Consider the following 144,179-nt stretch of genomic DNA (forward strand, 5'->3'; position numbering starts at 1 on the left):
TTCACTTCAGAGTCATATGCAATCAAATAAATAACCCACGGAGGCTGATGAAGCTAACTCGAAAATAGCTAATTATGAACACCAAGTCCAGACATTCATCTGTTCAAAGAAATGTTTCTATTCTTCTCGCCGACGTCCAACAAGTGTTTCCAGCCTGGGACCCAAGGGACTTGCAGATTCACGTTCACTAACTGGATGGTGGAGCTGGTCTCCGGGCATAGCCAGGGTGGAACAGAAGTGGAAAAGTAATTTCTTTTTCTTTCTTTCTTTCTTTTTTCCTTTCTTTCTTTCTTTCTTCCTTTCTCTCTTTCTTTTTTTTTTCTTTCAGAGAGGATGAGAGAGATGGAAACATCAATGATGAGAGAGAATCATCTATCAGCTGCCTCCTGCACGCCCCACACTGGGATCAGGCCCTCAACCTGGGCACGTGCCCTGACCAGGAATGGAACTGGGACCTCCTGGCTCATAGGTTGATGCTCAACGACTGAGTCGCGCTGGCCGGGTGAACAGTGATTTCTTAGTGGTAATACTGACAAGCATGGAGGGACACTGACCTGAATGCAAAACTGGTGGTCTCGGGGAAATCATACAATCCTGGAGCTCAAGTCCTACATCTGAAATGGGGACAAGACGCTGCTCCGATAAGAAGCAGTGCTCTCTCGTTGTGATAGAAAGTCCCATTCAAATGGGCTTAAGAAAGAAAATGGAGACTAACTGAGTCCACTTCTTCACATTTTGAAGGTAGAGCTGGTTCCTACCCAGCCCGATTTGGGAGCCCAAGAATCTCATCAGGACCTGGTACCCATTTCTTGGCTCTGCTCCCCACTCGCTGGCTTCACTCTCGGGTTGGCCAGCTCCCTGTGGTCACCGGGTGGTGGCCAGCTGCTCCTGCTTAGAAACTTTCTAATGAAACATGGAACACCCCTCTCCAGCCCTTCAAACACTGGCCCAAATTGCCTCATGCGCCCACCTCTAACCCCTCAGTGATACCCTGGTTATTCCCACGCCCCTAACGGAGCCGCACAGGTGTCGCTGCTGCTCATATTACGTGGCCTGGCCGTGGGAGGAGGCTGCTCTCCGGAGGGAAGTTACATGCTGCTCCCAGAACGAGGAAGAATTCACACACGATGGAAAATATTCACTGTACTAGGACTGTTGAGAGAATTCAGTACGATAATATTGGCCTAACACCTATGTCAGTTAAGAGTTCTTTTGGTTTTAGGGTGATAAAAATATTTTGGAACTGCATAGAGGTGGTTGCATAACACTTTGAATGCACAAAATGTCACGGAATTAAATTCACTTTAAAATGGTTAATTTCATGTAATGTGAATGTCAACTCAATTTAAAAAAAAAAAATCATGCTTTGGCTGCAAATATTAGAAAACCCTACGCCAGTGGCTTAAAAAGTAGAGATTTGTTTGGCTTCCACAACAGGAAGTCCAGAGGTTGAGCGGGGCTGGTCAATGAAGCCGTCTATGGCCAGGCCTTCCTTCTTTCTGCTCATCACCCTCGGCGTGAAACACATTGGTCCCCATGGTCACGGGATAGCTGCCTATCCCCAGGCCTCACATCTGTATTCCAGGTGGAAAGAATGAGAAAGGCAAGGGAGCTCTGGCCGGTTTGCATGTGGTTAGAGCGTCAGCCTGCAGACCAAAGAGTCTTGGGTTTGAGTCCTGGTCAAGGGTACATACCTCTGTTGCAGGTTCAATCCCTGGACCTGGTTGGGGTGAGTGTGGGAGGCAACCAATCAATGTTTCTCTCTCTCTCTCTCCCTCTCTCTCTCTCTCTCCTCCCCCTCCTTCCTCTCATCTACTCTCTCTCTAAAAATCAATGGAAAAAAATATCCTCTGGTGAGGATTAACAAAAAAAATAAAAATATTTTCTAAAGGCCAGGGACAACAAGGGAGGTAGGAAGGGACTATAATGCATCAGACAAATAGAAGTTTTATGGAAAGATCTAGAACTGTGTCCGATGGCCACCCCTGCTCGTGTGCGTTTTATCTGGACACATCGTTTGCTTGAACAAAGTTGGGGCTCTGCGAGCAAGGCAGCAAAGACAACAGATACTGGATAGACAACTAGCATCATTTCCCAGGCACCTGGAACCAGGTGGGACTTCAGACGATGGTGGAGAGAGAAGGAGCAGGTTTTGACATTGAAATTCCAGAAGCAAGCGATACAGTCCTCCCTGTCTTTACCTCCTAAAGCTCGCCGGTTTTCTAGGCATGAGTTTAAATCGGTTCGTCTTTAGTCTTAAATGCAAAATGCAAGCTTATTGCGCAGGGAAAACACAGAGTTAAAGCAACGGAGGACATCTGTAATACCGTCAACAATAAAAATTTCAAAAACATTAAAGAGACCTTATTCCTCTTACACCAATCCTTTGCCCTTTTTCCTTAGTTTTTGCTTCAATGCAGCTGAACTGAATCTGAGACAGCCCCCTACCCCAGCAAAACCAGGGTGCAGGTTTACCAGACTTCAGACTCACTGCCGTTAGGTCCCCCCAAAGAGTAATTATTCGTAAACAACTTTATTTTCAATCCTGATACCGACCTGTAACTCATGTCTTCGCACAGTAAATTAACGTACTGAGAACGACTTCTCACTCAAGGCACACTGAAAACGTGAGGAATGGGTTTTAATAAAGACGGTTTGACAAGGGATGGAGGGAGGGCAGAGGCGAGACCTGCTCTACCTCCAAGCAATGAAGGGACATCAGAGAACACAGGAAGGGGCCCAGTCCGCCCTCATCACGGGCCCTGCCCCTGCGGCTGGTCAGTGTTTCGCTGACTATAAAACGCACTTGTGCATGATTAAATGCCATTTACACAAAGTATGAATTACACACAGTCTGAACAGAAACTTCATTTTCTCAAAGAAATATATGTCCGTTTTCCCCCATGAAAAATAATTACTGTTTGCTTTTCCAAGTCAAATCATACAGAAAAAACTGAAAATCCTCCTCAAAGCCCCCACCCACAGGGAAAACTACTTATTGCATATCCACCTCAAGCTTATTTCTTATATCCATTTACACAATCTACACACATTTTTAAAACAAAAATGAAATCACGTGATAATGCGAGGGGCTGGGAACACGTATTCTCTACCCCTCATTTTCCCCGGGGAACCACGAACACAGTAACACCCACAGAGGAGGGAGGTAAGTGATGGATGAGTGGTGGCCATGGGTCCACACTGCTTGATTTCGGGGGGGGGGGGGGCCTAATTATTAAAGGGCTAGTCACGACGTGTTCCCTTTCTTCTCCGCCCCAGAACCCTGCAATCTTTGAGGCATCAACCTTTGACAAGTGTAACTTTTCCCTGGGCGGGCTGTGGCCAGGGCATGCACTCCCACACCACATCCTCCAAAAACACTTTCATCGGTAATAAAACTGACATTTTTATCTCCATCTGTCGCCTGTCCTGTGTACCTACCCAGTTATTTCCCCAGATAAACTCCTGGAAGTGAAAGTGCGGGATCAAGGCGCATGGACATAGGAAGTTAGCGCCAGACGCCCGCTCAGGAAGTTTAAATCCTCGGAACCTCAAGCGTCTACTTCCCACGTCTGTACCAGCACCGGGTGTTTTCTTTTAACCCCTTTCCAACACTCTGAAATAAAAAGAATATCTGATTTCATTTGCAATTTGGTTATTTCTGAGGATGCATAATTTTTCATAGGCATACCGTGTTGTTCTATGAGGAGTCTAAGAAATTAGATGTTATTATTATAGTCAACTAGAGGCCCAATGCACGAAATTCGTACAAGAGTAGGCCTTCCTTCCCCCAGCTGTCAGCACCAGCTTCTTTCTGGCACCTGGGACCCGGGCTTCCCTCGCAGCCCCAGCTTCATCTGGAAGGTCGTCTGGAAGGACGTCCAGTCTAATTAGCATATTACACTTTTGTTATTATAGATGACCTAGACCTGTGGTCAGCAAACCGCGGCTCGGGAGCCACATGCGGCTCTTTGGCCCCTTGAGTGTGGCTCTTCCACAAAATACCACGTGCGGGCGCGCACGTACAGTGCAATTGAAACTTCGTGGCCCATGTGCAGAAGTCGGTATTTTGTGGAAGGGCTGGTATTTTGTGGAAGAGCCACACTCAAGGGGCCAAAGAGCCGCATGTGGCTCGTGAGCCACAGTTTGCCGACCACTGACCTAGACATTCTCTCAGTGTCAAACTACATCACAAATACCTCCCCAGCCCTTTCTCCCATGCGCCTCCAATGCGCTTATCCTAAAGCTAGGTGCAGAGTGGTAACAGAAGCCGTCTCTGGTTCTTTTGAGTAGAAAAGGGTTGACTAAAGGATATCTCACGGTCAGAGAATCTTCACAGGGCACTGGAACCCAGCTTGGCAGCAGCTCGGCCAGGAGGATGCCGGCACGGGCACTGCAGAAATGCCCCCCGAGGACACCCCTCTGGACTCACACCCTGCAGCCTGCACCAGCTCCATTCCCGAGGGCTCGGGACACCCTCCTCCAGCCCCTGCAGCTGCTGCCTCCAAACCTGGGTGGAGCCCCCCTTCACTCAGCAGAGCGGATTCCGGGTGGCGCCTGCCTCTTCTCGTCAGCAGGGGTCTCAGGAGCTGCCGTGGTGTCTGCCTGTGGCTGTGCCCGGGCCACTGGCAAGGCTGGGAGGGTGAGCCTTCATGGTGGACACCTGGGACTTGAGACGTGGCGCATCTCCCCTGCCGAGGCAGGGTGTGAAAGGTATGGCGAGGGTGCACCACAACCCTTGAAGACCTGATCTACAGATTACAATACCTTTGGGTTTTCAGAAGCTTCCATCTGTGCTGCTGAATCTCCCACCCCCAATACACCCATCACCCACTTTTATGCCTGCTGATACCTCTCTCTGAGGCGCTTTCCCCCACTTCTGCCTGTCAAAATGCTGCTGGTCCAGCTACACTCCATTAAAAATTATGCTAGCCCTCGCTGGTGTGCTCAGTGGTTAGAGCATTGCCCCATGCACCAAAGGATCCTGGGTCTGATTCCCAGTCAAGGGCATGTACCTGAGTTGCAGGTTCATTCCCAGTTCAGTCCGGGTTGGTGCGGGAGGCAATCTCTCTCTCTCTCTCTCTCTCTCTCTCTCTCTCTCTCTCTCTCTTCCTCTCTCTCTCTCTCTCTCTCTCTCCTCCCCTTTCCTCCCTCCCTTCTACTCTAAAAATCAATGGAAAAAATATCCTCAGGTGAGGATTAACAACAAAAAAGTGTGCTTAAAATATACAGTGGTCTCCCTTATCCATGGTTTTGCTTTCTGCAGTTTCAATTACCCTCGGTCACTGCTGTCCAAAAACGTTAAATGGAAAATTCCAGAAATAAATGATTCATATGTTTACTTCGCTCACCATTCTGAGTAGCCTGATGAAAGCTCTCCAATCCGGCTCCATCCTGCTGGGGAAGGAAATCATCCTTATCCAGCGTCTCCATGCTGTAGATCAGCGGTTCTCAACCTTGGCTGCACATTAGAATCACCTGGGAATCTTTTTAAAATCCTGATTTCTGGGCCTCATCCTCTGGAAATTCTGTTTCTTCATTACTAATGTTGTGGCCCCACCCCATAACAAAGAAACAGAATTTCCGGAGGATGAGGCTCAGAAATCAGGATTTTAAGAAGATTCCCGGGTGATTCTAATGTGCAGCCGAGGTTGAGAACACTGCTGTAGATGGTCGCTCCCCACGCATCCCACACCCCCGCATGCTCCCCAGCACCCTGCCATCAGCCGCACGCCGTCTCTATGGGACTGACGAGTGCAGCACCCAGGTGCTCGCCTAATAATGGCCCCAAAGCACTAGACTAGTGATGCTGGCACCTCGATGTGCCCAAGAGAAGCTGTAAAGTGCTTCCTTTGTACAAAAGTGCAAGTTCTCCAACTAATCAGGCATTTTATTATGTCACATCACTACAAGGAGGGTGAGTACAGAACAGGAAGATAAGCTGAGAGAGAAACGGGACCGCGCTCACGTAACTTTCATTACAGTACATTCTTATAATTGTTCTATTTTATTATCAGTTGCTGGTAATCTCTGGGTACCTGGTTCCAGGCACCCACCAGGGGCCTTGAAACTATCCCCTGAGGATAAGGGAGGGCTCCTGTGCTGCACCATCTGAAGTTTCAGACTTCAGTCTCTGAGAGGAACTCATGCAATTGTCTCTGCTTCTTTCTCGCTGCATTTAGAAGGAGACACTTGTCCATTCTTGTAGGAGGGATGTCTTTCCCCAGGTTGGGAGACCTGCAGCCTAAAACAGGTACGGTCTCCGTCTTCCTGGTGCTTACAATACGCTTTTAAAAAATGTTTGCTTAGCGAACGCGTAGAAACTTCTCCCTTACCCTGGATTTCTTCCAACCACCCCTTGCCACCATCCCTGCGCTGGGATGACAGAGCCTGTGGAGAAAACTGCCCCATGGTGTTGACTGACGTCTTGACAGGTAATGATGTCTGGGTGAGCACATTCAACTTGCTTGACTTTCTCTTTGCTACACTGGAGGGTGCCTCTCAGCATTGGCGATCAGCCAGTGGTGTATCCCAAAGGCCGGGCTTGAGAAGGGAGGGTGCAGATTCCAGTGGCAGCCACCGGAGCTCCTTTCACAGGCCAGCAGGCCCTTCCCAGGGGGGGAAGGCTGCTGCGCCCCCTCTGTCCTGAGCCCCTCGCACTATGGACCCCACAGCTGGACCAGGGGAACCCTATGACAGAACATGATTAGAAAAATTACCCAAAGGAAATACATCAACTTTTACCTGTGATTGTCCTCAGGAGGTCAAAATAATGGGATTTTTGTAAAGCGTGTATGTTTTCTAAATTTTCTACCACATGCATGCATGTTGTTTGTAAATAGTAGTTTATCCTGTTTCATCTACCTTAACTACGCTTCACCACCACCTGTGGAAGGTTCCCCCGTCTTTCAGGGCCCCTCAGGGATGCCACCTCCTTCAGGAACCTTCCCTAATACTCCACAGCTGGGCGACCTCCCTCCCTCCCTCCCTCCCTCCCTCCCTCCCCCTCTCCCGCTCCTTCTCCCACCCATTCCGTCCTTTCTCCTGTCCACTCTCTGTGGTTTGTCAGGCCCGGAACTGGATTGAGTTGTGCCCCCACCCCGCTCTGCTACGGCGGCACTCGCTGTGAGCACAGACTCCATTTAACTGATATTTTTTTTATGCCAAACCATGACCGACACCGTGGCTTACACAAATCAGGCACCCAACAAATGCTCACAGACAGACTTCCCTGCTTCTCCTGACCCAGGAACGTTCACCTTATCCGAACAACGGTCCCCAATGCCCTCTTCTCAGAAATCGAAGCAGCTTGGACCGAGCCACATTCTCGAGGAACCAGAGGCCTCGGGCGTTCACAGAACCCACTCTCGGACGCTCAGCGGCTTCCCCACGCTCTCACAGAGGCCGGCGGTCCCCGCAGGCACTTCCGTGGCATCTCCCGGTCAGATTCCAGCAGGTGACTCCTGAGTGGGAGAAGCGGGAGGCTACGTTTCTGAGGGTGGAAGTATTGACAACCAAACATGTAAAGCTTGCCCTGGCCGGGTGGCTCGGGTGATTGGAACATCATCCCGCACACCGAAAGGTTGCAGGTTCGATCCCCAGCCAGGCACACACAGGAGGCAATGATCGATGATTCTCTCCCCCTTCCTCTCTCTCTAAAAACCAATAGAAACATATCCTCAGCTGAGGATTTTTTTAATGTAAAACTTGCTCTGTGACTAGAGACCCCCCAGAGGTCCACGCTGCAGACCTACCAGCATGGGCCCCAACCAACGGTGTGTAAGCGAAGGTGTTCTGCAGGCTGTTGGAAATGTTTTAAAAATTGGATTCAACCTCCATCTCTGGAAAAAGTAATGAAAGCGCATTCATGTAGACGATGACATACCCTCCCGCGGTGTAGAGTGAGGTAGATGTAACAGCTGGTTGAGAAGGTCAGCGGTAGTAAGACGGAAAGCTTGCCAAGACACATTGTTAACTAGAAAAGGCAGTCTGTCCATCCATAGGCTGTGAGTCCACAAGGTAAAAGTAATGCAAGCTAACCGTTCCTTTTAAACTATGCATAAAAATGCCTGAAATCCGCACATTTACACGTGAACAGAGACTGCTCCTGGGAAAGGAAGAGGGTTTCGGGAAGGGATAAGGAGGGCCTGTCATGTTTACCTGTGTGTTAAAAATTATATTACGTTTATGGATTGCATCCGAAGGCATGTTTCTGTTATATGTTTGATTATAAAAATTAAAAAGAATTGTAATTTCAAGGCATTGTCAGAATTCCCAAACATGTTTGGATGAAGACTTTTCTAAAACACCATGGAAATCAGTTTATTATACTTTAAGTAACTAAAATTTGCATGTCTGCATCACATCCCTACCCTATTAAACTATACCTTACACCAGTGGTTCTCAACCTTGGCTGCACATTAGAATCACCTGGGAATCTTTTTAAAATCCTGATTTCTGGGCCTCATCCTCTGGAAATTCTGTTTCTTTGTTATGGGGTGAGGCCACAAGATTAGTAACAAAGAGACAGAATTTCCGGAGATGAGGCCCAGAAATCAGGATTTTAAAAAGATTCCCAGGTGATTCTAATGTGCAGCCAAGGTTGAAAACCACTGCCTTACACTGTAACCATTTAAGAAAAATGCCATGCAGTGAAATAACTTAAACCGAGAAACTCCTATTAACTAATTTCTTTTTCTTTTTTGAAAAGTGGGGGGAAAGTCATAATTTATTTTTAAAAGCGGTTCCAAGAACACCAGCCTCTCATGCAGGGTAGTCCGAGGAGTCCAAATCCAAAGAGAAAGGTAAAGAACCTAGAAAAACTGGAACCAGAGGAAAGAGAAGCAGGCCATGTTACTGGGGATCGAAGACAATGCAAGCTAAATGACTAAAATCCTGAAAAACAAATTAAACAGACATCCTGGGAATGGTTTTAAGCAAAAATATCGCTCTGGAAACACCTGCAGAACCCCCCACCTAGACCACACGGGTTCTCTTTGTCTTTCCGCAAAAGATCTTAGGAGACGAGATTAGTATTTACAATACATTTTCTTTGTGAAGTAACATATAGGGAGAAACAATAGTGAAAAGACCTATGGGATTACAATAATTTAAACTTATGTCTTTGGTTTCTGGCATGCCACAATACCGTGGGGATTTTATACATATTGAAGGATTCGGGATCATGTTATACTTCTTAAAGTCGAATTTCACACATATAAGCTGAAAATAAAACAATGTCTGGGAGAAAATTTCATAACATGCTCAACCAACATTGTATCAGAATTCATAGCCCTATAGTCATTTTTTTTATTATTATTTTTACAAACAGGAAGAAAATGTTAAATATACAACTAAAGACCGCCCTCTAGTGGGGTGTCGTGTTTATACAAAATACTCAGAATTTGACCTATTTGCAGAAAATGTTGCATGCAGACTTGCTGTTCATAAAACAGACTTTGCTTAGAATAGATTGCTTCAGATCCCAGCATTCTTTTTTTGTAAAAAAATATAAAAAAGCCATTGCATTTTTTAATGTTCCTTTCAGCTACTAAATTAAATGCAATTGCTTTGTCTTTAAAGTACCTTTTTCTTCTCAAAGCCCAGCAAGGCTTGAAAACACCATCACTTTTTCTTCTTAAAGTGCCCTCCTTTGTTTAGAAAACTGAATACAGGCATGATTCCAAACGCATAGAAGGTGGGGACACCGTTGTCCCTCTCAAACGCCTCTCCTCTTTGAGCTTCTGTGCCAATCTGCGGATGCCGTCTTGCGGCCGGACGCAGACAATGGTAAGGGATATTTCAGAAAAATTCCCAGAAGTGGCGATCTTTATCCAGTCATTCATCACAGTCTCTCCCGGTCCAACTCACCACACAAGAGAAGGGAAAAGGCTTCTACAGCCCCAGCACGGGGAGAAGGTTTAACCTCTGATTGAGAAGGTCAGCAGTAGAGTTTCACCAAAACAAGGCTCACTGAGCAGCACAGGAACTATAAACGTCTGAAGTAGGAGGACATTTAGGGTTTGTCTCCGTCAATACCTCACCTTCATGACTTTTACCATATTAATATCCCATCTGCACAGCTAATCTTCCTAATGTTTGTCGTTAATCAGCGTGACTTTTGTTTAAATCAGTGGTTCTCAACCTTCTGGCCCTTTAAATACAGTTCCTCATGTGGTGACCCAACCATAAAATTATTTTCGTTGCTACTTCATCGCTGTAATGTTGCTGCTGTTATGAATCGTCATGTAAATATCTGATATGCAGGATGGTCTTAGGCAACCCCTGTGAAAGGGTCGTTCGACCGCCAAAGGGGTCACGCGACCCACAGGTTGAGAACCGCTGGTTTAAATAAAGACCGAGATTGCATGCTGTAAGTAGAAACTAACCATCAAAATAAAGAAAATGGTAGTATTACATTCTAGAAACTGTGGTTTGCATTGAGATTGAGGCCTGCTCTCTTTTATTAAAAAAAAGGGGGGGGGGGGCTGCAAGAAGAGAGGGATGTCCAGGAGAAAGTAGCCCCACCCGCTCCTCCTCTCACCTACTATCCCCCAACCCCTCACCCCCCCAACCCCCCGTGGAGAAGTTCGCATCTTGTTTCTGGACAAACAAGATTCAGGAAGCCCTTTCTCACTGTGAGTCAGTGTTCTTGCATCCAGGAAACACTGCAGCCACCTCCCACACTGCCAGGGGTCGCTGCCCGCAGGTTAGGTAATCTCACTTCCTCCAGCTCCACCCCAGTGAGGTTCCAGTTACAGTGGTGACTTCCTCCATAGGACATCCTTTATTGGCTGCTCTCAAGCCTCGTCGCACTGCCCCACGCCTTCCCATGTTTCCTGAGGTCCCCTCCCAAATTATCTACTTGCATTCGAATCTGTATCTCAGGGTCTGCTACTGGGGAGACCCAAATTAAGTAGTGATTGAGCAGTAGTCGGTTGATATACCCAATGTTCTACTTCCACGTCTAGGGTGGCTTTTATTTGGTGCCTTCTTGCCATGGCTACCTTGGCCCAACATCTGTGAACTAACTGGGCCAGCTCTAAAAAGAGAGTGGCTGTAAGTTATGAGTGTGCCAGCTGGAGGGTAACCAGCTCTCCTGGTCTGCCCAGCAATGAGGGGTTCCAGGCAGTGGACCCTGCAGCGACAAGTCCTGGGCAAACGGGGACTCTGGCCACCCTGTATCTGCCACCTTTCCTATGGAAGGCGCTACACAGTTGTGAGTTTAGAGACCTGAACCACCCAGGGGTGACAAATCCTATATAATAAAGAGGTAATATGCAAATTGACCCTCACTCCATCATGCTGTCATAAGATGGCTGCACCCACAGCAGAGGCGGGGTTCCCATAATGAGCCATATGAGTGATCAGCAGGAACCTGAGTCTGTGTGGCACCAGGCAAGGGTGGGGGACCTGAGGCTGCGCACCCCGCCTGGTGGGGCTTGATGGAGGTGGGGCCGGCCGGGTCTGGGTCTTGCGCAATTTCAAGGTGCACGAGGGTGGGCGGGGACTTGACTCTGGGTCCCGTGGTGTGACCCAGACTCTGACAGGAGGAAGATTTTCATATACATTTTACGAATTTTCTTTCATCTCTGACACTTCTATTATAGAGAAAGGGCAAGTAGCAATATTAAAATATTTCCTCTAATTAATTCCCTTTTAATGTGCACAAATTTCATGCACTGGGCCACTAGTAGGCACATAAACCACTTAGTAGTGAAGCGTCTGAACTCAGGTGGCATAAAGGATGACTCCACACTCTGCCAGTTACACATTCATTTCATGGTGGATGAGGGAAAAGTTAGCAAGCACATCTCTGATCTTATACACATTCATGCCAAATACCATCTCATGGGGGATGAGGGCTTCAAAATATGAATTTGGGGGTGACAAACATTAAGTCCATAGCAGACCCTAATGATTATCTATGGCCCTTCTTTTCTTATTCCTGGGGCTGCTCCCCACCCTTCTCTACTCACAGTTTCTGTCCCAGCCTCAGGGTCTGAATGCATGCACTTCCCCAAGAATCTCAGCAACAGAGGCCACACCCACATGTCCCTGGTTCACGAACTTAAACTCCATCACTCAAAGGGAGTAGAGCTTCTTTGATTTCTACCACCAGCCCATTCTTCCTCTAGCGCTTAGATTTCCCAATCAGCAGCTGTGAACTACTTGTGGCTATTTTAATTTAGATTATAATTAATTAAAACTTAATACAATTACCAATTCCATTCTTTAGGTACACTAACTCAACCGCCCACGTGGCTAGCGGCTACCATAGTGGACAGTACAGATGTGGGCCATGTCCAGCATCACTGAAACTTCTATTGGACAGCGAGGCCAGGAGCCCACAGTGGGGAAAAGCTCGCAGACTTGCCCTGTAAGGGGTGGAGTCAGGATTCAAACTCTGAGGCCTCCGCTCTGCCTACCTCTCCCAGGGCCTCTTACAGTCTTTAAAGTGCAGTGGATCTCCTCGCTCACCAGCATGACCCAGCGGTCTTTGTTGACCATCACAAATCTTTGAGGGGAACATCTGTGCTGATTTGTCCTTGGCCCTCAGGGTGAGAGCGAGCAGATATTGTACATCGGTGGCTTCTGAAGGGCTCAGGGGAGACAGGCAGCTGCTCTGGGAACAGCCCAGCAACCTGATCACGATCCTGGCTCGGTCCAACCAGGGCCGCTGTTCTGAGGGGTCTCCTCCATCTCACCAACTTTCTGCTGCTGAGACTATAGTTTTCTTCCCCACACAACACCCAGAGATCCTGGACCTCATGTCGTGACTCCTCGTTTCAGAATTATGTTTATTGAGCGCTGGTTGCATGCCAAGCAGTGGGCTAAGTGCTTTAGAGATTATTCTCTTGCGTGGTCTTTACACCAGTCCTTGGAGTAAATATTATTAACATCCCCATTCATAGGTGAGGGAATAAAGTTCAGAGAGTTGCAGCCACTGCCCAAGACGCAAACACAGGGCTGTTTGGTATTTAAACCAGGCTCTGCCACCGAAAGAAATGAAAATAACCTTTGAAGACATACCTCTGAAACAGAGACCAAGATCACGGTCTGTCACTTAGTCACTGTGAGATGCTGGGTACGTCCTTTGGCCTCTCTGAACCCACAGTTCCAAGTCTGTAGAATGGGGATGGTGATACCCGCTCACCACTCCCATCTATATATATAAAACCCTAATATGCAAATAGGCCAAACGGCGGAACAACCAAACAACCGAACAACTGGTTGCTATGATATGCACTGACCAGCAGGGGGTGCGTGCAGAACATGGTGGGTGTTGGCAGCAGGTGGCAGAGCGCGGATCATGGCGGGCATCGGCCGCAGCAGGATGGTGGAGCAGGTGAGCAGGGTTGCCAGACCAAGGCAGGGCGCTGATCGCTGTCACCGGGGCAAGCCTCTGGTGGTTACAGAAAATTCTTCGCTCCCGTGTGCCATGGTCCCGCCCAGCGCTCGCACCCGCTGCCAGGGCCCAGCACGGGTCCTGATCACTCAGTGCAGTCAGCAAGTACGAGCAGCGGCTGCCGGCCCCAGTCATCCCTGAGGGCTTCTCCACCTCCCCCTGCTCCTAATGGGCAATTGGGGCAGCAGCCGCGTTCACACCTGCTGACAGCACTGGCCCCACTCGTACCCGCTGCTGGTGCTGGCCCCAATAGCTCCGCGCCATCAGCGGGGCAAGCGGGGCCAGCACCATCGGGGCATGGAAGTGGCAGTGGCGGGAGTGGGGCTACCAGCAGACAGGGGACTAGGGGCTGCAGTGGGAGGGGGAGGGGCAAGGCAGGGGCACAAAGGATGGGCCGAGACCTGCCCCTGTGCCCACCACAAGCTCATGGCCCACAGTTTCTTTCAAGGTGCACAAATTTGTGCACTGGGCCCCTAGTGTGGTTAATAAGAAACATATATTTGCCTCAGCCAGGTGGCTCAGTTGGTTGGAACATCATTCTGTACACCAAAACGTTGCGGGTTCAATTCCTGGTCAGGGCATGTGTGGGAGGGGACCGAGATCTCTCACACTGATGTCTCTCTCTCTCTCTCTCTCTCTCTCTCTCTCTCTCTCCCCCTCCCTCTTCCTCTCTCTCTAAAATCAATAAAAATAAAAGTATATCCTCAGGATAGGATTTTTTAAACAAATTTTTTTTAAGAAAAAAAAACCATAAACTATCAGAGTTCTTTGGCCACAAGCAGCAGAAAATGGTACTGGCCAATAAAAGCAAGAAAGGAATCCCCTGACAGGGTATTCGGGAGCCTCCAGAATTTATGGGAAATCTGCAAAATCAGGCATGAACAGAGATCAGGAACAAGGTGGGACCTAGCGTAGGGCGCCCTTCAGGGGCCATTGCCCTTGGCCCATCTTTCCATCTCCAATTCAGTTCACTCTCAATTCCAAGTCCAGGGTGAGACAGGCTGATTCACTGACCTTGGGTCACTGTCCACTCTGGGCTGCAATGGAATAAGAAGTTTCCGCAGGGACCTCACTGGCCTTTATAGTGGGAAGTCAGAACATTTTGACTGACTATGCTCATGGAGGGAAAGATAATTTCTGAAAAATAACACAAGCTCCTGTTAGAAGGGTGAGGGGTGGGGGACATGCTGAGCATGGAGGGGAAGGTAACTGTTAACGACAATGTAAAATGCAAACTAGTGGTCATATCACCTTCTTCTTGTTCTTTGCAGGAAGCCTGCTCTACACATTTCAAGTGATGGGGTGCGGAGGGGGGAGCAGCATTCGCTTCCCCAGAGTGATTTTTCTTACTCTTAATTTCCAGCGTTAGAGTAAAAAAATAAAGGGTGGGCAAAGTAGGTTTACAGATGTGAGCATGCAAAACACAGAGTTTATTCTTGTGTTATTATTCATAATTGTATTATTTTCCATACGAACATCTGCAAGTCTGTTTTTGCCCCACTCTGTGCATACCTAATTGCAAGCCTAGGCTTTAAGTTTTAATTTATACTAAATCCAAGGTCTCCTCCCAACAGTTCCAACCATAGGCTGTCAAAATGTCAGTAAATACGTGTACATTGAGCATGAGGAAATCCGTGGGCTTCATGACTCATGTATGAAATTACTGATAACAAAAACAGAACCGGGCGATCATGCCTTTCTAAGGCAAAAACAGTAGATCACATGGCCAGGATAGATGGCCATTCGGTTGGGAAAGAATGTTCTTGTTTAGGTTCAGAATAGAATAAATCATGGCCTGAAGGTCCAAGAACATAAATTCTACCATCATCATTTACAAAAACGTTGCTCTTGAAACGTAGGTCATTATGCAAAAAGCATAGTTCCTCAAGAGAAAATACTTCAAACACTAATGTAAATAATAATGTGTTGAAGTTTTTTAAAATGTAACTCAGAGTGCAGGCGTTATATCCATAATACTTTCTTTTTCTTTTCTTTCTTTTCTTTTTTTAATGCCATTCCTGGAAAAAAATTTCTTCTCTTGGGCACAAATATAACAGTTAAGAAATATTAGCAGATTGTTTTTCTACCATAAAATAAGAAAAACGTGTAGGACAAATTAAAATTTTGTCCTGCTTCATCTGAAATATATGTGAAATATGCCCCCCAAAGAGCATAAGGAAGGGAAAGAAGAAAAAAAAAAATGAAAAAGAAGACGAAGAACCCAAATGCGTAAAGCTAAAACAACTTTACAACTCGAAAATTCACATGTGGCTATGCTGTAAACATGAAACCAAGCTGTAATAAGTCACCTCTGAGAAATGGCTTTTCATGTTTGATTGACAATATTTGAATAATCCCTTTAAACACAAGTTGAATTTCAAAATGACTCGGCGTGGCATGAGGCAAGCCTGCAAGATCGACTTAGCATTTTAAATTATATGGCAGTGGTTCTCAACCTACTGGCCTTTTAAATACAGTTCCTCATGTTGTGACCCAACCATAAGAACCTGGCTGGAGATCCTAACCAGAACTTCGCTGGAGATCCAGACCAGAACTTGGCTGGAGATCCTGGCTAGGCTGCTGATCAACTGAACGCTGTCTCTGTGTCATTCCTTCTTCGCCGACTCCATCTACACCTTTGGGGACCCCTGGACCTGCTGGGGTTGGACCCCAGCACGTTGCTACTTCATAACTGTACTGTTGCTACTGTTATGAATCGTAATGTAAATATCTGATATGCAGGATGGTCTTAGGCGACCCCTGTGAGAGGGTCGTTCGACCGCCAAAGGGGTCGTGACCCACAGGTTGAGAACTGCTATTATATGGTATGTCACTCTCAGTGTAAGTGTATCCGACAGGTGCCTTCTTTCTGCCTCCACAGCTAGAAAATAATAGGTAACAAAAGCCTTTAAGGAACACGCATTTGTATACAAGTTCCATTTTCTTTCCTCGTTGCCTGTTGATGCCGCATTTCATGTTCCAATGCCATGGTTGTGTAGATGACACAAATTACACAGAAACTCACTCTCTTCTCCCGACCTTACCTTCGGTTGAGTCCCAAAGTAAAGAACAACGTCCTCTGAATAAATTCTGAAACTTCCTTCTCCTTCTGTTGATTTAAAAGAGGCACTAAGCACCCAACAAGAGGAAAACACAGTCTTCCCAATCCCACAATTATTTGCAAATAGCATGTTCTTGGGAAAAGCCCTACAGTGCTGCTGCTGTTAGGTCGAGATCAATAAACATCACCTGTGTAAAAACCACGGTGCTTTATCTGCAACGCTCCGGCTAGAGGAGCCCGCGTAAGATTTGTAGAGTGAAATCTCCACAAAGGATATCACTCTGGGTAAGAATTGGTGTGTCTGAGTTCATAAATTGCTGCCAGGCTGGCCCTTAGGATGACTCTTCCGTCTGAATTTGGGTTTTGTTTTCTCTCCGTCCCTCCCTGGTGGACGTGAGCCTGGAAATAGCACCGCTCTGAAGCTCGTTAGTTTGATAAACTGGCCTAAGTGAGCGGCAGCCCCGGGCGCCTCCCGCCCAGGCGCCGTGATGGGCCTCCTGGACACTCTGAAAGCAGCAGGAAGTGTTTAGGTACTGAATCACAGCCGAGGATTCTGAATCTTTAATTTTTTTCTCGGAGGATGTCAGCCTTTAAATATAAAACATGCTTTTTCCACTTGGTTTCCATCACTTGTAAAGCATTTGAGCGCGTCTGGGCTAGAATTACCTCCTTCCCCGGACAAGGGAACAGGCAAAAATCCCACACCCATTAACAGCTCCTCGGCTGGGCTTCTTTTACATGGTGGGCCCAACAATGTAATAAAAATGACTAAATACTAAACCTGAGCACCGTGCTTCTAAATCCATCTTCTTTTTTATCATATTTATCCATGCAGTGTGCGCCTCTTTGGCGGTTTAGATAGTGCAGGTGGAAATAAATTTCAAAACATAACTAGTTTGTTTTCAGATATGACGTATCCATCACCCAAATAACCAGGCAATTACGACAGAGCAAACCTTTGCAATAAGTGATTTGTTTTAAAGGTGGTTTAGGTTACAGTTAAAAATTAAAGTTCCCAGCAGAAGCAGGAAAAACGGGACACAGTGGGGCCGGGGGTGTGTTTTCCACTCATTTAAACCCACGTTTGTGAATTTCTATGTTGTCTCCTTTAAAATAAGACTCTAAGACTGAAATTTGGTCTGGAGTGTTCTTTTGTGTGGTTCGTTTTTGTTTTTAATTAAGCTCATTTATTATTTATGCTAGAATACCTCCGACAACCGATGGGGGGGAAAGAGATTAAAACTGTATTGTCTCCAATCTTAACTTTATCTTTGTTTACTGACTGCATTCGTATTTTTAAATGAATCACCCCAACAACTGAACATTAAGATATTTATCCACATACAAATAAACACAAATATAGGTATGAAGATGTTGGATGCACCAAATTATAACATTAACAGATTGGAGACAATGGCTCATCAATAGGGAATGACTAATAAATTTTGTTAGAGAATGCTTTGCAACCATTTTGAAAAATTGAGCCAATCTGCATATACAGTGCAAATGTTTATGCATGACATAGTGCTGAATGCCAAAAGCATTCTGCATTCAGTAAGAATAATTTATAAATGAATAAGTATTCATAGATATATTTGAACACTGCTTGCATTTTAATAACTCGCTGTGTTATTTACTATAAATCACTTATTTGCAAATGATCATTTAAAGGGTCCGGAAGGATACCATACAACCTGTTAATGGTTATTGTGCTGAGCAGTATGTAAGAGAACGCACATTCCCTCTTTACCTGTGTCTGTTTCTCTTTTCAAACAAAAGACTGCAGACTGCTTCAAACAATAATCACTTTGTCTATACACCAGTTCAGCTAAGAATTAAAAATGTCATCTACATGAGGTATCGGGGGATAATGCCGAAAGAAGTGTGACTATCAGGAACTTGGAAAGGAAAATATCTGGTGAAGAAATGAAAAATAATAACAATAATAATGCTCATCTAACTTGACAAATACTTCAGCTGATGGTGGAAACAGAAATTGGCTCAACCTTTCTAGAGAGCACTTCTGCATTGTATAGCATGAGCTTTACGAACATTTGCATTGTTTTTATTAATTTCAGAGAGAGAAAGGGAGAGGGAGAAAGAGAGAGAGACATCAATAATGCAAGAGAATCATCAATCGGCTGCCTCCTGCATGCCCCACACTGGGGATGGAGCCTGCAACCCGGGCATGTGCCCTGATCGGGAATCAAAACGTGACCTCCTGGTTCATAGGTTGATGCTCAATCACTGAACCAGACCAACCAGGCAACATTTGCACTTTTGAATCCAATATTTCCACTTCTAAGGACTTGAACTAAGAAAAGGGTGATGCTTACAACACTACCTTAAGAAGCAGAGCAGGAAACAACCTAAATATCTAGTCAGAGAGGGTTAAATGATTACATTGTTGTTGATGACATGTCGCTTTTATTGATTACTTCTGATCTGCTAGGCTTTCTTCCAAGGGCGTAACAGACATCTGCTCATGGATGCTTCATAGCAACCCTGTGACATGTTACTTTCTACCTTGACAGGGAACGGAATAGAGACAGGAGTGGTTCCGATACCTTGCCCACGATCCATGGCTAGTACGAAGCAGAGCAGGGTTTGGGCCAGGCAGTCAAGATGCTCAAGCCCACATTCTCCAGCCTCACACTCGCCGATCGTCATTCGCCGGGACACAGGCAACCACTGAAGATCAGAGACTATCACTGACCTCGGAAAATAGCCATGATCTCTTGTTGCATAAAGATTATAACACAACGAGGCACCTAGGGTATGACACCGTGGTGCGCACATTCACAAACAAACAGGGTTTCCTAAAGCTAACATCTTAAACATAAAAGAAGTTATTTCTGAATGTTCAAGGACATAATATAGGGAGCAAAAAATGGGGGGGGGGGCAATTGCATAGATTATAAAATATGATCCCAAGTTTTGCGTTCCCGAATCCCATGGCAATGGCCTTTCCAATTGACATTGTCTCACAAACACACACAGACAGACACACAGGAAGCATGGGATTCAAATACGTAAAATATTATCCGTGATCCTCCGAAAGGTGGCGTATGAGGGTAACTTTAATCTTTTTCATTATACTTAGAAAAATATTTTCCAAAATTTTACAATGCTATAAATGTAGAAATTTTAATATAAGAAAAAAATGCTGTAGTGAATACTTAAATTTATATATGACATATATAAAGCAATACAACAAATCTTTCTTGATTGCAGGCGTATGCACTTGTATCATATTTGTAAAGTTGTTTTTTAATTCAAAAATTCCAGACAATACAGATCAACACAGACAGTTGGGTGCCCCTAATACTCATTATCCGGATTCACTAAATGTCAGGGACTGTCAAGACTCTCAGGAAAGAGCTGGAAGCAGGGCCAGGCCAGGGTGAGACAAGTAAGAACTTTAAGGTGACACCAAAAAGCTTAGTAATCCAAATAAATAATATTGGAATGCAATAATTTCAAAAATCAAAAATCATGCAACAACAAAATCTCTGAGGGACAAATGTCAAAAATGCAAGTAAGGACAGATCCACCCCTCCACTGGCATGACTCACCCTCATTCCAACCCTGCCTTCCAGAAAGAGAGATGTGGGCGGAAGCGGAGGCCGAGGACCAGGAAGAAGAAGAGAGAGGGAGAAAGACCTCAGCACTCAGGGGCAGGTCCCAGCCCGGGAGCCAGAGGAGGGGTTTGCCAAAACCCACCGGAGCCCTGCGAAGGGAGGCGGGCTCCAGCTCCAGGATTAGCGAAAGCCCTGAGACCGGCCAGCAGCCGCATTGGGCAGCTCTCCCTGCCTGTGCGTCCCAAGCTGCACGGGGCGCCCTGTGATTTGGGGGAATACTGCCCATTACAGTAAAGAGGAGCTGGGGGGCTACACCTCCACCCGCCAGAGCCCCTATGTACATCCACAAACTGAGGCTCCCTTTCACAGGGAAATATACGTATGAGAAGTTATTTGTGTAAAAGTGATAAACTAAGTATACTGACCAAAAAATAGAGGTTGAATTCATCTCTTTATACTATCTGAGATGATGGCAGAGAATAGTACCAAAACATGTTAAGTCTAAATAGGGATTTTCTGAGGAGATATATTTAAGTTAATATTTAAAGAATGAAATGAATCATATGTGCTTTTTATTTTTAGCTGCATAGATATCCTGGCAAACAAACAAAATTAGAAGATAATCCAATTCTAATCATGACCCCCCCCCCCAAAAAAAAACACCTATTCCCCTTACCCCCTCTCCCCCCCCCAAAAAAAAATTTGCATGAACAGAAAGTTCTGGTAATATTGCCATTGACACCTCCTAACCACTGGTTGGAAATCTAAGATATTTCTGGAATTTCCCTAAAACTTATGAGCACCAAGTAACAGATCCTAACAAAAAGGAAACCCCCGAACAACACATTTCAGAAGAAAAAGTGAACATCAGTTCAGAGGTTGAACCTCCACTCTGACAATATGCTTAATATTTTCTGCACACTTTCCCCAAATTAATAATTATACATATTAGAAAGGAAGCAGACAAATTACTGTTTTAACATAATTAATTTGACACTTATTCATTGTTGTAAAATTATTATTGTCACCGAGTCATACTTTAATGTTCACATGTCAATAAGGCAGGCCAAGGACGAGGGTTTTAAATAGTTTCGAGAAGGAAGACAATTAATTTTTATGATTGTTGCATAAACATTGCATTAAGTGTCAAAGTAACACATTGGAAGAATTCAAATGGCTTCATAAAATCAGAGGAGGAATGTTATAATTCTACTTACCAGAGAATGACTGACTCCTCTCTTGACAGAATTCCTTCGCTGAAAATTAACAAACAGTCGTTTTTGCCAGAGTGTTCCAAATTAGGCACCATTGGTGGGACAAGAGAGGAATATGATTCTATTTTAACAGTTGGCGTTTATCTTAATGTGTCTTAGAAGCAAATATTCCTAGCATACCAAGCCCGAGATACCACAATATTATCGCTTATGGTGAAATTTTGTTCCAAAAGAAGCCCATGTGAGTAAAAATGTAACGGAGTCATGGGACAAGGATCCCATAGGTTGGGGCAGATGCATCCCTCCCCCTCCCCTGCGCATGGGCCCCCAGGGCTCCTATTCCCCAGCCAAGCACCTGGGCTCTTCCTTCCTCCCTCGCTCCTGAAGCCACTTCTGCTCCGGGAAGGGGGGGGGGGGGGGTGGCTAGAAAAGCCTTAACCAGTGACTGTGGGTGCAAGGGTATAAACCAGGTCCGTCCACAAGAAATACTTTAACATCTACATTTTTATAAAAATAAAAACAGGTGAAATAGTTTTGACTATACGTTTTGTTTAACCCATTATAGTCGAAGATACCCTTTCAACATCTAATCAATATTAAGAACGACTACAGAGATCTTTCATATTCTCCCTCCCACCCCACCCCCCTTTTGGTACTGAGTCTTCAAAATCTGCTGTCTATTTCACACAGCACATTTCCGTTTGGACTAACCACATTTCAAGGGCTCAATGGCACATGTGTCCAGTGGCTACCATTTTGAACAGAGAAGTTCTAGACAGCTGTTATGGATTAAATGTCTGTGTCCCAGCCCCCGCCCCCCCCCCAAAAAAAAAACTTTTAATATGTTGAAACCCTAATCCCAGTGTGAAGCTATTTGGAGGTGGAGCCTTTGGGAGATAATTAGGTTATGAGGGTGGAGCCCTTATGAATGGTATTAGTGCCCTTATGGGAAAAGATATGGGAGAGAGAGAAAAAGAGACTCTCTCCCTCTCTCTCTCTCTCTCTCTCTCTCTCTCTCTCTCATCATTATCTAATTCTCTCCTATGTGTAGCCAATGGGATCTCCAAGGGAATAAATGGAGTCTTACTGCTGCTCCACTCAGTATTCCTCCCTCCCAACCTTTAGCCTCCATCTAAATAAATCTTGAAAGGACTTGAACATATAATTGTATCCCAGAAGTTTGATGTGTGTGGAGAGAGAGAGGAGAGGAGAGGAGAGGAGAGGAGAGGAGAGGAGAGGGAGCAGTAACCACACATTTAAATTAACATTGCTGTCCATTTTCTAAGCCAATATGTCACAAACTTAGCATGGATTGGATTCACCAGGATGGGCTGGTGAAAATGCACATTTTGGGGCCCCTCCCTCACTTATTTGGAGTCAATATTCTAGTCCCAGAAATTTGCATTTTTACCAAATTGTCCCTCTGAGACGGTGCAAGGCGGGCAGTGGGCAGCCACATGGAGATGGGCCTGGTTCTAAGCATTCAAGTACGACCTCCAGGAGGCTTCTGTGTGGCCCAAGGAGAGAGACACAGGAAACCCGAGCCCACCCGTTGCCTGGAGCGGGGAGACGCGCCAGGGAGAGTACAGCACTGGAGGGTGTTGCCTGGGAAAGCGACACTTCACAAAGAGTCATCAGCAGCGAGAAGTGGTTATTGGTCAGAAGAACAAACAAGTTGATTTTGTAATCAGTGATTCTAGCTGCACCCCCGTAACTTCAAGGGACAGAGCTTCCTAAACTACTAAGCAGTGGGGACTTGACAATGGCTGGAGACACTGGGGTTGTCACAAGCGGGCAGGTGTTATTGGCCTCCGGTGGGTAGAGGCCAAGGCTGCTGCCAGGCCTCCCACAGCGCACAGGGCAGCCCACAACGAAGAACGGTCCAGCCCCAGATGCCAGCTGGTCATGGCTGATGAGCTGGGTTAGGTTCCCGAGGCTGCTGTAACCAAGTGCCACACACCGGGTGCCTTAGAACAAGAGGGCGTATTCTCCCGTAGTTCTGGGGCTAGGCGCCCAAGACCGAGCTGTCGGCAGGGCCGTGATCTCGCTGAAGGCTCCAGGAGAGGGAACCTGTCCCGTGCCTCTGCTTAGCTCCTGGTGCTGCTACCAACCTCGATGTTCCCTGGCTGGTGGCAGCATCACTCCTGCCTCTGCCTCTGTCTCCACAGGGCCTTCTCCTTGTGTGCGTGTCTGTATCCCTCCTCCTCTTACAAGGACACCAGACATGTTGGAGGAAGGGTGCACCCTACACCCATATGATCCCACTCTTATTTATATCTGCAAACACCCTATTTCCAAATAAAGTCACATTCATGTAAGCATTAGGGAGACACATCATTTTTTGGTGTATCCATAGCAAAAGCCGGGCCCTAATCTAAGTTCTTCCTGTGTCTCTTGAGCTGTTTCCCAGGTAGGAGGCCATTAAAATATACATGAGTGGTGCCCTAACCAGTTTGGCTCAGTGGATAGAGCGTCGGCCTGCGGACTCAAGGGTCCCAGGTTTGATTCCGGTCAAGGGCATGTACCTTGGTTGCGGGCACATCCCCAGAAGTGGGTGTGCAGGAGGCAGCTGATCGATGTTTCTCTCTCATCGATGTTTCTAACTCTCTATCCCTCTCCCTTCCTCTCTGTAAAAAACTAATAAAATATATTTTTTAAAAAATATGTAAGTGGGATGCATGCCAGGAATGAGCTTGAAATCTTCTTGTTCAATTCTGTTCCTTTTTTCTTTTCCCATTTCTCTCTGAGCCTGTTCAGCCAAGCACGCAGACCAAAACTCTGCCCCCGCCCCACCCTCCTTTTTAAAAACTTGAGCCAAACATGCTAGACAGAGGACTAAAGAGTAATGACACCTTGAAGTGCTGAATAAGTTTTTCAGGGGGAAAAAATATGTCACATATCTGCCAACAAAGAAATGAAGCGAATGGTGAAAGCTCTGGTAAAAATCAAAAAGGAAGTCCGTTGTGATGTTTCAACCATCCAGTCGTATTTGGGATGTAGGAGGAGAGATTAAAGCCTGCGGCTCTCGCTGCAGAGCTTCCCCTGCCTTTGACACCTCCTGGCCGTGGCCTCATTAACACCGGCTTGGTTTCCTGTGACTGCGGGAGGCCCGGGAACCTTTCATGTACCACGGGCAGACATTATTGCTGACCCAACAAGATCCATGTTGCTCACACTGTTACTTGAATTTCAGTTACATTAATAGGAGTTTGGGGACTTGAATACATTTCAAAATCCATATAGATGATCCCGATACAATGAAAGCTCACTTTTTAATTCAGGCTGCGGGCTTCATGTTGAGTTATTTATTAAGTTAGTGAGTTATTCAGGCGCAGCTCCACACCAACCTTTTCATCTCGGGCACTGGGACTAGAATGTTCTTTGTGTCCCCAAGTAGAGAGAAGTTTCCTCTTGCTGCTTGTAGCAAAACTGTCTCAAACTTAATGGCTGGAAATGAATTTATTATCTGACATCCCCGGAGGTCCGGAGTCCGTACTCAGTCTCATTGGACTAAATTCCAGGTCTGGTGGCTTGTGGAGGTGATACAGCCAGGTCAAAGAACAGACACAGTCACAGCCCAGGAATCTTGAAGTGGATGTGCAAAGAGGTGTATTAGTTTCCTACTGCTGCTGTAACAAATTACCATAAATGTAGTCGGTTATTACCCTCTAGTTCTCCAGGGTAGAAGTCCTGGAGCGAAGCTGTTGGCAGGGCTGCGTTCCTCCTGGAGGCCCGGGGGGACCCACCTCCAGCTCCTGCAGGCTGCCTGCATGTCTTGGCTCCCGGCCCCTTCCCCCATCTTCCGTCTCTCTCTCTCCCCCATCTCTTCTTACCTCTTCTGACTCTGGTCCTCCTTCCTCCCTTTAATGAGGACCTGGTGATGACATGGGACCCAGCCAGACAATGGGGGGAAAGCTCCCCATTTCACGATCTTTCACTTATCACATCTGCGAAGTCCTTTTGCCACGTAAGGTAACGAGTCCGTGATTGCCCAGAACCAGGATCTGGGCGTCTTGGAGGGAAGGGCACTCCTGTGCCGGGAGGGAAACTGGGGACTAGGAAGCCAGCCTGGCTCCAGAAGGAAGCAGCCCTGACACCACCTGGGTCTTAGGACATCAGACCTCCAGAACCAACAGGTAACAAGCCACTTCCTGCACTAAGGCCCCACGTCTGTGGTCCGTTGAGAGGATTGAAGAGAAGGTCCCTGGACAGGGAGCTCCAGGCCCAGGGACTAAACCAAAATCAGAGGGGGCAGGGGGAGGGTTACATACTGGTTGTTGAGACCGCCTTGACCTTCCTCCCCACACACACCTCCCAAGACCACCAGCAAGAAGGCTGATGCCCTTTAGGCAGGTGAGTGGGCAAGAATAGTCTAGAAAATTTGCCCAGTGTAGAAAAAGGAAACCTAAGTATACTGCCATGTGGGTGTAGGAAGTTAGGGGTCCGGACAGTCACACAGCCCAGATGCTCACGTTTTTCAAGTCACCCACCCCCACCCCAAGCTCTCAGAGCTGCCAATCAGCTCTTCAGTGCCTCTTCCCGGGGCAGTGGTTCTCAACCTCCCTAACGCCGAGGCCCTTTAATACAGATCCTCGTGTTGTGGCGACCCCCAATTTCATTGTTACAAATTGAACATAATTAAAGCATAGTGATTAATCACAAAAACAATATGTCATTATATATGTGTTTTCCGATGGTCTTAGGCGACCCCTGTGAAAGGGTCAACGGGGTCGCGACCCACAGGTTGAGAACCGCTGTTAGAGCAAGATTGGAGAGCCAAGAGCACAGACCTCCGAGGAAACTGGGAAGACAAAGGGCAGACAAGCAGATGAAAAGGGGCAGGCTACAGGGAATATTTATTATCTGACATCCCTGGAGGGGTGTGTCTCTTGAGCTGGGGGGGGGGGGAGGGGGGGGTCCCACCCCAAAGCACTGACATGGTCAGACAAGAGGAAATAATGTGCCCACAGATGAGAAGCAGGTGCCATTCTTAAAAAATCAGTTAAGAGCAAAGAGTTCTGGGAAATTAAAAGCATGAGAGCAGGAATATGAAACTAAGTAGAAAGCTTGGAAGATACTTTTGAAGAAACATCCCAGAAAGTAGAGAAAAAGGACCAAGACATGGAATTGGAGGGAACGGTAAGTAAGACAAGGAGAGGATCAGTTCCCATTCCGAACACCAGGGTCCTCGGAGGAGAACAGAGAAAACAGGAAGAAAAAAATCATCCAAATGCCCTGGGGCTCATACAGAGGACATCAGTGATGAGACGCTAGGGATCCTCTGAGCATCCAGTGCAATGGGTGGAAATAGACCCAGACAATAAATATTACCATTAAGGACACAAGACATGAGGCGGGGGGGGGGGGGGGGGGGGCGGGGGGGGGGGAGGAAGGGGAGGCCAGAGGAAGGTCAATGGTGTGGAGGAGGGGGGAAGGAGACATATGTACTACTATCTGTAATACTTTAAACAATAAAATAAAATTTAAAAAATAAATATTACCATTAAATTTTAGGTGGCCTAGCCGGTGTGGCTCAGTTGATTGAGCGTCATCCCATGCACCAAAAGGTCACAGGTTCGATTCCCGATCAGGGCACATGCCCTGGTTTCAGTTTCAATCCCCAGTCAGGGGCATGCAGGGGGCAGCTGAGAGATGTTTCTCACTCTCTCATCCTCTCGCTCTCAAATCAATATAAACATTTTTTAAACATTTTAGGCTACTGAAGGACAAAGGAAAGTAGCTAAAAGCTGATGGGAAAAAAAATCCACAAAATTTTCATCTAAAAGTACAATAATCAAAATGGCATTGGACTTATATCATCAGTAACATCGGAACCTCAAGGACAATGGAATAACACCTTCAAATTTCTGAGGGGCGGGTACAGTGGATTCTGTACTCACAAGCTCAGTATTTGTGATGTACCTGCTCCTAACCTTTATTTTTAACACTGAAACCAGTGCTTGCGATGCTCCCCCGCTGATTCGGGGACAGGTGCAGAGTGGCAGGAAACGTGAGCAATACAACATTCCCAGCTGAGGTCAGCGAGGTGACCCACGGCGGCCCGCCCCTTTCAGCTCTCATCTGCGGAGCAAGTGTCCGCCTCACTGTCTATTTAGTGTCGCATTCTCCGCATTTTTTCCTGGTTTTTGTGAGTGGTTTCCAACTGCTTAATATGGTCCCCATTCACAGTGCTGTCTAGCGCTCCTAAGAGCAAGAGGCTGGGCCAGCCGTGGGCAAACTACGGCCCGCGGGCCGGATCCGGCCGTTTGAAATGAATAAAACTAAAAAAAAAAAAAGACCGTACCCTTTTATGTAATGATGTTTACTTTGAATTTATATTAGTTCACACAAACACTCCACCCATGCTTTTGTTCCGGCCCTCCGGTCCAGTTTAAGAACCCATTGTGGCCCTCGAGTCAAAAAGTTTGCCCACCCCTGCCTTAGCATATCATCAGCATATTACACTTTGATTGGTTGAAGGGCCGACCAGATGGCCAGACACTTAGCATCTTAGACTTTTATTATATAGGATTGTTGACACTATTACAGATGTCCCCCAAATCAACTATAATTTTAACTTAGAGTGTTTTTCTTTAATAATATAGTGAGGTTTTTCCTGTCAGTGTACAGTTCTGTGAATTTTAACTCATGTACAGATTCGGGCAATCATCATCACAGTCAGCATACAGAACATTTCCATCACCCCAATATCCCCTCGTGTTGCCCCTTTGTAGTCAAGTCCTCCTCTCCCCCCTTAAGGCTGGTGACCACGGATCAGTCCTCTGTCACCACTGTATTGCCCTTTAAAGAATGTCACATAAATGGAATCATCAGACAGTATGTAACCTTTTGAGACTGGCTTCTCTCACTCAACATAATGTCTTAAATATTCATTCAAGTTTTTACATGTATCAGGAGTTCTTTCCTTCCCACGGCTCAGTGTAATATTCTACCAAGCCTAGAATGTTAAACACAAACCATCAATAAAGTATGAGGATATACATGTTACCTCTTACAATGCACCCCCTTGTCCTTTATCAGGGGACTAGAGAACACCAAAAGAAAGGCACTAAACCAAGCAGGGGAAGGTAAAAGATTTGCAAAGCCAGGGGTTCTGTTCTGAGGAGAAACATGAGAAATCCCAGGACCATGGTAAAGACAACATCCCAAGACAATAGCTGCTCAGCTCCCCAATCCAGCTTGAAGAATCTTCTTCAAAGGATGGAATCCACAGAACCATCGTGTGTTCGAATGCATTGAGAGGAAATTCCAGCAACTGGGGGTGACTCATTCAGAGGAATTAGCACACAGGAAAGGAAGCAGACAGAAAAGGAGATTTTTTTTTTTTTAACTCTCATGAAAACAAAGAGTTGTGCAGATTAGGAAAAGTAGCCAGAATATACTGGGGGTCAGCTGCAACTAGGATTTACACAATGTAAACAGTGAATATTTATCTAAACACAATTCCTCTGGGGCCCAGGGCATAGGGGTAAAGAGATCACTCTTGTTCATAACAAGCCTTATAGAATTATTTAACCCTGGAAACGATGTGCCTTTATAACGTAGACACAAATTAAAACTAAATTTAAAAAGTTAACATGAAAAAAAAATGTTTCTTTCTAAATCAGGGCCAAGAGAAAAAGGAGAAAGGAGTGAGCCGTTCCTGATAGGGCCGTCCTTGAAGCTAGAGTCATCAATTCCTTCCAATGCCCACAGCATTGAGGATGAAGCCGGGAATGGAGTGGGGACAGGCTTCCTTCTTACATGCCTCTTCCTTTGGGGGTGGGACATCTTTCTCAGAAGCTGCAGATCCCCTGTGCGACTTACAGAACAGGACTTGGTCACATGTTCTGATGTGTGTGTTTTCACACCTCACAATTCCCCAACACCAGCTGGGTGTCCAACTCTGCTCAGCTCTGATGCTGCCTGCAGATAGCAGCAGATCCCACAGGCCAAGGGCTCAGTCCTACAAGACCATCCTCCCACCCCAACTTCAGAAGCCCATAGCAGGACCAGGTTGTCACCTGTGGTTCTGAGGATGCCCAGTGACCAGAGGTTCCATTACCCCTCACTGGGTTTGATTAATTTGCTAGAGTGTCTCACAGAACCCAGAGAAACATCTTACTTTCTAGATTACCTATCCTATATAATAAAAGGCTAATATGCAAATCAACCGAATGGCGGAACAATCCATTGCTACGAATGATGTGCACTGACCACCAGGGGGCAGACACTCAATGCAGGAGCTGCCCTCTGGTGGTCAGTGTGCTCCCACAGGGGGAGCGCTGCTCAGCCAGAAGCCGGGCTAAAGGCTGGTGAGCACAGAGGTGGTGGTGGGAGCCTCTTTCACCTCCGCAGCAGCACTAAGGATGTCTGACTGACGGCTTACGTCCGCTCCTTGCAGGGCCTAACCCACCAGTCAGACATCCCCCAAGGGCTACTGAACTGCGAGAGGGTGCAGGCCGGGCTGAGGGACCCTCCCGAGTGTACGATTTTCATGCATGGGCCTCTAGTTTATTATAAAAGGGTACAACTCAGGAACAGCCAGAGGGCAGGGATGCCTGGGTCAAGGAGTACGGGAAGGGCCACAGAGCTTCCTGTTCTCCACCAATCTCCACATGATCAGCAAACCGGAAGCTCCCTGAAGCCCACCCTCCCCCAGGCTTTTGTGGAGGTTTGGTTCATTAAATCACTGGCCATTGATGATTGAACTCAGTAGTCAGCCCTTCTTCCCTTCCAGGAGCAGGGGGTGCGGGATGGGAGGGATGGGAGAGTAGGAAGTTAATGGGGTTGGTTCCCCAGGCAACCAGCCCCCATCCCTAGTTGCCTAGGGCAGTGGTCGGCAAACTGCAGCTCTCGAGCCACATGTGGCTGTGGCTCCTTGGCCCTTTGAGTGTGGCTCTTCCACAAAATACCGACTTCTGCACATGGGCCACAAAGTTTCAATCGCACTGTACATGCACGCCTGCACGTGGTATTTTGTGGAAGAGCCACACTCAAGGGGCCACAGAGCCACATGTGGCTCTCGAGCTGCAGTTTGCCGACCACTGGCCTAGGGTCTTTCCAAAAGTTACTTCATTAGAATAACAAAAGACACCTTTATGGCTCTCCACATTTAGAAAACTCCAAGGGGTTCTAGAAGATAGTTTCTAGGACTTTGAACCTTTGTATTTTGGGGAATATCGATTTCAGTGGAAAGTGTGGCCCTAACTGCTCCCCAGGACATTTTTTAAAATATATTTTTATTGATTTCAGAGATGAAGAGAGAGAGAGAGAGAGAGAGAGAGAAACATCAATGATGAGAGTCATTGAGCGGCTGCCTCCTGCTCGCCCCACACTGGGGATCAAACCCATAACCCAGGCATGTGCCCTGACCTGAAATCGAACCGTAACCTCCTGGAGCCACACTGGTTGAGCTCCAGAACATTTTAATGAAACGTCTGGATTATCAATACAATCGTGACATGGCTGCCTTCTGCATTGTCTATGAACTTGGATGGGTAAAGAGCATTTGAAAGATTTTTTTGCAATCCAAAAACAACCTGACGCTATTATTGTGGGGAGCTGGGTGAAGGGTACATGAGAACGCTCTGTAGTATTTTTGTAACTTTTGTTGACTCTTAAACCATCTCAGAGTGAAAGGGCATAAAAATATATTCCAAAAAGTTTGAAAAAATGTTTTTAATTTCTACCAGTAGCTTTGGATCCCCACAAGAAGGGAAGGGCCTCCGCTTCCTCTTCTATAACATGAGACCTAGATCAGTGGGTTTCAAAGCATGGTGTCACTGAAGGTGTTTCAACAGCTCAGCCAGTATCTGCTTTGATTTTTATCTTATCAAAGCCATCTGAAAATGCGCAGTATTCGTCCTGACTTTTAACACTCTGGGGGCACCCGCAAGTTCACTTTACTTTCAGATTAGCTCTTTGACTTCCCAACTTTGAAACAGGGTCTCCTTTCCCACCTGTGCGTTATACTTGAACCTCTTTGGCGTCAGTAACTATACAGATTGTAACTACACTGCATTGCTTTGTTGGAAATGGATGTGGACAGTTTGCTTTTCTTTGCTTAAATTCAAACCTTGCATCGGTTTAGACTGCAGTGGTTCTCAACCTCGGCTGCACATTAGAATCACCTGGGAATCTTTTTAAAATCCTGATTTCTGGGCCTCATCCTCCGGAAATTCTGTTTCTTTGTTACTAATGTTGCGGCCCCCTGGTTTAGAGAAATGCAAATTAGATCTACCACAGAGCATTTTTACCCGTCAGCTTGGCAGAGATCAGAAATGTGATAGCCCCTGTGAGGAAGGCTGCAGGAAACAGGTGCTCTGACGAGCTAGCCGGGAGTTCTAAGTGGCACAACACCCTGGCACACTTCAAAATTTTCCGTGCATGTACTCTTTGACCTAGTACTTCTACTTTAGGAAATTATCATACAGATACTCTCTCTCATGTACAGATACAGGCATAGATATTTGGTGCAGCTTTGTAGTAATAAAAAAAACCTGGAAACAAACTGTCCATTAATAGGGATTGTTGAAGTCAATTTTAGTGTATGTACATACACAATGGAAAACTGAACTCCTCCTAAAGCAATGATGCAAATCTAGACCCATGGATAAGCAATATTTCCCACGATACATTGTTATGTGAAAAAAGCAGAATGTAAAATGTTGTTTGCATTACAGTATAATTGGGGAGGGGCGTGGACAAGAAACTGGTAATAGTTGCTGCTTCCTGGAGAGGAAACTGGGGGGCTAGGGGAGGACGAAGAGGCACCCACTTTTCTCATGTACCCTTTTTTTTAGACTGTTTGAGTACTTTCAATGTTCTTGCGCTAATTACATAAGAGTGAAAAGAATCGGGCCTGTGTGTGCTTGCCTGTGTGAAATTATCTAAAGTGAATATACTGTTAAAATACAGGTGTGCCACTCTCAATTAGGTGCCAGGCATGCTCAAAGCCAGCTCTCAGCAAATACTTGGTTGTGCAATCACCACCTAATGCCCGACAGGTTGAGTCTGATCATGTCCTGTTACAGAGGGTCTTAGCACTTACGTTAACGCTCACATGATTCTTCCTTGACTTGTATGTTTATGTCAGGATTGCAGGCCATTGATAAATGTTGCTGGTGAATCCGTTTGGGGATAAATTTTCCCCTGACCCCCTTCCAAGATTTCAGATCAGGTTCCAGTGATGAAGTCAGGACTGCTCGCTTGCTGGAGTCACCAGGCGTGTCCCTGTGCTGCGTGCCTGGGCCACACGCCCTGCCACCATTCCGTCCTGGGTGTGTTCTCAGCACGTTCCCCGGGAGACGCTCAGGTGCTCTCCAGTTAAGAATCACCTGCAGCGTCCAGAAAGGCAGGACACACCTTAGAACAGTGGTTCTCAACCTTGGCTGTACATTAGAATCACCTGGGAATCTTTTTAAAATCCTGATTTCTGGGCCTCATCCTCCGGAAATTCTGTTTCTTTGTCACTAATGTTGTGGCCCCACCCCATAACAAAGACACAGAATTTCCGGAGGATGAGGCCCAGAGATCTGGATTTTAAAAAGATTCCCAGGTGATTCTAATGTGCAGCCAAGGCTGAGAACCACTGCCCTGGACAGACAGACTCCAGATACCATAAAGTTGGATAAAATGAGTTCTAAGAAGAAAGACAAAGCAGAGGGAGGGAGGCAAGGCGGCTGGGAGGGGGAGGAGGGCCGCAGTATCAGACTGAACAAGCCAAGGGTGGTCTGAGCAGGGACTTCCCCTGGGAACTTAGAAATGCGCGTTCCCGGGCCTCGCCCCAGACCTACTGAATCGTAAACTCGGGCGGGCCCAGCAGCCTGTGCTCTGACGAGCCCTCCAGGTGGCTGTGCCCGGAAGGCTCGCGCGCCTCTGGGGCAGGGCCCTTCCGAGTCCGGTCCCAGGTGTCAGTCTCATCGGCATGATCGCGGTCCTCTTCATGGCACCAGCCTGGCCCGGCCCCCACCAGCGCTCCGATGAGCTGCGCGCTGACCCCCAGCGGGCTTCCTCCCAGGCCCACAGCAGCGCCCACCCAGAACTGCAGCCCGAGGCGGCCTCTCCGCCACCCAGCCCCCCTCCCAGCGGCGCGGCTGCCGGGCCTCCTCGGGGACCCGGCGCCCAGGGTGGCAGGTGCAAAGGCGCCCGAGCAGGGGAGGCCGAACGCATCGGCCCGGACCGCAGGGCTGCGGGAGTGGGCACAGCCCTCCCACCCGTGTCCACCCTACCCTCCCGGACTCCAGTGCGCCGTCCAGGTCCCTCGGGCCCGCGCGTCCGGGGCCGGCGGGTACCGGGCTGTGCGCAGCGCCCCAGAGCCGCTCCGCAGCCGGGCCGGGGCGCCGGGCCGAGCGCCCTCTAGGCAGCGGAAGTGGCGCTCGCTTTACATCCGTCCTCCCGCCGCCGGAGTTGGGAGAAGGAAGGCGGGGGGGTGTGTGGAAAAATAAAGGAAAAGCCCTCTACCATGTAGACCAGTGCCCCCCACCCCAGCACCGGCCGGGCCCCCCCGTCTGCGGCCATGAACGCGACCAGCGAGGGCGAGAGCTTCCCCGGCTCCGTGCAAAGTAAGTGCTTCCCGGGCGCCGTGCGCGCTCCGGGGCCCGGGCCCAGGCCCGTCCGCGCGCAGCGAGCAGGCCCGGGGCCCCGAAATCGGGGTGACGCCGTGTCTGCGTCCCGGGGACCGCGGCGGGCGCGCTGGGCGGGAGGCGCCGGGGTGGCTTTGGGGTGCGGGCACCCTACGCGGCGCCAGGCTGGGGGCGCTCTCCGGTTCCGCAGACCCCTTGGAAGGGGGCGGTGGGGGAGGGCATGCCGTTCAGACAATCGCCACCCCCTTGGGACCTTTCCCGGTCCCCTCCCCTCCCCCCTCCCCGTGGAGTTGGGGAGATTTGGGGTAACCGCTGCGACGCTGGTGGGAAAACTTCTGCCTCGGTGGCCCCAGATCCTTGAAGTGTGGGGATCGGAGGGTCTCACGAGGTCTGGCCGGCGGGGCTTGCCGCCTGACTGCAAAGCCTTGTCCACATTAAAGGTGGAGATTTGAATGGGGAATGGAGGCGTCGTCGTTCCTCGGAGTTTGGGGTTCGTTTTTATTTTCCTTAGGAGACAAGCACCCCCTGGTTTCGCCCGAAGCATTGTTTCCCAAAGTGTGGTCCAGGGACTTGCGCGCACGCTAGCCACCGGGGAGCGCGGGCGCTTATTTTAAAAAGCAGAAAACTCTCGGGGCCCCACCCCTCTGGTCGGGGCTGGGTTGCAGGAGGGATGATGGAGGGGGAGAGACCCGCCCTTTCCTGGGAGATTGGGGAGCACGTGAAGTTTGAGAACGCCTGGCACAAGGGTTTGCACACACCTGGCACATAGTGAGAGCTTAGCTGTTACTAGTTAACAGTTTGGGAGACTTTGGCTCCCCAACTTGGCAGGCTATGTCATTTGCATAATTTGTGAAAAGCACAGATTTTCCTAAACCCCAGCGCCCCTTCACCCCTCTTCCTTTACGGCCTTTCTCGGAAGTGGGACTCAGATGTGTCCATGTTTAACTCCTAGCCCACCTCCCCCAGGTCATTCTGATGCTGAAACAGGTTTGGAGAACTTGGCAAAGAAAAATAAATTCTTTTTGCTGGTGGTGAGCACGAGCTGTGCCCAGAGTGGTTTTTGTTTTTTATTTGGTCTCAGGTCATTCTCACTACAAGTGCAAAGGCAGGTAATGTTTTATCATTCCAGATTTTCAGATTTGCAAATTCAAGTGGGGTCCCTCCGTCATAACCCAACCAGGAGACATGCTGGGGGCTGGGGACCCCTGCGCTGGCCTTTTACAAGCACCATCTCATTGGAGCCTCTTAACCAGGCTGTGCAGCAGAAACGTCTCCCCAGTTCATCCTTGGCATCAGAACCGTCTGCGATGCAGGTCCCTCCATCGGAACCGACCGCGATGCTGGTCCCTTCATCTCTTGGTCCCTTGTTTCCAGTTAGTCCCAGGAGCACCTCAGCAGCCCCGGGGCAGGTTTTGAAGGAAAGGCCTCCTCCCATCCATTGACTTCAAAGTACTTAAGTGCAGGATGGCTGATAAGGCATTGCCACGCCCCATCTCCGAGCACCTCTCCGCAGAGGTCCACCTCATTGTATTTCCCCACAAAGATCTCTTGTCTTAGTTAGACTTGGGGGAAATTGAACAGAATGTAATTGACTTTGAATTTTTCAGGAAATTGAGACATGGATGCCAGCCATATATGCACAAAATATTTCTCATATCGTTTAGGCATGGGAAAAGTTAGGAATAATATAAAGACCTAGTTATTACTGAAATTTAAGAAGCACGGGGAACATGAAATAATGTGAATGTGTTATTACATAATTATATTCACAGATACATTTTAAAGATGTAGCACAATGCTTATGCGATCTTATGTGGGGAAAAGGTTAATTTTACAATACGTTATGATCTTAAACAATTTTCAATTAAAAACAATTTTTAACTGAAGATGAATGGAAGAAAATATTTTGTGATGTTCGTGACACACATACTGCTTCTCTTCTAAATTTTCTGTTATAAACATGGGTTTCCGTAGAAGAAGGCAAAGTAAATTTTTAAAATAAAAATTAAGGTTCTCATGTTAGAGACTTATTAATTAGCGGTGTTTCTTTATTCAATAAGCATTACATAGCTCTTTCTAATACAGTGCCAGGTGCTGTGGTGGGTACTTTATAAAGTAACACAGTATTACTACTTAGTATCATTACTCGGGAGACAATGCCCCTGTCAGTTAGGAATGGATTTTGGCCATACGTAACAAAACTGACCTATACTAGCCTAAAGAGAAGTCTGCAATTGGTTGATTCAGGAGATCAATGAAGTAAGGACCAGCATCTGTAGGCATCTCGACATTTTCCTCATAGTTACAAGATGGCTGCACAAGCCCCTGTTACCACATCTGCATTCAAGGGAAAATGCCTGTTCCCTTTTTATCATGAAAGCCAAACTTTCTCCAGAAACTCCTTTAGCAGTGTGCTGCAGGGGTTCCGAAGTATGGAGGGGACCAACATTATTTAGAGTGGTGGCTCTTACAATTAGGGGGGCGGGGGGCGGGTGGATAGGATTTGGAAATGTGGAGGGATTCGTTTTCATGACTGGGAAGTACAACCATTCTTTTTTTTTTTTTCTTGTTTGATTATCTTTTTTTTTTAATCCTTAGGAGGGGGGAAAAGAGGTACAACCATTCTTTAGCTGGGCGGGTAGATGGCTGCTGATTTTTCGAAGTGCAGGGCAGACATGCATATCAAAGAACATTCTCCTGTAAAATGCCACTCGTGCGCCTACGGACAAAAATGTGTTAGGAGCCATTACTTGGGTCTGGGTGCGTTACTGCTAGGACAGACTCGGAAACCTGTGTGCAAGGAAGAAGAGGGAAGTGGAATGGACATGGAGCCGGCAACTAGCCATGTCTGCCACCATGCCGTTTTCCTACGTGGGTTTGGTTTGTATTGTCCTTTCACACTGTTTGGGACTAATCTGTCACTTTCCCTTTGTCCCATGGAGTTCCTGGGGGCACAACGGTGCTGGTCGAGCTGACCCCCGACATCCATATCTGTGGCATCTGCAAGCAGCAGTTTAACAACTTGGACGCCTTTGTAGCTCACAAGCAGAGTGGCTGCCAGCTGACCAGCACGACCGGGGCGGCGCCCAGCACCGTCCAGTTCGTTTCCGAGGAAACGGTGCCTGCCACCCAGACACAGACCACCACCAGGACCATCACCTCGGAGACCCAGACCATCACAGGTACGGCGGGGGGATGGGGAGCCGGGCAAAGTGGGCCATGTCCCAGGCGCCGCCACGGAACTTGTGAAAAATATAGTTTCCCAGGGTTCACCCGCTAGGGTTGCTGGTTCATTATTTTTAACAAGCTCCACTGGGAAACCAGCCGCCCAGCAGGGTTTGGGAACGGCTGGGTTAAAACATTACGTGTTAGCAGTTATACATGTTGTCACATGTTAAACAAAACAAAATTTAAAAAACAAGTTTCTAAAGCAAAAACCTAATTCTAAGAGGAAGAATACTCGCAGGAAATGCATTGCTGTTTAAAAAAAAAAAATGATAGCTATTCTGGGTGATGGGACTATGTATGTGGTCTTCACATTTGCATTATTTGTATTAAGAGATAAAAAAAGAGGGGTGTTTTTTTTTTTGCGTGTTTTTAATCCTATAAGCAGGCATTGATGCCTCCCTCCCCTGGGGTACAACCAGGAAAACAGAAAAGTTCATCCCAGTTCTGGGTGGTATCCGTTCACTCCACCAAAAATAAACTGTAGATGGATCCCAAATTTAACTGTGTATAGTGAAACCATAAAAGTCCTAGAGTAAACACTATACACACAGACGCACACCCATGTGTACCCACAGACACACGCGCGCACACACACACACACATACACCTACACTTACACCTATATAACCTGTCTTAAGGGGCCAGACAGATAACTTTACAAATATGAAGTAACCCATTTATATGTTAGTACTGACATTGTGGGGTCCTGTGGGGAATTGGAAAATGTATTCCTTAGCTAAAGGCATTCACATTTTTAAATTAAAAAAAAAAAAAAAATACTGTGCCTACCAAAGAAGACAGGTTGTGGACACCACCCCAAAGAAAAAGAAGCGTGCCAGTAGCTGCAGATTAACTTGCAGTTTTTCCAAAGTATAAACAATGTATCGAAAAGTCTAAAGACAACTGGAGAATTGTAACATACATGACTGAGGCCTAATGTTCGTCACATGTAAAGAACTCCTAAAAATCAGTGACGTCGAGAAAAAGAAGCAAGTGGAAAAGTCGGCAGAGGCAGTAGGTGCTAGACAAGCGGCGCCAGCAGGGAAGTATGCTTGCTGCCTCAGCAGTGAAAGAATGCCTGTCGACAAGGCTTAGGGGAGGAGCTGCTCCCCTTCCTGGGGAGGTGAATTCACATAACCTGGGTGATGTTGTGGTATCTTTTGGGTTTTCAGTGTTAGATTTCAGATCTTTCACATTTCAAAATGTACATGAAACACATTTACCCAGTAAGTCCACTCCCAGGTATTTATCCTGTAAAACTTATAGCGCATACTGTAAGGAAAGTGGAACTTTTATATGTCTGCAACAAGAGGAAATTAGATAAATCAATATCAGAGATTCAGACAGTGGAGTAAAACTTGGCCTTGAAAAGGGGAGCTAGATCTATATGCAGACAGAGAAAAATCTCGAAGTGTAAAACTCACACAGATGCATACATATATATCATTATGTTCAAGGGCAGCTTCTAGAACAGGAGTGAGGCAGGTCATACTAATGAGAGGCATGTAAACTGTGCACATTAGGGAATGGTGGGGACTGTGGCAAAGCGGAGATAGCTGCTCTTTGGATGCAATCAGATACTTGAGTTTTTCAGAGAAACCAACCAAATGTGAAATTTCCCAAACTTTGCAACTTTGATGGCCAAACAAAACACATCTGTGCGCCTGACTGAGCCACAGGCTTTTTTTTTTTTTTTTTTAGCATATTCTCACGTTTACCAAATAGTTCATCTGGAGCTGAGGCGTGGAGAACACCACCTACTTTCTCTTCATCAAATATATGTTGCTGTGATGTTTGAATTTGTTGGTAGTAAGCAAAGTTCTGCAGTTGTTTCCCTAATGCACCCAAAATAGTGTTTCTGCTGAGTTTTTAAAACATTGAAATATCATTAACTGATCACCTCACAAACAATAATAATACCTCATGGTCTTCCCACTCTCTCCAGAGTTTATCTTAATTATTATTTTAGAGGAAGTCACCAAGAACATTTGAAACCTAAAACACACCTTGGAGATGGGCCTGGTGCAGCCTTCTCATCCTACAGCTAGACCAGTGTAGCTGTAGATGTGGCTGAGAGATGGCCAGGGTCCCACCACAGGATCAGGACAGTCCTGGGACTCAGGTATCGTGGCCCTTACCCCGGGCGCCTTCTCTCTGCAGACTCAGCTCCCTGTCCTCAGAAGCAGACACCCGGTACCCTCACGCTATGCCGTGGTGCCACGGTGTGAGAAGGCGTCGAGGCCCGCACTTCATTTGTGTTCCAATTGTTACATCCTTCTGTGTTCTGAGCCTTTGCCTATGAGGTTCCCTCTGCCTGAAATTCCTTTCCTGTCTTTGCCTGGCTGACGCCAGCTCAGCCTAAGAGTTTAAGGTTCATAACTGTCTGCACACAGAGCATCTGGCTTATCCTGGAACATTCCCTCCCCTGTGAATTGCAGTAGCCGCGACGCACACCTTTCTGTTTTCCAGAGGAGCCAGGATTCCTCTGGCCTCAGAGCCGCCGTGCGTGTTGTTCCTCTGCCTGGAACTGACTTAATTCTTAGGCGTCCCTCAGAGCTGCACCTAGAGGCATTCCCTCCAACCCCCCTCCTTAATATCACACTCATACACTATTCTCTCAGACCAGGTCAGGTCCCCATAACTCAATGATTATGTAGGCATGAACCTTAAGGTCTGCCCCATCACTGAACCATAAGCACCATGAATGAGGTCAGGGCTGCACTCAGGGCTTGCAAGAGGCAGCTGGGCCACAGAGGGACAGGGAGGTGGGAGGCAGTGAGAAACCTCATCTCAGAAGTGGCGGGAGGGAAATCACGGCTAGCTTCTAGGTGGAGGTGACTTTTAACCTGGAACCTGAAGAGTGAAAACTAACCAAAGGAGATGAACAGATCATTCTAGGTCAAGTGATCAATTCAACTAGTATTGGCGGGGGGCTTGCCATGAGCCAGGCCCGGTGCCGGCATTTTCTGGGTGCTTATAGTTTTCACAGCCCGATTCACTGAACAAGAGCTGACACTGACAGTGCAGAGTGTCCTCCATGCAGAAGCCCTACAGCCGGGTTAGAACCCCCAAGGTGACTGCAATCCCATCACCTCCGTGTTACAGTTGGGGAAGTAGAGACACGGGGCTAAGTGGCTCTTAGCAGAGGGAACACGTGTCTCAGGCAGAGGGAACAAGTCCCCCGCCAATACTGTCCCTCGGCAGCCACACAGGGCTGCCAAGAAGGTGCTGGGCAGGAGGGTGCTCATTCTGGGTTGAGTAAATGAACCACTGACTGCCCAAGTGACATTCATCAGTGAAACTGACCCCACACCCAGTGGCTCCTCTGTCCTAGTTCTTGGCCCGATGACATCCATCTCAGCATTTCCACTGCCCACGTTCCTTCACTCATGCTGTGCCTCAGTTGTGCGTACCGTCCTGTACGCTCGGGCCAGACCTGGAGTCCTCTTCGTGCCCAACTCATGGTGGCACCCACTGCACATGTCGAAGGGAGCACCCAGCTCTGAGCTCTGAGCTCCGGAGACAGACAGCTGGACTCGCATCGCAGTCTAACGCCTCACAGCCCTGGACCGGGCAAGTCACTTACGTGCTCTGATTAATATTCCTCATCTGGCCCTCCTTGGTGTGCTCAGTGGTTAGAGCGTCGGCCTGCACACCAAGGGGACTCGGGTTCAATTCCTGTTCAAAGGCACGTACCTTGGTTGCAGGCTGGGTCCCCGGCCCGGTAGGGGCTTGTGCAGGAGGCAACCAATGGATGTGTCTCTCACATTGATGTTTTTCTCCCCCGTGTCTTCTCCCCACACCTCCCTTCCACTCTTATCTAAAAGCAGTGGAAAAGTACCCTCGGGTGAGGATTAAAAAACATAATTCCTCCTCTGTACAAAGAGATCATTATGGTACCTAACACGATTAGGGCATAGAGTTAGCACCAGGTATTGTAAGGATTCTGCAGCGATCCACGGAAAGGACCTGGGGCAGAGGGATGGGACTCAGCAAATGACTGATTTTCTTAACGAGGAGGTGAATGAACAGATGGTGAGATCTGCTGCTTTTCTGCCCGACTCAGCTGCCCTTTCCGATCGTTCCTGCGCCTGTGCCACAAAACAAGCGGAATCTTGCGGGTTTCCTTTCTTTCACACAATTTAGTTTGGTTTCCTGGGCCCAGCTCCCCCTGCATCAGGGCAACAGTGTCCCACCCGTGACGGTGCCCAGACCTGCCTATGGACCTGCTGTGGACTGGAGTCCCCAGGGAGCTTGTTAAGGACCCCGGTGCCTGGCCTCCGCCTCCTGGAGCTGCACCTCTGGCTGAGGCGCAGGCACCTGGTGCTTAACAAGCTCCCGGGGGATTCCGGTCTCAGCCAGGTGGGAGAGCCCCTCCCCGCCCGAGGCCACAGCCCAGACCCGGACACCGGCAGCTCTCTCCAGATGCCCTCTCCCGGACACGGTCCAGGCTTATTTCTCGCTCTTTGGTCCTTGATGAAGCCGACCTCCTCGCCACTCAGCTCCTGGGTCTCTCTGTCCTACACTAGTTGGGTGTACAGTAGCATGTATTCTCCGCCGGTAGTTTGGAAGCTTCCTGCTTCATGTTGGATTGAAGAACTTGCCTGTAGGAGCAGTAAAATTAGATGCTGATGCTGGTGGGGGGAAAATAGCATCCCACGTGCATTTTCTAAGTTCTGGCTTAAAATCGTGGGGCTTTGGAGGCAGGGGCCTGGGTTCGAGTCTTGGCTGCATGGGGCCGGAGGAGCCAAGGACTCTGGGCGTCTCGTTTTTAAAGTGGGGGCAGGAATAAATGGCAAGTTCGGGGCCCTGAGCCGGACGGGGCGGAGCTCCTGCCGTGAGCACTTGCGGTCACCGTAGGCATGTCACTTGGCCCCGTGTCTCCGCTTCCCCAACTGTAACACGGAGGTGATGGGGTTGCAGTCACCTTGGGGGTTCTACCCCGGCTGTAGGGCTTCTGCATGGAGGACACTCTGCACTGTCAGTGTCAGCTCTTGTTCAGTGAATCGGGCTGTGAAAACGATACAGCACCCAGAAAATGCCGGCACTGGGCCTGGCTCATGGCAAGTCCCCCGCCAATACTAGTTGAATTGATCACTTGACCTAGAATGATCTGTTCATCTCCTTTGGTTAGTTTTCACCCTGCAGGTCCCAGGTTAAAAGTCACCTCCACCTAGAAGCTAGCCGTGATTTCCCCTCCCGCCACTCCTGAGATGAGGTTTCTCACTGCCTCACACCTAGCACTCACCGCAGTCGTAACTGACCAGTTACTTGGTGACAAGCAGTTTTTACTTAGCCAGAGAAGTGAAGTGGGGTGCTGTTGGGGGTCTGGCAGTGTGGTGGATGCAGCACATGGAGAGTGGGAGGGCCGTGGGCAGCCAGCTGAGAGAGGAAAGCGGCCGGACAGCTAGGAGCCATCGTCGGGAGGTCTTGGTGTTGCTAGGAGCCAGGCTGGCTCTCCCAGGCCAGGCTGTTCTGTCGAACATAAACAGTGTCACAGAGCATCAACATGGTCAGGGCCACTGTGACCGTGGAGGAACCAGAAAAAAAAAATGCCTTCGTCATCGTTTGGCACCACAAAGTAGCAAACATCCCCCCACACTGATCTGAGCGACACCTGCTTCTCTACCTGTTACAGTTTTAGCCTCCTCTGCTGCTCGGTAATATTTATTAAGATGTCAAATCACAGACTTCCCCCACTTTTTCTTTTATTTTTAAATATGATTTATTGATTTCTTTCTTTTTTTTAGAGAGAGAGAGAGAGAGGGAAGGGAGAGGGAGAGAGAGATGGAAACATCAATGATGAGAGAAACATCAATGGACTGCCCCCTGCGTATTCCCTACTGGGGATTGAGCCCACAACCCATGTGCCCTGACTGAGAATCAAGCCATGACCTCTTGGTTTATAGGTTGGTGCTTAACCACTGAACCACACCGGCCAGGCTCCCCCACTTCCTGGCAGCTTCCAATGCAGGCTTCCTTGAACCCTCCCCCAAAATTACCTAGCATGAGCCCCAAATCTGAGTCCTTTCCAGCACCCTGTCACTGAGACTCCATGGCTCCCATGGTCTGAGGGTTCCCTCCTGCAGTGAGTAATAAACTTAGTCAGCTGCAGGTGTGTCCCTGGTCTGTGGCCAGAGGACATTGGCATAGGGAAGAACAAACTCACCTTGTTGAGCTGAAAGCCTTAAAAAAGAATCTGAAGGCTTGTTAGGCCTGTGAGCCATGGATTGGTGGTTTCATTTCTAGTTTACTAGACTGTCAGTCTCCCTGCAGGCAGGCCTGGCCCCTCACAGGCCCTCAGAGAAGCAGTTACCGAGTGAGAACAGGAGCGGGCGCTCAGGTGTAAGGATGAAGTTCATTGATGGGCATGAAGCACAAGGCCTGGCGCCTGCCCCATCCCGGGGCCCAAGGACAGTAGCTCTGGGCCTGTTGTGCGCCAGACGCTGGAGCCGAGAAATGGAGATGCTCACCCCTGGAGACTTCCAAGCCCGTGAGCAGGGGAGCAGACCGAGGTGTGAGACATGCACGCCCAGCCACGTGGGATGAGCACAGCCTTGTCAGAAAGTAAAAGGAGTAGTTAGTCACCAGGGGAAAGCCAGGGAAAATACTGTGAGGTCAAACGTATGAGTCATCTTGAAAGAATCACCTGCCTTTGGGAGGAAGATGGTGGAAAGGGGGCATTTCCTGATGGTGGTCTGCGGGTGGGGCAGCTCGAGGCAAGATCTGATAACCATGCCGGGAGTAGTGGTAGGAGCCATGCTTCATCTCTGGCCTTTTTTCTGAAGGAGCTGGGGAGCCATTGAAGGTTGTTGAGCACATGAGTGACGCAGTAAGACAAACTATGTAATGATTTGTCATACAATGTGGCAACAATAATACTAGCTAATTCTTTGTTGTTGTTTTTTTAATATGTTCTTATTGATTTCAGAGAGAGGAAGGGAGATAGAGAGAGATAATTAGCTATGCCCGGACCAAGAGGTCACAGTTCAATTCCTGGTCACGGCACATGCCCGGGTTGTGGGCTGGATCCCCAGTGTGGGGCGTGCCGGAGGCAGCTGATCAGTGATTCTCTCTCATCATTGATGTTTCTCTCTCTCTCCCTCTCCCTTTCTCTGTGAAATCAATAAAAATCTAGTTTAAAAATATAGCTATAACGTATCCAGACTTTACCCCTGATATCTCCATCAGAATCTCTGGTACATGATCAAATTTGAGAACCACCAGACCAGGAAAAGGGGAGAAAGGAAGGAAATCTATTGGCATGGGCGTCTGGCACATAGGAGGTGCTCAGAGATCTGAATGAATAAGTGAGCCCAGCACTCGGAGAGGAAAGGGGGTGTGGGAAGTGGGAAGGAAGCTCCATTCCGCTTGTAGTGGTGGGTTTTTTGTTCCTGTTCAGTGATTCTCAGTCTAGTGCAGGTTCACTTTGTTTTAGGGAGGACGGTTGGTTGTTTGCCTGTGACAGACCCCTGCTCTGGCTGTCGTAGTTTAAGCCCGAGAGGAGACTTTCATTTAGAAGGGAATAGGGAGTCACTGAGGACCAAGGGCAAGGATGTGGCTGGAACTCAAAAGAGAGCGATACTGCCCAGCCGGTGTGGTTCAGTGGTTGAGCGTTGACCTATAACCAGGAGGTCATGGTTCGATTCCGAGTCAGGGCACATGCCTGGGTTTTGGGTTCAATCCCCAGTAGAGGGTGTGCAAGAGGCAGCCAATCAATGATACGCTCTCATCATTAATGTTTCTCTCTCTCCCTCTCCCTTCCTCTCTGAAATCAATAAAAATATGTTGGTTTTTTTTAAAAAAAAAAAAAAGTGGCTCTAGCCCAGCGGTTCTCAACCTGTGGGTCGCGACCCCTTTGGCGGTCGAACGACCCTTTCACAGGGGTCGCCTAAGACCATCCTGCATATCAGATATTTACATTATGATTCATAACAGTAGCAACATTACAGTTATGAAGTAGCAACGAAAATAATTTTATGGTTGGGTTACAACATGAGGAACTGTATTTAAAGGGCCAGAAGGTTGAGAACCACTGCTCTAACCGGTTTGGCTCAGTAGACAAAGTTTTGACTTGCAGACTGAAGGGTCCGGGTTTGATTCCGGTCAAGGCACGTGCCCAGAGTTATGGGCTCGATCCCCAGTTGGGGGCGTGCAGGAGGCAGCTGATCAATGATTCTCTCTCATTATGTTTCTATCTCCCTCTCCCTTTCTCTCTGAAATCAATAAAAATATATTTTTAAAAAGATAAAAATAAAAATGTAAAAAGCGATGGACACCGGAAACCAGAAATATATTCGGGATTTCGATGTTCATGGTTCAAAGTGTGGCCCGAGGACCAGGCCCCTGCTCAGGAGCTTGTTAGAAACCCAGTCTCGGCCCCGCCCAGAACTGCTGACGCCGAATCTGCGTTTAAAGAGATCTCAGGATGGTCTGTGTGCTTGTGACACGGGGAGAAGCGCATCGTCGGCGTGACAGCTCCCAAGTTTTATGCCTTTTTTTTCTGCAGAAGGAAAGTCCACGCCAAAACGCAGTCTGAGTCCCAATTCTTAATTCCAGGGCAAGCGGGTCTGATTGGCCTGTCAGGTGGCTGCTGGGACAGGAAGGTCTGAGCGTGCAGGTTGCTGCTTACATCCCCGTTTTACTGGCCAAAGAGCTGAAGAGCAGCGATGTGGTTCGGTCAAGACCCCATAGCTAGAGAGTGGTGGGGACAGAGGGTGGTCCCAGGTCAGCCTGGCGTTTACACACACCGCACACACACACTCACACTCATCCCTGGGGATGAGTGGCGACTCCAACACCAAACTGCACACAGACACTCAAAGCAGCCCCTCCTGATCAAGGCCTCCTGAAGGCTTTCCCTGTGGGGCCTGCAGGTCCCATGGCAAGAAGCCGAGTGTGGGGGAGGGATGAAATGGGGGTGGGGAGCCTGATAAAGCCATCCAGGAGGCTCCAACAAGACTGGGTATCTTGGCTGTTGAATTCCAGACACCTGCAACAGAAGACGATTAATAATCACACGCTTCTGTGTTCTGTACTGAAATGTCACCTCCTCACTGAGGCCTTCTGGGATTACCTTACTTAAAGTCGCATGCCCCCAGCACTTCCTGTCCCACTTCCCTGCTGTATTTGTCTTCATAGCATTGAGCTGTAGAGTATTTATTTACATTTTTTTTTTTTTTTGCTTGCACACTCACAACTATTGTGCCCACTCCGCAAAGGCAGGGGTTTTGCCTCTGGCTCACTGATGTGTTTCCATGCCTGGCACACAGTAGGTGCTTCGTAAATTTTTGCTAAATAAATCAGTGAAGAATGGCAATAGCAGTAACAGTTTCACAGGCTTGATCTCTAATCCTCACAACAGCGCGAGGAGCTAGAATGGGAATCGCCCTATTTTTCAGGTGAGGAAACCGAGACTCAAGAAGATCAGACTTAGAGCCCAAGCCCTTGAACAAACCCTTTCCCGTCCAGGAGACATCTGTTTGGGGTGACTCACATGTTATGTGTGAGCAGCCCTGCCTCTGAAATGATCCCTGCAGTTGGGTGCCTGGCCCTTGGCTTCCTGCCATCTCCCCCACACAACAAAGGCAGAATGGACAAATGGGGCTGCATCAAACTTCTGCGCGTCAAAGGCAACAGCAGACTGGAAAGGCAGCCTACGGAATGGGAGAAAGTATTTGCAAGCCACACCTCTGAGACCTGGTTAACATCCACATTCCTCCCGCGAGCCCCCTCTGCTGTGACTTGCCATGAAATCCTGGGGCGCTGAGGCTCACAGGAGAGGGGCCGGCGGGAGGTCAGGAGCCGGAGCCCCGCCCAGCTCAGAGGACAGGGGCCCTGCCTTCACCTCCTGGGAGGACTGAGAGGGACTCCTTGAGCTGGCCTGTGGGGACCTGGCCACTCCCACAACCCTGCTCCCACCCACCACACACACCTGCCAGCCTTCTTCGTGTGCAGAAAGCTGTGGAGCAGAAAGCTAGGAGGTCATGAGAACATGACCAGCCATCCTCGTTAGCACTGCAAACCCTATGTCCTGGGTGACCCTCGGCCCCCGGCAAACAGGGACGTTGGTCTCCCTGGGTCTTGGTCAAACTCCCCTTGAGAATCCAGGGCCATCGCCCAGTTCTGTTCACCTGTAGACTCGAGCATGGCCACATCCTGGCTTCCGCTTCTCTCGTGAACCTTTGCAACAACCTCATGAGGTGGGCGCAGTGACTGTCTCTGCTTACAAGGGAGGAAACGGAGGCTCACACTACTGGCCTGAGGTCTCCCCAGCAAACAGCTGGCCCTGGCCCTTACACATCAGCCAAAGCTACAGTGTAAGATCCCCGGCAGGGAGGTGCACCTTAGAATTAACGAGATTGCTGTCGGTCACAAACAAGTTGCTCTCTGGACCCGTGAACTAACTTGAGCCTATGGAGCCCATTTTGGTCACTTTGGCCGAGTCGTGAGCCTTTTCTGGAACTGCGCACCTCGAGTTTCACTGCGGGTTAGAACGTCTCCCAGATGCTGCGTGATGATTCGGGTTGAAGATGAAAAGTAACTGTTCCCAGAGATACCCGGAAACAGTCGTAGGGGCTCCGTCTGCTAGTGATGAAGCACGTGTCTGCATTGGAGGAACAGCCCTCTGTTCCTGAGACACAGCAACAAGAAGGGTGGGTGGCCTCCGCTGGACAAAGCTGGGCTAACTCTTCCTGCTGGAACGCACGGGAAAGGGCCACCTGGGCCAGGGGTGCTCAGGCTCAGCCTCAGCGGGGCAGATGGTTAGAACGCAGAGCGCTGGGTCCAGCCCAGAGTTTCTGATTCCGTAGGCTGGGGTGGGGCCCAAGAACTTGCCTTTGTAGCAGGTTCCTAGGTAGGTCAGTGCCGCTGGCTGGGGTCCAAACAGAGCAAAGGAAGTGGAGCCAAGAGCCAGAGCCGAAGGAGTAGATGGGACACGACGTCAGGAGAGGCAGGTGTGGTCGATGGACCCATCTGAGACTTGGCGTGAAGGCAGGACATCCGCCTGCAGAATGGTGTGGCCAGCTTTGAGCGAAAGCCGCTTCACTTCCCTCCGCATGTTTGTTTCAGTTGAGGACAACGGAAGCCAATTCCAGCATGACAGCAGCGCTGAACCTGGGAATGGCTGATGGCACTCCCCCAAACCTGAACGGGGTACATTAAATCAGTGGTTCTCAACCTTCCTAATGCCGCGACCCTTTAATACAGTTCCTCATGCTGTGGGGACCCCCGACCATAAGATTATTTTCGTTGCTACGTCATGACTGTAATGTTGCTACTGTTATGAATCGTCATGTAAATATCTGGTATGCAGGATGTATTTTCATTGTTAAAAATGGAACATAATTAAAGCGTAGTGATTAATCACAAAAACAATATGTAATTATATATGTGTTTTCCAATGGTCTTAGGCGACCCCTGTGAAAGGGTCGTTCGATCCCCAAAGGGGTCGCGACCCCCAGGTTGAGAACCACTGCATTAAATTGATCGTTGGCGGACAGACAGCTCAGGGCATCTTAATCTACATGTGATTGCCTCCTACTGGCTGAACACCTGAACAGCCGTAGGCTAATTCTCCCCATTCTAACAATGCCTCTGTATACGAAAACCTGACCCTTTGAAGTATGTATCCCTGCCTCGCCTCAGGACAAATTGTGTTAATAAAAAGCATGGAGTCCTGAGACAAGGAAAGCTTAGCTCCTGTAGCTAAAGCTCCTCTGACCCCCAATGCCTTTCAAAATTATCTTTCGTCTCTGGACTCCTATTTAATCTACAGATTTCCTGAGCCCTTCTTGATGCTGGAACAAGAACCCCGGCAGAGGACGATGGAAGCCATGGGTTTCCTCAGACACCAGATGCTGGTGGAACCAGGTCTTCCTGGACATGCATCAGGATGATGTTGTCATTCTTGCCTCGGTGTCCAGGAGGTGGAGGGCCACACAGCCAAAGAGTTCTAAAAGGACCCATGCCACATGTGCGAAATTTCTAGGGAACATCAGTACTAGATACAAAATGAGGAATATGAAAGCACTGCATCGTCAGGTGTTTAATTGGCGGCTTTTTAAAATCTGTTATACACAAAGTAACGGTACATCTTACAATCTATAATGGCTTACATTCAGAGAATGAAGATGTTTGTTAAGAGAAAATATAGCACCTCAAACCTGTGGCAGAGATGTTGTTGCTTCAGCCACAGCCCAAATAGGCAATGATGTGAAGTCTGTCGATTTAAATAAAGAAGTTTGAGACTACCTGTTTTATCTTGTATAATGATAAATCTGTGTGGTCCCTTTTTTTTTTTCATTTTCCCTCAAAACTTCAGTGAGAATACAAGAATTCCTTTTTTTAGGAGTACTTGTGTTAAAGAGTGGTTTTGGGAGAACTTGTAGTTTTACCCAGGATTTCTTCAATCAGTTTCTTTCCAGTTGTTTGTTAGGATTTTTGTGGTAAAACCCTGGGCGGAGTTGCTCAGTGGTTAGAGTGTCAGCCCGCACACTAAAGGGTCTCAGGTTTGATTCCAGGTCACCTATCTGGGTTGCAGATTCAGTCCCCGGCCCCAGTTGGGTTGTGTGCAGGAGGCAGCCAGTTGATGTGTCTCTCTCACATCAATGTCCTCCCTCCACCTTCTCCCCACTCCTACTCCCCCTGCCTCCCTTCCACTCCAAAAATCAATGGAAGAAATGTCCTCCGGTGAGGATTAACAAACAACTAAAAAAAGAAAGTACCTAAAGCCTTTGCCTGAATTAACAGAAAACCTATCTGGTGTAAAGGTGGGGACGTTTCTTATTTATGAAGGAAGCCTAGGTTTGGATGGTTTCAGAACTCTGGCCCAACATCTGATTTTCTTGCTGTTCCCTTGTGCTTACAGAATGGCTGCCACAGATCCGGGCACCACATCCTCACTCCAGCATGTCCAAAGAAAGGAAGTGGGGTGACGAGGGCAGCAGGAGTGAGCATTCCTCCACTGTCTCTCTTCCCCCACTCGTTTGTTTGTTCTGAATCCGGGAGGAAATCTTTTCCAGAACCCTCAGCATGTATCTCCCATGTTCCACTGGCTGGAATGGGGCCGTGTGAACACTACCAAGCAGCTAGGGAGGCTGGGAAAGCCACCTAACATGTTCACACGCTAGAGAGGCAGGCCGGCCAAAGGGAGAGCTGTTGGGTATTCACATTATGAAAATTAATAACCACCCTGTCTTTTAGTTTCAGCTCCAGAATTTGTGTTTGAGCATGGCTACCAGACGTATCTGCCCACGGAAAGCAACGAAAACCAGACGGCCACTGTCATCTCTCTGCCCGCCAAGTCACGTGCCAAAAAGCCCTCGGCCCCACCTGCTCAGAAGAGGCTCAACTGTTGCTACCCAGGTAAAGGCAGCCTTGTGTCCTGCTTATGCGAAGGATGTGACGTTGTGCAGGTTCCAGGGTCCTACATCGTGAACTCAATGTAGATGGGCTCCCAGCTCCCCGGCTTACACGTCAGAGCCCCGTATTTGCATCATCCCCTACGCCCTACCTCTGCTATCCCGGGTCACCATGTACCTAGGCCAGTGGTTCTCAACCTTCTGGCCCTTTAAATACAGTTCCTCATGTTGTGACCCAACCATAAAATTATTTTCGTTGCTACTTCATCACTGTAATGTTGCTACTGTTATGAATTGTAATGTAAATATCTGATATGCAGGATGGTCTTAGGCAACTCCTGTGAAAGGGTTGATCGACCGCCAAAGGGGTTGCGACCCACAGGTTGAGAACCGCTGACTTAGGCTCTTGAGACTTTCACAGCCGTGGGACTTTGAAATGGGAGATGTGAGTTTCAGGTGACTGAATTTTTATGCCGTGCGGTAGCTTAGGAAGACATCCAAAAGATTGCTCTTTTTTTAGTTTAAAAAAGAAACACAAAAAACCCACAAATTTTTATTTGGAAATAATTTCAGAATTGCAGAAAAGTTACAAAAATTGTTCAAGCCCAGCTGGCGTGGCTCAGGGTTGAGTGTTGTTATGAACCAGGAGGCCACAATTCAGTTCCCAGTCAGGGCACATACCTGGGTTGCAGGCTCGATCCCCAGTAGAGGTCATGCAGGAAGCAACTGATCAATGCTTCTCTCTCATCATTGATGTTTCTCTCTCTCTCTCCCTCCCCTTTCCTCTCTGTAATCAATAAAAATATATTTAAGAAATAATAATAAATTGTTTGAAAATTTTTCTGTATTCTTTCATCTAGATTTTCCAAATGTTAACATATTATATGTAATTTGTCATTTTTCCTATATACATGTATATTTATATATTTTCCCCCTCACACCATTTTAGAGTAAGTTGCAGACATGCTGTCCCTTTGTCCCTCAATATGTATTTCCTAGAAACAAGGAAATTCCTATGACCACAGTCCAATCATCGAAGTCAGGAAATTCACATTTATACACACTGTTGTCAAATAACTGACCTTATTCAGATTTTACCAATTGTCTCTGGGTCAAAAGAAAAACATTTTTGCCCTGATCCCAGATCCAATTCAGGATCATGCATTGCATTTAGTTTTCGGGTGTCGTTTCCTTTCATGACCTTGACATTTGTGCAAAGTACAGGCCAGTTATTGGGTACAGTGTCCCTCCGTTGGGTTTGTCTGAGGTTTCCTCCCGGTTAGACTTAGGCTCTGCAATGTGGGCAGGACGCGCAGGAGTGATGTCATGACCGTGGTTCATCACGTCGGGGGCACGGGACACCTGTGTGTCCTGTTTCTGGGGGGTTATGTAACTCTCATCACTTGGTTGAGGAAGTTTCTCCGCTCTAAAGTGATGATGTCTTATAATTAATCTCTCCTTGCCTTTTTAAGGTTGCCAGTTCAAGACTGCTTATGGCATGAAGGACATGGAGCGGCACTTAAAAATCCACACAGGTAAGTTCCATTTCTTTGGCACCGATGCCCTGAACACGTCCTCTGTGCTAAGAGCTGGGGATCCAGATAAGTCAGACACAGGACATGACATAGAACCTCAGTGCATTACACACACAAATAAATAAAAGCAAGATGCTGTTCCTACACGTGATTTTGGCAGAAAATGTCTAAAGCAATAAATCCAGGACTGAAACAGACGTGAGCGAACTTAACTAGTGGCAATGTGAACTGCTACAGCCATTGGGAAAATTAATTTGCCAGAATGAATTAAAATTTAAATGCACCTATTTTTGTCATTTTTGAGGAGATGATCGTATAAATATGTCTCTCTGTGGATGTTTGTGTGTGAGAGAGAGATGATTGGTGAAGAGAGGAATAAGGGGGGAGAATAGTAACATTTCTTTGATGTATCTTTACACTGTATCATTGGATGCAGTGAGTGTGTTATTTACGCAATTTTGAAGGGGGGATTTCATAAATAAATACTTTTTATAAAAGGAGAGAAAATAATCAGTGTGGAAAAAGAAAAATGTGATTATTTCTAGTGATTTTAAATTTATTTAATATGTTACTTTTTATGTCTCCCCAATTTTCTGCAAGGAAAAGGAATTGCATTTTTACACTGTTTTTTTAACAAAGTATGAAATACCCCTAATTCGATGCTACAGACATGTATAAATTTAAAAATAAGTGTATAAGGTAGAGACCCACTGAGATCTGGCTTAGGTGTCACTAATTGCCTGAAGACCACATTTTAGCCTCAGCATTTGGAAGATCGGTTGTTTCTGATACTCCTTGGCCCTGGCCAGTGATTGCCTTATTGCACTGGCGGCCACCATCGGATCCTATCAACCTCACAGTGACCTGTCACCTGAATTTATTCTAATTATCAGCATGTTCAGATATTAAGTTTCAAGTATTGGTAAGCATTCTCAATGTAACAAGCAGTGAATTTCTCCACACGGATTTCATGTGCTGAAGTTCCACCAGCCAAGTGTCACATATTCATCATTGCACGAGTGCAGTGCTGTAATTATTAATGAGGCTTGGGGAAGCATTATAAAAATATAAGTAAGGCCCTGGCTGGTGTGGCTCAGTTGGTTGAGCATCGTCCCATGCACTGAAAGGTAGCTGATTTGATTCCCAATCAGAGCACATGCCTGGGTTGCAAGCTCGATCCCCGGTCAGGGGCATTGCAGGAGGCAGCTGATCGATTTTTCTCTCTTTCTCTCTCTATCCTCTCTCTCTAGAAAAATCAATTAAAAAAATCTTTTAAAAAGTATATGTATATGTGAGTAAGGGCCACGATCTTCAGTCTGTGTCTGCAGGTCCTCAGAAAGCATCTTTTACATGCAGTCAGCCAGGCTTGCGTTTGTAGAGTAGTTTCTACATAAGTGCAGTATGTCCGCCAACATCTTCAAGTTGGAGAGTTGGCAAGAAGGCAAACTTACCTTAGTTACTTTCAGAGGAGAGGACATGGCCGGGAGCAAGAATAGCAGGGCTCACCCGACTGGCATGGCGCAGTGGTAGAGCATCGACCTATGAACCAGGAGGTCACAGTTCAATTCCTGGTCAGGGCACATGCCTGGGTTGTGGGCTCAACCCCCAGTGTGGGGTGTGCAGGAGGCAGTCAATTAATGATTCTCTCACATCATTGACCTCTCTCTCTCTCCCTTTCCCTTCCTTTCTGACATCAATAAAACTATATTTGACAAAATATAAAAAATGAAAAAAAGCGTAGCAGGGCTCTGTTCCAGCAGAGCCGGCCAGCAGCTGCTCAGTGCTGCAGCCACACGGACAGGGACTCCAGGGACCACCTAACAGCTGACAGTAATGAGAAAGTACTGCTCCTGGATATTTAAATTTGACTATTAACATTTTAATAATAAAATTGTCATATTTAATACACTTAGGGTGTTCTTGAATGCCAGATGTTTAGTCTATGATGGTAGTGATCAGTTTGGGCCAACGTTGATACGAGCACTTGGTTATTTACGTATTTGCTATAAAGTAAAAGTGAAAATCCTAACTCGCATCCCATCTCCTTCTTACCCAGTGCCCATAAGTCACCAGTCTTAACCGTCCAGTGGGTCTCATTCTTAAGATTTTGGCATGCCTATACCAAGCCTACGACACACACACAATTTCCTTTTTTCATCTCTTACTAAGGTAATATTGTATATATGATAGCTTCTCAGCCTTTTGGCGAAGATCAGCGTGATATTGTATACATCATCACTGCAGCTTGCTGTTTTCCGTTTACTCCTGAACATCTTCCCACATCAGTATGCACATACCTATTTTACCTTCTCAGTGGCCAAGTAAGGAATCGGTTCAGTAATGCACGGCACATCTGCACGTGAAATGCTTCAGCCTTAAAAATCATGTGGGTATTGCCTGGCCGGCGTGGCTAAGTGGTTGAGCGTCCACCTATTATGAAACAGGAGGTCACGGTTCGATTCCTGGCCGGGGTACATGCACCGGTTGTGGGCTCAGCCCCCAGTAGGGGGCAGGCAGGAGTCAGCCGATCACTGATTCTCTCATCATTGATGTTTCTGTCTCTCCCTTCCTCTCTGAAATCAATCAAAACTATGTAAATATTAATGATGTGAAAAGATGTAGTCAGTGGGGAGGCAGTGTTGCGTTTGGCTAAGAAAGCAAGACAGTCCCGGATTCTAATCCCACTTGTTGAGAGAATTCAGTAAAACCACTCAGAGGCACAGTGCCTTTCAGAAAGGAAGTGTTTAAATTGATGTCAGCCAAGAGGTCTTTTTGTACCAAAAAAAAGTACAGGGCCGAAACCGGTTTGGCTCAGTGGATAGAGCGTCGGCCTGCGGACTGAAGGGTCCCAGGTTCGATTCCAGTCAAGGGCATGTACCTGGGTTGCGGGCACATCCCCAGTGGGGAGTGTGCAGGAGGCAGCTGGTCGATGTTTCTCTCTCATCGATGTTTCTAACTCTCTATCTCTCTCCTTTCCTCTCTGTAAAAACTCAATAAAATATATTAAAAAAAAAAAAAAAAAGTACAGGTACACACAGATACAAAAGAGATTGGAACAGTTTACGTCAAAAAACGTATGGGTGACAAGTTGACACGTGTCTAGCGAGTCCAGATTAAGCAGGTATAGCAAAGAAACCCGACACCAGCTCAGACAAGGTAGGGCTTTGTGTCTCTGTCACATGCCTGGCCAGAGGAAAGCAGGTGGTCCAGGCAGGTAGGCGGGGGTTTAAGCTCCTTCTGTGCCATCACAGTACATGACGTTACGATCCCCACCGTCTGCAGGTGCGCTGGCCTAACCTGCCCACCCCTGCCAGTTCACCCCATGTCTTGGTTACAGCTGACAGGAAGGAGGGGAAAGAGGAAAAGTATAAAGCACACAGTTTCTTTTTCCAAAAGGGGCACATTTTCCTTCTCTGCCATTTCACTGATGAGGACGTGGTTGCAGAATCACACCTCGCTGCACATGAGGCCGAGAGACATGGTCCGCAGCTGGTCAGACACGAGCCCCTAAAACCTAAGGGGTCTGAGGTTTAGGGCATGTCTGTTGTGACAAGGGAAATGGAGAGAATGGTTATGAGGGACAGTGGACACTTTATTTTACTGAGCTTAAATTTAAAAATTTAAGTTGCATTCTATTCTTTTTTTTATAGTAGTATATGTATTTATTGATTTTTAGAGAGGAGGAAGGGAGAAGGATAGAGAGATAGAAACATAGGTGAGAGAGGAACATCATTGATTGGCTGCCTCTTGCATGCCCCCTACGGGGGACTGAGCCTGCATCGCGGGAATCAACCGGTGACCTGGTTCCTGGGTCCATGCTCAACCACTGAGCCACACTGGCCGGGTTGTATTCTATTCTTAATAAATAAGAAGTTCATATTCAACATAGGAAAAATTAGAAAATACCAGTAATAGCACAGTCATCCTCAAAATAGAGGCACCCCGCCCCCCTCCCAAGATGCTAGCTCTTTGCCAACCACACATCCCATCCGGGGGTTTTCTAACAGTCTTTGGTGATCGCGTATTACGCTTTCCACAAGGCAGTGGGAGATAAGCCTTCTTCTTTACGCTTGTTTCCTGACGCCCTCTGTGTGTTTGAAGGAGACAAACCCCACAAGTGTGAGGTCTGTGGCAAGTGCTTCAGCCGGAAGGACAAGCTGAAGACCCACATGCGGTGCCACACGGGCGTGAAGCCCTACAAGTGCAAGACGTGCGACTACGCCGCCGCCGACAGCAGCAGCCTAAACAAGCACCTGCGGATCCACTCCGACGAGCGGCCCTTCAAGTGCCAGATCTGCCCCTACGCCAGCCGCAACTCCAGCCAGCTCACCGTCCACCTCCGGTCCCACACGGGTAAGTCCCTCGCCGCTCCCGCTCCGTGCTCCTGGCTTGCTGTTGCTTCCGTCATAGGCACAACATACGTATTTGATGATCCCATTGTATGCAGTTTTGCTTTTCATCTGCCCCGAAGTGCCTTTCTCAGTAAAATAGGGGGAACCTCCAATTTATAACTCTCTCTATATATAGCTTTATGTAACTTTATAATTTACTCACTAGTATTTAATTGAGGAGATATGCTAAACGAAATAGAGATACAAGTAGTGCATTTTTAATACATTTCTGCGTAATGGTTGTTCAGTCATTTCCCTCCGTCTTAAAGTGTACTCTGATGAGTTGAGCGTGGGACAGCTTGATGGAAAAGCTCAGCAGAGTGCGTAACTTAACAAATGGTGTGTGTTTTCCTTCTGGCAAGTGTATCCGTCAGCTATTGATCAGTGCTGCTGTGTAACAACCAGCGTGAAACCCCAGTGGCATATCATACTAAGTATGCATTGCTCATATACTTCAGGTCAGCACAGGCGTGGCTAGACAACTCTGTTGATGTTGGCTGGGCTCAGTCACGTGTGTGGTGAAGGCTGGGTGTCCATTGCCCTTGGCTGGGGATCTGTTAGCTGTGGGCTCCCTGGATGTCCGTCACCTTGGCTGGGGCAGGTAGGCGGGGGTTTAAGCTCTGCCCCCCTCCCCATACATTTCCTCCTCCTTCTGGGACCAGTGGGCTACCCCAGGCTTGTCCTTCTCGTGACCATGGCAATAATACAAGCACGCATGCCTCAGTGTGTAACCCCATTTCAAACCTGTACTTATATCCCACTGGCTAAAGGGCCTGGTGTAAAGGGTTGGGCCAAGCTCACCTACAGGAGGAGGTCACCACAAGGTTACATGGCAAAGGCCAGAGAGATGCAGGGAGGGATAAGGAATTGAGGCCCCCCCACCGCCCACCCACCGTCATTCACATCTTTCTGGCATGCAGACGCATTCACACCCTCCCAAGTCCAGGATCTCCCGACCTCTGTCAGGTGTGGATACGTGTCCCCTTGACCTAGAGACCCTAGCCGTAAAAAGACAGGTCCGTCCCGCACTCCCGGTGTACAGAGCCAGGACAACGGGGGTAACCTTGCTGTTGGGACGGGTAAGGACTGAGGCACTTGGCAGTCACTGGTCCACACATTTCTGAAGCCCCTCCGACTGGTGTCCCGGTCCCCCACTCTGTGGACAGGGAGTGGTTCGTGATGAGCTTTGGCTCAGCTCCCTGGTTTCTAGATTGTTCCGTGGCACATCCTTTCCTTCCCCTTCCTTGGCTACTTCTGAAAAGGAGTGAAAACGTGCCTTTGGGAGCCTTTCTCAGCCTGTGTCTCAGCTGCCGAAAGCTGGGCACCTCTTTAGAGTTTTAGTCCAGGTTGGGACAGCTTCGCTGGCAGAGTTGTCGTAAGACTTCGGAGCTTCCGCTGTGTCGGTGCCAGCAGCCTCACCACAGTCCCTCCCGAGACTTGCCGTTCCTCTGAGCCCAACTGCAGGCACTTTGGGCACACAACCTTCTGTGGGTCGAATCCTTGAGACCTGTAGGACTCCTTGTCCAGCTGAGAGAATCTACGTGGCACCAGCTTCATTCTTTTAGAGATTTTAACAGAACCTACATTCACATCCTTCATTTCTCATTCAGTCTTTTCTCCCCCACTCCTCACTGTCCTCCCCCACCCCACCCCACTCATCACCATCTCGAGATCAACTCCCTGGACAGGATCTTTGTCCACAGTTTGTTTTCTTTGAAAACCTTCTGCTGGCTGGAGATGAGGATCTTTTTGTGGTTTTATTAAAATACATTTTTATTAATTTGAGAGAGAAAGGGGGAGAGAGAGAGAAACATCAATGATGAGAGAGAATCATTGATCAGCTGCCTCCTGCACACCCTTCGCTGGGGGTCCTGTTTCCTCACTGGGAATCGAACTGTGACCTTCTGGTTCACAGGTCGGTGCTCAACCGCTGAGCCACAGCGGCCAGGCAAGGTGAGCATCTTTATTCAACCCAGCACATCTTTGATTTTCTACTTTCTCTCTCTAAGGTCCATTTGGAAAATGGCCAGGTTTTTTTGTGTGTTTGTCTCTTTCTTGTGTTAGCTTATCACGTGCAGCTTGTGAGACACTTTGGATGTTTTGCTTAGAATTAACCTCTTCGATCAAGCCCACCATTCAATAGGTGTGTATTCTATCTTTTAAGTTACCGCAGGTGACAGTTTTACCAAATGTTTGCCATTCCGTAGTGTATAGGCAGCCTCTGCCTGCCAACCAATCCGAAAGCCAGTGCTACATAACTTAGTTTCCTCTTGTGGCAACGCTCCATTTCTCCATCCTGGTATCTGTATTCGTTATCTGTTATCACAACCATGCAGTGTAACAACCCCGACACCTCAGTGGATGCAACAACATGCCTTTCTGTTCCCACGTTGGGGATCAGCTGGTGTCATCTGGGCAGCTCTGCTGATCTTGGCCAGCTCACTTCCCCGTCGGAGACTCAGCTGGCCGTGGCCTGGCCTGTGCACTGGCCTTTACCGTGGTTCCCCAGCTCTGCTCCATGCACCTGTCCTCCTCCTCCTGGGACCAGAGGGCCAGCCCAGGCTTGACCTTCTCACGGCAATGGATGACAGACGTGCAAGTGAGCAAATCCCAATGCACAAGCCCATTTCAAGCCATTACGGTGTCAGGTCTGCGCAGCGTACCATCAGCTGGATCTGATGCCATGATGGGTCCTGTTGTCTGAGGTCATGGCAGGTCATCCTGCCCTGGTCAGGAGAGCATGCCTGATGACATATGTGACAGGCCATGGCTACTGGGAGAAATGGTAGGTGGGAGTTTGGGGGACATTTTTGTGGCCTTTAGCACATTAAGACGTTGACATAACTAATGCCCAGCCGATCTTCAGAAATCTCCCCAACCTAGGTTAGAGGAGCTGAAGGATTCATTTTTGGACATGGTTCAGAATCATTTTGATTTACATGGATAAACTTAGCATTTATTGTAGCATCTTTAACGTGGTCCAGAAAAGTGTATTATCTAAAAATTTGAATGTGTTCCATTTATGTCTCCATGGAGTTTTCATTTCCCCTTTTTAAGTCTGCGGCACTTATAATATTTTACAAATTGTAAAAGTAATAGGATTTTGTTTTACTCTTCCTTTGCTTTGATCAACTACGTTGTCAGTCATCTTAGGGGCAACTTAACCTCAAGAAAGATCTGCCCACTTAACTGTGTCTGTCATTTATTCATTCAGCAACACCCATGAAGTCCCCACTGAGGATGAGGTAGTGGGCATTCCTCATTTAAGAAATAAATCTATGGTTAAAGGGGAATAAAGAAGAAGATGGCAAAGGGATTTAATCCTTTGACTTTCATGTCAAAGGTGTTGTTAAGCTCTGTGAGATTGGGTTATCTGTCTTTTCTGGGTTTAATGCGTAGAATTTAGGAAGTCCATGAAGTTGGGTGGGAAGACTCTACATCTTCATTTTCACTCGCCCGGACTGAAATTCAGTGCGTCCTTCAGCTACGGCAACTGGCAACCAGTCTGATCACAGTGCAGGGGACTCGTTGCCAGTGGAAACCACAGGTCTTCCCATACCAGTGGCTGCTGGGAGATCAGAATTTCCTCGGTGCTCGTCTCCGTCTAGAAAGGGTTGTAGGCACTAGACCTGCCGTTGGATCTTACTCTTTAGTACATTGGTCAGCACAGACATTGCCATACCACAGATTTGTTTCGTTTAATTTTTAATAACCACTTCAATGGAATCGGTTTCTTTTGTATTCCTATTCATTTTCAGTTTACTTTGAATATTTAAGCATTATTCTGAGAAAGGGCCCATGGGTTTCCCTGAACTGGGAAAGAGGGGTTGATGTTATGAAAAGGGGGTCAGCAAACTTTTTCTGTAAAGGGCCAGATAGTAGCCCTAACCTTGGCTCAGTGGATAGAGCGTCGGCCTGCGGACTGAAGGGTCCCAGGTTCGATTCCGGTCAAGGGCATGTACCTGGGTTGCGGGCACATCCCCAGTAGGGGGTGGGCAGGAGGCAGCTGATCGATGTTTCTCTCTCATGGATGTTTCTAACTCTCCATCCCTCTCCCTTCCTCTCTGCAAAAAATCAATCAAATGTATTTTTAAAAAAGGGCCGGATGGTAAATATTTTAGGCTTTGTGGGCCACCCGTTCTCTGTCACGGTCGCTCACCTGTGCCTGGAAAGTGACCACAAACAACACACACACAAATGGGTGTGGCTGCATACCAATAAAACTTTATTTACAAACACAGGCCGTGAGCCAGAATTGGCCATAGCTTACCATTCTAGAATTTAGTGTGCATGATCTCGGTGGTATTTAGTTACACAGAAAGCCTTTTTTAGGTTTGGGCTTCCCAATTTTCTTGAAGCTGGCTATTTCCCCTTCCTGTCATCTTTTTTAAATTTATTTATTTTTTTAAATATATTTTTATTGATTTCAGGGAGGGAGAGAGATAGAAACATCAGTGATGAGAGAGAATCATTGATCAGCTGCCCCCTGCATACCCTCCACTGGGGATTGAGCCCGCAATCCCAGGCATGTGCCCTTGACCAGAATCGAACCAGGGTCCCTTCAATCCACAGGCTGATGCTCTATCCACTGAGCCAAACTGGCTAGGGCACTCCCTGTCATCTTTAATTGCATGCATTAAGCAGCTCATGGTGATGTGTTAGGCCTTACACCAAAAAGCAGGAACACAGGCTTGGTCTCTTGAGCCTGTGGCCTAAGACAGCGAACACTGGCCATAGGTACCGATGGTTGATTACCTGGCATCTAAGCATTCCAGCCTGGGAGTCCAGGCCCTGCTGCATGCTCCCGGGTGACTGTGACAAGGTCTCTATGTAGTCTCTCTAGGCCTCAGTCTCCTCATGTGCACAATGGTGTGAATGATAATACTGCTAATGTACCTGCCTCCTGGGACTGTCGGAGCATCCGATGAGACCATTCTTGTGGAGTGTTCAGCAGAGTGCCTGCCGTCCCGGAAGCAACCCTGAAGAATGTTAGCTGCTGTTTTGCCTAATTATACAGTAATTGAAATGGGCGGGGCCACCAGTGTGCCTAAGATACACTGGACTTGGCACTCACAGACCAAATCCATTTGGAATATCACGCCGTCCAGATGCTTGCAGTTTCACTTTCCCTGCTCATCTTTCAGCGAATATGAACTTAACATTAAAAAGTAGAAAGTCAAGCGGCTGGATTTTATAACTCCACCAGCAAAGAACGCAGTTGGCAATGTGTGGAATAAAGTTTGCGCGATAAACACGTCTTTATTAATGAGAATCTGCCTGAAGTATAAGCTGGCCATTTGAATCACGGTAAAAAGAGTGTTCTGATGAGTGAGCATGGAGCTGACTGGTTCGAAATGTGTCCTGCGATCTGTTACAACATGTAACTCGGTCACAATCAATGGATCACGCAGAATGGCACAACCCCGAACCAGAGTGGTCACAGTAACTGTAGGAGCGATAGCTTGGTTGTTTTAAAGACTATGCTAAGGATATGCACACATCTTACTTTACTTGGGACAAATTACAAAGCTCTTTCCAATCTCCGTTTTCCTCCTGGGTTTTGAGACGGTGGTGGTGCACCACGCATGTGGTGGCGGCTTAGGTTTGGGGAAAGAAGAGAAGCCCCCCATCCCCACCCCCTTTTTTTTCCCCCAGGGGCTGCTGGGAGCTGCGGTTAGAAGGTGTGTGCTTCGGGGGGATCCGCTGTGGTTGTTGCCTGCCTGTTCTCATCGAAACTCACCTTGTGTTGACAGGGGACGCCCCCTTCCAGTGCTGGCTCTGTAGCGCCAAGTTCAAAATCAGCTCGGACTTGAAAAGGCACATGCGCGTGCACTCGGGGGAGAAGCCTTTCAAGTGCGAGTTCTGCAATGTCCGCTGCACCATGAAGGGAAACCTCAAGTCCCACATCCGCATCAAGCACAGCGGGAATAACTTCAAGTGTCCGCACTGCGACTTCCTGGGGGACAGCAAAGCCACCCTGCGGAAGCACAGCCGGCTGCACCAGGCCGAGCACCCCGAGAAGTGCGCCGAGTGCAGCTACTCCTGCTCCAGCAAGGCGGCGCTGCGCGTGCATGAGCGCATCCACTGCACCGACCGCCCCTTCAAGTGCAGTTACTGCAGCTTCGACACCAAGCAGCCCAGCAACCTGAGCAAGCACATGAAGAAGTTCCACGCGGACAAGGTCAAGAGCGAGGCCTCGGAGAGGAAGGACACGGGCCGCCAGAGCAGCCGGCAGGTGGCCAAGCTGGACGCCAAGAAGACCTTCCACTGTGACATCTGCGAAGCCTCCTTCATGCGGGAGGACTCGCTGCGCAGCCACAAGAGGCAGCACAGTGAGTACAATGAGAACAAGAACTCGGATGTGACCGTCCTGCAGTTTCAGATCGAGCCCAGCAAGCAGCCCGCCGCCGCGCCCCTCGCGGTGGGCCACCTCCAGGTCCCCCTCCAGCCCAGCCCCGTGCCCCAGTTCAGTGAGGGGAGAGTCAAAATCATTGTGGGCCATCAGGTGCCCCAGACAAACACCATCGTCCAGGCTGCGGCCGCCGCCGTGAACATCGTGCCGTCCGCCTTGGTGGCCCAGAACCCAGAGGAGCTGCCCGCTAACAGCCGGCTGCAGATCCTGCGCCAGGTCAATCTCATCGCCCCTCCCCAGCCCTCGGGGTGCCCCGGCGAGGTGGGTGCCATGGCCCAGCCCGCTGTCCTGCTGACCACGCATGACCAGACGGACGGAGCCACTCTGCACCAGACTCTCATCCCCACGGCCCCGGGCGGCCCCCAGGAAGGCGCTGGCAACCAGACTTTTATCACCAGCTCTGGCATCACCTGCACCGACTTTGAAGGCCTTAACGCTCTGATTCAGGAGGGCACGGCCGAGGTGACTGTGGTGAGCGATGGGGGCCAGAACATCGCTGTGGCCACCACGGCCCCACCAATATTCTCCTCCTCCCAGCCAGACTTACCCAAGCAGACTTACTCCATCATTCAAGGAGGGGCCCACCCGGCGTTGCTGTGCCCAGCGGATTCCATACCAGATTAAAAAACAAAAGAAGGAAGGGGGAGCTTAAAAGAAAGGGGGGGAGGGGAAATGTGACAAGTTCATACATAGAATTCTGCAAGAGGGATGCCCTTTATGTGTTTAAACATTATTGTGAAAACACACACACCCCTAATAAATTGTAATTTTATACTGCCCACTGTAATTTTTAATGCTGTAATAACTTTGAGACCTCCTCTTGAATCGAAGTGTTGTCACTGTTGTAGAATCTTCAACGTTACCGGGATAATTATGATTAGAGCTTGGAATTAAATGCATTGAGTAGTGAGTACATTTGTCTCCAACTTGATTTCCCAACTCTAGTAAAAGTTTTCTCCATCTCATTAAACTTGTGGAGTAGATGGTACTTACCAGCCTCTCACGTGCCATCCTGAAATACCCCCAGAATACATGGCTACAAATCTATGGTAGGAAGGACCATTTTCTACATAATGTTACATGGATATTTGACACCCCCCTCCAAAAAAAAGTTTAGTTCTAAAGCAAAAAGGGAATGATTTTCTAATGAATTGATACATGATTAAAATATACTGAATGGTAATGATTTTGTAGTCACAGTATGATTTGGGGTTGAGGGGATGTGAATGAGCATATCATTAAAGAGAACTTGAATAAGCAAAGGTGTGTAGCCCTGGCTTAAAAGTTTTATAGAAACGTCTTAACCAGCGGTTCTCAACCTATGAGTCCTGACCCCTTTGGGGGTTGAACGACCCGTTCACAGGGGTCGCCTAAGACCATCGGAAAACACATATATAATTACATATTGTTTTTGTGATTAATCACTATGCTTTAATTATGTTCCATTTGTAACAATGAAAATACATCCTGCATATCAGATATTTACATGACGATTCATAACAGTAGCAAAATTACAGTTATGGAGTAGCAACTAAAATAATGTTATGGTTGGGGGTCACCACAACATGTGGAACTGTATTAAAGGGTCGCAGCATTAGGAAGGTTGAGAACCACTGGTCTTAAAGTCAAATATCTGTGGTACCTCAAGTGATTTGAGTGGAAATGCTGTTTGACCAGTAGGTGGCACCAGAGAGCAAGCTAGGATTATACCCAAATACATGAACTAGGGGTCATAATATCTCAATTTCCAGCCTCTAGCATGATCTTCAACTCATGATGGGCTCTTAGTAAGTACTGAATGAATGAAGCATGCTCTCACAGAATGTCAGCAAGATTGTGAGTTAGAGAGGTTATTCCTGTGAGAGAAGTATATTTAAAATATAAGAACACTTACTTTTTTTTAATCAGAGTTTTTACTACACACGTTTACTTCCCTAATACACAAACTTAGAGTTCTCATGCACATCAGTTTACTTTTACATAAAAGATATAAAGCAAACTAAAGAAATAACAAAATGGCAAAGCTGGAAACCTTGAGGCTTGTCCGTTGGAAATAGATACAGAGTTTGAATTGGGCTTTTCTGTCTTTGCTTCTTACTTACTTGAACACAATGCTGATAATTCATTGTGTTTTCTTTGCCAGAATTTTTTTCTTTTCATATCAGCAATGGTAATCATGATTCATTATTGTTTGATAAGAAATTGAAAAAGCTTGCAGCGTCCGGTGTGAGTATTTTAATAATATTATTGCTTGTAGCTCCTGAGGAAGCTCAGTTATTGAATTTTAGCAGGGAAACTTCCATTGTCATGAACCTGGTTTTTTACTTCTTTCATTTTACCCCCTTTTTTTCAGCTTTTAAAGATTTTTCCCCCTGACTGTAAATGTAATGTGTATTCAAGATAGGAAGTATGGGTCTGGCCTGTGTGGCTAAGTTGGTTGAGCACTGGCCCATGTACCAAGTTTCGGGCTCAACTCCCAGGAGGGGGCATGCAGGAGGCAGCTGATTGATGGTTCTATCTCCCTTCCTCTCTAAAAATCAATAAAAAAGCCGAAAACCGGTTTGGCTCAGTGGATAGAGCGTCGGCCTGTGGACTGAAGGGTCCCAGGTTCGATTCCGGGCAAGGGCATGTACCTGGGTTGCGGGCACATCCCCAGTAGGAGTGTGCAGGAGGCAGCTGATCGATGTTTCTCTCTCATCGATGTTTCTGACTCTCTACCTTTCTCCCTTCCTCTCTGTAAAAAATCAATAAAATATATTTTTAAAAAATCAATAAAATAAACATATTTTTTTAAAATACAGAAAGTATGGGAAACATTATCTAGAAAAATTAGTTACTAACCTTACCATCCAGATGTAAACATTGGGACCTTTTTGATGAAGTTTATCCTGATCTTTTTTTCCCTGCTTATGTCTCTGTTTTCTACTCCAGTTACAGAGTTGATGTTGAATTGGTCATACTATTTCCTTTCTATGTACTATTTTTTTGTAATTGACTTTTCTTAGAGAAAGGGAGAGAGAGAAAAAAACATTGATGTGATAGCAAGACATGGATTGTCTGCCTCCTGCATGCCCCCTCAGCCAGCAACATGCTTAGAGACAGGAAGGGAAAGAGAGAGAGAGTGAGAGAAACATCAATGTGAGAAGCATCAATAGGTTGTCCTCCGAATGTGCCCCGACTGGGTATCGAACTGGCAATCTTTCGCTGCACCAGCCAATACCCAACCAACGAAGCCACTGCAGCCAGGCCCTAACTTTATTTTTTAAGCAAAGATGAGGCTATGACCAAAGCATGCTTTACTCAGCCATCTTCTTCGTGGATATTTAGGTTGTTTTTTGTTTTGTTTGCTATCACAATATCCACAGTAAAACATCCTACATAATTCCTCATACTCGGTTGTACTTTTGGAGTTTCAATGCATTTCCATAGTTTGTACCTGTGTAGATTTCAAAATGGTAGTCTTATCTGGTCTGTGCCCAATTATCACCAACCCTGGGTGTTTTCCGGCCTTTGAAGTCTTGCTAATCTGATGAGAGAAAAGAGTTGTCTAGTCCTTGTGCGTTTCCCCGGCTGGTGTTTTGATCTGTATTGTTTCTACATAGACTGTTTGATCATTTGCATGTTTCTGTCCTATGACTTTTAAACTCCTACACACTCATTCTTTTCCTTGGGTTCTTGGGAACTCGAGGATTCGAACCCATGTCCATCAGATATTGCTGAGTTTTCTCCCCTGCCGTGCTTTGTCTTTTGACTTTCCTTATGGTGTTGTTTCCATATAAAAATGACTGTCCTTTTATGCAGTCGATTCTTCTGCTTAATTTGTAGCTCCTGTCTTTCCTATGAAGGCCCTCCCTCCTGAGGCGTTTCTGTAATATTGTTATTGTTTGGCTTAGTTAGCACCTTGCTGCTGCCAGGATTCGTATCTATACACTTTTGATGTAGGAGTTTGGTTGCCCTTGGGCTGGAAATCTTAATTTCACCTTTAGATGAAGTACCCAAATGTACTTGGATCTATTTCTGGAATCTCTATTTTGGCCCATTGATCTTCATATTTTCTCTGGTTTGCCAACATCACATATTTGATTATGTTTGCATTAAGGTAAACCTTAATAGCTTTCGGACTTACAAAGACTCTGTAGATACTCTTGTCCAAAATTTTCTTAGCAATTCTTAGGTATTCATACTTCTAGATTAACTGTCACTTGTCCAGTACCTGCCCCCATCCAGAAAAAGAATACCCACTGAGGATTTTTATGAGAATTGCATCAATGTGATATATGAACTTAGGAAAAGAAAAAAATCTTCCACTCAAAAACTTTTATTCAAATACTGTTGTAAACATTATTCAATGAAATTACATAATTTTATTCATATACAGTATAGTCTTATTATATACGCCTGTATTTTCATGTTCTGAATTTTACTATAATTGTAAATAGAACTTTTTCCATTTTAAAATAATTATTTGTTAGCCCAGCTGGCATAGCTTAGTGGTTGAGCATTGACCTATGAACCAGAAGGTCACAGTTCAATTCCCAGTCTGGGCACATGCCTAGGTTGCGGGCTCAATCCCCAGTAGGGGGCATGCAGGAGGCAGCTAATCAGTTATTCTCATCATTTATATTTCTCTCTCCCTTCCTCTCTGTAATCAATAAAAATTAATTTTTAAAAACTCAACTAAAATAATTATTTGTTGCACGCATAAAGTGTAGCTATTTTTGATATAATTGAATATATTAAGCTAGCTTAGCAAAAAATCTTTTTTTAATCTTTATTATTGAAAGTATTACATTTAACCCCCTTTTTTCCCATTGACCCAAGCTATAAGCTTGCTCCCACCACCTACCCCAGGTTTTCACCCCCCATTGTCTGTGTCCATGGGTTATGCATATATGCATATAAGTTCTTTTTGGTTGCTCTCTTCCCTCCCATCCACCCACTCCCACCTTCCCTCTGAGATTCCACAGTCTCTTCCATGCTCTATGTCTCTGGATCTATATTGTTCATCAGTTTATTTTGTTCATCATTTTATTTTGTTCATATGAGTGAGATCATGTGATACTTGTCTTTCTCTGACTGGCTTATTTTGCTTAGCAGAAAACTCTCCAGGTCCCTCCATGCTGTCTCAAAGAGTAAGAGATCCTTCTTTTTTACTGCTGCATAGTATTCCATGGTATAAATGTACCACAGCTTTTTTATCCACTCATCTACTGATGGGCACATGGGCTGTTGGCAGATCTTAGCTATTGTAAATTGTGCTTCTATGAACATAGGGGTGCATACATTCTTTCTGATTGGTGCTTCAGGTTTCTTAGGATATATTCCTAGCAGTGGGATCACTGGGTCAAATTTATTTAATTTTTTGAGGAAAGTCCATGCTGTTTTTCATAGTGGCTGCACCAGTCTGCATTCCCATCAGCAATGTACTAGGGTTCCCTTTTCTCCACATCCTCGCCAGCATTTGTCATTTGTTGATTTGTTGACGGTAGCCATTCTGACAGGTGTGAGGTGATACCTCATTGTTGTTATTTTTTGTGTGTTTTTTTAATATATTTTATTGATTTTCTACAGAGAGGAAGGAAGGGGGATAGAGAGTTAGAAACATCGATGGGAGAGAAACATCGATCAGCTGCCTTCTGCACACCCTCCACTGGGGATGTGCCCACAACCAAGGTATATGCCCTTGACCGGAATCGAACCTGGGACCTTCCAGTCCGCAGGCCGATGCTCCATCCACCGAGCCAAACCAGCTAGGGCTCATTGTCATTTTAATTTGCATCTCTTTGATGATCAGTGACTTTGAGCATTTTTTCATTGTCTCTTGGCCATCTGTCTGTCTGCTTTGGAAAAGTGTCTATTTAGGTCATTTGCCCATTTTTAAATTGGAATGTTTGTCTTCCTTTTATTACATTGAATGCATTCCTTTGGATAGTAAACCTTTATCAGCTGTATCATTGCCAAACATGTTCTCCAATACAGTGGGCTACCTTTTCATTTTGTTGATGGTTTCCTTTGCTGTGTAGAAGCTTTTTATTTTGATGTAGTCCCATTTGTTTCTCTCTCTCTCTCTCTCTCTCTCTCTCTCTCTCTCTCTATTTTTTCTTCTCATTGCAGCAGTCCCTTTAGCACTTTTTTGCAGTGCTGGTTTGGTGGTAAAAAACTCTCTTACCTTTTTTTGTCTGGAAGCTCTTTACCTCACCATCTATTTTGAATGACGGCCTTGCTGGATATAGTAATCTTGATTTCAGATCCTTGCTTTTCATTACCTTGAATACTTCATGCCATTCCCTTCTGGCCTGTAGAGTTTCTGATGAAAAATCATCTGACAGCCTTATGGGAGCTCCTTTGTAGGTAACAAATGCTTTTTTCTTGCTGCCTTTAAGATTCTCTCTTTGTCTTTAATTTTAGGCATTTTAATTATGATGTGTCTGGGCATGGACCTCTTTGAGTTCTTCTTGCTTGGGACTCTCTGTGCCTTCTGAAATTGTGTGATTTCTTTTTTCCTTCACCAAGTTAAAGAAGTTTTCTGCCATTATTTCTTCAAACACATTCTGTATCCTTTGCTCACTTCCTTCCCCTGTGGCACACCTATTGTGCAAGTATTGTTATGTTTCATGTTGTCCCACAGCTCTCTTAAGCTGTCCTCCTGTGTTTTTTTTATTGTTTTTTTTTTCTTTTGGTTCTCTGATTGGTTTTTTCTACCCTGTCTTCTAATTCACTGATCCAATCCTCAGCCTCCCCCGAATCTGGTATTCCTTCCACTGTATCTTTATTAGTGCTATGTTAGTCTTCATAGTTATTATATATCTTTTCTCAAGCTGTTGAACATCTTTGCCATCATTCTTTTGAACTCTGTATCTGATAAATTTCTTATCTCCATTTCATTTAGCTCTTCTTATGGAAAAGTCTCTTCTTTCATTTGGGGCTTGTTTTTTTGTCTCCCCATTTTGGCTGCCTGTTTGGGTTTGTGTGTGTGTGTTAGGTAGATCTGCTGTGAGTCCCAATCTCTAGTAGCAAAAATTATTATTATTTTTTTTAGACATTTTATTGATTTTTTACAGAGAGGAAGTGAGAGAGAGATAGAGAGTTAGAAACATCGATGAGAGAGAAACATCGATCAGCTGCCTCCTGCACATCTCCTACTGGGGATGTGCCCGCAACCCAGGTACATGCCCTTGACCGGAATCGATCCCGGGACCCTTCAGTCCGCAGACCGACGCTCTATCCACTGAGCCAAACCGGTTCCGGCGCAAAAATTATTATTAATTGACAGTACTTATTAGAAACTCTTGGTCTCTGATAAATATGATATATGATGGATATGACATAGTCATTTCATCTCCAGATTGTTTTATCCTTTCCTTACAGTATATATACTAATTTTGTTTTCTTGTCCTATTGCATAAGCCAGAACCTCCAAACAATGTTGCTACAGCTGGCATCCTTGTTGCGTCTCTAACTTTAACTTGAATAGTTTTAGAATTTTCAAATTTAATATAAAATACACGGTTCCTTGGGGTGTTGGTTTTTACATACTTAAGTCATTTTCTTCTACTCTAATTTTTTTAATATATATTTTTATTGATTTCAGAGAGGGAGAGAGAGATAGTGACATCAATGATGAGAGAGAATCATTGATCGGCTGCCTCTGGCTCGCCCCTACTGGGGATCAAGCCCGCAACCTGGCATGTGCCCTTAGCCGGAATCAAACCCGAGACCCTTCAGTCCACAGGTTGACTCTTTATCCACTAAGCCTAACCACCTAGGGCTACTCTAATTTTTACATAGTGTTTTCATTAGGGTGAGTTCCTTACTATTATCAAATATCTTTTCAATATCTTTTGATATAAGTATTTCGATTTTGCACTTAAGTATGTTGCTATAGTAAATTAGGGCAGGACATCGCCTGGTACCTAATCACCTAGCTTTCCTGATATAAGCCCTCTTGGTCGTGTTGGATTCATTTTCTAATGCATTGCTGGATCTCATTTACTAGTATTTTCCTTGAATACTTTACAACTACATGTGTAAGTGCAGTTGGTGTCTAGTTCTCTTTGTGCTTCGAGTTTTTTGTGCTTCGAGTTTTGCTTTTTTTTTTGTTATAGGTTATTCTATTCTGAAAATAAATTGGAACTCTTGCCTTCTTTCTCAGTAACCAGCCAATATTTAGTTATCTCAGTAATTAATCTGTTTATCATCTGGCCTGATGCCTTTTATCATTGTACATCCTTAATAACCTTTCCAATTTTTTCTGTAATTTTCAGTCTGTTTTATGTTTCATCTGAATCAATTTAGGTAATTTATAGTTTTCAAAAGAAAAAAAAATTTTCACTTTGCTCTAAATTTTTAAATCTGTGGCCCTTCCATTTAACATTCTCCTAAAATTATTTTTAAATCTTTGACATTTGTTTAGCAGCTTTCTTATTTCTGTTGTTTTTGTTTTGTGTTTTCATTCTTCATCTTAGTTTGCTGAGAGTTTATTTTGTCATTCGTATTAAGTAAAAGTAAAGCTTTTGCTTTTATTTCTTTTCTCTACTCCTCCATTTTATTCATTTCAGCTTTTATCTTTTTATGCATTCTTTCTGTGCTTTTCTTTCCATTTATTTTGTTATTCTAATTTCCCTAAGTTCACTTATTCTTAGCCTTTAGTAATGAAAGCATTTAAAGCTATATATTTTCCATTTGACTTCACCTATGTTAAGAGATAATTTTTAAAAAACTTAAAATGACTGTCATACAAATATAAAATGAACGTATTAGGGATTTTATTTATTTATTTATTTATTTATTTATTTATTTATTTATTTGAATGGGGACTCAGTAAAATGGTACAACAGGTTCAAAGGAGAATTAATTCAACAAATGCAGACTTACAACAGCCATCAGAAACACAAAATAAATTTACAGACAGATGCAACTGGCCGGTATCTCCAGGGCAACAGTCTGTTTGCATTTATGTTGATGATTTATTTGCACTATTATATTTTTCTATAACCCACGGGTTTTAAAATACCTCAAAAACAATGAAAGGCACTAACCCCTACAGAATTAGACAATCCAGAGCTGGAAACTAACAGGACACTCAGAAATATCTTTTGCTTATTTCGAAGTCTTTCAAAAAATTTTCATGGCATCCATATTTGTATAGATTTTTCTCCGAAGCATCCTTTCATAAATGTCTAGATCTTTTGTTATTTTAGTTTTAGGGATGGTTGGTTGGTTGGGTTTGTGGGTCAGGGGGTACAAATCTGAGCGTTACATCAAGGTATGCTTTTTATTTTTCAAGTAGTTCCAATTTGTGAAACCATGCTTTTGGCTTCTGATAATAATGGGTTTGGATCTGAGAATGCGACCTGTAAAAGTACTTCTTGTAATTTTAGTTTTTTATTTTGAAAATGTTTTTATTGACTTTTAGGGAGAGAGGAAGTGAGAGGGAGAGAGAAATAGAAACACCGATGCATCAACATTGATCAGCTGCCTCCTGCATGTCCCCTGCTAGGGATCAAGCTGGAAACCTGGGCATATGCCCTGACCAGGAATTGAACCTGGGACCTCTTGATATCCCGAACCATGGGTTGATGCTCAACCGTTGATCCACATCGGCCAGACCATTTTAGATTTCTTTATGGTCATGTTCATGAGTGATTTTTGTAAGAGTTTGGTGGATATCTGTGAATGAAGCATGTTGACTTGTTATTCAGTTCTTGTAATCCTCCTGTAGATTTTGTCTATTTGACCAACTTTGAAAGTATTTTTAAACATCTCACTATGATTGTGTTTTTGCAACCAGTTCCAGTTTCTGATTGCAGAACCTTTCATCACCCTCAAAACAAACCCTGTCCCCACTAGCAGTCACTGTCCTTCCCCTGCCTCTCCCCAGCCTCTGGCTACCACCAGTCTACTTTCTGTCGCTGTTGCTTTGCCTGTTTTTATAATTTCACATAATTAGAATCGTACCAATGGGATCTTCTGTGTCTGGCTCCTTTCACTTAGCATAATGTTTTCAAGGTTCATCCATGTAGCTTGTATTAGTATTGTGTTCCTTTTTTATGGCCAACTAATAGTCCATTGTATGACTCTACTACACTTCTTTCATCCCTTCATCGACTGATAGAAATCTGGGTTTTTCCCACTCTTTGCCATAGTTTTTAAGAAATCATTATACTCAGGCTTTTAGAATCATTTGTGAATTTTTATCAGGGTGTCCATTACCTACTGAGCAGTTGCTCTGTGTTAGTCACATTAACTCACGGACCATCCCCCTTAGTCCTACGCGGGAGCTGTTATTACCATCACCATTTAGGGCTGATGAGACTGAGAAACAGCATGTGTAAGCAGCTGGCCTCGGCTCACACAGCTAGTTTATTTCATTGGACTTGAATCATAGAGTCAAAATGAGGGGCAGGAGCTACACAGTTGAATGCAGAAAACAGAAATGGGGGTGAGCAGCTTAAGGTGGGCTGGAACATATGAAGGTCTGGAGGAAGAGAGGTCATCTGTAACAAGCGTTTTTCTAGACGGGAAAGCAAAATACATTTTCTTAAAAGGTTGGTGCTTCTTGGCGAGTGTTAGCTCTTAGGAAGGCTGTTTGTTTCTGGAGAACAAAATCCTTTATTTATATTGTATTTATAAGATGATCATATAACTTGTCATCCAAACTGGGAAACCTTTGAGAGTGAAGTGGCATTATTGATCACTATGTTGGGTGAACAGGTATGTAAATCCGCTTCTAATTTACCATCATTACTGATCAAAAGCCAAGCCAGAAGCTGTAAAATAATGACAGTGCTTCGCCCTAGTGGTGCAAAGCAGCAAAAATTAGAATTCCACAACCCATGGGTCAGTTTTCCAGAAAAATAAGTCACGTGCCATAAAGCTGATCAAAATTTGGGTTTTCTATGTAATGTTTATGTAAACATTTATATTACTATAAATATATTTATCAATCCGTTTGATTTTAGCCACATGATTGTATTCCTATTTTTAATGTTAGTAAATGTGGTGACATCATTGTTTCCAGTTGGCATTCCCTCCCTGGGACAGAATTACATTCATCCACCCTTGTCCGCTGGCATCATGGTAAGTGGAGTGTGCTTCCCTGCCCCATTGGTTTTGGGCCAAGCCACTGTTTTACTTTGGCTCTTTGGCTAATGAAATACCAGTGGGCCTGATTGGAAGAGGGGCTTTAAATGTGCCTGTACAATTTGGCTCATTCGCTCACTCTCATGTGACCTGTCGTGAGAACAGGCCTGTGTAGTTGACGGCCCAATGAGACACGCGCAGACATGTGGGCCTGTGAACCCACTGGCAGCCCAGAGCCAAACCCAGCACAGCCCCAATGAACTCACAGACCCATGAAAAGGAAAATCAGCATTTCTTATGGAAAACCACTGAGATATTGAGGCTGTTACATGGCAGAAACTAATACAGGAGACCTACTGAATGGCCGTAGCCAGTGTTCAGTATTTATGTGAATGAATGACATGATGTCTTCCCTACATTTCTACTTTAATCCCACTTTTAATACACATGTTATGAAAGAAGTACTTGTCTTTATAAAATCTGGATGCAAATACAGCAGGTCTCTTCTTCCCATCTTGTCTTGCCTCCTTTTCCTTCTTCTTCCCCCCTTAATTTCTGGTCAGTTCCCTTTCATGGGGAAGGGAGAGGAGAAGCTGCCCATAGGATTCCCCACCCAATCTACTGAAGACCCGCTAGTCTCCATGTGGACATCTCTGTGGCGAGGCAGCCTTCCCTCCTGGCTCCGAGACCAGGCCCCTCCCAGGAGAAGCTGCATGGAAGGATCAAACTCCTGGAGATGCCTCCGTTTTTACGAGATGTTATACCTTCCTAGAGAGGACTTTGTTCATTTTGAGCCAACTCTAAGCTACCATGCGTCTTCAGAAAGATAAGCCGAGTTCAGATTCGTTTGAAAGATTAGTATGTTGAAGGTTCAGCCAGCATTTAATTTTGGGGGGTATTAAAAGTTCTTGCAAATCAGCGGTCATCTTTCCAGAGTGGCTCTCAACCTAATCCAGTGTAGACAGCACAGACACACCCAAATTGCCTTTAAACAGGTGAGTAAGTGCCATCATCCAAAGATCCTTGGGGGTCCAGTCCACCCCCACTTTCAGCCATACGCTTCAAATGGGGCTGACATACCCTCTACCTAAGAGGAAGCATGTGTCCTACACTTGACCAATCATAGTATCCAATGACCTTGGTCAGAGTTATTGGTCTAAAGCAAGGTTCAGCAATGTTTTTCCTAAAGTGACAGAAATGGTTGCTGGTTTCAACAGAAACATTTGATAGTAAATATTTTAGACGTAGAGGATCATCCAGCCTTTGTTACAGCTACTTTACTTTTTAGTTTTAGCATAAAAGCAGCCATAGACAATACATGTGAATGAATGAGGCTGTGTTCCAATAAAATTTTATTTATAGAAACAAGCAGTGGGCCAGATTTAGTCCATAGGCCATAGTTTGCCAACTCCTGGTCTTAAAGGGTGGGTATATGAATCAAGGTAAGCCATTGAGGCCTAACCAGGGCTGAATCATAGGACTTTTTTTGAGTGATCAGGAAAAAGACACTTTCTTTACCTTGGATCTATAAGAATATAAGGCTGGTCCTATCTGAACTTCCAAGTAGAGATGTATTATTTATCTACTGCTATGTAATAAATTATCCCAAAACTTAGTGGCTTAAACATATGTATTATTTCAGAATTTCGATGGGTCAGGAATGCAAGCATAGCTTAGCTGGGTCCTCTGTCTCAAGTTCTCTCCCAAGGGTGTAATCACATTGTTGGCCAGGGCTGGGGTCTCATCTGAAGGCTGGACTGGGGCATACATCTGCTTCCAAACTCACTGACATGGCTGCTGGCAGGATTCAGTTCCTTGTGGGCTACTGGGCTGAAAGACTCGTTTCCTCACTGGCTGTTGGCCAGAGGCTATAATTAGTATTGTGCCAGTTGCGCCTCTCCAGAGGACAGCTCACCACGTGGCAGCTGGCTTCCATGAAAGTGAGCAACCGAGAGAGAACAGGACAGGGTGAGCAAGGAGAAGCCAGTGTCTTTTTTGTAATTTCATCTCAAAAGTGACATTCCATCTCTTTTGTCAGAGTCTGTTCATTAGAAATGGGTCTCTGGGTCTAGCCCAGTGGTTCTCAACCTTCTGGCCTTTTAAATACAGTTCCTCGTGTTGTGACCCAACCATAAAATTATTTTCGTTGCTACTTCATAACTGTAATGTCGCTACTGTTATGAATCGTAATGTAAATATCTGATATGCAGCATCCTTAGGCGACCCCTGTGAAAGGGTCGTTCGACCGCCAAAAGGGTCACGGTCCACAGGTTGAGAACTGCTAGTCTAGCCCAACCTGTAGGGGAGGTGATTAGCCAAGAGCAAGAATATTAGGGGGTAGTGCTCAGTAGGAGCCATGTCAGAAGCTGTCTTCCCCTTTAAGGAACTTTCGGGAGGAAACCAGCACACAGCAAAGTCGTGCTCAGAGAAGCAGAGCAAGACCGAGCTGGCGTGACCGAGTTTGAGGCCCTGGATCAAGCCAGAGCTAAAATAAAAATGCACTCTCGCCATTCAGTTATTTGAGACAAAGTATTTTTTTTTTCTTAAGGCGGTATTAGTTGAGTGCTTTGTGGCTTTCAAGCATATAACTCCAACCAAAAGATGCTCCATTACAGAAATTGAGTCCAAAGCCACCTGGGCATCTATAGTAATTGAGAGAAAAGGTCATTTTTCATTGACTGTTCCCTGTGCCCAGTAGTGCCCTAAGCATGTTACAACTACCTCAGCAACCCTTGTGACAGCTCGAAACAGTAGACAATGCAATAATGTTCTTTCCACAAATGAGAAAACCAAGACCCTGAAATGTTCAACCATTTGTTCCACGCTGTAGAACTGTGACTTGACCAACTCTGTCAATGTCAGAGTTTATATCTTTTTGAGCATTCATTAGGCTACATTACTTTTCAGTGAGTGCCTCTTTGGGGAAAAAAAATCATGCATTTTACTTCTTTGTAGAAATTTTACAAACCCAGCACCTCTAGTTAAATACATTTACTGTATTGATTGATTGACCGATGTTTGATTGATTTAGCAATCCATAAGCTCCTTAGGCCTGCAAACTTATTCAGGGTGAGCTTTATTAGATCCAACAGGGGTCATTTTTCTTACAACTTTGAGAAGAAGGTTAGATGAGTGTTTACTGGTGTGCCCACTTCTCGGGTGATGAAACCGAGGCCCCAAAGTCCTGGGTCCACGTTGCTCACTGCCAGACAGGCAATGCCGGGATCACCATCACCCTTAACTGCCCCATTCTGTTTGCAGCCTTGGACTTGTGCCTCTAAAAGAACAGAGAGAGAGGAGATGAGGGACTCACACCTTTGCAGTATGGCAAGCAGTGTTTTGGGATCAAGCAGAAATACCGTAAGCAAAGCAGTAATGGGGTTCTCTGGCAAATGCATTTTTGTGAGATCTTTCATGAATAGTTCATATATTCATAATGTCCAAATAGCAAAACCGTATAAGATGGTATACACTGAGATGTCTCTTTCCCATCCTGTGTTCCCTTCCCGGTCCTTAAGGGGAGCTGCTTTTAAAATAATTTTTTAAATAATTTTTATTTCTCAATTATAGTTGATGTACATCATAGTAGTTTCAGGTGTACAACCCAGGGATTAGACATTATATAACTCACTAAGTGGTCATCCCAGTAAATCTCGTCCCCACCTGGCACCACCCACAGTTATTGTTCTGTTATTGACTATCTTCCCTACGCTGCACTTGACATCCCCATGACTATTCTGTAACAACCAATTTGTATTTATTAATCCCTTCACCTTTTTACCCATTTCCCCAACCCACTTCCCATCTGGCAACTGTCAAAATGTTCTCCGTATCTAAGTCTGTTTGCTTTTTCAAAAATTTATTTATTTATTTTTTATTATGAGTCTGTTTCTGGTCTGCTTGTTTGGGTAACTTTTTTTTTTTTTACTTACTGGAGTTTCCCCAGTAGCAGTAGGGAGGAGAGATTAGAGTGTGTTAGGAACACTCTCACCACTGTGGGCAGCTGGTGCTTACTCCTGCTGGAAGCCCCTGGATAAGAGGGAGGAACTGGTGCCTCAAAGTTATCCACCTGCAGGGCGAGAGCTGAGGTATTGTCCAGCAATCCCAGCGTTCACTGGTGGAGGGCTGCTCCTGAGCTGGTGGGAGGAGATGAAGGGCCCAAGTCATTCGTGTTGTTGCACAGTTAGGCAGAGGGGATGCTGGAACCAGAGGAAACCCTCAGGAAAAGACATGCAGGTGCTGGCAGTTGAAAGTCAGTCCAGCGTGCACCAAAGTGACATGGACGAGGGGATATGGGTGAGGCAGCAACAGCATTTGCTACACTGTATAGCCTTCTGTCATTTCTTTATGCAAATGCGTAAGCAAATCTAATCTAATAAAAGAGAAACATGCAAATTGACCATACCTCTACTACACCCACAAGCCACACCCACCAGCCAATCAGTAGCAAATATGCAAAGGGGAGCAGGCCTAAGCCAGAAGGTGGACATCCCCTGAGGGGTCCCAAACTGTGAGAGGGCACAGGCTGGGCTGAGGGACCCTCCCTGCCCCCTGAGTGCACAAATTTTTGTGTACCAGGCCTCTAGTCTATATATATAAAAGGCTAATATGCAAAGTGTCCCCTTGGGAGTTTGACCAGGCGACCAGGAGTTCAGTTGCTCGCTATGATGTGTGCTGACCATCAGGGGGCGGTGTGGAAAAAAGGACGGCCTCAGCCTGCAGCCAGGGAAGGAGTGCCCCAGCTGGCAGCTGGAAGGCCCCAATTGGCCCTGATCGCAGGCCAGGCCTAGGGACCCTACCCGTGCATGAATTTCATGCACCAGGCCTCTAGTTAGTACATAAAGAGCTGTTTAATTCTTTTCTTTTCTTTTTACAGCTACAGAGTATTCCATTGTGTGGCTCTACCATGGTTTATTTAGCAAGTGACCTGTAGACAAACAGTTGGGTTATTTCTAGGCGTTTGCCATTTCAAAGAGTGCTACAGTGAATAATCTTGTAGATGGGTCATTTGGTGTGTGTGCCTGTGTATCTGTAGGATAAAGTCCCAGAAGTCCTCCGAGTTTAAGTCAGACACACAACCACCCTATTAGAATCCACAGCCTCAGACTCCCTTGCAGCTGCATGTGACCACGTGACTAAATTTTGGCCAATGGCACACAACCAGGAATGACACATACTCTTGGTCACCTCTGTAAAAGGCAGCTGCTCGCCGTCCTCTTCCTCTTTGCTCCTTCCCATGGGCTGGGTCGCTGGTCTGGATCTTTGCCTCGAGGAGATAGAAAAGCAACAAGCTAGGAGAGGGTCCCTAGATGATCTCGTGGAGCATCACCCAGCAGAAATAAACCGTCTGTTTTATTTGAGTCACGTTCATTTGGTCTCTGTTAAAGAACTCAAAGCAATAGCCTAACTAAAGATGGCATCACAGGAGGGCCTATTTTATAGTACGGCTGAACTAAGTGTTCCAAACACACCCCTCCTGTCTTTTTCTCTGATGTTTCCCCAGCATGCCTGGCACAATGTCGGTATTCAGTAGAATCAGTAAATTTACAGTTATTGTTATTATATTATAAAATAGTTTTAAAAGTTATTATAGTGTAAGGATAGTAGGTAGATGATGGCCAATAGTAATAACCAATATCCTTGATTATTTACTGTTTGTCACTCCCTTTTACATATAGTCCGCTTTAATACTCATAAAAACTATTTGATAGACAGAAAAGCCAAATCTGTAGAGACAGAAAGCAAATCAGTAGTTGTCTAGGGCTGGGGAAAATGGAGAGTGGTAATAGGTAACCTGTTTCTTTTAGGATGATAAAAATATTCTAAAACTGTGATGGTTGCACAACTCCGAACTACCAAAAGTAATTGTTGTACAGTGAAAGGGTGAATTGTATGGTGTGTGAATCATATCTCATTAAATTTGTTTTTTTTAAAAAAAGAAAAACCATTTGAGGTAGGTAGGATTATTATCCTCATTTTACAGATGAGAAAAACTGAGGCTCAAGGAGGTTAAAAGCTGGTTCAAAATTACACATCTGTGAAGAGCTGGGGCTCAGTGAGATAATACACATAAGACATCTTCTAAAATAGTACTTAGCTCATGGAGAACATTTGTGAATGTTCACTTTTTTCATTGTCATTACCACCACCACCACCACCACCACCATTATTAACCCTTCATTGCTTCTCAGGTTAGGAGAGGTAAAGTAACCTTCCAAACCAGCCTAGGATTGGCCTCTGGATGTGTCTGAGGTTTAATAGGGAAAGAGGGGAAAGGAGAAATAGAAATAGTTTAATCATATCCTGCTTGCCTCTACCTCCCACCTATCTCCTTCACCTTATCTCCAGCACTCCACCCATCTACAGCAAGACTGAGGTTGCTCAGACGTGCCATCGCTTTACCTCCTGGTCTCAGCACAAACTATTCCCTCTGCCTGGAAGCCCCCTCACCTCACTTTTTTGCTTGCCCAAGACCTACACATCTGGGGTTATCAATCTGCCTCTTGCAGGAAGCTTTGGCTGACCACTGTGTGAACCTTCATCGCACTGTCTTGTTCACTTATTTTTCCTCCTGATTATTATGTGACTCCCTTAAAGGTTTGCTGTTGCATTCCTAGAGGTTAGCATAATGCCTCACACCCAGATAGAACCCAATTAATGTTTGTTAAACAAATGAGTGGCTCTGGAACAAACCCTAATCGCGGATGTCAGAGTCAGGGAAACTGTGGCATAAGACATGGAAAATGATGATAGGTCTGGGTGCTCTCAATGTTGCTTGAAAGGGATCGAAAACTCATTTTTCTCAGGAGAAGGTGAAACAACTACCCCCGCCTCAGGCTGCCACCCCGGCCCCAGGTCTAGAATCTTCAAATTCCTGTGCTTAGACAGCATTCCTTTACAGGGCAGGAGCTTACAAACCTGTAGGAGCCAGCAGGTGAATCGGGGGCTGTTTGTTTTCTCTGCGAATAAAGGCCCTGATCCTCTTTGTTGCTCACACAGTAGCTGCTTCCAGGATGTCATTTCTTCATTTCAGATTCGGGGGAGGGACTGGGGGAAGGAGCAGAAAGGGAAGAGAAGGAGGAAGTGAAGATTTGGATCTGGTTATTCACCATTTCAACTAAGACTGTGCCCTAGTGACTTTTAAACTAGTACCTTTTTTTCCCCCCATTTTAAACGATTTATGCGGGTGGGAATGTAAGTTGATATAGCCACATTGGAAAATACTTCGGCATCTCCTAGGAAAGTTGAATGGGAGCATATGGTGGGATCCAGCTACTCCTCCCCCACACTGCTTCCAAGCCACCATGCAGGAGAATCACCAGGGGAGCTTGTTAAAATGCAGATTCTGACCCCAGTGTGTCTCGGGATATAACGTGGGCACAGGTCACCTGGAGCCTTGTTAAGATGCAGCTTTTAATGAAGTGGTTCTCCACCTCGGCTGCACATTAGAATCACCTGGGAATCTTCTTAAAATCCTGATTTCTGGGCCTCACCCTCCGGAAATTCTGTTTCTTTGTTATGGGGTGGGGCCACAACATTAGTAACAAAGAAACAGAATCTCCGGAGGATGAGGCCCAGAAATCAGGCTTTTAAAAAGATTCCCAGGTGATTCTAATGTGCAGCCAAGGCTGAGAACCACTGTTTTAATGGTAAAGAGAAGCCTCCCTACATGAGTCAGGGAACCTGTGCGAGAATGTTTACAGCTACGTTACTCATAATGACCAGATTGGAAACCGCCCATTGGCAGTGACAGTGCAGACCAAATGTGCTGTATTCATGCAACAGAGGTCACGCGAGAGTGAAAATGAATGAGCTACAGCTGCCTGCAGCAACCTGTTCCATCTCACAGACTTAAAGAAGTGAAGGAGAGTTGCTCGTACAGTTCAAACGGTGGCCAGACTCAGCAACATGTTATCTGGGTGGCAAAACTATTTTTAAATCATAAGCAAAATTGGAAGTCGTGGAACAAGGTGGCAGAAGGAAGGGGAAGCTCATGGATGGGAACGTGTGAAGGGTTTCCTTGGTACAAAGAATGTTCTAGATCTAAAGCTGGTGCTTACATGAGTGTTCGTTTTAGTCCTTAAGTTGCACATTAATGATTTATACACTCTTGTCTGTGTGCCAAGTTTTATTATTTGTTTCAAAATTTAAAAACTCGGAAGATTGCAGAAAGGCATGTACCTATGTAGCAAGATGTCAGTCACTCAGACAATCACATCACAAATATTGCTGCCCTGTCCTCAGGGATAACTCCTGTGACCAGGGTCCCTGGTCTCCTCCGCATTCACGTGTGTGTGTGTGTGTGTGTGTGTGTGTACAGGGTGTGGCAAAAGTAGGTTTACAGTTCATATAGAAAATAATACGCTAATTAATAAATACAAGAATAAACTCTGTTCTGCTTACTCACAACTGTAAACATAATTTTGCCAAACCCTATATATATATTATAAATTTTATAGAGAGACATGCTGTTAGAGCTTTATGTACTTACATACATATATCTACATACACACAGCAGCATAATTTGTGTTATTTGAACATTTGATTTATATATCTTGAAGAATATTCCCTATCAAAGCACACAGAAATATATTATTCTTTTTTATGGTCATATAGAATTTATTCCATTGTATGACACAACCACAATTTAGTTATTTATTTCTTTTCAACTGTAAAGAGTCTGTGAATACATTTTTTAAAGGAAGTACAGTGGGCCTTGACTTACGAGTGTCCCGACTAACGAGTTTTTTGAGATACCAGCTGTCTCTTGGCCGATTTTTTGCATTGAGTTGACAGAGTAATTTGAGTTAATGAGCTTGGTCTCGGAACGAATTAAACTCGTAAGTCAAGGCCCCACTGTAATACTGTATTATGAATACACAGACAATTTAGGTTCCTCAATCCTTCTGCCCTCCCCCTCAAAGCTGCTCCCCTGCCCTCACCTTGCTTAACACATAGCCAGTGTGTTGCCTTCCAATACCTTTTTGTCCTGGATTTTCATGTTTCCGTATTGGAAATATATGCAGATCTGAATGTGTGTATATCTGGGGGAACTTGCTGGGGTTTTTTCAGTGCAGCAGATGTGGGACTTGAGCCAGGCTTGTATACAGAAATCTGACTGGTTACTTTTATTTGCTGCCTGGTACTCTACGGTGTGGCTCACCCTCACTTTAATCGAACCACTGCCCTGTGACTGGGCATTTAGTTTGTGTCTCAATTTTTTTTTGCTATGGCAACGATGTCACAACACACATCCCTGGGCACACTTCTTTGTGCGCATGCGAAGATGTTTCCCTGGAGAAGACTAGAGGGAAAGGAGAATTAATTGCTAGATCATTGGCGGGGCACATTTAACACTTTATTGCCAAATTGTCCTCCAAAGTGACTACAAACATTCACGCTCCTGCTGGCAATGCATTGGGAGACCAATTACCCTGCACTCCTGCTAACAGTAGAATGCTATCAGCCTTCTTAATATTTATTGATCTGGTAGGTGGGGGAAAAAAAGAGAGAGGAATTCCTGGCTACTTAATATTCACTCCTTATAATTAGCGAGGCTGAACACCTCTTGCGCGACTGCTGCCCAGAATCCACATTGAACAAGATCCCCAGGTCGTTCTTCCCGTTCAAGTCTGAGCAGCACAGAAATCAGAATCTGGTGCTTAACAAGCTCCCCAGGTGATCCGTGTCTGTTGCTCCCTGAGACACCGGAGTCAGAATCTGCATTTTAGCGAGGTCCTGGCTGATTCTCATGCAGGTACACGTGAGAGTGCAGGGCGGGGCAGGAATAGAGGGATCATAGCATATGCTCACCTTTACTAATACGTGTTTAGTCTTTTTATTCAGGCAGGATATAAAACAGTATTTCAATTTATTTCAACTTGTATGTCTTTAATCCTAAGTGAGCTTGGACATTTTTAAAATTTTTATAAGCGCCCTGACCGGTTTGGCTCAGTGGATAGAGCGCCGGCCTGTGGACTGAAAGGTCCCAGGTTTGATTCCGGTCAGGGGCATGTACCTTGGTTGCAGGCACGTCCCCAGAAGGAGTTGTGCAGGAGGCAGCTGATCGATGTTTCTCTCTCATCGATGTTTCTAACTCTCTTTCCTTCTCCCTTCCTCTCTTTAAAAAAATCAATAAAATATATTAAAAGATTTTTTTTTATATAAGCCAGGTTTTCCTTTCTGGGAACCAGCTAGTCAGTGACTCTCATTACTTTGCTCGGAACACACCAAAGCTGATCTCCTTGGAGTCTTTGCTGGTGTTTCCTCTCCCAGGATGCCATCTCCCTGGTTCTTCCCATGGCTTTAGTTGTAAAGGTCCCTCTGGACCAGCTCAGATACCCCCCCCCCCACCACCACCCAGTGATCCTCCATCCCATTTCATCTTGAGCGTAGCACCCATTGTTATCTGAAATGACCTTATGCATGACCTCATTCATTCATTCATTCATTCATTCTTCATTCCTTCCTTCTCTGACTGCCCTGCTGGTCTTGTTGGTCTTGCATATCACTCTATATCCAACACCTGGAACAGACCAGGAAGTCGTGTGGGTCAAAACACTGTTAGCAGATGAATAAACAAATAAATTCCTGGACGATGAAGAAATAAGATTAGCTTCTGTCTAGATGTACACCCCATTTGGGAATCACTTGTACCTGGATCGTTCAGTCCTGTATCCATCGTGGAGAACTGTAGTGGTGATGACAGAAGTCAAATGAGGTGGCTTAGGGGAGCACGAGCCAGGGGAGGTGAGCGCACCCCCAGGAGGCCTGGGGCAATCAGAGAGATGATGATAACTTATTTTTATCTATTTCTCTTGGAAAATAAGGCAATTACTTGAGCAGTGTTAAATGAGTAGTGTCAAATTCCTCACATATATATTGGAACTGGCATAGAAAGCATGGGAAACATGAAATTCAGAAGGGCAGGGCTGAGTAATGTCAACACAGGCTTGTTTGCGTCCGATTACTTTCCACGTAAAACAATATCTGTGCCTAGTCAATTGGAAGCACCAATTCTAGATAAGTGTTAGCTGTTATTATAGGTACCTGTAACTCTCTGGTTGTAAATAATAATTAACACGTAGAGAGTACTGCCTCTGTACTGTACAAAGCTCTGTGCACTGTACACACACGACTCTGTCCTCACAACCACCCCAGTTATCGCATTGCCTTGTTATTGATGAGAAAGTGGGGCACGGAGCAGCTCTCTCAAGGCCACAGAGCGACAGAGCCAGGATTCTACTCTGGCGGCTCCCAGGAGCACTTATCATTCCAGGCCACTGCCTCCGGGCTTCACAGTGCTCTGGAAAGAGGTGTGGAGTGACCAGGAGAAGCTTTGTATAGTCCAGAGGTGCCCCATCATCTCTTGGCAAAATACTTAACGAGTTGTCAAAATTACAGATATTCTCCATTTTTCTTTTATGAAGTGACAAATGTTGAAAATGTATTAACTTTCTCCATGAAGAAAGGAGATTACTTAACCATTAAAAAAAAAAAAAATCCAGGGTAAAGGTGATATGTAAAGATTGAGAAAGTAACTAGTTTGCCAGAGGAACATCCCATGGGGCAGTGGTTCTCAACCTCGGCTGCACATTAGAATCACCTGGGAATCTTTTTAAAATCCTGATTTCCGGGCTTCGTCCTCCGGAAATTCTGTTTCTTTGTGATGGGGTGGGGCCACAACCTTAGTAACAAAGAAACAGAATTTCCGGAGGATGAGGCCCAGAAATCAGGATTTTAAGTAGATTCCCAGGTGATTCTAATGTGCAGCCGAGGTGGAGAACCGCTGGCCTATGGGGAGCAAGAAAGCCACCGACATCCCAGGTGTTTACTTGCTCCCAGGTGGCGTTGTTGCTGAAGGCGGGGCTGTACCCCGAGCTTGCCAGGGCCTGATCATCACGTGGAGCCCGAGTTAAAAAGACCCAGGATCAGCTCCGAGTCCGGGAGTGGTCTGGGAGCCGGTGTTCCCAACACCTCCGCGGGCAGGAGTTCCTCTGTGGCGAGCGCGGGCCCCTGGGGTTTCTCCGCGTCGGTAAACCGCCTGCTGTGAGGTTACTGCCGTCGACAAACCCTAGGGGACCGCCTGCGAGAAGAGCATTTTTATATTTCCCCAAAACCGAGCTGTTTTCCTCCACCTTCCTGTTTTCAAGTTGTGAATTGATTCTAGGATGTTTGTGTAACGCAGTGGTTCTCCACCTCGGCTGCACATGAGAATCACCTGGGAATCTTTTTAAAATCCTGATTTCCGGGCCTCATCCTCCGGAAATTCTGTTTCTTTGTTACTGATGTTGTGACCCCACCCCATCACAAAGACACAGAATTTCCGGAGGGTGAGGCCCGGAAATCAGGATTTTTAAAAAGATTCCCAGGTGATTCTAATGTGCAGCTGAGGTGGAGAACCACTGGTGTAACACGGGGTGAAGTCATTCGAGGTTAAACGTTGAAAAAATTTTTTTAAAAATTAAAGCAATTTTAAAGATTTCTTTGGGATGTATGTACACATAAACGTACTGCCATTTGCAAATAATGCCATTTGAAAACGTAATTCTAGGCCTCCGAATGCTAGGGTCTCCTTTGGGAATGTCGCAGAAGGGCCCTGGGTAAGCTGGGGACAGTGGTCATTGCCCCTGGGGAAGCTGAAGGGGAGGGCACCCGGCATGGAGGGTGGGTGACATTGGACCCCCTTATCCTGCTGGAGCCATGCCCCTGTGCACTTGCCTGACTGAGCTGTCTGCACTCTGCAGCTCAAGGGCACACAACTGGACGGGTCAATCCTCTCTGCAGGACACCTTGTCATGACTGATCCATCGCTGGCCTGTGTTTGGTTGCTTGTTTGTCCCTGAGTTTATTATGACATAATAAGCACCAGGGCTTACCCAAAACTAAGCCCTTAACCAGAACCTACATCTCATCCACCTTCTCCCTCCCTCTCCTCTAATTTAATAGCCATCAACCTAAATCCTACATATTCATTCCTTTTTCTTTATAGCAAGTTTTTTATTTTTTGCTATAAGAATACCTACAAGTATTTTAAAAAATATATACCATTTTAATTTTAAAAGAACTTCATATAAAGGGTATGTAATCTTCCAGGAATTATTTTTCCCACACTTAATAGATTACTAAAATCGCCTAAATTGCTGTGACTGGCATTGTCCATTTTCACTAGTGTGTAATATTCCATGGTGCGGACGTACCAGAGTTCATCCATCTGCTCTCCTGTGGCTGGGCACGGGGGTTGTTTCCTGGTCTTTGCCATGTGTGCGGTGTTGACTCTGATCTATGATCTTTCTAAAAAGTGCCCTAGTTTCTTACTAGTAAGTGAGTGTCCACAGAGGTCGGAGGGTGGGTGACTAGGAGATAATGGCCCTGATTCATGCTTGCCTGCAGGGCAGGAGATTCTGTGAGGCCACATCCTGTCTTAATTTTTGCCAATCAGACTGATCCACAGTGATAGTTCACTATGATCCTGCATTTCCCCTGCGTGCAATGTTTCAAGAAAAACAAAACAAAATTATTGATGTTTTCCACAAATATAATGACAGCAACTGATGACACGTGTTTCATTTTTCGAAGACACTTTTTAAATATTTTACACGACATGCATTCACAGTTGTGCTAAATTAAGTTTACCGCTGTGTTTGGTTTTAACGGTTTGATTTCAAGGATCATAATTGAAAAACTGAAAAAACTATAATACAGGATATAGAAATCTAAATGAAATCCAGATATGATTGGCTATGCTGAATAAGTTGTTCTGCTCTTTCCATTCCATTTACCCAGTATACATATTGACTAGTCATTAAAAACAAACCCAGCCTGTAAATGCTCCTCTTCCCTGCTAATCATCTGGGGCTTTTGCAAATTCAACGGAAACGGGTGCATCTCCATATCTCGAAGTGGATTTCAAACCCACAGGAGATACTCAGACAGATTAGAAATTCTGTTGCTAAGTTTAAACATTCAGATAAAGGTGTTTATGTCATGATTTTTCATTGTTTTCAGCAGCGGTTCTCAACCTTGGCTGCACATTATTATCACCTGGGAATCTTTTAAAAATACTGACTTCTTTAAAATAAAATTGTTTCTTTGTTACTAATGTTGTGGCCCCACCCCACAATAGAGAAACAGAATTTCCGGAGGATGAGGCCCAGAAATCAGGATTTTAAAAAGATTCCCAGGTGATTCTAATGTGCAGCCAAGGTTGAGAACCACTGTCCCAGCCAGTCTGAGCACGAACGCCAATTAGCGCGTGCACACACACACCACACACACACCACACACACACACAAACACACACACACACACACACACACACACCCCGAGGACCACGCCTCAGTTGCCTGCTGGGCGGGGCCCGTGGCCCTGGCCCAAAGGCTTCTCCGGTGTGGGGCGCTGGACCCCGCGCGGCGCTGCGCAAACACGGATTCCCGGGCTCCACCGCCTGGAGCCAAAACTTTCGGAATCTGTATTTTTAATCGGCTTCTCCAGGAGCAGTGGTTCACCCTGCAGTTGGAGATACTCTGCCTCATTTGAATTTTAAATTCGAATGTACAGCCAAGGCTGAGAGCCACGAGTGGAAGTCGTGCCTTTACGACCCTCAGAACAACCTGGGGAGCTTGAACCTCCCCGCCCCCCTCGCCCCCGCAGCGCCCGGGTTCCGTCCAGGCCAATTGAGTCCGAATCTGGAAGCGCCGCCAGGGCCTCACCCGGGAGCTCGTTAGGAATCCGAAAGCTCAGGCCCCAGCCCGACCCACCGAGTCAGAATCTGCATTTTAACGAGCTCCCCGGTGGTTCCTGCGCACATTCGAGTGGGAGGCGAGTGGCGCTTCTGAAATGTTAATGGGCACACGAATCACCTGGGGAGCTTGTTAAAATGCAGACGTGGTTTCTCCAACTTTAATGCGCACGCGATCACCCGGGAGCTCGTTACCATGCAGATTCGGATGCGCGGCCTGGGCGGAGCCCGAGCGTCTGCATTTCTCCCGAGCCGCGGGGGTGCGGCCTGCGAGGCGCGGACCGCGCTCCCGGGACCCGAGGCCCTGGCCCCGGGCCAATCAGCCGTCAGGACTCGTGATAAATCGCCCGGCTCCGCCCAGGAGCGGAACCGCGGGCCCTGCGCGCTCCGCCGAGGGGTGTGACTTCCCAACTCCGCGACCGGGCGGTGTGCAGCAGGCCCCTCGCGGGCGGTCGCGGGCGCCGGGTCGTCACGCCATGTCGCGGCGCAAGCAGGCGAAGCCCAAGCAGCTGGCCCGCGCGGAGCCGGAGCCTGCGCGCCGGGAGGTGGCGAGGGTAGCGCGCGAGGCGGCCGGGGAGTCGGGTGAGTAGCGCTGCGGTCGCCCCGCCAGGGGGCCGGCTGCCGTTTCTCGGGTGTTTCCGGGCCCGCGCGGGTGCGAGGTTCCGCCACCTGGCGTGGAAGGCGGGATGAAGCTCCCAACTTGTCCCGGGGCTCGGGCGGCGGCGCCCCGGCCCCTCCCCCACCGTGTCCATTTGCCTCCTGCGTGAATTCCTGTGTCTGCGCGGACCGTGAGCGGCGGCGAGGATGCCCTGGGACCCCTTCCGGGGCTGCCTGCGGGGTGTCGGGACTCCGGCTCCGAGCCCTCTGGCGGGGCCGCGCGCCTGGACAGCAGGCACTGAGCCCCTCGCGCAGAGCGACCTTCTGGAGGATGGAGAAATGTCTGCAAATGTCTGAGCCGAGCGGGGCCCCGGGCTTAGTGCTGGAGAGGGACGCGAGCGAACAAGGCGGACGGAATTCCGGCTCCGCCGCAGCCGGTGGCCCGTGCGGAGGACAGAGCTGGCCCGCGCGCTGGAGCGCCAAGTGGTTAGGGGTGCGCTGTGTGTGTGTGTGTGAGGGGGGGGGGGGGCGCCAGAAAAGCACTGGGGGGAGGTGAGCCCGGGGCAAGGGGCTCTTTCACAGGCGCAGCCCGGGCAGGCCGTGGAGTGAGCACCTGAAGGTTGTGAGGGAGCGAGCCGTGGCGGTGCCCGGGGGAAGCGCGTTCCAGGCGGAGGGAACCGCAGGTTCAGAGGGGAGGGCTCGCGGGCTGGAACCTGCGGCGGGTCAGACGAGGTCCCAGGGGTGACGGGGGCGCCGAGGACTCCTTGAGGTTGTGCCTTTTACCCTGGAGGAGTGAGTTTCTCCAGATCAGTGGTTCTCAGCCTTGGCTGCACATGAGAATCACCTGGGAATCGTTTTAAAATCCTGATTTCTGGGCCTCATCCTCCGGAAATTCTGTTTCTTTGTTACTAATGTTGTGGCCTCACCCCATAACAAAGAAACAGAATTTCCGGAGGATGAGGCCCGGAAATCAGGATTTTAAGAAGATTCCCAGGTGATTCTAACGTGCAGCCAAGGTTAAGAACCACTGCGCTAGCGGGAGGGGGTGTCAGGTAGGCGGTGCCACAGTGGGACTTGCCAGGCTCACCTCGGGTGCCCCGCAGCCGGTGGAGCCCCGGCGAGGCGGAAAGACCCTCGGCGCCCCTAACACCTTGGGGTGGTATTTCTCACCCTGGGGCCCCTAGAGCCACCAATGCTAAAGCGTCTTCGGAGTAGGGCGCTTTGCCAACTCGTCAAATTCTTACGGCCACTCTCAGGTACCCCACCCCTTGGAATGTCGGGGGGAAGGATGGGGTGAGGTCGGGTAATCTGTATTTCTAAAGCGCTTCCGCTCCTGATTATCTTGCACTCAGACACTGATAAAGACGAAGTAATCTCGCCTCCCTCCTCCTTGCCTTCCCTCCCCCTCTCCCTCTTCTCGCCACCCCCACCCCCGTTTAGCTGATACCTTTTTCTTAGGAAGGAAGTGGAGTTTTAACTGCATTGTCTTTTCCCCTTCTGCGTTTTTCTGGACGGGGCATCTCTGGGAAGGCTCAGATCCCCAGCAGCGCTTAAAAAAAAAAAAAAAAAAAAAAAAAAAAAAAAAAACCTCTCCCCAGAAGGTGGCGGAGGGGAAAACCCTTAACCAAGCCACTCCTAAATTAATAGGTTGTATTTGGAACTAAAGTTTGGCTGCATGAATTATCGTAACCAAAATTCCATAACTACTATGTCCAAGGCCTAGAATGGGGACAGGTAGCTGGACAAGGGCTGTCTTTCTGGGGTGGGGACCAGGCCTCCTACTGGTCCTCATGGAAGGATTTGGGGATGTTGAATCTTTAGGGGGGAGCGATTATTGAAGACTTCCTGAACACCCCAGGCTGCTTTTCAAAGTTCTCACTACTTTTTATTCTACCAGCAGAGCTGGCCCTGGAGTGGGCCGGTGTTCCCAGGCGTTGGGGACCGTGTTCTGTACCCTGCAATACTGGGGTGTCCCCTGTGGTCAGGGCATAATCAGAATGACGCCCCAAACACGCCTCAACAGCGGCCACCACTGCAGAGAAAAAGCAGCCTTACACTGATGGGGTTGTTCACCTGTCTTACATCTGTGGTGCTGAGCTGGAGGCTTGCCTTTTTTTTTTTTTTTTTTTTTTTTAAGTTAGGCTCCTCTTGCAAATAAATCGCTTTGCAACCAAAGTAACTTTTGGAGGAAGTATAAGGGAGCCGGTCAGTTGGTAGACTTTAATCTCCACCAGTAAAAGAAGGAAGTAACAGAGGGGCAGGAAAACCTTACACAGTAACATCAGCAGTTTCTCAAAGGGTTAAAAAAGGCCATTGTGCTCACCGAGGTTCTGTCAGATGTGTGCTCCACCCCCCCCCCCCCCCTTTCCAGCGGAAGGTCTCTGCTCTGCTCCGGCTGTACCTTTCCCAGGGGAGCCAGGGGGCCTTGGGTGTCTAAAGGTGACAGAAGTCTCTTGTGGCCCTCGATAGCTATTGGGCACAGTTTTCTGATAACTAGAACTCATCCATCTCCTGCCTGTTTTGAATTTTGCATTGCACAATGCATTTCCCTCCCCAAGAATCTGGCGGTGCACATGTGTACACACCAATGAATAAGACCAATAATGTTTACATCATGCTCACTTACGTGCAAGGTTCTTTTATGGATGCTAAATTCAATCATCTTCATGTTAAACCTGTAAGTTAGGGGCTAAATCCCCATCTTACTGATGTGGCCACTGAGGAACAGCAAAGTTGAGTAACTTACCTAGGGTCACACAGGTAATAGATGATAGAATTGGAATTTGAAACTTACTAGCTGGCTTCCCCATCATATCCCTCTCACTTAGATTTCAGCTTTTCAGTCTAACTCTGACCAGTTAAAACACTCAAGAGTTTGATGGGTTTTTTTATTTTTGAAGGGGAAGTTGCTCAGTAGTACAGGTTTGGGTTTTGCCTGTGAGGGGCATACTGATCTGCTTCAGAGACGGCAAGTGTGGGTTCTAGTCGGCTGAAAACTTCTAGCCCCTGTGATCTTGAGCATCTCCTCTGAGTCATTTTCCATCCTCCCAAGCAGTGATCCCCAGACCAGCAGCACCAGCTGGGAATTTGTGAGAAAAATCACAGGCTCCCCTCCTGAATCAGGAACTGTAGAGGTGGGGCCAAGACACCTGTGTCTAAACAAGCCCTCCAGGTGATTCTGATCACTTGTTAGAGAAGCGAGGGTGTGGAGTTGTGCTTCTCTGATTTTAACGTGCAGAGCAAGCATGTCAAACTCTCGGCCCACGGGCTGCATGCCTTATTTGGCCCGTGTTAGCCTTTGAGGTTGACATGCTTGGTGCACCTAGGACTTGTGAAAGAGCAGGTTGCTTCTGTAGGTGGGACAGAGCCTGGGGTGGGCCTGAGATTCTGCATTTCTAACTCGCTCCCATGATGCTGAAGTTAGTGCTCGGTGGCCCACCCTTAGAATAGCAAAGAGGTTTAGAGGAGTAAGACAGTCACTTGGGGAAGGCTTTAAAATGAAGTTCCTGGGGATCTACCCTAACACCCCCTCCCTCTGGGGCAGTGGTTCTCAACCTTCGCGGCACATTAGGATCACCTGGGAATCTTTTTAAAATCCTGATTTCTGGGCCTCATCCTCCGGAAATTCTGTTTCCTTGTTACTAATGTTGTGGCCTCACCCCATAACAAAGAAACAGAATTTCCCTGATTTCTGGGCCTCATCCTCCGGAAATTCTGTTTCTTTGTCATGGGATGAGGCCACAACATTAGTAACAAAGAAACAGAATTTCCGGAGGATGAGGCCCAGAAATCAGGATTTTAACAAGATTCCCAGGTGATTCTAATGTGCAGTCAAAGTTGAGAGCCACTGCTCTGGGGCACTCATTTAACCCACAATGCTGATCCAGGTATGGGGACCGTCGTGTCTCTTGTGCAATGTATGGTGTTCAGCAATATCCCTGGCCTTCACCTGCTAGATGCCACCGTCCCCACATGATCCTGGCAATTAAAAATGTCCCCAGGCATTGCCAAAAGTTCCCCAGGGGCAAACAAACCCCAGGATTGGGTCACCTGTCCAGACCCTGTTAAGGGGCCTACCACAGAACTTTCTAACGGAAGCGCATACTCAGACAGGCTGGGCCCTGTACTGAGAATTCACATTGCTACCTCTTAGCCCTGAGACAGGTCAGCGATTCCTTTTTCCAGGTGAGTCAACTGTGGCTCAGAAAGGTTACATAAGGTGCCAGTAGGCACACAGCTAGTTTCATGGCTAAGCAAACCCTGTGCCTGGAACCCAAGCCCTCACCAATGTGCTGCACAGCCTCTCATGGTCAGAGAAGGTTTACCTGGATAAACCCTCAAGGAAGATGGAAATCAACCTTCTGTACTCGGGTAAACTGAAGCCCCAGACCATGGCCTCTAATTCATAAGTTAGTCGGGATCTTTTTTCTTAAAGACTTCAGACATGGCTCGCACCTCTGTAGGAGGGAGTACTTAGTCATTGTTATGGAAACTTTTTATTTTTTTAATATATTTTATTGATTTTTTTTACAGAGAGGAAGGGAGAAGGATAGAGAGCTAGTAACATCGATGAGAGAGAAACATCAACCAGCTGCCTCCTGCACACTCCCTACTGGGCATGTGCCTGCAACCAAGGTACATGCCCTTGACCAGAATCGAACCCGGGACCCTTCAGTTCACAGGCCGACGCTCCATCCACTCTGCCAGACCGGCCAGGGCATGTTATGGAAACTTTTTAAACTGCATATTTAGATGAAGCCATGTTACATTGTCACCCAGTCACCTGGGCCCATGAAATCAAGGATAGCACGTGGCTCCACCTTACTGAAAATAGAATGACACAGTGAGTTCCCTTGTACCCATCGCTGGGCTTCACACGTGGCCGGCCGTGTTTCTTCCATACAGCTGTTCCCCTTCCCTGGGGTTTTTTTTTGAAGTGAATCAGACATATGTGCAATTTATGAATATTCATCCCTAAACTATGAGAATGTTTTTAGTAAAAGTCTTAATTTTATCTTCCCACTTTAAAAGTAAAAAACCACCTCAAACTTTTAGTTGGGTTCAGCTTCCCGCCGTCTTCAATGGTTTTACAGTCTGTTGAAATCAGACTCAAAATCCTGGTATTACAGACCATCATCAGGTCTCAGGCCCTGGTTTTCCCCCTTCTTTCATGTCATCTGCTGAAACGCCTGCCTTTCGTCCTGGGGAGCCGCGGGGCTGGAACTGTGGTCTGTGACCTGTACTGCACTGAGACAAACAAGTTCGGAAATGGGAAGTAAGCATTTAAAAATAGCCTGACGTTGCCACGGCATCCAGCTTTCTGTTCTGTCCCTAATAGCTCCTGGCCTTTTGTTCTTGTCTTACTTCACTTTTCCCGTAATTTGTGTTGATTACCTTTTTATAAAATTGTGGCCTGTGATGGATCGGACATTCTCTTCCAAAGTAGGTTGTTGGGAGGCGCTTTTGCCAAGTTTGACAGCCTGGATCTGGCCAGCCGCCTCCCTGTCACGATGCTGTGTTCTTTTGTCCCCTGTATATCCTGGACACTTGTCATTAGATGAAGATGGCTTTTCTAAGACCAGAATGCATGTGGCTTTCAGTTTTTAATGTTTTGTGTGTGTTTTTGAGAAGGGATGAAGGTCGGTGGAGTCAGCCCGCGCCTGCTCTATTATAAGACTTACATGATGCTAGTATTTGAGAAATTAAGGAACACCTTTTGGTCTCCTTTTCAGCTTCAGAACTAGATAATGATGCCCCCAAACCAACTTGTCCCTCCTCCGACAGCAGCGACACCCAGAAAGCCCCTGTCGTGGCTCCTCCTTCCGAGTCAAAGCAACAAACAGCCACCCTTGGAGAGAGGACATTCAACTGCTGCTACCCAGGTAAAGGGCCACCTGGGGCGCTGTCCAGCGCTGCGGGAACTCGCTCCTGAGCCCTGAGCGAGCCCCGCGCTTCTCTTGCGCATGCGCAGCACAGGGCCATCCTCTGTGGGTCCTGAGCATCGCTGCTCAGCCTGTGCCTCACCGGAACTCCAGCTCATAGTAGCTTCCTTTTGGAGGTTATATTTTTTTTTCTTTCTCCTCCAGGTTGCCACTTCAAAACTGTTCACGGCATGAAAGATTTGGACCGCCACCTACGAATCCATACGGGTAGGTGCCCGTTCTTTTGCTCAGCATTTTAGTGTTAAAAGCAAACAGCAGTACACAGCAAAGGGATAAGAATTAAGTGCTAGGTATATAGGGGTGAGCAGGACAGATAGCGGTCTCTACCTCATGAAACTCAGTCCAGTGGTGGGGGAGCTGCGACCTAAAAAAGTAACAAATAGGCCAAAATGTTAGCTAACAGATACGGGGAAAGTGCTCAGGAACCTATGTTAGAGGGATGTGATCTAGCTCAGAGGCTGGGGAGGAGCAAAATTGGGTATGAGATGCACGTGAACTTGGACACAGATCCTCCAGCCCTAGGCAAGCCTTCACAGAATTGCAGGCCCAGTCAGTATCTCAATTATAACCTAACTAGAGGCCCACATGGGGAAGGGTGAGTCCCTCAGCCTGGCCTGCGCCCTCTCGCAATCCGGGACGCCTTGGGGGATGTCCAACTGCTGGTTTAGGCCCGATCCAGCAGTCAGACATCCCTCTCGAAATCCGGGACCGCTGGCTCCTAACCACTCTGCCTGCCTGCCTGATCACCCCTAATTGCTTGCCTGATCACCCTTAACCGCTTGCCTGCCTGCCTGATTGCCCTTAAACACTGTGCTTGCCTGCCTGATCACCCCTAACCACTCTGTCTGCCTGCCTGATTGCCCCTAACTGCCCTGCCTGACTACCTACCTACCTGATCACCCCTAACTGCTCGCCTGCCTGCCTGATCGCCCCTAACTGCTCGCCTGCCTGCCTGACTGCCCCAAATTGCTTGCCTGCCTAATTGCCCCTCACTGCTCGCCTGATTGCCACTAACCACTCTAATTAGCATATTAATCGTTTATTATTATAGATGAGAAACCTTAGCCAGAACTAACCAGCTAGCCTGCTCCTCAGAAATTTACTGAGATAATGGTTGCTGTTGTTAAATGGGCATGCGATGAAGTTGGACAGGTTGGCACAGTAATCTTAGATAAGAGCAATAGGTTGCTTCTTAAAGGTGCCTTCCGAGGTGCAACCAGCTGCCGAGAACACAGAAATAAGAAGCTGGAGTGGAAGGATTCCCTGATGTACATCTGGGTCTGCACACCGTGGCCCATGAGCCTGTGGATCTGGCGTGCTCCTTTGCCCACCTACCTTTGTGGCTGCTCTGGCCCTGCAGTGGCATCATTGAGTAGTTACTGGAGAAATGGGATGGTACACAAAGCCTGAGATAGTGACTGGCTCTTTACAAAACTGTGCCAACCTTTATAGTGTAGACACTCCACTAGGTAGTGTGAGTTAGGATACTACAGTGGGGCCTTGACTTACGAGTGTCCCGACTAACGAGTTTTTCAAGATACGAGTTTCTCGGCCGATTTTTTGCTTTGAGTTGTGAGCTAAAATTCGGGTTACGAGCCAACTTCAGATACCCGATCGCTAGTTGGCGCAGCCAATGTCACAGTGAACGCCACAACATCAGCCCAGCATCACGTGTCTCACTCGTTCACTTTAAGCGGTTAGCTCTTAGTTGAAGCATCAGTGTTGTGCTCGCATTTGTGCTTGCAGTTATTTTGCAAAACTTCGTTTTTTCAACCATGGATCTGAAGAAAGTAAGTGCGAAGGACGGTGCTGAGAAGAAGAAGCGAATGATGTGCATTGAATTAAAGAAAGAAATTATCGAAAAACATGACCAAGGTGTGCGTGTAATCGACTTGGCGAAGCAGTACGAGCGTAGCACTTCTACGATCTGCACCATACTGAAGCAGAAGGAGTCGATACAGGCTATAACTCCAGCCAAGGGCGTTAAAATAATTTCTAAACAGCGGACAGCTATCCATGAAAATATGGAGAAGCTGCTAATGGTGTGGTTAACGGAGAAGCAGTTCGCAGGAGATAACGTGACGAAGGCTATAATCTGCGAGAAGGCACGAGCTATTTACGCTGATTTGCTGCAGCAGACCCCAGGCACCTCAGTGGACGAGCCATCGGGTGAGCCGTTTAAAGCCAGTCGGGGCTGGTTTGAAAATTTTAAAAAGAGGACCGGAATTCACTCCATTGTCAGACATGGTGAGGCAGCGAGCACCGATATAAAGGAAGGTGACATCAACGAGCTCATCGAGGAGCACTCCGAGGAACTGACAGCGCAGGAGCTAAAGGAGCTACAGACGCAGCAGCACACGGAGGTTTTGCAGGAAATAGATGACACGGAGGAGGAGGAGGTTATCTCTATAAGTGAGATAAAGGAAATGTTGGGAATGTGGGAGAAACTTTCAGACTTTATTCAAAAGAAACACCCAGAAAAAATTGCAACTGGGCGTGCGATGGAGCTATTTAATGACACTTGCCTAACTCATTTCAGAAATATTCTGAAAGGGAGGATGGAACAGACCTCATTGGACAGGTTTTTATCGAAAACTCCTGTAGATGAAAGTGATGAAAGCGTGGCGAAAAGGGCAAAAATCAGCAAATAAGATTCAGTTATTCAGTTCAGCCTTTCTCCTCCAACTCCATCAGCATCTTTATTTTTTTTTTTTAATATATTTTATTGATTTTTTACAGAGAGAAAGGGAGAGAGATAGAGAGCTAGAAACATCGATGAGAGAGAAACATCGATCAGCTGCCTCCTGCACATCTCCCACTGGGGAAGTGCCCGCAACCCAGGCACATGCCCTTGACCGGAATCGAACCTGGGACCCTTCAGTCCGCAGGCCGACGCTCTATCCACTGAGCCAAACCGGTTTCGGCTCCATCAGCATCTTTAAGTCGTTTGATCGCCAAGGTAAATGTTGTACATTAAACTTAATAAAACAAGTTTATTGCTCTACATTCTATGTTCAGTATTGTTTTTATACAATATTCGTTATTTCTAAATACATTTTTCTTATTTAAAAACATTTAACAAAACAATTGCAGTGTTTTTTTGGGTGTCCAGAACGGATTAATGGGATTTCAATTCATTGTAATGGTGAAAATTGATTTGACATACGAGTAATTTGAGTTACGAGCTCCGTCACGGAACGAATTAAACTCGTGAGTCAAGGCCCCACTGTAGTCTGTTTGCTCATACAGAACCAAGCTACGTAGCTTAAACATTATCAGGCTCATTTCTCTCAGAAGCAAGAGATCCACGGCTGTTAGACCAGCTTTGTCATCCTTAGCATGGCGCTTCGTCTCCGGTCCAGATTCCTTACCCAGTGGAAAACAGAAGTGGAGGGGGAGGGCCCTAGCCTCCCTCACCGGCCAGGCCCCAGAAGCAGCAAGCCTTGTGGCCAGTGGGAGATGAGCAGGCATCAGGGCATCGAGGCGGAGGGGACTGGGAATGGTTTCAGGAAGGGCAGCACGTACCCAGCTGAAACGCTGCAGCACCCGGAGTTGGACAGCTTTCTGGACAGTCGGCACTGTGTTGTGGAAATGAGGTGAAGGGTCTCTCTTTCCCGGGGAGGGTAGACCATGAGAGGCCTCTTAGTGAAAGGAATGGGTGATCCTCATCTTGAAAGACCAGGCTACGGGATGACGAGGTCAGTAAGAGCATGCAAATTGCAGGAGCCATGTGAGCAAAGCGGAGAACCCCTTCTCCCCCCAACATGGCAACCTCAGGTGGCTGAAGTGAAGGTAACAGTGGAGCAGATGTTCTCAGCAGTGGCTGTACTGCTGCCATCTAGTGGGTGGGGCCAAAAGTGATGTCCGAATCCTGCTGTGCCCAGGACAGGCCCTGTTATCAGGCCCGCAACGCTAGGGTGGACCTAGAGAGAGGGGCTGCAGCTGGGTGAATAGTGTTTTATTGGGGTCACGCAGAGCATGATCGGGGTACAGGAAGTCTAGGTAAGGCTCTGTCCTCGGTGGGTGCCCCGAGTCAGGCGTGCAGATGTGGTGCAGACTATTTGCTCCTTAATAAATGTAGACTTGGGCTACTTCTCTGGGTGCCAGGCAACTGCTCCAGTTCTCGGAACCTCTTACCCAGTGAAAAGTAGGAGGCGGCCTGGGTTCTCGCAGCACCTCTCTCAGGGCATGACCCAGAAGTGGTATCCCTTGTGGTTAGTGGGATTGTGAGATCCAGCGAACGGAGACTTAGAAACAGAGCATTTCTGTCCCGCATCGCAGCCCAAGTGCAGTGTGGTGGCTGGCCCCATGGCTTCAGGGACTCAGGCTCTTACTGGGCTGCTTTGACATCCCAAGGACGTTGCTCTCACAGGCCTGGTCTTTACTGCCGCCTTAAAGACACATCCGAGCCTGGTCGGTGTGGCTCAGCGGTTGAGCCTCAACCTAAGAACCAGGAGGTCACAGTTCAATTCCCAGGCAGGGCACATGCCCAGGTTGTGGGTTCGATCCCCAGTGTGGGGTGTGCAGGAGGCAGCCAGTCTATGATTCTTTCTCGTCATTGATGTTTGTATCACTTTCTTCCTCTCTGAAACCAATAAAAATATATTTTTTAAAAAAGACAAGTGCTAGAAGCTACACGCATCACTTGGGATTAATGAAGTCTTGAATCTGTGTGGCCAAGTGCCCAGCTGCAAAGGGAACATTCTCTTCACCAAGAAAAAGGAGGACTGACACACAGGCTGGTGGTGTCGGACCCAGCCTGGGTGGGAAGCATCTGTAGGTGAAGCATCTGTAGGTGAAGTCATTTAAGTCTTGAGCCCGATCTTTGCCAAATCGGTAGGACAGTGGTTCTTAAACTTCTATTTTGAGATCCTTTTACATTTAGAAATTAAAGCTCCCTCCCCCCAGAAAGAGTTTTTGTTTTATCTATAGTTGTGGCATTAGCAATCTTAAACTTTAAAATAATTATTCATTTAAAAATACAGTGGGGCCTTGACTTACGAGTGTCCCGACTAACGAGTTTTTTGAGATACCAGCTGTCTCTCGGTTGATTTTTTGCATTGAATTGATAGAGTAATTTGAGTTAACGAGCTCAGTCTCGGAACGAATTAAACTCGTAAGTAAAGGCCCCACTGTAACAGAAAACCCATTCTGTATTAACATAACACCTTTATAAAAAGCATTTTCCCCAACCAAAAAATAGCATAGTTTATGCCTTCGCAAATCTCTTATGTCTGGTTTCATAGTCGGCTGGGTCCTCAGCTGTTTCTGTGTATAGTCCATTGTCATGTGTTGTTTTGGTTGAAGCATATGAAGAAAACCTGGCCTCACAGGGCGGGCAAGGGGAAGTTTACAACTGTGAGCACACAAAATACTGAGCTTGTTCTTGTGTTATTATGTATTAACTAGAGCCCTGATGCACGAAATTCGTGCAAGAGTAGGCCTTCCTTCCCCCCGCTGGCTGCTGGCACCTCGCACTGGCTTCCTTCTGGCACCCACGACCCGGGCTTCTCTGGCAGCCCCAGCTTCGTCCAGGAGGTTGTCCGGTCTAATTCGCATATTACGCTTTTATTATTATAGATTATTGCATTTTTTATACGAACAACTGTAAACCTACTTTTGCCCCACCCTGAATGTGATTGGAAATGGAGGGGTGAGTTGATAGCCTTTTCAGATAGTTATTTTCCTTTAACGCTAAACCACAACACAATAAATGGTAGTTTCTGAAAGATTAGTGGCCACGTGGAATCTGCAGCCACATTTCCACACACTTTTCAAAACTGTTCAGCTAAAATCCATTGATCTGAATGCTTTTACCCAGGCTTGATTGCTGACATGTCATGCATTGGTCGTTTGGAAAACACTGGCTTACCAACTTCTGTAATTCTTCCAAATGTTGACTCATTTCATTATATCACAGGGAAAAATCACTTCTGTTAACATTACCAATCTCGTTTCTGTTAATGTTACCAATCTCGTTTTAAAAATCTCAGAACCAGGAAGCTGCAAGCCCAGGGTCGCGGATCTGTGTTCTGAAATCCTAACTTGCATTTTTAGAGCGTTCTCGAATGTTATCATTGTGGTATTGGTCACTGTCCTTGAAGTGACAAGCTCGCGTAGCTCCTTCGGCCAAATACCAGATCTGAGGACAAAAAAAAACAAAGAAAGCCGTAGTTTGTCAGTTGTTTCAAATCAAAACGGTGCGGCCTGGATAAAGTCTGCAAGAGCGTGTCAGACAACCGTGTACTGTGGTGTGCAGCAGCAGCAACTTACACGTCCCGTTTCATCACACAGGGTGTCCAAGAGGCTTATTCAGGGGGAGAGATTTAATCAGATGGTTTCAACTGCTGGGAAGGACATTATTCCTTAGTGAAACTGGCTCTGGCCACCCTGGGTGGTAGTGAGGGGGGAGGGGGTACGGCGAGGGGGGGCGCCGTGAAAGCTGTCGGGACAGCAGGGAGAGCTCAGGTGTCAGCAGACCTGCCCACCATCGCTCCTCCTCAGTGACAGGGCCAGCGATGAAAAAGGCAAAGCGTGTCGTAGGAGGGGCATGAAAATACGTTGACCACAGACTCAGCCAGGTGCGTCTCGAGGACCCCCAGGCACTCCCAGACTGAACTTCGAGGGCCCTGGAGGCCGAGTGTGACAGGCAGTGGCTAAGGACAGGCATCTGTGCGCCTAGCGTGCAGGCTTGCTGAGGGCTTATTTGGGGAGTGTTGGGAAATCGGGCCTTGAACTTGGATTGAGTCTTTTTATTACATTTATTCTAAAGTCATGTTGGGATATATGTATGTGTATGTATATGCATTTATACCTTAAATGCGAGTCTGTCTTGGATGGAAAGAAAAGCTAAATTTTCAAATAGACAATAGAAACAGAGGGAGGAGTTAGAGGGAGGCAGAGCAAGATAGAAAAGGCTTCATTTCTATTTTTTCCCCAGTCAATCTTAAGCAAGAAAATATAAACAGTAAATAGATCTAGATAGTTCTAAAAACAGCATCACTTTTCTCCTCAACTTTATACATTGAATATATAGCTCTTACTGTCTTTCTTTTTTGGGGAGCTTTTTTTTTTCAAGAGAGAAAGGAGGGAGGGGGAGAGAGAAACATCGATGTGAGAGAGAAACATCTATCAGTTGCCTCCAGTACCTTCCCGGACCAGGGATCAATCCCACCACCTGGGTATGTGCCCTGACAGGGAATCGACTCTCCAACCAACTGAGCCACACCAGCCAGGGCAAATTTCTAAGCCCTGCTAGTCAAAAGTGGTATGGTATCGTTTGAAAGCTAGCAATGACAGGAGGAGGTCTCTTGCCACCTCTACTTCCATACCACTCTCCCACCTGCTTTCTGGGGAGTAACATTCATCCGGAAGAGAAAAGAAGGCACAAAAGTAGCCCCAAAATCTTGGACAGCAAAACCTTTTGCTTTATTAGAAATTAAAATAACCAAAAAGCTGTAAGTCAAACAGTGTGAATAAATAAATAGAAGTGGAATAAATATGGGAGAGAGCATAGAAAGAGGTGTGTGTGTGTGTGTGCGCGCGCACAAATTGAAGGCAGCATTTCGAGTTGGAGGAGTCGTGGGTGAACTCTGGTAATGGGGGGCTAGGACAGGTGGCAGTCTATTGGGACAAAAGTTATTGCCCTTCACCTCATTCACAAATTCCAAGTATATTAAATAAGTTAAGGATTAAAGTCTATACCATATTAGGAAAGGTAGGACAAATTTATGGTGTAAGTAGACAAATAAAACCACAGAGAAGACAGATTAATGTTTCTAAAGTTAAAAATAACAAGACACCACTCAGAAGGGAAGAGAAATGTCCCACAGGAAGAAATTTGTAACATAGGGTGGAATTAATCTTCAGCACATATAAGTTTCCTACAAGTCAATGATGATCCCAGGGAAAAGAATATGAACAGGAAATCACCTAAGAAATACAAATGCCAATATTTGCATGAAAAGCCCAGAAGCAGTAAAGGAAAATGCAATCTAAATACTGTATTTTCTTCATCTGGTTGTATTAACATAGTGAATTGCAGAACACCATATATCACCTTGCACTTAATTTCATCATTGCCATACCCTTCCTCCCTCACCTCCCAATTCAGAGAGAACGTGGTGATGGGCAGAAAGTTGATAGAGATCTGATAGTAGCAAATGAATTTGAGCTTTGGCCAGTGTTGCTCAATGGTTAGAGCAGTGATGGTGAACCTTTTGAGCTTGGCGTGTCAGCATTTTGAAAAACCCTAACTTAACTCTGGTGCCGTGTCACATATAGAAACTTTTTGATATTTGCAACCATAGTAAAACAAAAGACATTTTTGATATTTATATATTTAAATGCCATTTAACAAAGAAAAATCAACCAAAAAAATGAGTTTGCGTGTCACCTCTGACATGCGTGTCATAGGTTCGCCATCATTGGGTTAGAGGGTTGGCCCGTGCACTGAAGGGTCATGGGTTCTATTCCCAGTCAAGGGCACATATCTGGGTTGCACGTTCGATCCACAGCCCTGGTCGGGGTGCATGCGGGAGGTAACCAATTGATGTGTCTCTCTCTCCCCTCCCCCGCTACCTTCCATTCTAAAAATCAGTGGGAGAAATATCCTCATTTTCTCTAATAGTTCAAGTCTACTTGTTTTGGATTGTCTTGGTAGACTATCTTATGCAAGTAATGAGTTTTCTCCTGTCTTTCCACTTGATCTTGAGCACCCTTGTCTAGGTGCTCCAGGTCTGAGTTGAAGAGCAACAATGAGAAGAAGCCATCGTGTCTTAATTCCTTATCTAAAAGGAAGGCTCTCTCGCCTTTAGTCAAGAATGATGGCTGACTCAGATGTTTTGCTCCTTTAAGGTGGTCCCGTGGAGTTTTCTGGCCTCATAAAGGAGATTGACTTATAATGTTTATATTTTCAATATCACTTCATATCTTCATTTGGCTTTGATATCCGAGTTCATCTCTCATGAAGTGAGTTGAGGCATTTATCTTTCCCTATGCTGTTAAACAGTTAATTGAATATGGAAACACGTCTAGGAAATTTGATAGTCTGCGCCCACAATCCTCTCTGCTTGTGCCTTTTTTCAGAGGGTGGGGAGGGGCTGTAGAGGAGGCTGTGCCGGTAGAACCACTCTAAGTGGCAACTGGAGACTGCGCCGCTCATCCCAGCGTCCCCTCCCCACCCCCACCTGTCCCTGTCCCTGTCCCCGTCCAGATGAGTCACAGCTCCGTGCCTGTAGGCTTTTCTGCAGGACCCAGCGGGAGCCTCTGTGTGGAACACGCCAGATAAAGGCATTACTTGACCTTGTGTCTGCTGTGGACTCCTGGCAACTTTGTGAAGCTAAAACCCTTCCCAGAATAGTGTTTTTAAATGTAGTCAAGTCCCATTAAAAGCTGTATTTTAGTACAATTGCTACCAAAGTGTTAAGTGTGTGGTATTTTAATACGTTGAATCCTTGCGACCCTGGGAGCTTGTTCAAAATGCAGAATCTCAGGCCCTACCCAGGTCCACTGAGTCAGAAACTGTATTTTACTTCTTGTTTTTATGAGTTCAGCTTGAGAAGTGAGGAGATATTGGTCAAAAGGTACAAACTTTCAGTTATAAGATGAATACGTTCTGGGATCTGAGGTACAGTGAGGTGACTGGTGTTAATACTGTATCCTGGGTTATATACCTGAAAGTTGCTAAGAGTAACTTACATGTTCTCATTACAAGAAAAAGTAATTATCAGAGGTGATGGAGCTGTGATCACAATAAGGTTAATCATTTCTCAATATACATAGGTATTAAATCATCACGTTGTATACCTTAAACTTACACAATGTTATATGTCAACTAGAGGCCCAGTGCATGAAATTTGTGCATGAGTAGGGTCCCTAGGCCTGACTGGTGATCAGGGCCCATCAGGGCCTTCTCCCGGCTGCTGGCTGGGGCCTTCCTTTGTTCTGCGCTGTCCCTAGTGTTTAGTGCACGTCATAGTGAGTGGTCAGACTCCCGGTCAAACTCCCAAGGGGACAATTTGCATTTTAGCTTTTTTGTTATATAGGATTATAGTGTAGTATAGAAAGTTAGGGAGCGGGGATCTGCATTTTAAAGCCACCCCTACCACACCCCCCAGACGACTAGTATGGTCATTAGCACTGAGAAGCCCCACATTGAACGTTAGGACCTCGTGGCCGGTCTGCTAGCTCCCTTCATTATGGAGCAGCGATGAGCATGAATGTTGCTTTGAGAACTGGCTCATGTCTATTCACACGGGTCTCAGGTACCATTATTAGTGTGGTCAGCTAACCAAATTCACAACAGGAGGAAATGCTAAATTTCAGTTAGAAGTTTTAGGAACAAAAAGTGATCATTTCCCACACAAGGTCTTTGATCCCCTGAATTTTATCTACAACTCCCAAATGAGGAATCCCTGATCTGGAATGTTCCAGGTCATCTGGGGAAGAGAAAAGATGACACACTGGCTCGGAAGAGCATTTGCCTAACAGTGGCTCATCAGTTTTGATCGCGTTTCCCTGGGCAGAGCAAGCCACACACCCAGTCCCCGGGGCAGGGAGCAGAATTCTCCCAGGAAGGACAGCAGACACCTCAGTAGTAAACAGCTTACTTCGGGGTGCATCTTGGACATGGCAGCTTTTTACATTGTCACTGGTCCGTTTTACTTTGTAATTTTATATCTTCCTGGGCCGCCATCCATTTCATCACGTCTTCCAAATTTTTTGGGGTGAAGTTCTGCTTGATAGTTGTGATTGACTTTGTCCATCTATATTCCCCTTTCTCTTTTCAATGCCTGCGTCCTCAATGAGGCACAGCGTTACTCCCCTCCCTCCCCAGGAGACATTTGGCAATATCTGGAGACTTATTTGACTGTCACAACTGGGGAGGGAGCTGCTACTGGCAGGCAGTGGGGAGGGGTCAGGGATGCTGTGAAATATGCTACAATATACAGGACAGCCCACAGCAAAGAAGAACCTGGCCCAGAATGGCGATAGTGCAGAGATAGAGAACCCTGATCTATTGGAATCTTCTCTTAAAAAAAAAAAATACATTTTTAAAAATGTTTTCATTGATTTTTAGAGAGAGAGGGAGGGGGAGAAAGATAGAAGCATTGTGATGAGAGAGAAACATTGATCGGCTGCCTCCTGCATGGCCCCCACTAGGGATTGAGCCCCAACCCGGGCATGTGCCCCGACCGGAATCAAACCAGTGACCTCTCGGTGCATGGGTTGACACTCAACCACTGAGCCACACCAGCAGGGCGGAATCTTCTCTTTTTGAGCAAACCGCCCCTTTTAACAACCAAGTTTGGTTTTATTGATCAAGTGCTGGAATCTTCATTTATTCCTTCTAGTTTCTTGACTCCCATATGTCTCACTTGCTTTCAGTCTTTTGTTAGAAATGAACTTAAAAGTGATAGGTTATGGCACCCTGGCCAGTGTGCTAAGTGGTTAGAGCGGCGGCCCATGTATCAAAGAGTCTTGGGTTTGATTCTCCATCAAGGGCATGGACCTGGGTTGCAGGTTCAATCCCAGCTCCAATTGGGGCACATGTGGGAGAAAAGCAATCAGTGTGTCCTCTCGAATCGATGTTTCTCTCTCTCCTCCCTCCCTCTCTCCCTTCTACTCTCTCTACAAAGCAATGGAAAAGATATCCTGGGGTGAGGATTAACAACAACAAAAAAGTGACAGGCTATGGGTTTTGATACACTGCACTCTCACTGCCCATCCCTATGGGGGTTTGTAATCTGATTTGGATTCATGAACAAAAATTGTTTGAAAATATGTCCTACAATTTTTAGGCTGACTTTTTTGAAAACCTTTTATGAGACCATGTTAGAGTCATAAAAGTTTGATTCACATCTATTGGGTGAGTTTTATCTTTTCTTTAATATGAAATTTCTAGTGGCTTTCATCATCACAATTTCTATATTAAAATGGATATTCCTGCTTTCTCTTAGCATTTTTTTAGAATTTTTTCCTATCATTTTCTATTCTTTGTCATTTTTACTTAGGTCTCTTCACATTAAGCTGACTTTTTGAAAATTTTTAAAAATACCTTTTTATTGATTTCAGAGCAGAAAGGAAAGGGAGAGGGAGAGATAGAAACATCAATGATGAGAGAGAATCATTGATCGGTTGCCTCCTGCACGCCCCCTACTGGGACCAGCCTGTAACCCAGGTATGTGCGCTGACCAGGAATCAAACCTTGACCTCCTGGTTCATAGGTTGACACTCAAACCACGGAACCACACCACATCAGCCAGGCTGACTTTTTGAAATCTTGAACAGGTAAATTTAATCCATTTATGTGTGTTGTACTTACATTTAAGTTTGATTTTTACCAAATTTTGTGTGCTGGCTTTTTTTTTTTTTTTAAATGGTTGGTTCTCTCTTGTGGTGTGGAAGCAATACTTTCCATTTCATTACTTTCTCATATCCCACATTTTATCCGCTTCCTTTTTTCCCCTGCTGTGTATATACAATTCAAGTATGATACCCTGAGTCATCTGTCAGCTGGCTTTTCTTTTTCCACTGAATGCTAGTTCAAATGTAGGATTCTATTTAAGTAATAATTTCTGTAGAACTTCATAGAACTTTATTTCCATCTTGCTACCATCCAGTGTGGTCTGAGAACTTTTGTGCTGATCTGAACATTTTTCTTTCTGAAACCTTTAATAGCTTATCATTCTGGGCTTCTGAATTTGGCCACCATTTCTAGATAAGGCATCTTAAGGCCCATGGCCATGTTTAGTGTTGATAAGTAATTATTTCCTCTGTTCTGTCCTACCCAATCTAGAACTAGCTATCATATCTTTTCTTTTACTTTCCTGCTGGAAGCTACCCATTGTCTACACCAGCGGTTCTCAACCTGTGGGCCTCAACCCCTTTGGGGGTCGAATGACCCTTTCACAGGGGTCGCCTAAGACCATTGGAAAACACATATATAATTACATATTGTTTTTGTGATTAATCACTATGCTTTAATTATGTTCAATTTGTAACAATGAAATTAGGGGTCACCACAACATGAGGAACTGTATTAAAGAGTCACAGCATTAGGAAGGTTGAGAACCACTGGTCTACACTATCATGAAAGTACAGCAAGGAACACAGAAGGCTGATGGACCTTGGGCTTTAGCAAGGAAGGGCTAAAAGCTATGCACCGATTGTTCTGTCGAGACAGTGGTGGCTCAAGGCAATCCCCTAACCCAGTGGTCGGCAAACTCATTAGTCAACAGAGCCAAATATCAACAGTACAACGATTGAAATTTCTTTTGAGAGCCAAATTTTTTAAACTTAAACTATATAGGTAAGTACATTGTTATTAACTTAATTAGGGTACCCCTAAGGCTTAGGAAGAGCCACACTCAAGGGGCCAAAAAGCTGCATGTGGCTCGCGAGCCGCAGTTTGCCAACCACGGCCCTAACCTGATTATCTTTCACTGTTTACCAAACTTTTGATATACTTGTTTGTTTAGCTAAAGGGCAAATGTGTATTCTAGTAAATAAAAGGCTATGGTTCCGGAGATTTGGAGAACCTCTCCACTCGAGAGAGGCCTGGCTCCCCCCATGCCTTCTAAATTTATATTTCTTGTCTAGTGTATCCATTTATGCGCAGCCCCTTCTCCAGATCCTGAATCCTCGCTGCAAAAGGTTGCGGCACTTTCCCTGTTGTAACATCCTTTTGCTAGTCAACTTACTGGAAGAGAATGGAAATAAACCTGGGAATGAAAACTGCTTTTATAACTTCAAGTTCTTGATTTGGACATGTCCAAAAAAAAAGATTGCCGAGACAGCACAAGGTAGCAGATACTGGAGCAAACACGCCTGGGTTCAAATCCCAGCTTCACCCTGGAGCAAATCGATTTAGGCATGTCTTCCTGGCTCTGGCTTCCCCAAGCATTTGGTTCCTGGGTGAAATCCTGTATGTTTGGGCATGATCCGTCTGACGCGGTTGTAGGGGAGGGAAGGAACACTCAATTTGGTGGAGATGTTCTGAGCATGGGGTTCTCTGTCTCCCAGGGTATCTCTAACTTCTTGGGCCGTTTGCGTTATTTCTCTGGTCTAAGCACCCTCATTTCCTAGTTGCTGGGGGGAGGGGAACTAAGGGAGGGTGGATACTGTTGCTACTTGCAGTTTGGTATACATAAGGGAGGGGCCATTCTTTATGTGGTTCATCAGCTAGTGAGCCAGGAAGCTGTTCTAAGACACTAGTAGACCTGAGTACTTCTATGACCACTCCCCTGTTCCCAAGTGGGGTTGGCCTGTGATTTTCTCCTTCAGTCTGATTTTATCTAACCTGGCCCTTCGGCCTCCTTATGATTTCTGAGCTGTCAGTGCATGGCACCCCTTCTCCTCTCCCAGTGTGGTCATCTAGATTCAAGTATCTTCCTATCCCTGGGCATCTGGGCAGAAGGAAGAGGCAGACCCGCATCTCTTGGCAGTAATCTCGATCAGAGTAACCCGTAAATCCTTGAATCTTTTATGTATTTGAAGGCGACAAACCACACAAGTGTGAGTTCTGTGACAAGAGCTTCTGCCGGAAGGACAATCTGACCATGCACATGCGGTGCCACACCAGCGTGAAGCCCCACAAGTGTCACCTGTGCGACTACGCCGCCGTGGACAGCAGCAGCCTCAAGAAGCACCTGCGGATCCACTCCGACGAGCGGCCCTACAAGTGCCAGCTCTGCCCCTACGCCAGCCGCAACTCCAGCCAGCTCACCGTCCACCTCCGGTCCCACACGGGTAAGTCCCTGACCCGGACACCTGGGCCTGACTTGCCAATGTCTTAACCTTTTATTTACCTAAAACACAAGCAACTTCAACACCTTGGTGGTTAAGTAAAGAAATTTGGGATCTCTGTGGTGATGGTGAAGCTTGTGGTTTTAATTGAAAGATGAAAACCCAACAGCTGGGTTTCCTAACGTGACTGCGTAGCATGCAGCTGGATGAGGACCCAGAACAGCAGCCAGGAAGCAACGGTGTATCTTGAATTATCTGAAGTATAAACTAGGTGTTTCAGTCTTTTCACTAAAACTCTGATTGCATAGTTTAAACCAGAAACATGTAGCAGAAGCAGTGGAATGTAACTGTAAATCACAGACTTCCAGTTCTAGAAATTGGACTTTGCAAAAAGCTTTTCCTTCTCTTCTTTGTGAGACCCCATTGAAATAATGATCGATCCATCGACAGACCCCAATAATCGATCATGGCACAGAAAAATGGGGGTTGGGAGTCTCATAAGAAGGTTCATAAAATGAGAATTTTCAATGAATTCATGGGAGATGGCGAGCAGACAGAAATACGTTGTCATCTAAAATCGGGTAAAGAAAACTGTCCCAGCAGACAACTGGGAGGCAGCCAGGCAGTTGGAGCCTGCCCTGCAGCCAGTGTCTGGCTGTCCTGAGAGCTCTGGACTTGTAGACAGCCAAGGCCCCAGAGCTCAGAGAAGCTGAGCCTATTGGCAGAATGGCCCAAACTACCCAGCAGGTAAATTTCTATGGCACCTGTGTCTCATCCTTAGGCCGATCCACTCTTCCTAAGCAAAAGTATCAACTGTGGATTCTGAGTCATTTGTGGGAAATGATGGTGTAAAAAGTGCCAAGTCTAACAAATAACTAATTCTGGAGCTAACGGAGTACTTGGGTGATAGATGAGGATTTTTCAGTTCTCATTGGCATCTGTCCATGGGCAGAAATGTTGCATCCAAGAACAGTTCTAGGAAAAGGGTAGTAAGAACAAAGAGGTGTGCATTAAAACTGGGATTGCTGGCTCTAAAGTTTTTTAAAATCCCAGAGATCAGGAAAAAAAAAAAGTGTTGGAGAACTGAGAACAAATAAGAAGCCAGAAGTCTGGTTGCTGACTAGGTCTAGGAAGAAAAGAAAATAGAAGTGAGAAAATCAAATGAGAAAAAGAATTTCCTAATTCTAAGGGGCCGTGGGAGTGGAAGGCTTCACAGAATGCCACGCAGGGCATCGATAGACCCCAGTAATCTCCATAGAGCAATCTCCACCTACAAAGACTTCTCAGTGACAGTGGCTTCAAAGTTGGAAAATCATTTTGAGTGTAGAATTTTATACCCAGCCAAACTGTCTCAAGTACAAAGACAGACTAGACAAAGGTGTATACAAGGACTCAGATTTTTTCTCTAAGCCACCATTCTAGGGGAGGTACTGGAAGATAAGCACTGTCAAAACAAGGGAGAAAAATTGGACATGGGGTATTTGATATGTGAACATGTGAATATAGCTAGCTGGGATTGCAATAAAGGGAAGCAGCAAGATGGTATCTTGTATAGGAGGCTAAGAGGAAAAAATCACATCAGAAACTCAGAAAATTTATTAGAAATTCCATGTAAATGCTTACATAACTAAAAGACTGGACAACTTGAGATCATGATGAGATTCTTTTTACTCAAGAAATGCGCAGTATAGTCAAGAGCATGTATGATAAAATGTGGCCCAAAATGCACCTGTAGGAAAAGAGGATCGATTCAACCTTGATGCATATTATCAACTGATCCAGGTGTGGCAATGATCCTGGAAGGGGGTGCACATAATCCTGGTGCCATAGTTGGCTCTGATGAATATCACATACTCAGTCATAATATAAATTACTTCTATAGCGGTCCTCAAATCACACTGTTTTGTTCAGTGTTGTTTCATTATAACGTTGATAGGAACGTAACTCTATATCAGTTAGCCTATGGTAAAACTGGTTTCATTACACGTCGTTCCGCTTAAAGTCAAAGAACCCATCGACGACGTTCAGAGAGGACTCAGTGGAGCTGGACTCTAAACGTTGAAAACAGCCCTAGCCATTTTGGCTCAGTGGATAGAGCACCCGCCTGCGGACCAAAGGGTCCCGGGTTCGATTCCGGGCAAGGGCTCAGACCTTGGTTGCAAGGCTCCTCCCTGGCCCGGGCCCCGGTCAGGGCGTGCGCAGGAGGCAAGCAATCCATGTGTTTCACTCACATCGATGTTTCTCTCTGTCCTTCCCTCTCTCTTCCACTCTCTCTAAGAAGATCAGTGGGAAAATATCCTGGAGTGAGGGTTTAACAAAAAAAATAAATAAATAAAAGTTGAACACAACTAGTTAAAGCTTGAGAATTCGCAAATGTTGTTGAACTTAAGTGTAAAAATAAAGCTATTCCTGACAAGAAGAGGGAATCCTCAAAAAAAAACACCTCTGAAGCTGATGGGCTAACAGTTGTGAGGCTGTCAGTTTGGGAGGTAATGCTAGGAGGTCAGAACCACAGCCAGCGACGCGGGAGGGCGCTGGGGGAAAGGGTGCCGGTGTAGGACAAGTGAGATCTCGTCTTGGCGTAGCGTCACGATGATGATACGTAAAGTAACGACCTCCAAAAGAACTAAAAGCCCTTTGCAGTGCCTCCAGGGGGGCAGGGGAAGCTCTAGCTTCTCAGTATTTGTCTCCTGCTGCCATCGTCACGTGTTCCTACTATAAATAAAACTCGGTGTTTATAGCTGGAAAAATGCGAAACTTTCGCTAGTAATAAAAGGCAATTAACTGATGTCCTTGAGCTTAAACGCTAGAGTAAGCATGCTTCTAAGTGTTAGCTGGATGTGGGACAGTTGGTTGTAACGTACGCACCTCTTCCTCCTTCTGTGTTCAGTTTTGAAATGTCAGGTTAAGTGAGAGTTTAGAATCGAAACTGAAGTGTCCTCATGAAGAGTATGGACTTGGATGCCATGATGCCTGGGTTCAGATCCCTGCTATTTAGATCAATCAGTTATCCCATCTGTAAAATGCGGGGAGGGGAGTAATGGTGCCCATTCGCAGGGCTGTTGTGAGGATTCAGCGAGTTAATAGACATGGTAAATGGTGTTATTAGGAGGCTACAGGTAGCTGGATTTCAGAGACCCAACTGTCTCTTTGCGGCCAAGTGTTCTGACGCATGTTTGGGGGGAGTTCTGTGTTGCCTGCCTGCTCTAATGGAAACACACCTTCCGTTGCTAGGGGAAACCCCCTTCCAGTGCTGGCTGTGTAGCGCCAAGTTCAAAATCAGCTCGGACTTGAAAAGGCACATGATCGTGCACTCGGGGGAGAAGCCTTTCAAGTGCGAGTTCTGTGACGTCCGCTGCACCATGAAAGCGAACCTCAAGTCGCACATCCGCATCAAGCACACCTTCAAGTGCCTGCACTGCAGCTTCCAGGGCCGGGACCGGGCGGACCTGCAGGAGCACAGCCGGCTGCACCAGGCCGACCACCCCGAGAAGTGCCCCGAGTGCAGCTACTCCTGCTCCAGCGCGGCCGCCCTGCGCGTGCACAGCTGGGTCCACTGCAAGGACCGCCCCTTCAAGTGCGACTTCTGCAGCTTCGACACCAAGCGGTCCAGCAGCCTGGCCAAGCACTTCGACAGGGTGCACAGGGACGAGGCCAAAACGGAGAACCGGGCCCCGCAGGCCAAGGAGGGGCCCTGAGACGGCGGCTCTCCGCACGTGGCCAAAGTCAAATCATAACTCAGCGGGCCTTCCGCTGCGAGACCTGCGGGGCCGCCTTCGTTGGGATGACTCTCTGCGATGCCACAGGAAGCGGCACAGCGACCAGAGCGAGACCAAGAACTCGGGCTTGGTCACCTTTCCGCCCAAAAGTGGTGCCTCGGGGCAGCCGGGCGCCCTGGTCTCCGCGGGGCAACTGGAGGCCGCCCTGGAGCCCGGCCTCTGATCCCACGAGGAGGGGGGTGAGCCGCCCAGAAACCCAGGCAAAGGCTGTTCCCAGCCATTGGGTGTGGCCATCAAGCCAGACTTTGTCACCAGCTCTGGGCATGGCTGCCCCCACCTCATGGGCCTCCAGGCACCCCGGCTGCAGTCCCTGTGGCCAGAAGGCAGATGCCTCCCGCCGCTGTCCTCCCTCCAAGAACCCACGAGGCAAGGTGACCAGTCAGCCCAGGTGACCAGGGTGGGGCCCCCTGAGCACTGCGCTGCCCAGTAGGACCAGCTTCTTTATGATGGACTCTAGTTCTAAGACGGGGCCGTCTCTGGTGCAGTTATTAAACGACTGAGACTAATGGGACACGAAAACTAAACTGACCTGTTGGTGGGAACGGTGTGGGAGAGGATGGGTACACGGAGGCTCTGGGAAGCTCTGGTTCTTAGCCCTGGTGGTGGTGGGTTTAAGAGTGCTCGCCTTACACGTTTTTGTATGGTTCCTCTTGTCAGTTGTATTAAAATAAAACTCATCTGCCTAAGGCTGTAAGAGGGACACTCGTTTCCTCCCGTGGATAGGTGGCGGTCTGCTCTCCGCCACCCCTCCTCCCGTGATCGGAGATGCACAGAGTCCCAGTGTCGGTGCTGTCTGCTGGGACCGGAGATGCGGTGTGACCGGTAGGTGGCAGCAAAGATCAGCTAACAAAAGCTCAGCCTGTCACTGCTTTGTGAAATTCAGTATTTGTGTGAAGAAGGGACCAGGGGCTCAGTGGGCCCTGGGCTTGTTTCTGGGCCTGTGATGCATGGGACAGCCTGAGACTAGCGTCTTTCATCACAGGAAGCACGGGGTGTGTACTGCACCAACCAGGAAGTGAACATCCAGACCTCTTGTGAATGGACATGGTGCTTAACTTAGGAGGCTACAGACACCAGTGGCTAGTGCCTGATCTAAAATGGCTTTTTTTTCTCTCCTACTTTGGCATCTTATCTTCAAATACAGTCTCTGTTTGATACAAGTTCTTGTGTGTCCCTGGTCAGGCTGAAAATCGATGCCATTAAGACAGATTAAATAGATCCATTGGTTTCGGTAAAGTGGGAAAGGACATGAAAACAAATGTTCATAGGTTATCTAAAAGCGACTATTTCCCTTATGAAATAGCAAGAGGTATGTAGCTGCTTTTGTCATGAATCTTGTCGTTGGAACCAACCTGATATCATTAAGGTCTAACGTCAGGCGAGTGATACACCCTGTTGAATCCCTTTGTTGTAAGGAAATGATGAAAATGAGACCGCCCCCCGCCCCCGCCCCCCACGATAGAATTGATCAGTGCTTTGCTTTAGAACATTGTTTCAGGTGGCTCGGAGAAGCGCGTGGTCGCGGAGTGCAGTGCCCGCTGTCACCGGGCTGCTGTCTGCAGGAGTCTTATCTGCACGTCTCTTCCAATAACAGGAGGGCTGTTGACCTCTCAAGTGGGAGCCCAGAGATCAGAATCACACACGTGTTCCCCGACTTCCGGTGTTATCTCCCTCGGATAAACAGGGAAGACGTCGGCCTTCTCAGGAGGCTTTTCTTTCTCGGACGGCTGCATGAGCTGCAGGTCTTAGATCTACCCTGGCTCCACCTTGTGAATTTGGGTCCCCGTGCAGCCGAGATCAGTGACAAGTGTGGGACCAGATAGTCACTATCTGAGCCATCGTGGGGCCCTAAGCCTCTTTTGTGAGTCAACTCTGGTTTTAGCACAAAGGCAGACATAGGCAGTAAGAAAAAGGATGAGTGAGTCTGTGTTCCGATACAACTTCATGAAATAATTCAGGAAGTGGGAGAATAAACCGGCCTGTTGTGCTCAGATGAGACTGGTAAATACACAGATTATCGCCAGATAAGATGGGAAACAGCCGTATGGCCGAGGGGCTGCCGGCGGCATGGTGCAGCCCAGATAAGCCGTCTCTACCTCCGTTCGCAAGGCTGGTGTGGACCGGGAGGGGAAATTGACAAATGAGTGTGTGTGTAGTTTGACTTCACTTGGACCAGGGGCTGGGTGAGCTTTTTCTGCAAAGGGCCAGATAGTAGATATTTGGGGCTATGCTGGCTTTAGTCTCTGTCAGAACTGCTCAATGCTGTCACTTCTGCTGTTGCAGTTGCTCTGCATTGTAACTAACGCGGCCGCAGGTGATAGGTAAGCACATGGGCATCGCTGTGTGCCAATCAACTTTGTCTACAAAGAGCAGGCCCTGGTTTGGAGGGCCACAGTGTACTGACCCCTGAGCAGGACTGTTTGAGCGCAAACAGCAGGGTAAGTGGTCCTGGGTAAATGCAGGGGAGACGTGCTAAGAATGCTGCAGTTCCTGGGATCCCTTCGAGGAGGGGGCTGCTCAGTGCAGAAGATCGGGGAGTTCCAGGTGGGCACTGGGAAAGCTGCTCCTTTTCATGCTGATTCAGATCAGCTATGAGAACTGCAGTGGAGACTCCAAAAACCAAAGTGGCATCCTCTCACTTGCCTCTGCTTAAGATGTCTTGCTGCCTTCTACATACTATAGAACATGAAGTTTCTGTTTGTCCCTGCATTTAATTTCTTCCTTGAAGAAAAAGGATGAGCCTCCTTCTGTTGCCATGGTGATGTGTCCTTCCTCTGGGCCGACGCTATCCTGAGAACTTGGCCTGTGTTCACTCATCTGCTTCTCCAGGTGCCGTCCAGAGCTGGGACCCGGAGGCCAGTGGCTCATTCGCCCAGGGCACCGAAAACTCAGGAGCCAAGGAACAATATTTCACTACAACGCTTTTTAAGTTGGCAACTATGACCCATAGGCCAGCCACTTTGTTTTTGTAAATAATGTTATTAGAGTTTGGCCAGGGAGTTAGGGTGGGGCCCTGCAATGCAGGGCAGAGTTGGAGCCTATAATTAAAATTCTGGCATTTTGTTCATTGTGGATTTTTTTTGCATTGGATTTAGATTTTAGAAAACTGCATTTAGAATTCACCTTGAACACAGATTTTTTTTTAAGTTGTTAAATATTTTTATTGATTTCAGAGAGGAAGGGAGAGGGAGAGATAGGAACATTAATGATGTGAGAGAATCATTGATTGGCTGCTTCCTGCAGGCCCCTACTGGGGATCGAGCCCACAACCCGGGCATGTGCCCTGACTGGGAATCGAACCCGGGACCTCTTGGTCCATGGGACGCTACTCAATCCACTGGGCCACCACAGCCAGGCGATCACTGAGATTTTTGACACCACTTTATATTTGCACCTGAGGGTGCTGCCTCACTCACCCTAGTCCCTCCCCTTGTTCAAATTTGGAAACTGAGGCACGAAGGTGAAGAAATTTCCCAGGACAGAGTGGGCTTCAGCCCCAGGCAGTGTGGCTCCAGAATCCGTATGTGTAACTCAAGGGCTGGGCTGGGTCTCCAATAAAGAAAGATTTTGTTAGAGTAACAAATGGACCTGAATAGGGTGATGACAGAACAGTCCAAAAGAAGCGGAACTCATAACACCTTTTGTCTGAGTGAAGGGGTTGAGGAGGAAGGAGGTGAGAAAACCCTGCCTCTGGTAAGAACCGGCTGACGCCTGTCTCGAGATCCTACTTCCGATTCTCGGTTTCCTCATCTCTAAAATGGGCCCGTTGCAGCCTTTTGGCCTAGTGATAACCATCAGCTGGTTTTGGCTTACCTGTCTGTCCTTTTCTCATTTCTTGTTCTGTCTGGGAAGAGGGTGGGTGGGAAGGAACCAATAACCGGTACTGTGGCCTTGTGACATTGGGGATCTGCGATGAGCATCAGTGGTATTTTGAGATCTGTGTGACAACCAGGATGTTATACAGAAATACACCTCATTTGTTGGCCAAATCGCAGGTCCTGCTCATGCTACTGTGGTTTGGTGCCCACATCCAGAATGGACAGAGTTGCTCAGTTTCAGGTAGAGGCTAGTGAAATAAAGATCATTTTCTCATCCAAGCCCTGACCCTACGTTGGGACCTCCAGTGCTAAAGGAATTTCTGGGGTCTGGTTTTCTTGGTAAAATTTGAACTTGAAGGTGCTTCCATCATAACTAGATCCAGTAGCGCCAGCATTTGACTACTTACTCCCCCGCACTACCACCAAAACAAATTTTGCCTTCGGAGGGATCACCCATCAGGGCTCTTTGTAATACCTGTGTACAGCCTTTTTCTGATAAACGGCTCATAAGATGGCTTGATCCTCACGTGAGTGTGTGGGACTTCGGCCTCTAGAAAACAGACATCATGTGTTTTTCCGTCAGGTCTGAGGCTCTGCAGGAACTCTGACCACGTGCATGGTCTTCACGCTGTGATCTCTGGTCCCAAAGGCCCATTTCAAATGCCACCTCCTACCCTGGCCCCACCGGAAGTACCGCCTCTTCTCTCCCAGAGCAGACAGTTCTCGTTAGATCCTGCTTGGGGGAGGGGGTATTGTTTGTTACTGTCCCGTACATCTCCCCTCCAGTGGTACCCTCCATCGGGGTGCAGACCCACGGGGCTCAGTCTGCTACGTTCTGTGGACATACAGGCTCTCCCAGATGTGTGTGAGACAGGAACAGGACAGCTGTTACCATCGGGAATTTTGAAAATGCCTCTGGTGTCTCCGCAGTTTTGTGGTTTGAGGTCACGAAACCCTTCTCACGCTGAGCGGCTGTGGGTAGGTAGGTTGGCTAAGACATTAGAGATGAGCCGCTTTCTGGCCTTGAAAGTGTTCTATCCTTAAGAACTGTCAATATTTTAACATAACTTTGCTTTCTTATTACAAAAGCAATACGTGGTCACTGGAGGGAAAGTAGAAAAGCAACATAAAAATGAAAACCTGTCATCCAGCCATTGCTGCAGCTCCCGCTCGGGGCGCCTCCCACTGCGGGCAGATCAGGAGCGTCCTGTTTGTAAATGCTGTGATGAAGCGTGGCAGGGAGCTGTGCGTCCACATCTCCCAAAGAGGAGCTTGGAATATGGCCTGGTGCCCAGGGGCCAAAGGCTCCATCCGGATGCCTGGGTTGAATTCTGGCTCTGTCCTTTTATTTGCTGCGTGACTTTGGTCCTATCGCCTAAGACCTCTGCGCTTCATTTTCCTCACCTATACAATGGAGATAATCCGAGTGCCTACTGGTACCTCCCAGAATTGTTATGCAGATTCAATAAGAGCTAGAACGGTGTCTGGCACATAATAAGCCCCAGATCAAGAGCCAGCTAATTAGAATTTGTATTTTAAAAGACTAGTTATTAATTACAAACAATTCTCAATTACTCATGCCCACTAGGCTGTGCAGGAGTTTCCTTAATCCCCAGATCATGCATGTGTGACTTTTATCCTCTCTGGCCAAGTAAAAAAGTGCCTGTACTTTGAAGATAAATGGACATAATGGAGATAAGTGAACACAATGGAATAGAAATCATCTGTTCATTATAAACAAAATTGAATTCCGCAGTCAGAGACCGGGGAAGAGAATTCGTATGCTCTGCGAGGGGGAGACTTACTGGAGAGCAATTTAGTGATAATACCAAAATGTAAGCTGCAAGTTCCCTTTGGCCCATCAATTCTGTGTGCAGGCTTTTCTCCCCTGGAATGAATTGGATGGAGTATTTGAATGAATATGTTGCAGGATGTTCGGAGCAGCCATGTTCGTGAGAGCAGTTAGCAGGATACAACCAACGTTTCCGTGAGTGTAGGGCTGGCCACATTCACCAGTGACCCCACGAAGCTTTTCCAGAAACACAAAGGCCTGGTTGATGCACATGTGTTGACACGGAGAGTGGTTGAAGGTCAGTCATTAAATGAATAAAAAGTAAGTTGCATTGCTCTGTTCAGTACAGTCCCCGCTGATGCTTAAACACGAAGGTACACGCATGGACATTGTCTCGAAGGGTACGAAAGAGACAATGGATGGTGGCTGTTTCTGGTACGTGAAGGAAATGTGGGGAGACGAGGAAGGCTTTTGCTACTTTGATACCCTTCTGTTTCGCTCTTGTTTTCACAACAGCCTGTATTAAGTAGATGATTAAAATAGCTTTATTTACCCACCAGGTTCCCACTCACTCTGCCAGCTTACTCACTTGGATAACCATGTTTTAAATATGTACGATACATTCATTTTAATGTAAAAAAAAGTCCTTGGAATTTAAAAATTCTATGAACATCTCTCCTATTTTACATCGACTCTCACTTCTCCACCTGCCTTTGCACATTTTAACCTCATTTTCTGCCCGTCTCCGGAAATCCCTGGGTGCCGAGCTGAAGAGAGCTCATTGTAAGTCAGTTGGTGAATCGCACAGACCTCTTCTTGCCCAGCAGGAGCCTGGAGGGGTGGGTGGCTTTCGTGCATTTCTCTGCTCTCCTCTGGGATCCTAACTTGGGATAAAGCCAGAACTTACTTAGTTCATGCCGTAGGCACTTCGGCAGCCTGCCTTTTGGATTGTTCCCTCGCTCCACCCATGACTTACCTGCCACTCCGGGCTTCTCTTCAAGGAAATATCCCCAAAGAGCATCACTCCCAAGAACAAGTACCGCTGCACGAGGGGACAGTACAGCGCATCGTTGGCATTTTCACACCGAAAGAAAATACTCATCTTAATTAGAGTAAGTCAGTTATTCTTATTATATGTTAAATTCATGCTTGTAGAAAATTTGGAAAATACAGAATAATGTAGAAAAGTAAAATTACCGCCAGGCCAGCATGGCTCAGTGGTTGAGTGTTGACCTAGGAACCAGGAGGTCACAGTTCAGTTCCAGGTCAGGCACATGCTCAGGATGGGGGCTCGATCCCCAGTGTGAGGCGTGCAGGCGGCAGCCAGTCAATGATTCGCTCTCAACATTGGTGTTTCTGTCTCTTTCCATCTCCCTTCCTTTCTGAAATAAATAGAAATATATTTTAAAAAAAGAAAAGTAAAATTATCTAAACCTCGTCCTAAACCCATAGGCCGTAGTAGCTAGGGCAGCCGTGGGCAAACTACGGCCCGTGCGTTTGAAATGAATAAAACTAAAAAAAAAAAGACCGTACCCTTTTACGTAATGATGTTTACTTTGAATGTATATTAGTTCACACAAACACTCCATCCACGCTTTTGTTCCGTCCCTCTGGTCCAGTTTAAGAACCCACTGTGGCCCTCGAGTCAAAAAGTTTGCCCACCTTGAGCGTGTTCCTCTATTAGTCTTTTGCTTGACTAAGCATGTTTTTATATCATTATCTAGCATATGTTGATGTATGCACTTTGAAACCTAACATGGCAGTTCCCCATGTTGCCACATACAACTCATAAACCTAAGTTACTTATCATTATTCTCAGTGGACATTTGGGTTTCTTCTAGTTATTTAGAATTAAAAATAATGCCACATCTGTCCCCTTAATGTGTGCATCTCTTTCCGTATGTAGGATTATTTTCTTCAGGTAGATTCCCAGAAATGGAGTGTCTGGATCAGAGTTCGTGAGCATCTGTAAGGCTCTGGCTAAATATTGCCAAATTGCTTCCCACAAGGTTGTGCCAGTTTGCACCCGTCAGCAGTGCAGAATGGCCACGTGTCCTTTCCCCTTCTCCAAAACCGGGTATTACTAAGTGGCCAGTAGTTTAGATAAACTGCTTATCTTTATTGTATCAGTAACTTTTCATGGCATTCGTCGATGAGCTTTAAAAATACCCATCCGTAGCCCAGTCAGTGTGGCTCAGTGGTTGTCGACACATGAACCAGGAGGATTTGCTTTGATTCCCGGTCAGGGCACATGCCTGGGTTGCGGACTCGACCCCTGGTGGGGGGAGTGCAGGAGGCAGCTGATCAATGAATGAGTCTCTCTTTGATGTTTCTATCTCTCCCTCTCCCTTCCTCTCTGAAATCAATAAAAAAAAATTTTTAAAAATTAAAAAACCATATGTGATCACATATTTGCATAGTTTAAGTGATACATAGTATATTAAAAGAATGTAAAAAAAAAAAAATACCAGGTGTCACTATGCAAATATAAAATCCACCAACCCACCCTGGCTGGTGTTCTCAGTGGTTAGAGCATTGGTCCACTCACAGAAGGGTCACGGGTTCGATTCCTGGTCAAGGGCATGTACCTGGGTTGCAGGTTCAATCCAGGCCCCAGTTGGGGCACATGAAGGAGGCAACCAATTGATGTGTCACTCTCACATCAGTGTTTCTCTCTCTCTCCCTCCTCCCTCCTAACCACTCTCTCTAAAAAAATCAATGGGTAAAATATCCTTGGGTAAGGATTAACAGCAACAACAATAAAACACAAATCCACCAACCCCTCTATCCAGCAGCAGAGTAAGCCCTGTGTAGACATAAAATCATTTGACATTTCACCACTTCGTTTAACACATAATTATTGCAGTAAGCAGCAAAAAGGGAAATTATTTAAAATCTGGCCTTTTTGCCCCAAGAAGGTTGGGCATTTGTCCCGTGGGCCTCCATTTGCTTCATCAACATTAAATAGCATTTGTATGGAAATCGCAGGGCTCAGTGAATGCCGTAACTTTCGCTGGACAGTGATGCTCATGGCGACCAAACGCTGTGAGCACAGTTGGTGCTGGGTGATGACTCTGCTTGGAAATTGCCCAGCAGGGAACCATTTCCAATTGATTATATTTCATTGCTAATCGCCTCAAAGACCGTCTCTACTCCTATAATTAAATGTAATTCTTGAACGTTGAGCAAAGCAGTGTACCAAGGAAATGGGATGGGGATGGGTGCCACGCAAAAAAATAAATATACAGCTCTGCTGGAGTTTCAGTAACTCTGAGGGCAGCCTAAAAATTGGGAATGTGCAGTAGTTGACAAGGCTGCTTATGTCAGAAAAGGAATGGGCGCCTTGGGAATGGGTGGGGGAGGTGGAGAGGGGCGATTACTTAAAACTTTACATAGTCGAAAGGAAGGAAAAGTAGATTAGGAACAGCTAAAAATGAGTGATATGAATAATCTGTTAATGATTAAAGGCATAAGAGAGAAAAAATAAAATTTTAAAAGGGCATAAGAGAGCTGGAAGGTTATATGCAGTTTGCTGACTTCATTTTTGAAATAGAGAATCCTGGCACCCAACATGACTGTTTTTATATCCGTAGAATGGGATTTGGAATAATCTCACGGAAAAACTAGAAGAACAAAACCCCCAATGTCATCATCTTGCCTCCAAAAACCTGTAATGATGCTGTAGCTGACGTAAGAGTCTGTTGCCAAAACACTAAGTAGAAAACAGAAGTTGATGCTGTCAGTTCAGAAGTGTTTATTGAGCACATTACTATGTGCCTGGCATTGTGCATGACACTGAGATGCAAGGTAGACATCGCTATATGATTTTACTCCTTTTAACTAAGTGTCTTTATTGTTATAAAAAATACATGATCATTTGTAAAATATTTAAATCTTATAATTTAAAAAGAGAAAGATGGGGGACAAGTCAGTAAATGTGGCTGGGGAAATTGTTAAGTTGGGAAGAAAGAAAGTTGTTATATTTCCTACTTTAGTTGCAAAAATAAATCCTGTTGTTACATAAGTAACAAAACCTAAACAGAGCTGACAGTTGTGGGAGAAAATATGGAAGAGCACATTTATGACTTTATTCAAAAGACACGAAAACCACCAGAGAAAGAAATCTGACAGCTCCACATTGAAAACACCAGTAACAGTAAATGAGTCACATTCAGGATGAGCAAAGAACTCTTTCCAACTAAAAAGTAAAGGACAAGCAATCCAATAGGGAGAAGCATAGGCGAAGACTGGACGGACAGATGACGGGCGTGTCTGTGCCAGGGGCTAGACCAAGCCTGACTTGGGGAAATGAACCTCAAGAGACAGGCACCCCCTCCACCATGTTTCCCTCTCTCTCTGTCTCAGTTCTTCAAGCCTGCCAACCTTTTCTACCCCAGGCCCTTTACACATGCTGCCCTAATTGCTTGGAATGCTCCCCACCGTCTTCCCAAGGATAACTCTTTGTGTGTCTTTTAGATCCCAGATTGAAGGGTATGCTCTTGGAGAGCCCTTCCCTGACCCTTCCTATGTAAAATCAACTCCCTTTTATCAGACTCTGTCTTATTGTCTCAAAGCTAAGGGACTGGCCCTAACTGGTTTGGCTCAGTGGATGGAGCGTTGGCCTACGGACTGAAAGGTCCCAGGTTCGATTCCAGTCAAAGGCATGTACCTTGGTTGTGGGCACATCCCCAGTAGGGGGTGTGCAGGAGGCAGCTGATCGATGTTTCTCTCTCATCGATGTTTCTAACTCTCTATCCCTCTCCCTTCCTCTCTGTAAAAAATCAATAAAATATATTTTAAAAAAAAAAAAAAAAGCTAAGGGACTGTGTTGTTCCTGGCCACATCTCAGGGATTTGGATCAGTGCCTGGCACCCAGAGGTGCTCAAAGCGCTTACCAAACAACTGGCAAACAGTTCACCTGCCTGTGTACTGGATTGATTGGTTGATTGATTGATTGGTTGATTGATTGCTGTGCTGCTTTCTGAATCCGTATAAACTCTTCAGGCTGAGCTTAGGACTCTGTCATTTATTGCTTCCAGGGGTGGGCAAACTTTTTGACTCGAGGGCCACAATGGGTTCTTAAACTGGACCGGAGGGCCGGAACAAAAGCACGGATGGAGTGTTTGTGTGAACTAATATAAATTCAAAGTAAACATCATTACATAAAAGGGTACAGTCTTTTTTTTTTAGCTTTATTCATTTCAAACGGGCCGGATCCGGCCCGCGGGCTGTAGTTTGCCCACGGCTGACCTAGCCCCTAAAAAAAGAGCCAGGACTATGGTAAGTATTCAGTAAATATTGGTCAAACGAGTAAATGAATGAAACTACTATCTAGTTTCGTAGGCCCTGGATAATCATGGGGACCTGTACATGGCAGAATTTGCCTTTTCTAAAGTGTTTCCTGTTGTCCATTCCCTGACTAGATGTCTCATGTTGCTGTGTGGCAACCCAGCCCGGAGGGGGACTCTGGATTTGGAAGGTCCCCTCGAGTTTGGGACCCGCGGCCCTGCCAGTTCTTGGCCTCACCTTAAGATGTCGCTGAGTGCCTTGCCCACGGCGTCCGCTGGCTGGTGGTGACAGAGCCGGGAGGTCCGACAGGAAGGGAGGAAATGACCTGATGTTCTGAACAAATCTCCCGCTTCCTCTGGCGCCTGGCAGATAAGGTGACAGGGTGCTGATGTGCCCTGGCTTTACAGGATGCCCATTAGCACACCTGATACCCCAGGGCCCCGGAACCTTCCATGCTGCGGGCCCACCTCTGGCCCTAAGGTCACTGGGGTAGACTTCACGTGTCCAATATTTCTGCCCTCAAGTCGTGGGGAGCTGGGACCTACAGGAAAGAAAGAACTACATTTAACAGAAAATCCTGCAGGCAATGTGGTATTGGGATTCGATCCCAGATCAGGAAAAGGGACATCAGTGGGAAAACGGGTAAAATACCCCCCAAAAAATGTCTGGTTCAGTTAACAGAGCTGCACCCTGTTAATGTCTTAGTTTGTCAGGAGGAGCTGGGGGAAGCAGCTATGGAGTTCTCTGCATGCCCTTCCCATAAATCTAGGTCGTTTTATTTATTTTTTAAAAATATATATATATATATCATTGATTTTTTACAGAGAGTAAGGGAGAGGGATAGAGAATTAGAAACATCGATGAGAGAGAAACATGACAAACATCGATCAGCTGCCTCCTGCACACTCCCCACTGGGGATGTGCCTGCAACTAAGGTACATGCCCTTGGCCGGAATCAAACCCGGGACCCTTGAGTTTGCAGGCCGACGCTCTATCCATTGACCCAAACCGGCCAGGGCAATCTAGGCTGTTTTAAAGCGTGCAGGACTGTGATGGCGTGGATGGTGTGGTGTATGTTGTAGGATCCCCAAGGCAAGAGTGAATTCCTGAAACCAAGTGGACCTGGGAATGAATATTCCCACCCTTTACCAGCTCTGCGACGTTGGGCAGGGGGCCTCTCAGAACCTCCGTTTTCTTATTTTTAAACAATGTCCACCCTGTAGGGTTGTTGTGATGGCTCCATGAGATAACATACGTCATGTAACACATCTCCTGCTGTGGTACCTGCGCATCATAGGTTCTCGATAAATGCTGGCTGTGCCCTGCCCGTCGTTTCAGAAAAGGGGCGACCAGCTGCACTGGAGTATTGGGAAGGTTAATAATGAGCGGGGAGATGTGTACCAGGCCACGGAGGCTGGCCAGTGTTAATTAGGAAAGCAGAAAGGGGGGCTGGGGTCCCCCCTGAATGTGAGCCACGAGGGTCCGCTTAGGTCAGTTTTTAAATCTGTGAAAGGTACTTCTTAAGCTCTTGAAAGGAGGCATGCTTCCGTAAAACTAGTCTTAAAAACGTGTGTTGTTTTCCAAGCTACACCCAGAGATGAGCAAAGCAGTATTTGTGAAGCTTATTTATTGCAGCACTGATTGCAGAGGCGAAAGACTGGAAACGGCCTAAATGTCCCCAAGCAGGGAGAGGCCTAGCTAAATAACTTATGGCCACTCATTCCGTGGAATTCTCTAAAGACATTAAAAAATCTAAAATGGCCTGGTTGGTGTTACTCAGTGGTTGAGAATCAACTTATGAACTAGCCGATCATGGTTCAATTCCCGGTCAGGGCACATGCCCGGGCTGTGGTTCAGTCCCCAGTAAGGGGCGTGCAGGAGGCAGCTGATCCATGATTCTCTTTCATCATTGATGTGTCTATCTCCCTCTCCCTTCCTCTCTGAAATCAATAAAAGTAAATTTTAAAATATACTCATATATATATATGTAAAGCAAGCATATGTATGTTATGTGTGTACATAGATATTGATATGCAAAAAAAAAATGTATGGTGCAGAAAGTACATACAATATGCTACCATTTGTATGTTTAAAAGTATGTGTGTGTTTAGATATTCACCCACTCTCATTGGAAAGACCCTGATAATAGTTGCTACTTGATCAGCATCAAAGAAAAGGACCATTCAAGTCATATCCATCTTCTTAAAACGTTAATGCCAATAAAATTTTACTTTTGCCCCAGCCGGTGGCTCAGTTGGTTGGAGGGTCATCCTGTACACCAATAAGGTTGCGGGTTCGATCCCCAGTCAGATTGGGTGCAGGAGGCAAGTGATCAGTGTTTCTCTTCTCTCTCTCTCCCTTCCCCTCTATCTAAAATCAGTAAACATCCTTGGATGAAGATAAAAAAATGTTTGTTGTTTAGGATGGTTAACCGGCATTTAGGTCATACTAATTTCTTCAGTATGTTTTTAGAATTTCAAACACATACCAGAGGAGAATCTCAATGCTTCTGCCTGCATCCATGACCCAGCTTCAACAGTTATCAAACTTCTGTTGTTCTGACCTTATAGTGCATTCAGCTTGTTTTCATCAGTGACTTAAAAATGATTGTAGCCAGTGTGGATCAGTGGTCAGAGTGTCAGCCCTCAGACTGGAGGGTCCCAGGTTTGATTCCAGTCAAGGGCACATACCTAGGTTTTGGGTTTGCTCCCTGCACCCTGGTTGGGGCATATGCAAGAGGCAACCAGTAAATGTGTCTCTCTCACATTGATGTTTCTCTCTCTCGCTCTCTCGCTCTCTCTCGCTCCCTCGCTCCCTTCCTCCCTCCCTCCTTTCTACTCTCTGAAAAGCAGTGGGAAAAAATATCCTCTGGTGAAGATTTAAAGAAAAAAAGATGATTGTAATAGTAACTCAGTTCTTTCTGATCAAAGGAAGTTAAGTTTTTTTGTTTTTTTTTAAAATATATTTTATTGATTTTTTACAGAGAGGAAGGAAGAGGGATAGAGAGTTAGAAACATCGATGAGAGAGAAACATCGATCAGCTGCCTCCTGCACACTCCCTACTGGGGATGTGCCCGCAACCAAGGTACATGCCCTTGACCGGAATCGAACCTGGGACCCTTCAGTCCGCAGGCCGACGCTCTATCCACTGAGCCAAACCGGTTACCGCAGGAAGTTAAGTTTTTTAAATTTATATATAAATTCTATGCTAAGAAGTTTGATAAGGGTGATCAATAAAAGACTTCTTAGCCTCCCCTCAAAAAAAGTTATTACATAAATATAAAATTCTATGGAGAAGTAGAATTAACATACAGACCTAAGGAGAAAAGCTACTTCAGTAATGATGTAAATTTTCAACTATGTATTATTTAAATGGATAGCAGTGGAAATCCAGCGTACTTGGTATTTAGATTACTTTGAGTGCTTTAAAGAGATGATATAACAAATAATTACTATACCCAGAGTTCTTTTGAGCTATTTAAATCTACGAAAGCATTTTAGTTATCAACTTTAAAACATGCAAGGGAGTACATTTCTGAGAATAAGTGGAAGTACAGTGAGGATCTCTAAAAAAGTAACTAAACTTAGTGGCAGAGCCGAAAGCAGACGACCGTGCAGCTGTGGAGACCACCATGTCCTGCCAGGTCAGTGGCATCGTGTCAATGGAGCCTGCACTCTCCTTTCCAACCCAATCACCTGCCTCCTCTTCTTCCACAGCTTTGACCCTGTCATTGCTTTAGTATTGGTTCAAAATGAGGAATTAGTGATCATAAACGCTTCAAAAATAAGCACAGACATAATAGACCAGAGGGCTGATCGTGGTGGCTGGGGAGACAAACCCAGCCTAAAGATGTGAGTTCCCTCCAAATGCGCTTTTTCATTTTTAAACTTGGATTACTTACCAGTATGATTTTTTTCACATAAAAACCCAAGTTGGCATTCTCTTGAGAGATCCGACAACTGGGTCCCCTTTCCTACATGTTGGTGAGGGCAGAATATGGACAGTTCTCTTAGGGCACGGGCTCCAAGGTGCCATCTAGTGTCAACAGCCCTTTAGGGTCCCACTCGAGTTGTTGTTTAATCTCCCCTGTGGTCAACCTTTCAACGTGGGCCAGGGGGACCCCTGCCCTGGACTCCTCGTGTTCGTGGCTCTGAGTAGAAAACACACACGCACAAATGTATTAAAAACCACAGGCAGCTCTGCCTGCTCAGTGTCTGGTATCCAGCAGTGGCGGCGTCCCCCTCATGCCACTCCACATCCACTCTGGGACTGACATGGTCAGGCCCCAGGGGAACCCTTCACACCTGGGTCCTCTGCTTGCAAATCGAAAGGCACTTGCTTCTGAATGCCCGGACTGGGTCCTTGTACTGCCGCTGACAAGGGAATTAACTGGCTTCTCTCCCGAAGCGTGCACGCACCAGACACTTGGAGAGCCAGGCTCCCCACAATGCAGGGCACCCCCTCTCTTGTCTCATTGTCTCAGTTCATTAATCCAGAGAGGGTACAAAGAGCACGCTGCTTGTCTAGTCCCCATGGCAGTTAAGGAGCATTTTGTAGTATTAGATAATTCCTATTGCTCTCAGATTTGCTTATCGATTGGTCTTGAGTAACATGTTTAGATCCTTTACATTGGCAGCGGGATGAAAACTGAATGCTGGAATTTAAAATCGTCTTATTTTTATAACAAATATTCAGTGGGATGTAGCTGAAACTTTTAAATATCTATATTTTAGTTTTGTTTAATTTTGATATAACGCTTGCTATCAATTATCATTTGTATTTTACCTTTCCATCTTAAATAATTTTGAGTGTTTTTGTAAGAAAAAGGTTTTTAAAGTTTTTTTATTGATATATATATATATATATATATATATATATATTTTTTTTTTTTTTTTTTTTTTTTTTACAGAGAGTGGAAGGGAGGGGGGGGGAGAGAGAAATAGAAACATAGATGTGAGACCGAAACATGGACCACTGCCTCCTGCTTGTCCCCTACCCGGGATGGAGCCCGTAACCCTGGCTTGTGCCCTGACTGGGGGTAGAATCTGCAACCTTTTGGTGCATGCGACGATGCCCAACCAGCTGAGCCATACTGGCCAAGGCTAGAAAAAACATTTTAAAACATTTATGAAGTACTTCTTGTTTTTTTAACATTTACTTTTTTAATGAATATATGTTCATATGTTTATACTTTAAATATAATTGTATTTGATTTTCTTTTCATCTCTTAGATGATTATTGTCAGTATCAGGGGTCAACAAATGACAGGATTTTATTTCTTTTTTTTTTTTAGCTCTTATTTTTTTTTTCCTTTTTATTGCTTAAAATATTACAAAGGGTATTACATATGCGTCCTTTTTTTCCCCCTCCCCGCCCTTGACAATCCCCTGGCCTCCCCTACCCCCCAGTGTCTTATGTCCATTGATTATGCTTATATGCATGCATACAAGTCCTTCGGTTGATCTCTTACCCCCCTCCCTCCTGCCCAGGATTTTATTTCTAACAGCCTAAGGGCTATATTTAGCCCATGAGCTAAGAATGGTTTTTATATTTTTAAAGGTTTGTAAAACAAGAAAAACATATGAGAGAGAAAATATATATACCACGGAGCCGAAAACATTTACTGTCTGGCTCTTTACAAAAATAGTTTGCCAACCTTTGGTTGCTAGAATGTAATTATGTAAAAACGTGACTATAACTACATACTTAGTGATTTTTTTTTTACTGAAATGAAAACAAAAAGAAATATTATAGGATAAATATATAATTTATAAGTTCTATTTGTTGTTCATACTAATAATATCACAGACCTCTCAACAAAAATACCCAGACATGTGCAATAATAAGTCAATTCTCTCATCTTGGATAGTTTTCTGACTTTGAGCCCACATTAATAGCATGATATCTGTGTTTTGCTTTTATCGTGAAGGATGTAGATGTGTCAGAGCAGGAGCATTAGATGTTTCATGTGGGCTGTGTTCGGCTTGATTTATGACATCCTGGCGTAAGTTACCTGGGCCCAGGCCCATAGATGGTGTTGGAAGGTCTGCCCCTGGGCACATTTGAGTTCCAGTCTTGCCATAGCCTAAACCAGTGGTCGGCAAACTGCGGCTCATGAGCCACATGCGGCTCTTTGGCCCCTTGAGTGTGGCTCTTCCACAAAATACCACGTGCGGGCGCGCATGTACAGTGCGATTGAAACTTCGTGGCCCATGCGCAGAAGTCGGTTTTCGGCCTGGGCGAGTCTGTTTTGAAGATGTGGTGTTAGAAGAAGTGGGGGTACGTTCACTGAGGTCGACCCCTCAGATTGAAGACGTTTTTAGCAAAGGCCCGCTTAGGAGTACCCTAATTAAGTTAATAACAATGTACCTACCTGTATAGTTTAAGTTGAAAAAATTTGGCTCTCAAAAGAAATTTCAATCGTTGTACTGTTGATATTTGGCTCTGTTGACTAATGAGTTTGCCGACCACTGGCCTAAACAATTAGAGGGGACTAACGTGACACACCCCAGTATCTGCCACCTTCTGTTGCATTGGTCAAGCCTTTGCTTGCATGTGGAGTTTTGTTCAAATCAAGAAAAATTCTGAATTGAACATTCGTTCAGGGGAGCTTGTGTGGTTTGTATGAGTGCTCTGGTTACATCATAACTTAAAAATAGAGCTTCTCTTGTTTTTGAGGCAACATTTTTATCCGCCACCCTACCCCCCCCCCCCCCCCAAAGAAATTCATCCTGGTCAGATCCTCTCGTTCCTTCTCCTAATCTCCAAGGTGCGTGTTGCGGATGCTTTGGGCCAGTTTCCCTTCCGTCCCCCCGACCTCTGTACTGGTGCTTCAACACCAGGAGGAGACAACCTTCTAGAAACCTGGCGGAGAAAATGACAGAGGCAAACAGGAGGCCCTTGATGTTCCCCTCACACGCAATTGGAGGCAAAATAATAGAGGAGGGGGCAGGTGAGAAGAGTGAGAGGGAAGAGGAGGAGGAGAGAGGGACGCAGGGGAGGAGCTGAGAAAGTAGGGGGAGGGAGGGAAGGAGGAAGGAAAAGGTTCTTTTCTTCTAGGGCTCCTACCCCCGCCGGTGAGTTCAGCTCAGCCTCCCCGGCCTTCCTCCTCTAAGAAGAGCTGCTCCTTGTAGGGTGGGCCTTGGTGAGTTGGAGCTGCTGGTTCTTTCTCCTGAAGCACAGCCCACAGACTCACTCACAGCCAGCTCCGCTCTGAGAGCAGAGGGCTCCCCCTGCACGCACACCCCCTCCCCCGTCCCCATGGGGCTCCCTGGGGAACGTTTGCAAACGGCTGGTCATTCAGATTGCAGCCCCCGAGGTTCCTTCACCTGCGCGTGCAGGTTGAGAAGCCGCAAGGTGTGTGCAGTCAGACCGGGAGCCTGTTCCCTGGGTGGGAGGCTGGCTTGTTTCCCAGAAGGCAGATCGCTTGTGCACACAGGAATCGGGACACTGCGCCTCCCTCATTTTAATCCGTGTCCGACGCGCGTTTCATCCTGCTCTGTAACCACTCAAAGCTGCCCGACATTCTCCTCGGTCTTACCTGTGGCTTCAGTTCCACACCTTTTGAGAGCATTTCCACAATCAGAGAAACAGTGTATGCAGCTCTTGGTCATTATGCATCTGAGTGTTCTCCTAAGGGTTCAACCTACAAAAGCCAGAAGGTGGAGGGGCGGGGGGAGCTTTGGTCTAAGAAATTAAAAAAGATTCCTGTTTTTGTTGGGTAATAAGTTTAATTCTGCCAATCACATTCTAACACACTCGCTACATGTTTAACGTTCCTGAAATTACCCACAGTGCTTTTAAAATACCTCGTATTGAATCACGTCTTACATAGACATTCACTTTGACCCTTTGATTTGGGGCAAAAAAAGACTCGGGATCTTTTCTGGCTTCTTGTTTTTGAAAATATGATTCAAGAAGGGCCAGCGACCTGCTCCCATACGAGATCTTATTTTTAAATTCAGACCCACTATCTGACAGGCTAAGGACAAAGAAGGCTTTGAGCCTAGAAGTACATTCTTTAATTCCATCGCTGACATGTTTTGATGTCTATAAACCCGGCAGAAGGAAGGGTCCCACGTAAGCAAACATGTGTGAGCTCAGAAAGGAGCTGGGAGCCTCCGGGACGCGGGCTCCTCTTCAGAGCCGCCTTAAAAGAGATCGGCCACTGGCAATTTAAACCTTCAGTGCTTTATCTCTTTGTTTGACTCTTGGAATGCCATTGATACCCTCTTTGTATTGATAATTGTTTTAATTAGCCTCCCAGCAGGGGCCCCTCTCCCAGCTGGATTATGGGCCGCACAGCTGGACCCCGCAGCCCAGTTAAAATAAAGGCCAGACTTTATGACGCGCTTAATTTCTTTTTATCTATCCAATTTTTCCCTTTTTCCCTCGCTCGCCCTCATTTTTGCCCTTTTCCCCCCTCCGCTTTGTTTTAGTGAAGGGCCGAGGCGAAGAGCTTTCACTCCTCGAATGGTTTTGCTTTTGAAGAATCAAAGAATTACGAGGGGCGGAGGGGCGGCCCCTGACATGGCCGTTTATTAGCATTTCACTCTCAGGGAGAAAAAATAGCACAGCCCTGCGCTTCGGGCGCTTTACGAACCTCCGGCGGTATCTGCAGCAATTACGCTGAGGTTGTTGTTGGCTGCTGGGCGTCAGTGGGTGGAGGGAGGGCAACGTTTGCCAAAAGGCTCCTGTTGCCCGGGTAGTGTTTGTTCTTACTGACCACATCCTTCTTTTGTGGGTGGAAATCTGGAGGATCAATTATGATGCAGATCTGACACTATTTCCATTTGTGGAAGCCGTGTGGCCGGGGATGTTTGGGCTTTTGGAAATTCTTGCATTGTTAAGATTGCCCCCCGACCCCCCCTCCCACCCCGACTTTGAACTGGTTGCTGCTGCTGCTGGTGTGACCACAAACAAGCTGCATTGAGGAGAACGTGAACGGACAGAGGCGCAGGGCTACTTTGTGGCTTCAGAGAAACAGCCAGGCCTCTCGCAGTTTGCGAGTCTATAAAACTACCCGCCTGGAAATGAAAGCAGGGCTGGTCCCCGTGGAAACGGGCCTCCTTTCTAAAAGCCATCCTCCCACCCCGTGCTGCAAATAGTAAGCTTTTTTCCTAATAATACTCAGAATAGCTGATTGGCATTTGGGGAAAGAAATGATAGCTCCACCCTAACAGGTTTGGCTCAGTGGATAGCGTGTTGGCCTGCGGACTGAAAGGTCCCAGGTTCGCTTCTGGTCAAGGGCATGTACCTTGGTTGCGGGCACATCCCAACAGGGAGTGTGCAGGAGGCAGCTGATCGATGTTTCTAACTCTCTATCCCTCTCCTTTCCTCTCTGTAAAAAAATCAATAAAAGATATATTTTTTAAAAATAAATGATATCTCCGGTTATCAAATGTGGAAAAGGCCTTTAACTGGCACTGAAAGGTCTTAACTGTTGTTGAGCCTGACTTTTATTTCTAGCCATTTTCAACAGGAAGCACTAAGGAACCTCCACCAAGGAACCTGAGAAGGTGGGTTGGGGGGGGTGGTTATTGGGGGGTATTTTTAATTTGTGTACACATATTCAGTGTTTGGTGTCTTTAAAACTAAGTATGATCATAGTTAAAATTCTCTCATTCCTTGGGTCATTTTTGGCTTTGTAGCCAATCAAAGATGCGGACATTCGCTTGCTTTGTAAAACGGGCACATGACACAGAGACTAAATAAATACCCACAGCATTTTGTTGGGTGCGATGGTGAGGCTTTGAAATTCAATGACGAGACAGAGAAGAGGCAGGAATCCCTGGGTGAACTAGAGGCCTGGGGGTCGGGAGAGTCTTGCGGGAACCTAGTGTCTTTGAGGGGCAGTGAATTACTAACAGACAAAATCATGGTCTCGGACCCAAAGTTGTCACATGCAACCTAGATGCTCATAAGGACAGAGATGGCACAACATCGCGAATGCACAAAATGCCTCTGAATTAATTGCACACTTTAAAATGGTCCGTTTTTATGTTGTGTGAATTTCACTTCAATAAAAAAAATGAGACGATCTTTTAAAAAATAATACAGCAATTAAGCTTTAGAAAGCACTTAAAAATTTGCCAAACTTTTTCTTCTTTTTTTTCATGTCCACTCTGCCTTCATCTTTCTGGGACAGGACCCATTTGGGGTCCATATTTTGAACATTCATCTCATGTTGTCATGAGAGGGAGGGGACCCGACTCATCTACTGTCCCCCGCCAGTGACAGGGCAGTACTGGGACTTAGAAATCCTGATTTCTCTGGTGGCACTTGCTTCGTCACATAAAGACAGCAGCTGACAAGAGCCTGGTGTCCTACGTATAGATTTACGGGTTTTGTGGATGCTTTCTGTGTAGGGGAAAGTGCTGTTTGGCAGCCAAGCAGACCTGTGAGGGTGGCTATGTGCTTGCTTCGCACCTCCCTCACTCATCTCCGCCTGGGGGTGTCCCAGCCCTTCCCCAGGCTGCTGTGTGGGCTCCAGAGGCAGCCTGAGCGACATCTTTGCAGTGTGTCTATCATGTAGGCAGACCTCAGTAAGCGAGCATTTTTGTTTCTGCTGTCATGTTTATCCACAGAAATGACAACACCAAGATCAAAGACAGAGCATTCTTTTTTAAAAAATTAAATCTTTATTGTTCAGATTATTACAGTTGTTCCTCTTTTCCCCCCATAACTCCCCTCCTCCCAGTTCCCACCCCACCCTCCACCCTCACTCCCCACCCACTGTCCTCATCCATAGGTGTACGATTTTTGTCCAGTTTCTTCCCGCATCCTCCACACCCCTTTCCCCCCCAAGAATAGCCAGTCCACTTCCTTTCTATGTCCCTGATTCTATTATAATCAACAGTTCATTCTGTTCATCAGATTATTTATTCACTTGATTCTTAGATTCACTTGTTGATAGATGTGTATTTGTTGTTCATAATTTGTATCTTTACCTTTTTCTTCTTCTTCCTCTTCTTAAAGGATACCTTTCAGCATTTCATATAATACTGGTTTGGTGGTAATGAACTCCTTTAGCTTTTCCTTATCTGTGAAGCTCTTTATCTGACCTTCCATTCTGAATGATAGCTTTGCTGGATAAAGTAATCTCGGTTGTAGGTTCTTGGTATTCATCACTTTGAATATTTCTTGTTACTCCCTTCTGGCCTGCAAAGTTTCTGTTGAGAAATCAGCTGACAGTCGTATGGGTACTCCCTTGTAGGGAGCTGAGTTTCTTTCTCTTGCTGCTTTTAAGATTCTCTCTTTGTTGCTCTTGGTATTTTAGTTATGATGTGTCTTGGTGTGGTCCTCTTTGGATTCCTTTTGTTTGGGGTTCTCTGCACTTCCTGGACTTGGAAGTCTATTTCTTTCACCAGGTAGGGGAAGTTTTCTGTCATTATTTCTTCAAATAGGTTTTCAAAATCTTGCTCTCTCTCATCTTCTGGCACCCCTATAATTCGGATGTTGGTACACTTGAAGCTGTCCTAGAGGCTCCTTACACTATCTTCGTATTTTCGGATTCTTTTTTCATTTTGCTTTTCTGGTTGGGTGTTTTTTGCTTCTTCGCATTTCAAATCTTTGGTTTGATTCTTGCGCTCCTCTGGTCTGCTGTTGGGAGTCTGTATAATATCCTTTATTTCAGTCAGTGTATGCTTAATTTCTAGTTGGTTCTTTATCACAACATCGAGGGTCTCATTAGATTTCTTGAGGATCTCACTATATTTATCGGAGGTCTCACCAGTCTTTTCGAGGGCCTTACTAAATTTATCAGCGGCTTCTAGACATTTCTTGAGAGACCTTAAAAGTGTGGTTTTGAACTCTATATCCTCCATTTCTGTCAGTTGTGTCCTGTTTCTTTGTCTCCGCATTTTTTATGCTTTCTTGGTGCACCCTCTTGTGGTCTTTGTGCGCAGTCTTGTTGTAGTTAAGCCTTGATTGTTGTAGGTAACACTGGGGGGGATTTGACCTCCAGGCCAATTGGCTGTGAGAATCAGCTGTGTCTGCAGTGGGAGAACTTCTGTCCTCTAGGAAGGTGCTAATCTAGCCTTTGCCTGAGGCTATCCCACAAATGCTTCGGTGCAAGGCTTGGGCAGGGCAGGTCTCAGGGGATCTACAGGGCGGGTGGAGCGAGCAGTTATGGCTGCTCTCAGTCCCGTCCCCAGAGGCTCTGCCTCTCAGTGTCCCAGCAACTGCTGCAAACCTCGGAGAGAAAGCTGCCCTCGAGTTCCGACCGATGCCAGACAGTCCCCCTTCTCCTGTTTGAGTCTGGGTCCCCTGAGACTTGCCTGGAACTGGAGCTCAGAGCCTGGCCCGATTGAAACAGACAACCGCGCCCTCAGCTGCCAGCCCGCTCCGCATGCACCTCCGCACCTTTGTATTTTACTTCCGCACCACAGCTCCTCTGAATCTCAGTATGCTTTTCTCTTTCCTTCCAGTTGTAGAATTTCCACTCAGCCAGCCTTCCTGTGGTTCTGGGTGATGTCCGTTCTGTCTTTTAGTTGTATTTTTGAAGTGGTTGTGGGAGGCAGCAATCTCTGGTGTTTACCTATGCCGCCATCTTGGTTTCTGGAGCATTCTTTTATGTAAGAGAATTTGTATGTATTGATTGATCTTTTAGAGAGAAAGAGGAAGGGAGAGAGACACTGATGTGTTGTTCTACCCATTCATGTACCCACTGGCTCACTCTTGCATACATTCCGACTGGGTATTGAACCCACAACCCTGGTGCCTCGGGACGATGCTCCAACCAACTGAGCCACCTGGCCAGGGCAGAACATTCCTTTAAATATAGAATATTAGAGGCCCAGTGCATGAAATCCATGCACAGTTAGGGTCCCTAGCGGTTTCCGGCTGCCGGCTGGGGCCTCTCTTTCCCAGCTGCTGGCTGTGGGCTGAAGGTCAGGGCTTTCCTTCATCCTGTGCTTGGTGGTCAGCACACATCATAGCGAGCAATCAAACTCCCAGTCGGTCGAATTCCCAAGGGGACACTTTGTATATTGGGCTTTTATATATATAGTTTCAAAGTTTCAGCAATTTTAAAGAACAATTCTTTGTAAAGATTAAAGATAATCAGGAATATTTTTTAAATCACTTATCTGGCAGATTCTTATTCCCCTCACAGGTGTTAATTGAGAATATCTCTATAGCTGTATAAGTGTATGCATATCCACACAAGATATCACCATTGTTGTAAAATTTATGTTAGCCTTTGCATTGAGGGGTAAATGTTGGAGGAATCCATCATCCCGGAGCAGGTCGGTATGGTCTTTCCTTTCCGTGGGACATCCCTACTCCAGGAGACTCGATTTGTTTGTTTGTTTGCCTTTGTCATCCTGGATCATGGGTCCTGGAGCCAGGCCAGGCACAAAGTAGACCCTGCACAGATACCTGTGGAGGGACTGTACCTAGTAAACACGTGGCCAGGAAGCAATGAAGGGAGCTACGTGAAATAGGTGTTACCAAATCACTGCCCTTAGTGGCATAAGGAAAATACCCTGTGACAAGAGACTGGTCAAGTTTCCAACCAGATACCTTCTCACAGTGTTCCTTTTTACTTTCTTCTTTTTCTTGCCCTTGAACTGAAACAAGATGCGTGTATTCTTCGGAATTCGTTGGAGACCGCCGGGCTGCTGTAGGGACCACGGGACGGTCCTGTGTTGGCGACATTACACGAGTCCAGGGCGGCCGCTCAGTGGCTGCCGGGATTTTCCACTGCAGCTCATGCAGTTCCCCTTAGTGCCATCCTTCGCATCTGTGGCAACGTAAGCCTCCGTGTCTTTGAAAACGGAATTTGTGAATATGAAGGGTTTATACTCTCTAAGCCAATTACAGTGACCAATAGCTGGAGGAGGCCAGCTGGCCTGCAGGACACTCAGTTTCCCTCTCGCCACTCTAGACACTAGCAGCCGCAGGGTGGGAGGTGCGCGCTCGTTAAAAACAGAAAGCGAAGTATGGTTCTCTGGAGGGTGGTGGTGGTGTTTTTTAAATGATGTGACAGGGCAAGCAAATGAAGCATCCAGTGTTAGAGAAATGGATTTTAGAGGAAAAGTGTGATTTGCAGAAGGCGGATTAATTATATAAAGCAATTGGTTAAATTGGTACTTTAAAAGAGAAGACAATAAGTGAGTTTTCTCGCATAATTATCTATAATAATAAAAGCGTAATATGCTAATTAGGCTGGACAGCTGAACAGCCTTCTGAATGTCATTCCGGACGAAGCTGTGGCGGCAGGGGCCAAGGCAGAGGTGATTAGGGGTGATCAGGCAGAGTGGTTAGGGGTGATCAAGCAGGCATGCAAAGTGGTTAGGGGCGAGCAGGCAGGTAGGCAGAGGCGGTTAGGGGCGATCAGGCAGGCAGGTGAGTGGTTAGGGGCAATCAGGCAGGCAGACAAGCAGTTAGGGGCAATGAGGCAGGCAGGCAGAGTGGTTAGGGGTGATCAGGCAGGCAGGCAGGTGAGTGGTTAGGAGCCAGCGGACCCGGATTGCCAGAGGGTGCCAGCCAGGCTGAGGGACCCCTCTCCACCCCCCCCCCCCATGCACGAATTTCATGCACCGGGCCTCTTGTCTATAATAATAAAAGCATAATATGCTAATTAGACCGGACGTCCTTCTGGATGAAGCTGGGGCTGTGAGGAAAGCCCAGGTGCTGGAGGTAAGCTGGTGCCAGAGGGAAGCCAGTGCTGGCAGCCGGGGGAAGGAAGGCCTACTCTTGCATGAATTTCGAGCATCAGGCCTCTAGTAATATATGAAATATACATTTATAACAACTATGTAATACGTTTTATTCTCATATGGACCAATCTTAAAGATAACAGTAAGCGAAGAAAGCAAGGCATAGAATGAATGGTGTGTGTAGTGTAACAAAAAGCATGCATGTAGGTAGTAGATCTGTACATATTTGTTGCATGTGCATGGAATCCCTCTGGAAGAATACACAGGAAACCTACAACAGCTGTGACTGGTGACCATACCTATCCAAGTCAGCGTGGAGCTTGAAGCAAAAAGAAAAATCAGTAATACTGACCCTGATTTTAATTAAAATTAAATCCATGGTTCATCATGGATTTTTTTCTATGAATTTTTTATTTCCATTAACTTTGATTTTTTAAATGTTGCATTAAAATCTTATTTATCTGGATTCCTGAGTTTCTTAGCTCCCCCTGTAAATGTTGCACCCAAGATGAGGGAGGGACTTCCTCCCCGCCTCTTGCTTCTGGCTACCCTTTAGTACCATCTGATCTTATTGTCACCACATGCAAATATGTGGCAAACCTTATTCAGAAATAGAAAAGAAAGTGCATTTGGACCCTTTGCAGTTATGGTTCTAAAACTTTTTTGGGGTATAGACCCCATCCAGAACCTGACGAAAGCTACGGTCCCTTTGCACCTATAGACTATATTTTGCATTTTATTTCAAGGCCTGTGAAAAGTTCATGTTTTAAAGGAAACTTCTCCAACTAGAGAGATTACCACCAGGCCAGACTTCCTCTTTCCTCTTGTGCTCTGGCTTTCCTTCCACCCTCTGTACCAAAGGAAGAACTAAATATCTTGTTTCTGTTTTTTTGTGCCTTTACGGGGGTGGAGGTGTTGTGCATCGTGTGGACAGAGATGTGTCCCCTGCTGATCTTCACAGTTTGGGTGCTTCCTGGCCAGGCCTCCTGGGGATGAAATGCTATGTCACGGGCTGGGGCCCCTCCTAAAGAGGAAGCATTGTTCTGAATGTAAATAATATTGGATGCAAGAGCAGCGTCCCGTCAACACGTCATTCAATAGGCTTTGACCAGGGTTTCTCACCCTCAGCACCGACAGCATTTTGAGTGGGATAATTGGTTGTTGCAAGGGTCGGCCTGTGCATTGCAAGATAGTCGGCCGCATTCCTGACCCGGTAGATACCAGCAGCACCCACAGTTGTGAAATCCAAAAATGTCTCCAGACACAGGTCCCTGGGGGACACAATTGCCCCACCCAAGAACTTCTGGGCTTTGCAATCTATAATGATAAAAGCATAATATGCTAATTAGACCAGACAGCCCAACAACCTTTCGGACAACCTTCCTGCCAAGGCAGAGGCGGTGAGGGGCAATGAGGCAGGCAGGCAGAGTTGTTAGGGGTGATCATGCAGGCAGTCAAGCAGTTAGGGGGTGATGAGGCAGTCAGGCAGAGGCGGTTAGGGGCGATCAGGCAGGCAGAGGCAGTTAGGGGTGATCAGGCAGGCAGGCAAGTGGTTAGGAGTCAGCAGTCCCGGATTGCGACAGGGATGTCCGACTGCTGGTTTAGGTCGGGCCTAAACCGGCAGTTGGACATCCCTTGAGGGGTCCCAGATTGCGAAAGGGTGCAGGCCCGGCTGAGGGACCTCCCTCTGCGCACCCCCACTCCCCGCATGAATTTCATTCACCGAGCCTCTAGTATACAGAAAATGTAACAGAAACCCACACCCGAAACCTCTATGTTCAAGTTGACCAATGTCACCCCAATAAATTTGATTTTTTTAAAAAGAGCCTCTGGGCTAGACCTTGCTAGTCGCCTGAGTATTTGATGACCTTTTTCCAGTTTTTCTTTCCAACTTTTGGTAAGATGTTTGCCTTTCCTACAGCAACAGTTAACACACTGAACAACATGCAATGGCTTGTTTACAGATTCATAGAGAGGTTAATCCTTAACTTCTATCCAATGAAACCATTGTTTTTTATGAATTTTCAGCCCTGGAAAAATTCATAAAGACCTTCCCCTCCCCGAACCGGATGCCCCTCTCTCCTCCTCAGACACCCCTCTGCTTCTCCAGCCCAGATTCCAGGAAGTGTCACCCGTAACAAACGACTAGCAAAAGGAATCCCAGTTTTTACAACCCCCAGCTTTACTTCCAAAGAGTGTTTTCACCCAGCCCTGGAAAGTATTACTTTCTGCTCGAGTGTAATTAAAACCCCAGCCCTCTATTCAAGAATGCACTTGCAGCAATCTCTTCATTGTGTCTTGGATCTTGAAAGTGTTCTTCCTTCACAGGGCTTACAGGAGCATACGGATCCCAGAGACATTGGTAGTCATTGTCCCCCCAGAAATATGACACTCGAGATGGATCGCTCACTTTCACTGGGTTAGGATTTAATGGAGGGTAAAGTTTTTAATCTGCCTGTTGGAAGCTTAATATTCCTAAGAAAGAAAAGATACTTTACAGTCTCAGCAAAAGCGTCCTCCTTCCTTCCTTCCTTCCTTCCTTCCTTCCTTCCTTCCTTCCTTTCCTCCTCCTCCTCCTCCTCCTCCTCCTTCTTTGTGGACTTTAAAGACTTTTTCATGTTTTCTTATCAGGACCTATTTGTTATAATAATTTCAAATAACATCAATTTTCCCAATCTTAATTACCAAATACATATGCAGCACACACAAAAATTTTTAAGCCACAAAGACGCAAAACAAATCACTGGGAAAATCAGCACCTGGGGACCCGGGAGGCACTGGGACGGGTCTTCCACACCATAATTTAAGTGTGAACGAGAACTCGGAGCAGACACCCGACTAGCAGAAGGCGTCCTATCCTTAGGTGGATCCCATCAGGAAGGCCTCTCCCTAAGGACTGGAAGTGGGAGCAGAATTCTAAGCCAGTCTTTCTTAATTTTGTCGGGTCAGGACGTCTTTGATAATCCCGTGTTATTTTGGCAGTTGGATTTTGTTTGTTGTTTGTGTGATTAATTTATTTAAAAGAGGTAATCCATTCACCATCCATGTGGTTCTATATTCTAAAGGTACAAAGAACTACACCGTGAAAACATTTTGTGCCAGCCCTCAGTCCCCACCCTGGAGGCCTCCACCTTTTATTAGTTTCTTATCCATCTTTCCGGAGATTTCTATACATTCACAAGAAATATTTTTATACTCTTTTTTATTTGTTGCTTCAAAGGAAACATGTTAGCCACACTGATCTACATTTGCTTTTTTCACTTCCATATACATCTTGGCATCAGAATAGAGAGAGCTATCTACCACATTTTTAAAAAGAGCTGCATGGTATTTCAGAATATGGCTGTACTTATAATGTTCTTAACCATGAAATGTATTGCCATCTACTCCTTTTTTTAAATAACAATGATGTTGCAATGACTATTTAAAGACAAAAGTATAATGTAGCAGCAACCTGCGTGCCACCCGCACCACCCAAATCAAGACCCAGACCTGGGCCCAGCTCCCCTCCCCACGCCCCCTCCTCACACCCTGCCCAGCCCACTCCGCCAGCCTCCTGGAACCCGGGAGATCTTTGAAAGGGAGATGGAACAACTTGAGTCCTAAGTGGACACCTGCTGGCAGGAGAATGAGGGCAGGATCCTGTCCCTTAGCGGAGTTTGCTGCCCATTAGCAGCTCTCCTGGCCGCAGGAAGGCCAGCTCCTCCTCCTCCTTCAGCCTGGAGTTATTTCCTGGGACAGTGGTTCTCAGATGGGGCCGTTCTCCCCACAGGGGACATTTGTCTGTGTCTGGAGATACTTTGTATTTTATTTTTACTTTATTTCATTTTACTTTTGGTTAATCCTCATCCGAGGCTATTTTTTCCATTGATTTTTAGAGAGAGCGGAAGGGAGGGAAGGAAGGGGGAAGAGAGAAGAGAGAAGAGAGAGAGATATCCATGTGAGAGAGACACATGAATTGGTTGCTTCCTGCACACACCCTGACCAGGGCCGGGGATCGAACCTGCACCCAAAGTATAGGCCCTTAATCGGGAATCGAACCCGAGACCCGTTTGTGTGCAGGACGACACTCTAACCACTGAGCATACCAAGCCAGGGCTGAAGACAGTTTTGATGGTCACACCTGGATGGTGCTACTGGCATCTAGGGGATAGAGGGCAGGGATGACAGCCCCCACTACAGAGAATGACCCAGCCCCAAATGTCAGTGGGACCAAGGTGGAGAGGCCCCGCCCTGGGAGCGGTGGGCCTTTTTGCCTGGCGCCTCCTCTGTTCTTATATTGATTCCTGGCTAGTCCTTCAGACCAGGTGCCCCTCCAGCATCAACTGGCCCCTTCAGGCCCTCCCTCTGCAGACCCAGGGTCCCCGGCTTGGGGATCACACCCCAGGGTCCCAGGGAAGGACACTCCACCTCCTCACTATGAAATGTCTTGCTGTGCCCGCTCAGAATGCACCTTAGCAAGACTCCGTCCTTGTTTAATCTCCCCTTCCTCAGAGCCCCTGCCACTGGCCCCACCTTTGGGCCACCGCATGGCCCTGGTCTACAGAAGGAGACCCCAAGGCAGCCAAGCAGTGACCTTTAAACTAACCTGAGGACTTCGGGCAGGAAACAGGTGTGTTGGAGATGGCTGAGGCGTTGGTGGCTGTCACACTCCCTAGGGGCTGCCTCTGACATTGGGTGGTGGGTGGGTCCAGGGTGACAGATCTCCTCCATGTGACGGACAGTCCCACATCACAAAGAGAGAACCAGGGCCTTGCCCAGCTTCCCAATGTGTCATGGGTGTTCATGCTGGACCCCTGGCTCATCCGCAAGAATATCACTGCTGTGTGCACAGCGTTAATCAGTAACTTCCCGGGCCTGTTGTCCAGCCCTAACTTGGGCCATTTGCATGTTCTCTTCTCTGGTACGAACAAGTCTGGCCTCTTAGTTCCAGTTGTAATTATGTCCGCG

General features: G+C 46.5%; 1 protein-coding gene across 1 annotated transcript; it reads left to right on the top strand.

The window, feature by feature from the left end:
- The first annotated feature begins 33,677 nt into the window (after positions 1–33,677).
- On the top strand, positions 33,678–113,967 carry ZFP64 (ZFP64 zinc finger protein). The gene is given in 11 exon segments (XM_081096705.1): positions 33,678–33,830; positions 36,794–37,033; positions 50,283–50,444; positions 51,913–51,975; positions 56,077–56,328; positions 94,930–95,079; positions 95,284–95,346; positions 109,639–109,890; positions 113,122–113,579; positions 113,582–113,666; positions 113,669–113,967. Coding segments are annotated over 11 exon segments (1,932 nt in total). The 5' UTR covers positions 33,678–33,784; the 3' UTR covers positions 113,830–113,967.
- The last annotated feature ends 30,212 nt before the right edge of the window (positions 113,968–144,179 follow it).

The sequence above is a fragment of the Myotis nattereri genome (assembly GCF_964212035.1).
Source record: "Myotis nattereri genome assembly, chromosome: 8".
NCBI lineage: Eukaryota > Metazoa > Chordata > Mammalia > Chiroptera > Vespertilionidae > Myotis > Myotis nattereri.